Source organism: Artibeus jamaicensis, unplaced genomic scaffold (genome assembly GCF_021234435.1).
Source record: "Artibeus jamaicensis isolate MK-2021 breed Jamaican fruit bat unplaced genomic scaffold, CSHL_Jam_final contig_477, whole genome shotgun sequence".
In the NCBI taxonomy this organism is placed as follows: domain Eukaryota; kingdom Metazoa; phylum Chordata; class Mammalia; order Chiroptera; family Phyllostomidae; genus Artibeus; species Artibeus jamaicensis.
The window spans coordinates 297,589-440,509 of record NW_026521854.1 but is presented as its reverse complement, the minus strand read 5'-3'; the positions used below and the strand labels follow the sequence as shown (position 1 = coordinate 440,509).

The 142,921-nt window shown below is 47.3% G+C and overlaps 1 protein-coding gene and 2 pseudogenes across 2 annotated transcripts; 2 read left to right on the top strand and 1 right to left on the bottom strand.

The window, feature by feature from the left end:
* The first annotated feature begins 33,593 nt into the window (after positions 1-33,593).
* Positions 33,594-105,063, top strand: DPYSL2 (dihydropyrimidinase like 2). 2 transcript variants are annotated; one of them, XM_037167101.2, is made up of 14 exons: positions 33,594-33,925; positions 37,208-37,296; positions 38,938-39,122; positions 74,414-74,578; positions 76,792-76,853; positions 77,343-77,423; positions 77,977-78,045; positions 83,499-83,619; positions 92,332-92,488; positions 92,918-93,059; positions 95,537-95,707; positions 99,931-100,110; positions 100,874-101,039; positions 102,558-105,063. In XM_037167101.2, exons 1-14 carry the CDS (start codon positions 33,887-33,889, stop codon positions 102,647-102,649), a joined length of 1,719 nt encoding a protein of 572 aa, XP_037022996.1. In that variant the 5' UTR covers positions 33,594-33,886; the 3' UTR covers positions 102,650-105,063. The 2 variants fall into 2 exon arrangements, with proteins under 2 accessions (XP_037022996.1, XP_053524106.1); XM_053668131.1 differs by lacking the exon at positions 33,594-33,925 and having other exon boundaries at positions 37,217-37,300; positions 38,942-39,122.
* Positions 105,064-120,475: 15,412 nt separating this feature from the next.
* Positions 120,476-123,855, top strand: LOC119065169 (ubiquitin-conjugating enzyme E2 variant 1-like; annotated as a pseudogene).
* Positions 123,856-132,132: 8,277 nt separating this feature from the next.
* On the bottom strand, positions 132,133-136,715 carry LOC119065168 (28S ribosomal protein S35, mitochondrial-like; annotated as a pseudogene).
* Between the last annotated feature and the right edge of the window lie 6,206 nt (positions 136,716-142,921).

Sequence of the window (142,921 nt, the reverse complement as noted above, 5' to 3'; positions counted from 1 at the left end):
CCATCGTTTGCTATGCCCCTCTACATTTCTCCCCGCCATGCTGTGGGTCCCCCACCTCTGTGGATGAACTTATTAAAGCCTTCCTGTTTCAATCTCTGCTCCCAAGAGCCCACCAAAGCCAATAGGTAGACCGAAGCTTTGGTGTCTTGCGCGAGGTACGGCCCCCATCTCTCTGCGAAACCTGCTTCATCCCTTCCCCATCCTCGGTAGGGCCCCTTCCTCTCTCCTCGGGGGTCCTGGCACCAGCCAGTTTACCCCCCTCTCCCCATCCATCACCTCACGCCCCGGTCAAGGGAAGGAGCCTTCCGGCCCACCTCCGAAATGCCGTAGGGAAGAGGCGCCAGGGCCGGACAGGTGGGAGAGCAGGGCGCCGGGCCAGGGGCTGCGCCCTCGAGTCTCCTTCCCCGCGAGCCTGCCGCACACTCACCGTGGAACTGACTCCGGTCAGCGGCCCCTCGGCTCCACACCCCTTAGTCGGTGGTCCGGCCGCTTCACTTCCGGAGCGCGGGGCTCTGGGCGGTGCGGCCCGCCCTCCCTCTCCCGCGCCCAGTCCCCTCCCGGGCGCCCCGCCCACACCCCGCCCGCCGCTGCCGGGAACTGGCAGCCTCTGGCTCCGGCTGCCGCAGCGGCCGCCCTTCCAGACCCAACTTTGCAGCTGCCGGGAGCTCACAAGGCGGCGGGGGGCGTGAGCAGGGAGGGGGGACAGCGGGGTCAGGGGGAGGGACTGGGAGGGAGTGTCGCCCACTCGCCAGCTCTGCTTCCTCTCTGTGCACCTTGCGCTCGGCAGCGAGCGGCGGCAGCCGGGGGGCTGTGCACAGAGGGAGGCGGACTTAGGGACCGCAGACGGAAGGACGGACGGAGGGAACCCGCCCCGAGCCCCCGCACCATGGCCGAGAAGAAGCAGTCTGGGAAGACGGCAGAGGACGAAGAGGTCCCTGCCTTTTTTAAAAACCTGGGTTCAGGCAGCCCCAAGCCCCGGCAGAAATTCTGTGGCATGTTCTGCCCAGTGGAAGGGTCCTCGGAGAACAAGACCATCGACTTCGATTCGCTCTCGGTGGGCCGGGGCTCAGGGCAGGTGGTGGCTCAGCAGCGGGACGTCGCCCACTTGGGCCCCGACCCGCAGCCGCCGTACTCCCGGCAGGGCCGGCGCGCCGGCGGGGAGCCATCTGTTGAATCGGGCCGGAAGGTGGAGATTCGAAGGGCCTCGGGCAAGGAAGCCTTGCAGAACATCTACGACCAGGTTGGTTGTGGGGGGAGGGGAAGATTTGAGAAGGAGAAGAGGGCAGGGGGATCGCCCCTCCCTCGCATCCCGGCCTGCCTACCTCCCTGCCCCTCCCCACATCTGTACGAGTGCTCCACCCTAACCTGCCCTTCTCCGCGCAGGGTGCCGAGAGGCTTGGGCTCGGCGGTGGAAGGCAGTGTGCCCACAAAGGCTGCTCGCGCCTCCCCGGGTCTGGGAGGTGGAGGATGGTGGGGAAAGGATGGGCCGATCTCGGGCGGGAGGTCGCATGGTGGGGGGTGGGGATGGGCGGCGGTTCCATTCTTCTTAAATCCTCCCAGGCGGTTTCCCATTGCAGCTGTGGCTGTGTCCCACCCTTTTTTTTTTTTTTTTTTTTGCTGCAGCTCTGTGCGTACAGTAGAGGGCTCGCGTAAAGGCCCGTGGGATCCCCGGGGTGTCGGGAGGGCGGGGGGGGGGGCTCCGACGGCTGTTCCCCTCCGCGCGCTGCGCGTCCTGCGCGCTTTATACCACACCGTCTCCCACGCGCTCCGCGCTCGCGTCCGGAGCTGGAGGCCAGTACCATGGTCAGCTCCTCCTAGAGCATCTCACCACCCTGACTCTGGTTCGCAAAGTGAGAAGAACCAGGGAGGCGGTGGAGTCACCCGAGGAAACCCAGATTCTCCTAAATAGCCCATGTGGAGAACAAAGTTCCGCTAAGTATCTCTCAGCAAGGGCTTCCCAGAGCGCGCCCACCCTATTTGGGCGGTGCTTTGGAGATGGGGTCCAAGTGGATTATCTTCAAAGGGTAAAAAGAAAAGGAAAGAAAAAGGGGAAAACCCTTGACATTTGAATAGATTGGTAAAAATGGATGGGACGCCCTGTACTGGGTTGATGGGTGACAAAGGGGATCGGCTTGGTAAACCTTGATTTTAGAAAATGCTATTCACCTCTGGCAAATATGAATAGTGTGCATTTCAAGTGCAGTTGTCTTCGCACACCACAGTCTTTTTTCTTTATCACAGAGACCCTCATACTGATGCAATCCCCACCCTCCCAGCCTTAATTTTTTTCAACTGATGAATTGCCGTACGCAACGGTTCATCACTTGTTTGCTGTTTCTCTCCCAGGGCCATTGCTGAAGATGAGATATCAGTCAATGATTGATTATTTATTGGATACCTATTGCGTGCCTTGCCTTGCGGGCTGGGGGAAGGTTAGCTATATGAAAAGTTTCAGGCAGTTTCTTTCTAAGGGGCCTCCAGAGTAGTAGGGAGTGGCCTAGTGATGCCAGAAGCATTCTGTGGCTCCTCAGCCGGGCTGTGTGCTCACAATGAACACATCAGAAAACCATGAACAACTGGTGATTGATGGCCCAAATGTGTTTCCTGATGTGGCAGAGAGTTTTGCAGCTTTTCACTCTTACAGAGTCAATTCTAGGAAAGGTAAACCACTTGCTGTCATGTTCAAAGATGGGGCAACCCAATTACTTAATTGATTTCTCTTCCCCAGCCCTGTCCTGAGATTTGTTTACATAGGGGCTACCTGATATTCATAGTTCATGGAGAGTCAACCAGAACAACCTTAATCCAGAAAACTCACTTTGTTCCAAGTGATTAGACAAACTTTTACAATTGAAGTAAAAGTTTCTAACAATGTAACTAATGCTGAAAGCAGAGTGAGGGTGAGTAACCTCCGTACAGGAGTACATGGGGTGAGGCCACACCACGGTCATATATGTGATCATATATAGAGCATCACGGTTATGAGCATGCTCAGCTCCAACTCGCTGCGCTTGCTGGTGGTTCTAGGACTGCAAGGGAGTGGAAATGCTGTGGGATAAGGAAGAGACCCTTTAAAACATGGCCGCTTGGTCAGAGATGAAAAGTGGCCACCTCAGTAATGATGGCAGTAAATTAAAACTCAAGTTTGAAAGGCAAATTTCACTGGGTTGGATCACACATCTTTTTTTCTGTTCATTTAGAATCTTAGTCATGATCATCAGAGCTAGTTGCTCGGACACACTCTGGATTTCATAGAAATTCTAAATTGTAAGTCTAGGGCACATGGAAGAAGGAACTTTATTATTATTTTTTAAGATTCTATTTATTTATTTTTAGAGAGTGGGGAGGGGAGGGAGAGAACCATCAATGTGAGAGAGAAACATCAATGGGCCTGCAACTCAGGCATATGCCACGACTGGGAACCAGCGACCTTTCGGTTCACAGGCCCCACTCAGTTCACTGAGCCACACCAGCCAGGGCTCTTTTTTTTTTAAAATTGAGGTAAAATGTATGTAACATAAAATTCTCATTTTAACCATTTTAGTTGACAATTCAGTGACTTTCGTACATCACAGTGCTGTGCAGCCATCGCTAGGGTCTAATTTCGGAACATTTTCATCACTCCAGAAAGGAACTCCGTGTCTGTGAAGCAGCATGTCCTGTTGCCCCCCACCCCTCACCCCCACCTTTGGCAGCCACGATTCTGCTTTCTGTCTCCCTGGAGGAGCCTGTTCTGGACATTTTGCATAAATGGAATCATACCTCACGTAGCCTTTTGTGTCTGGCTTCTCTCGTGGAGTGACATGCTCTCTAGGTCCCTTCACATTGTGGCTGTGTCAGGCCTTCCTCTTCATCATGGGACAAGTGCATTGTTTGTGTATAGCACATTTACTTACCATTCACCAGCTGATGGGCATTTAGATCGGTTTCACTTTGGGGCTGTTATGAATAATACTGCTGTTAACATTCTTTGAAAAGGTTTTGTTTAAACTAGTGTCTTTAGTTCACTCAGCTATATACTAGGGTGGGGAATTGCTGGGTCATATGACAATTCTATATTTAGCTTTTGGAACAACTGCCAAACTGTCTTCCACAATTTTACCACCATTTTCCATCCCTGCCAACAAAAGGTTCCGATGTCCGCACATCCTCCACAACACTGGTTATTTTCCCTTTTCAATCATTATAAACATCCTAGCGAGTGGGAAACGGTGTCTCGTTGTGGTTTGAATTTGTATTTTCTTAATGACGACTGATGTTGAGCATCTTTTCATGTGCTTGTTGGCCGTATATCTTCTTTGGAAAAATATCTGTTCAAGTCCCTTGTGAATTTTAAAAATTGAGTTGCGTGTTTCTTGTTGAGTTATAGGAGTTCTTTGTATATTTTGGATACTAGCCCCTTATCAGATACTTTATCTGCAAATAATGTTATCCTGTTCCTTGGGTTCTCTTTTCACTTTCTAGAGTGTCTTTTGATGTACAAAAGTTTTTAATTTTGATGAAGTCCATTTTACCTATATTTTCTTTTAATGCTTATGCTTTTGAGGTTATTTATTCCTGGCCGTTCTGGGACTGCTGGATCTGTCAGGGAAGTTCCAGAACTTCATTTCCTAAAGTGATGTTCATGTAACGAAATTCTGTTGTTTTATGGGAACTTAAATTTATTAGGAATAGCATTTGCAGTGGGCTGCTGTTCTCGAGTGCGCTGGGTACTGTGTAGGTCTCTTTTTTCTGTGTCAGGATCCTGTTCAGGCAAAGGAATCCCTCTGAGTGTGTATGCATTCACGCATGTATGTGGTATTATATGGTGCCACATGTATAATATTTATAGGGCAGTGATTCACAAGCTGAATTTAGGAAAATAAATTTGAGAAACTAATTGAATTCTGTTTTTTATCTGGTTTTATTTTTTAGAGGTAACATGACAAAGTACCATGTTCACTGTGTAGGTTATCCTGATAAGCACATTTTTTTAAAAGAAAAAAATCACCGATGGTCTTATTATCTAGAAATGACAACTGGGTAGCATTTTGTCCTGTTGTTTTTTCCAGTCTCTGTAATTCCACCAAAAGTCAGTGCTTTTTCGCATCCCTGACATCACTGGGTATTAATAGTCTTACAGATATTTCCCAAATTTGCAGATGACAAATGGCATCCTTCTTTTTGCCCATTTCCTATTGATGTATTCATGTTACACATTGATTCATAAAATTATGTATTAAAATGTATCCACTTTAATGTCACTTGTTATATATATTTTTTAGTTTGCTTCTAATTTTGTATGACCTTTTTCTTTTAACATCCACATTTAAATTTTACACACAGTTAAGTCAGTTTATGTTTTCTGACTTTTTTTGCCTTTCAAAATGATTACTTATATTTTCTTTTTTTCATTAATTTAAATTTTTTTTATTTTATTGATTATGCCATTACATTTGTTCTATTCTCCCCCTTCATTCCCCTCCACCCTGCACACCCCTCCCCCACCATTCCCCCCCTTTAGTTCATGAACACGTGTCTCAAGTTCTTTAGATTCTGTATTTCCCCTACTATTCTTACCCTCCCCCTATCTATTTTCTACCTACTGTCTATGCTACTTATTTTCTGTACCTTCTCCCCCCTTCTCCTTCTCCCACTCCCCTGTTGCTAACCCTCCACGTGATCTTCATTTCTATGGTTCACTCCTGATCCAGCTGTCCTCTTAATTTGCTTTTGTTTTAGGTGTGGTTTTTAATAACTGTGAGTTTGCTGTTTCTTCACTTTTCATCTTTTTTATCTTCTTTTTCTTAGGTAAGTCCCTTTAACATTTCATATAATAAGGGCTTGATGATGATGAACTCCTTGAACTTGACCTTATCTGAGAAGCACTTTATCTGCCCTTCCATTCTAAATGAAAGCTTTGCTGGATAGAGTAATCTTGGTTGTAGGTCCTTGCCTTTCATGACTTGGAATACTTCTTTCCAGCCCCTTCTTGCCTGAAAGGTCTCTTTTGAGAAATCAGCTGACAGTCTGATGGGAACTCCTTTGTAGGTGACTGTCCCCTTATCTCTTGCTGCTTCTAGGATTCTCTCCTTCATTTTCATCTTGGCTAATGTAATGATGATGTGCCTTGGCGTGTTCCTTCTTGGGTCCAACTTCTTTGGTACTCTCTGAGCTTCCTGGATTTCCTGGAAGTCTATATCCTTTGCCAGAATGGGGAAGTTCTCTTTTATTATTTGTTCAAATAAGCTTTCCACCATGACTGTTCCTCTTCCCCTTCTGGTGCCCCTATAATTTGGATGTTGGAGCATTTAAAGATGTCCTGGAGGTTCCTAAGTCTCTTCTCATTTTTTTGAATTCTTGTTTCTTCATATTTTCCTGTTTGGCCATTATTTTCTTCATTCTGGTTCACTCCCTTGATTCGAGTCCCAGTTTCCTCTTCATCACTATTGGTTCCCTGTGCAATTCCCTTCATTTCAATTAGTTTAGCCTTCATATGTTCCTCTAATTTGTGACTAAAATCAACCAGTTCTGTGAGCATCTGATAGGTTGGCTATTTCTTGGTTGCTTAGAGTTATCTGCTCTGGGGCTTCGAGTTCTTGAATCATGTGTTGGTCTGTTCGCGCCCGTTAATTACGAGGAGCAGAGCCTTAAGTGTTTACCAGGACGGGGCCACCCAGGTCTCTGGGTTGTGACACTGTATGTGGGGGCGGGGTCAGAGAGGGAGCAATGGCGGTCCTCTCTGCTCGCCCCTGCCTTTTTATCTGAGTGCAAATGTGTGAGCCTGCCGCATTGCTAGTCTCTTCACTGGTTTATCTGCGCGCAAATGCGCAACCGCAGACAGCCAGCCGTGCTTCACCTTCCCTGGGTCTGCCGGTAGCTACCCTGCACCTGGGATCCATGCCCTCAGCTGCCTGTGTGCCGCCCGGGTTGGGGGATGTTTTTTGCCCGACCCCGCTCTGCTGCTGGCTTCGCCCCTGTCACTGGTTTGGCTGAGAGATTCATTTTTTTTGGACTCTGTATTGTTCGATTTTCTGTGGTTTGGTTGCGTTTATTATTGTTAAAACTTTGTTGTTTGTAGATTCGGTTGTGCGAGGAAGCAAAGTGTTTCCACCTATGCCTCCATCTTGGCAGAAGTCCTCGATTATTTATATTTTCTTTTAAAACTTTTTTTGGTTCTGTGTTTATATTTAAATCTGGCAAGTAATTTTGCTTATAACTTGAAGTGAGGTATAACATTTTTTCAAGTAGTTAGCTAGTTGTCCTAATGGTTCATTGAATAATTGGTGTTTTTTATTTCTTATATACTCAACTCTACAAATGTCTGAATGTGTTTGGCTTCCTGCTCTCCTCCACTGAGCTGCCTTACTAATTTCATAATTGTTTAAGACCACTTTAATTACTGTCATTTTTAAATATCTTTGCTTTTCTTCATTTTTTCCATCATTCACCTGTATTTTCCATAAAAGATATTTTTGATTATAGAAACCTGATGTGATTTTTACCAGATTATATTAAATTTATAAACTGAATTATAGGAAATATTTTTTAAGATAGTGAGCCTTTCTACCTAACTTTATACTACATCCCCTTTTCTCAGGTACCTCATTCTAGTCCTGTAAATTTTTTTGTTACATTTATTCCTAGATGTTTTGTTGGTATTGTGAATGGGAAATTTCCCCATTATATTTTGAAATTTTCATTCTGGCTGACTCTTGCATTTTATATCAATTAATAATAGATTGCTTTATGGAACTCACTCTTGGTTCTAATGGTTTTCAATTGATTCTCTTTTCAATTCATTATCTAGTGTTACTTTTATGTTTTATGTTTTTTCCCCAAAGCCTTTATTCATTATTTCTCTTCCTTGTCTTATTACATTGGCTAGACCTTCTAGAAATGTATTGGTTGCTGGTGGTAATATGAGGTTCCTTGTTTGATTTCTGACTTTAATGAAGTCTCTCTGCTTTCATTCTTGTCTGAGAGTGATGCTCTCAGTCCTGTCAGATAATCATTCAGTTCCTACCTGTGCACAATGCCAAGGCTGTCAGGCCTGCAAATGCAGTTGGACGAGTTGGGCTCCTTACTTGCTGCACCAAGGGAGGAACCATGTGGGAGAAATGGGGGCTGTCTCTGCGGGAGGGTAGGTTCTACATGGAGGCCTTAGCTGTGGTGACTTTCGGGAGGGTCTGAGGAAGGGAGGGTTTCCTCTGCAGTGGACACTGTCATAATGTAGGGGACCTTCTATGACTGGCTGTCTGGAGAAGCTTTGTCCAAAAAGGGCAAATTAGACTGCAGCCCAGGCTGTGACTGGCAGAGAAGCAGTTCACACTCATGTGAGTGTGGACGGGCACCATTCAGTACTTTGTGTGTATATTTTATTGGACATGGCCGTGGAGGGGTCTCATCTCTGTCCTGATGCACTCTGGTGGTCACTGAGTGGTCTTGTCTGATGCTGGTGTGCTGTGACATTTACTTTCAACAGGAGAAAGCCAGGCCTGCTCTTGGCAGCTATTTTCTGTTTCTCATTGCACTGTGAAAATCAGGGATTGACGTGGAAAGATTATATTCCGTATCGTTTTATATCTGTTTCTGTGTTAGAGATATCTTTCTACCCACACTGAAGATGTCAAATACTTTTCTGAACTCCACCCCCACCTTCACCCCCACCTCCAGGATAGCATCTCCTATCCCTTGTTCTATAATTGTTGTCCCTAAGCTTGCTACTGTCTCCTGTGTATTTACTTTCAGTTCAGGTGAGATCCCTTCAGAAGCCACGTTTTGGGTGGAGAAACATGTGATGGCCATTTTCCTGGCTCTCTGATGCACAGCTGAGCCTTATTTATTAGGCTCACCTTTGAGGATCGATTCAAACACCACTTCCTGTCCAAGTCCCATCGCCTGGTGCCAGGTTGCAGACTTTGCCTGCACTTAAGTTAAATTTCAAAAATATGTTTGGGGAATAACTTCAGGGTTGCTAAAATTTTCTTTGTTACCAAAATAGGGACACTGAAAAGAAATGACTGTAATATGATCTCATAAAATGAAAAAATGCTTTAGCACCAAAACTGTTCAAGAGAAAATAACTCTAGAATTAAAAAATATGCATAAGTTGAACTTTATGAAAAATTAAATGCATTGACATAAACTTCTCATTGTGACCTAGATCTGTGAACACTTTGCCCAGGCAGCTGCCAGATTAGCCTCAGTGCAGCGGCTTCTTTCTGAGCTCTCCTCGTCCGCCCTGCTGTACAGCCTCTTTCCAGGAGTTGCTGTCTCTGTGGGACAGAGAGATATGACCCCACACAGGCCAGCAGGAACAGTTGTTTGAGGTTGCCTGGTGTGGGTTTCAAGCAGGTATGTGAAGACACATGGACTGGAAATAACTGTTGTGAGGGAGGAAGTTTTTATGCTCACAGATGCCTAGAAACAGGAGACAGGATCACTGGCCAAGATGGAGGTGTAGATAGATACACTTTTCCTCCTTGTGCATCCAAAAGAAGGACATCATCAAATTGAAAAACAAAGAACAATGAGAACTGCCAGAAAATTGAACTGCATGGAAGCCCACAAGCAAGGAGTTCAAGAAGAAACCTCATTCAAACGGCACCACAATTGATCGATGAGGGTTGTCCCACCCTGGCAAATACCTAAGGCTCCGCACCTTACATTGTAACAGGTGTGTTGAGTCAAAGAAATGTGGCCCCAATTAAAAGACTAGATCAAAACTCCAGAAAAAGAACTAAGTGATTAAGGAGATAGCCAACCTATCAGATGCAGAGTTCAAAACACTGGTAATCAGGATGCTCACAGAAATGGTTGAGTACGGTTGCCAAATAGATGAAGAAGTGAGGCTATGCAAAGTGAAATAAAGAAAAAATATATAGGGAACTAACAGTAAAGGGAAAGAAACTGAGACTCAAGTCAACAATCTGGAACAAAAGGAAGAAATAAACATTCAACTGGAACAGAATGGAGAAACAAGAACTCAAAAAAATGAGGAGAGGCTTAGGAACCTCCGGGACAACTTTAAATGTTCTAACATCCAAATCATCCAAAAAGAGAAGAGGAAGAGTAAGAAATTGAAAACTTACTTGAAAAAATAATCAAGGAAAACTTCTCCAATCAGGCAAAGGAAATAGACTTCCAGGAAGTCCAGGAAGCTCAGAGAGTCCCAAGGAAGTTGGACCCAAGAAGGAACACACCAAGGCACATCATCATTACATTAGCCAAGATTAAAGATAAGGAGATAATCTTAAAAGCAGCAAGGGGGAAGGAGACAGTTACCTATAAAGCAGTTCCCATCACACTGTCAGATGATTTCTTCGAAGAAACCTTGCAGGCAAGAAGGGGCTGGAAAGTATTCAAAGTCATGAAAGGCAAGGACCTACATTCAAAATTACTCTACCCAGCAAAGCTATCATTTAGGGTGGAAGGGTAGATAAAGTGCTTCTCAGATAAGATAAATATTAAAGAGATTTATCTAAGAAAAAGCAAATCAAAACTATGAACAGTAAAATGACAAACTCACAACTATCAACAACTGAAGTTAAAAGACAAAAACAAAAATAAAGTGAATAACTACAATAGGAACAGAATCACAGAAATGTACATCACATGGAAGGTTATTAGCAGGGAGAGGGGGGAGGAGAATGGAGGAAAAGGTACAGGGAATAAGAAGCATCAATGGTTGGTACAAAACAGACAGGGGGAGGTGAAGAATAGTATAGGGAATGGAGAAGCCAAAGAACTTATATATGAGCCACGGACATGAGCTAAGGGGGGCGATGCTGGTGGAAGGCGGGCCTCAGGGAGGAGGGGGGTAAAGGGGAGAAAAAACATGGGACAAGTGTAATAGCATAATCAATAACATATAGTTAAAAAAAAAGAAACAAGAGACAGAGCAAGCACGCAGGGCTACACAAACGCACCAGGGTTGGCCAGGAGGCAGAGGGAACGAGGGGGTTACCAGGAAAAAGCCTTTCCTGTGGATTCTGGGAAGGAATAGGCAAGGCAGGGGCCACAGTTTTAGGACTGGCTTGTTTGGGTAATTTCAGTGGGCCCTGGGGCATAGGGGCTCTCCCTGGTTCCTAACCCTGGGGTGTTTAGGGCTGGGGGTTGTGACCCTAAGTTTAAGGGCTTCAACAAGGAAGTAGATGGGGTTGTGGGCTCTGCCTTGATTGGTTTGCATAGGAATGATGCACTCTCAGGAGAGTGTAGGAACAGAGAAATTGGCCCTGGGAAGGGCAGTCTATCCAGAGTCAGTAAAGCCTCAGATGTCCAGGGCCAGAATTACAGAACATAAAAAGGCACAGGTAATATTCCAAAGCTAGCTGGTGACAGTAGACCCAAGATTCTTACGAGAGTCTGGCCTTAGATGGCTGCTGGTCTTAGGTTTCCAGATGTATTGGGCACTTTTTATATTTGTATGATCTTCATGAGTATTTTCTTTGGGATATTCTATCTGGGGTCTCTGGCCTAATACCCTTTCAAAGCTAGAAATCCATAGTCTGACTTTAAAACACCTGATGCATATTCAGACTTAGAGTTATAATCTCTAAAAGTAACAGAGCCAAAGCCTGTCCATTATACTGCCAGGCCTTTTTATTTATTTATGTAAATGAACTACATTTCTTACAGGGCATATGATTGTGCCAAAGCTGGTAGGAAAGATGGCTAGAAAAAAATCAATTGCAAAAAAAATGGTCCTCAACAGCTCAGCCCACGAATTCCCCTTCAACTTCAGTGACAGAATTACCAACAGTGGGATTTCTGGGAACCCTGACCATGAACTCATCCACTAACATGAAGCACTCTGCTCTCACTGCGCTGGTATAGTGGCCTTGGTAATAACAGTACATTAAGAATGGCCTCTGAAAGGATCTTGGAGGGTTCAGCAATTAAGCCCTGCCATGCATGGTAATTCCATAAATATCTAAGATTGGAACCAGATAAAGCCATGCAGAAACATTCCACGAACTTCTCAGGCTCATAGGACTGGACTGCTTGCAGAACCTTCGATGTTTGACACTGTCGCCAGTCCTTCCTGTGGGCTATTTCCTTAGGTAAGAAGATGTGCTTCTGGAGAAAACCAGTCCAGTGTTGTGCTTCACACCTGGTCCTTCGGGCTCCCTTGAATGCCACTGGAGGATTTAGGGTTATAGAGAGCTTGTTGATTATACCAGGTGGTGACTTTGAGCAAATCACCTCTTTCTTCTAGATCTGCTTTTTCACTGGGAAAGTGGGCTTCAGGACAGTGAGGACCGAATGGGAAGTTGTGTGGTGAACGCGGGGCTCAGCAAGCTGAGCTGCTCACATTGTAAAATGAGTAGGAGATGGATGTGTGTGTGAGTCAGCGATTTTCACCCCGTGTACCACGAGAATTTTTAAAACACATGACACCTGACCATGTCATCAGGGGAACTGACCTCTTTTCCCTTGGGCTGGCAAATAAAAAAAGTAACAACAGCAACCCAACAATAGCTGCCTAGGGTGAATGAATCAATAGTATACCTTTATTTCTGATTTGCAAAAAATCTAATATTTTCTTTTGGTGCGCCACGCCAAACAGTAATTACCTTCTCTGTGCCCAGAGATGGAAAAGGTTGAAAATCGCTGGTGTAAGTAACTGGAGCACCATTCGGTGAGGTTCGAGGCAAAGCTATGGGAGCTTTTCTGTGGGAGCGCCCAGCCGGGATGAAGTGATTTTCTTCTACTGATGGCCACAAAGTACAAATGGACATGTAACTCTTCTAGAATGAAGACGAATGCTCCACATCCTCTTTCCACTAAAATTTCACACACCCTTCCCATTTACTTTCTCTCGTTGGAAGGCTCCCTGTGTTCCCAGCCAGGCAGCGGGGGTGGGAGGACTGGGGGGGGCTGGGGAGCAGGTCTCCAGGCAGGAGCTCCCTTCTCACCTCCAGGATTACCGTCTTCCCTCCCTGGTACTACCTTCCCCTGCTTGTGCTCACAGTGGAAGGACGGTCCCCACTCTGCCTATGCCATCCGCTCACTGTGCCCTGAATCCCCCTGCTTTCTTGCACTGGACACTGTCCACCACCAGCTCCCTCAGCTCCTAGCCCAGGGGTGTCCAACCCCCAGCCTGCAGACTGTGTGTGGTCCAGGATGGCCATGAATGCAGGCCAACACAAATAAATTTACTTAAAACACTGTGAGCTTTGTAATTACGCATTGCAGTGTATTTAATGTGTGGCCCAGAGACACCAAAAGGTTGGACACCCCTGAGTCCTAGACCATTTCTGTCAGCACACCAAAGTCCTTGAGCATCCTTGTTAGAAAACATTACAAAACAACGGCAACAAGGAAATTCACAAATTCCTCTCTTGACCCCACAATCCATAATTCCATCTACATTTCTTCTCCCATTCACTGTTTTAAGAAAAGAACTTTATATATGTCACAGAAGATTATGTTATTAAACAGAGATATGGCTAAAGCTCACTTTGACCCCTCTCCTCACCCTGGTCCCCTCCCATGACCAGAGGTAACCAGGGTCACCTGTTCTTTGGTATCCTTCCAGCCCCTTTTACATTTTTACACGTGTGTACATCCTGGGAGGAAATGTGCAGTATTACTTGTGTGCATGCCTGTGTGCACATGTGCATTTGTGTGCTTTACCTGCATAGGGTCACTCTGCATCGGCAGCTTGGTCCTTCTCCCTCTCTGTGCTTCCAAGATTTACGTTAGTGTACAGAAATAATATTAGTTCATATAAACTTACATTCTCTGAGCTGCAGATACTAATTGCTAATATTTATTGTGTGCTAAATATGTCCCAAGTGCAATTCTAATTGTTTTACATGTAGTTACTCATTTAGGCCTGTCAGTGACCCCGTGAAGTAGGTCTTATTATCTCAATTTTAATGAGGAAACTGAGGCAGAAAGACAGCAAGTACCTTGCTTAAGGTCGTGTGCTCCGTAAGTGACAGGCAGGATGTAAAATCATGCATTGGCCTCCACAGTATGGGCTGCTAATCAGTCCATTGTTCTGTAGCTTGAATATCTCATGGCATATTTAGCCATTTCTCTGTTATTTCTCTTTTTTGTTGAGAATGAACAAAGCTTCGGGGAGCCTCTTGTGCATGCATGCTTGCTGGCAGGATGTGAGCGTTTCTCTCGGGAGGCACTGGAAAGTGGAACATCTGACACGTTCAACATTATTAGAGATATTGTCAAGTCACCCTGGGAAAAGCCTGGCTGTCCCACACTCCTACTGGCCAAATAGAGGCAGACCTGTCTCCCAGCCCTTCACCGACACTTGACAGCAAATCCTAAAAATTTTCTGGTCACATGGTCTAAAAATGGTACCTCGTAACTTCTGCTTGCCTTTGAGTGTTTGTGGATGGAGCATCCTCTCATGGCCTTGCTGGTCATTTACAGTGTTTCTTTTGTGAGCTGCCTGCTAATCATCTTCACCCCATTTTTCTGTGGGGTATTTGCCTTTTTCTTTTGGTTTATAAGAGTTGTTTATGTATGTTGGAAACCACAGCTTACACTCCAGTATGGTTTCTATCTCTACAGAATCTTTCAGAGTCATAGCACCCTCCCCGCGGTGGATTCCCTAGATCCCTCCCTGTCAGTATGTCACTCACTGTATTACAACCTCCACTATGGCCTTGAGGCTCCCAGGCTCACACAGGAAAACCACGGCCACTAGATGGCAGTAGCACACAGCCGACTTGACCTGAGCAGCGCTTTGACAGTTGCCTGAGTGCAGAAAGCCCCTCACGGTGGGAGACCTTATAGGGACAGAGGTGTGGGCCGCCACTCAGGAGGGAAAGAGGGCATAGGGTCTCCTGGTGGAGAGAGACATCATACAGGGTGGCAGTTGGGGGCTTGTGTGTCTGGGTGACGTTGCTCTGCAGCACGGTAGGTGGTCTTGGGTGAGGAAGGCAGGTCCGGGGAAGGCCCTTTTGCGTTTGTAGTTCATTCGCTTTTGACAAAGATGGGGAGCCCTGGTCATGTCTGTGTCCTGAGAGGAAGGCCTGGTGGGAGAGCAGGGCTGGTGGGAGTGGGAATGTGGATCCCCACAGGACAGAGGGACCGGCTTTAGGTGCAGAGGGGCACGTGGTTGCTCGGGAGGGTCTGAGCTTCCTCTTATAGCTGGGAAGACTGCGTGACCCCAGGGGTGAGGTGGAAGGTGAAGGGAGGACATTTCAGGGAGTTGACGCCAGATGGGCTTTCTGTTGAGGTGAAGGAGGAGGGGAGTGTATCTTCCAAGGGTAAGCGGGGCCAGGGTAGGCTTCAAGAGAAGGGTGAGTTTCGGTAAAGCATTTTTATAATTGAACTAATTCAACATACCACAAACTCTCACCCTTTTAAAGTCTTTGAAGTGTGCAATTCAATGGTTTTAGTTTATTCATAGGTGTGCAACTATCACACTATCTGCTTTCAAGATATTGTCGTCATCCAATTGGCCCGCATTAGTTGGTTACTTCTCTAGTCCTCCACTTCTAGGCATAGGAACCACTAATTTGCTTTCGCTACGATTTGCCTCTTTTCAATATTGAATCATATTAATATGAAGCCTTCTGTGAATGGCTTCTTTCCCTTAATTTTATGGATTGCATGATTGTGTCCCCCCAGATTCATATTTTGAAACCCTAACCCCCAATGGCATAGCAGTAGGAGGGTGGGGCCTTTGGGGTGATTAGGTCAAGAGGGTGGAGCCCTGTGATGCTGTCAGTGCCCTTATGAAGGAGGAAAAGAGCTGGTGCTCTCTCTCCACCACGTGAGGATGCAGCCGGTAAGTGGCGACCTGCCAGCCAGGAGGAGACCCCTCACCAGAGCCCGGCCACGCTGGCACCCTGGTCTCAGACTTCCAGCCTTCAGAACTGTGAGAAATAAATGTGTGTATGCCTTCTAGACTAGCATCCTCCTAGAGCAGCCTGAACTAAGATACTCTGTGTAGTATTTTCAAAGTTTGGCTATGTTGCAATATGTTTTAGAACTTTGGGGTTTTTTTTTTGTTTTTTTTTTTATGGCTGGATGGTATTTCATTGTGTGGATGAACCACTTCATCTGTTCACCAACTGATAGACACTGGGTTGTTTCCACTTTTTGGCTAGTATAAATAATGTTGCTATGAATATTTATGTACTGATTTTTGTGGACATATGTTTTCGATTCTTTTAGGTATATATTTAGGAAGGGAGTTGCTAACTCTATGTTTAACTTTTTAAGGAATCCTCAAACTGTTCTCCACAGCGGCAGCCCCATTTTACATCCCCACTGTTGTTGTACGAGGGCTCGTTCCTGTGCATCTGACCAGCATTTGTTATTGTCTTTGTGATTATCATCCTCCTAGTGTGCACAAAGTGCTGTCTCACTGTGCTTTTTTTTTTTTTAATTTTATTTACTTATCTTTAGAGGGGAAGGGAAGGAGAGAAGGAGAGATGCATCAATGTATGGTTGCCTTTCGTGTGTCCCCTACTGGGAACTGGCCTGCAGGGAACCGGCCTGCAACCCCGATATGTGCCCTGACTGGGAATCGAAGCTCAATTGTCTGGTTCACAGGCCTGCGCTCAATCCACTGAGCTACACCAGCCAGGGCTCACTGTGCTTTTTGATTTGCATTTCTCTAATGACTAACTGCCTCAATTTTTTCATGGGCTTGCTGGCCATCTGTGTATCTTCCTTGGAAAAATACCTATTCAAATCCTTTGACAATCTAAAAAATTGAGTAGTTTGTTTTTTTGTTGTCGAGTTGTAGGTGTTCTTTATATATCATGGATACTAGTCCCTTATCAGATGTAGGATTTGTAAATATCTTTTCCATTCTGTGGGTTGTCTTTTACTTTCTTGAAAGTGTCCTTTAGAGTTGAAAATCTCTGGACTAACAACAGCAACAACACTGGTTATTATTATTAACAATCAGCATTTGAATCCTTACTAGGTGCTGGACACCAGGGTAGTCCATTTATGTGTATGAGCTCATTTAGTCCTTACAAGGGTCCATGAAGAAAAGTATGAGCTGCCTGGTTTTAGATTTGCGGCTGCCACTGTTTACCCACTGTTGGACGTTGGCCGACTTACCCACCCTTTCTGTGTAGGGTTTTCAGTGTGAGCAAGGAAAATATAGGACACCCAGTGAACTTTAAAGTTGAAATAAACCTCAAATCATTTTTAATAAGAATGAATATGTCCCATGCCATATTTGCGATATACTTATACTGAAATGATTATTCCTTGTTTATCTGAAATTCAGATTTAACTGGGAACTCAGTATTTTATCTGATGATAATATTTCTGTGACTGTTTCTTTACTGCTTACATTGAATAAGGATGGTGCCTAGGTCTTTAGGTATCTCAGCCAGTTTGGGCTGCTATAGCAGATTATCACAGACTGGGTGACTTTGGAACAAATACTTATTTCTCACAGTTCTGGAGGTTGGAAGTCTGTGATCTGGGGTTCAGCTTGGTCAGGTTCCGGCAGGAGCTCTCTTCCCAGGTGCTGACAGCCGACCTCTCTGTGTGCGCTCACATGGCAGAAGGGACAAGGGAGCTCTCTGGCCTTTCCTCAGGGCACTGACCCCATTCAGGAGGGCTCTACCCTCAGGACCTAATCACCCCCCAAAGGCCCCCATTGCAGTGGGGCTTAGGATCGCAACATGAATTTGGGGGTAGGGTATAAGCGTTTAGCCCATAATGTTATGGTTGGTCAGGGGAATCAGATAGATAACACATATGCAGCTTTTAGAGTATGATGTGGCACAAAGTAAGAACCAAAATCTTAACCTCTGTTGCAGTGTTACTTTTTCTAGTTTGCAGCCTGAATTTATTTTGCAGAACGCAGGTATGGAGATTGGGTTGGGAAATGAAAGGAAATGATAATGATGTTTCAGGCTTTTTGGTGCAAAATCGAATTCTGAGATTCGTGTTCTTTTCAGGGCAACGGTTGTGTAGGTCAGTAGTACGAATTGGGATGTAAACTAATTGTTTGCCTAGCTGAGCTGGTTATGATGAGGTGGTTAACATGCTGACCTCACCTTGGGATAAGTGTGCCAGAACACCGGGCCTGTGCAGGCCTCTCCTGCAGGGACGGGGGACCTCACCTCAGCACACAGTGTTTTTCCCTTGCACAGGATTGTTACAAGTTCAGAGAACTTTCTCCCAACCTAGGTGGCAAGTGCTCTGCTGGTAACATTTTGTAAAAAGGAAATTACTAAGTGAACAAGACGTGAAGAGTGGTCTTGCAAAGGGGATTAAATTTGTATTTGAACCAAGAGGAACCTGGTAATACACCTAAAAGAAGCAAAGCAGACACAAAGAGAAACATTTGTACATAATCTAAGGGGGTGGAGGTTCTGCATGTGGCTTTGCTGACGGGCAAGGCAAATGGGAAAATGGTGAGGAAGATGTGACACCTGACTCCGGCCACCAAGGGGCTCTGCGCAGCAACGGTGAGAAAATGCCCTTTCATGGCTGGACGGCTTGTACCTGAAGGTCATGATAGTTAATAAAGATATGTTTATTTGATAGAAAACTCTTAAAATTGATTTTCTGATTAGTGACTTGAATAGGTTCGTTCACAGCTTGGGAATCAGAATAATTCCTGCAGAAAGGATTAGGTAATAGTTTCCTCACTACTGAATAAATATCTGGATAATTAGGGCAAAATCAGGTGCGGCAGGAGAAGCCAAGGAACGGCCTTGATTCCGCACTTGCCTGTGAGTGGAATCGGTTGGGCTAGGCCGCCCGCCCCGGCTCTGCAGAGGCAGGGCAGGCTCAGGAGCAAGCAGGACGGTTCACCAGCAGGCCTCTAATTCCAGTCGTTAGCTTTTGCCACATCTCTACCCAGTCTTTCCTAGTGTGTGTTTCGTATTTTAGAAAAATCTACTTCTGCTTTTTAAGCTTATTTTTTAATTTTACATTTTAAAGTAATTTAAAATTCAGTTGCAAAAATAGTACAGATTTTCTGTATACTTTTTACCCAGCGGTTTTATTTGGGTATTTTGCTACCCAAATAAATCTCTCTCTCAACACACACACAACTGCATGTTTTTTCTGTGTCACTGAGAATAAGTTGCAGATGATGATGCTTCATTGGCCCTTAATACTTAAGTGTGTATTTCCCAGAAGAGAAGGACACTTCTCTCCAGAACCAAAGTGTAACCATGAACTTGGAAAATTAACATTGATGCAGTTCTACCACCTAACCCTCAGACTCCGTTCAGATTTTGCCAGTTGTCTGATAACATCATTTACCAGTCCAGCATCCAAGTCAGATTTCCATTTAGTTTTCATGTCTCTTTAATATCTTTCAATCTGAGACATTTCATCTTTCCTGGACTTTGATAACCTTGGCACTTAATGAAGATTACAGAGTAATTGTTTTTTGGAATGTCTCTCAGTTTGAATTTGTCTGGTGTTTTTTTTATGCTGTATGACTTTTTTTTTAACATGACTATTTGCATTGGGAATTAGAATTTAACACATGACGTTTCCAGGGTTACAGCTGCTCGGTCCATAATATTTAGCCTGACTTCCCCCAAATCATGTCCTTTTTACATGTAAAAATACGTTTGTTCATCTCAAAAGTCCCCAAAGTCTTAATTTATTCTAGCATCAGTGCTGAAGTCTAAAGTCCAAAGCCTCATCTCAGTCATGTATGGGTGGGGCTCGAGGCGCTAGCTGCACTCATTGCCTCTGAGTGGCCTGTGTTTCTAGGCCCCCTCATTGCACAGGCCTGGGAAGTATATGTGCACATGGAAATACTGACCAACACACAGACACACATCCATGGGGGTTTATCTTTTGTGTCTCTATATATTAAAAAGTGAGTCCTCAATCCCAACTCAACACAAGAGAATTTATTCTAGCCTCCTCCTCCTTTTTTGACAGTAAGAAACATGAGTTCCCTTATGCTCAGTATTCTTACTTATTGTCTGCAGGTGATTTCCTGGTCAAGGGAGCCGTCTCCTCAGCTTGGGCCTCGCGCCACCTTCCCACCTCCTCTCCTGCTTGTGCACGGACTGCTTGCTCACCTGGGATGTGTCCTGAATGAGGGGAGGGAGAGGAAGGGGAAGTGATTTGCATGTATATAACCTTTACACAATTCCGGTCTAAGCAGCGATATCTGTAAAAAATACGGGGCTGACATGGAAGTTGTTTTTCCTCACACACAATACACATATAAGTATTCAAACAGAAGTGTTTGTTTGGGCGTCCATGCTGGGTAACAGTGGTCCAGGGGGGCTGCCCAGGCTTAGCTCCCTTCATTATGAAACCACTTCACAGAATTAAGGGCACAGGTCACATCAAGGGCTCCCAAAGAGGCCAAGTCAGCACTGCGTGGGCACTTTAAAAAAATATGTAGATTCCTTGCCTCAAACTCTTGCCACTTCACCAAAATAGTTGCTAATTTGAAAAACCTCCATTGACTCTTCCCACACTGAAAAACCCTTATTTCCAAGGCTAATAGTAGTAATTTTTATATTTCATGTTTTTACCCTATTACTGCTACTGTTAATAATAATGTATTGGTTATCTGTTGGTGCGTACAAAATTATCTCAAAACTTAGTGGCTTGGCCCTGGCCGGTATGGCTCAGTGGATTGAACGCCGTGGCCTGCGAACCAGAGGGTCGCCAGTTGATTCCCGGACAGGGCACGTGCCTGGGTTTCGGGCCAGGTCCCCAGTTCGGGGTGTGTGAAAGGCAACCACACATTGATGTTTCTCTCCCTCTCTTTCTCATTCCCTTCCCTTCTCTCTAAAAGTGGATAAATAAAATCTTTTAAAAAACCAACTTAGTGGTTTAAAACTGTTTATCTCACAGTTTTAGGGGGTCTGGACTCCAGACACAGCTTAGCCCAGTTTCTGTTTCACAATCTCTCGCAAAGCTGGGCGATCAAGGTGCCAGCATGGGTTGCAGCCCATCTCTCAGTGTTTCCTGAGGAAGGATCTGCTTCCAAGCTCACTCACAAGGTCGTCAGAAGGGTGATCGGACTGCACGTCTCACTTCCTCACTGGCTGTCGAGCGGGCAGGCCTTCCCAGCACGGCAGCTTGCTCTGTCACACTGTGCACGCAGAGGAGGCTGTTGAAAGAGGATGCTAGTAAAACAAGTCAGAATCCTTGTAGCTTAATCACTTGATTAGTCAGGTTCTCCAGAGAAACAGAACCAATGTGATGCGCACATACAGAGAGAAAGACTTATGTTACAGGATGGGCTCAGGGTACCATAGAGGCTGGCAAGTCCAGCCACCATCTGCTGGGTGGGCGGAAGCCTGGAGACCTAGGGAAGAGCTGATGTTGCAGTTCATGTCTGAAGGTGGTCAGGGCAGAGCTCCCTCCTCTTCCTCAGGGGGAGGCTAGTTCTTCACTCTGAAAGCCTTCAGTGGATTGGATGAGGCCTGCTCACATGATGGAGGCTGCTTCACTCAAAATGGACTGACTTAACTGTTACTCTCATCTCAGATACCTTCACAGAAACATCTAGACTAATATTTGATCAAATATCTGGGTACCGTGACCCAGCAAGTTGACACATTGAACTAACCAGTCCTGGGAACTGGTGAGCTTTGCAGCAGTTGCCTGCTGCGCAGCCGACCTCCAAAGGCCGTGCGCTCTCCCCAGTTTTGGGCAGTGGCTGCCTGAGGAGTGCGAGTGTGAGGCCGGTGGCGGGGGGTTGTGAAGTCAAAACGTATGTGCAGAATAATGCTCTAAACTCCTGACACCAAGTTTTGTTAAAAGTCAGGGAGCGGTGCCTGGCTGGTGTGGCTCAGTGGATTGAGTGCCAACCTGCGCAACAAAAGGTCACTGTTTCAATTCCCAGTCAAGGCACATGCCTGGGTTGTAGGCCAGGTCCCCAGTTCAGGGTGTGTGAGAGGCAACCATAAATTGCTGTTTCTCTCTCTTTCTTTCTCCCTCTCTCTCTAAAAGTAAGTAAATAAAATCTTTAAAAAAAAACTCAGGGAGAGGGACTTACAGTCGCATGATCAATCAATCATACCAACTATTGCTCGGTTATGGTTGTCTAAGCTTACTGGTGGGGAGAACGCTGTACTGGGCTGTGACCAATTTTTAACAAAGAAGGTATTTTGTTTTATTCCAGTTGTGTGGACACATGTACTCTAGGTCATGGTGTAACATATCGTTTTTACTAATGAACTTAGTATGTCTGTGAAACACTGGTCTGAAGTCCTGCTAGTCATAGTGCAGGGAACACAGCCCTTCGTGGAGACAAGCAGGGGTGCGATGCTCCGAGAGCAGTTTGAGTTTGACTTTAAATGCTTTCTGTGATTTTATGCCCTGGCCGTTGTACATTCCTACTGGTTTTTCTCAAAGGCGGCATCTTTGTTTATTTGTGTTATTACAGGAGTGATAGATACTCGTGGGAAACCCAGGCATTGCAGAAAAGTGTAGAGGTGGCCTTTGCCTGCAGCCCACCCCAAGAATAACACTGTTATCATTCTGCCATGTGTGCAGATGGATGCTGCAGAGGTTGCCAAGGTCCAGTACTCACTTAGGTGAGTTACTTGGCCTTGCTGTGCCTCAGTTTCTTCAAATGTTAATAAAACAAACTATCTCTAGGATAGTTGGAGAAATAAATGAGGTATTTATTTATGTAAGCAGTTATTTAATGACATGCCTATTTAAACAATTACTTAAATTACTCAGCAAATTACTTACATCAATTATGGTCAATAATTATGCAATAATGTACTATAACAATAATGTAATAATTATTGTAAACAGCTTAAAACATCTGACACAGTAACTGCTCATTAATATTACTACTACTAATATTTTGGTACATATCCTTCTACAGGATATGTAGAAGGATATCATATATATACATTTAAAAATATTATATACATTTATTTATACTTATTGTGTATATACCCTGTGAACATTACATTTGAATAAATGGGAGAAGAAGGCTCTCTGTTTCTGATCTAACTTGTGAGGAGCTGGACAGTCGTGACTTCTGGTCTCACAAGAAAAAAGCTGAATAAACTGAAAATCAACAGCTCTTCTCAGATCCACTAGATAAGTAAGGTCACAGGGCAAACTGCTGCCGCTACAGGTGGACAGACTGGCTGATACAGAGCCGCGGAGTTCATTTGAAGCAGCGGTCCGCCATGTGAGCAAGTACCGGCACTTGTTACTCAGAACATCACAGTCAGCTCTCAGCAAATTTGCAAAGCATAGTCTATCTCAACTAAAGACAAAAACCACAGTTTGAAGATGTAGAGCACGATCCAGCCTCAGATATGACAGAGTTTCTGAAATTATCAAACAGGAAACCGAAAATAACTATGATTAACATACTAAGTGCTGTAATGGAAAAAGTGGAAAGCAGGTGAGAACAGATGGATAATGTTACCAGCGAGATGGAAATTGTACAAAAGAATCAAAGAGAAATTGTAGAAAACTAAAACACGGTAACAGAAATGTGTAATGTCTTTGGTTGCCTTACACAACCAAGGAAAGAATCATTGAACTTGAAGAGGAGTCAGTAGAAGCTTTCAGTACTGAAATGCGGAGAGCAAAAGCAGAATGGAAAAGTAGAAAGAATGACATACAGTTCCCTACTGCCCTTCTCCATTCTGACTTGGAGATCGTCCTACAAATACGCAGGCCTGATCTCCCCAGCAGACAAGGACACAGGACAGCATCTGCGTGAGTCTTGCCCTTTGTCTCTCAGCTTTGGCCTTGACCCCAAGGTGGTCAGAGGGAAAGGGCTCACACTGTTGGATCCCCAGGGGTCACCTGCAATTCTGGTGACAACTTTGGTCATTCACTGAACCATGACTACCTTGGGCATCCTGTAGCCTAAGTGGCCAAATGACTTGCTATAGCTAAAGAAAGAGGGAAAATACCAGGAGGGGCAAGGTAGGGAGCCTTTGTCTCCCACACTGGATTGAAAGAACATTGTACAAGGTGAACTTGATCATCTTGCCTTCATCGATCTGAACTCCCTCCACACCAACCCAGATGGATATTTGTTGCCCTGGAGGATGCTCGTGCTGTAAAGATGTCCTTTGTTCCAGCTCTCCTGTCCCGACAAGGAGGAGTGGCTGGAGATACTTCTGCAGGTTCCAACAGTTTCTGTACCACAGACAGTCAGGGCCTGATCCATCTATGGCTACAAGGTGGTGCTGGTAGCAAGTGAGAAGTGCCCAGACCTTAATGATGTTTCTACACGCTGCTCTGGTAGGACAGAATGGTTGTCATTGGTGCCTGTTGACCCTCCTGGGAACTTTTGCTAAATGGATGGCTCCTAAGACAGCCTGGTTGTGAATTTTATGCTCTGAAAGATCATTTTGGACTCAAATCCCAGTGTAAATATATTTATAACTATAACTTTTGTTCAAGGATCTTACTCATTTATTCACTTATGCATTTATCCACCCACCCACCAATCCATCCATCCATCCCTCATTCATCCTTTTAGAATTTGTCATGTGCCCAATGTATATGAGGCTTTCTGATCTCATAAAGCTCATTGTGTGGGAGAATGAAAGAATGTATAAAGAAAAAGCGCAGGGAATGGTGTCAGGCGTTTTTCTAGAAGTGTGTACAGGGCCCATGGTCCCTAACAGAAGGAGTGGTCAGCTCCACCTGCAGGCTTAGGATTGGCTGCACCCAGGAGGGGATGCATGAGGGGTCAGTGAGGGTCAATGAGGAGATAGGGGTACTGGGACAGGCGGGGATTTGATTATAATAATAGACACAGAGGTTAGAAGCAGCCGACACATCCAGGGAACTTGGAGTCTGATGTGGCTGGAGCTTGGGGTGTGACACAGGCACGCAGAGAGCACTGAAGAAGGCAAGAGGTTTCACAGAGGCTGGACTATTCACAAAGCCTGGATACCCACCCTGCTCAGGATTGGGACTTCATGACCGAGGTGTTGCGGGGTCTGTAAAACATGTGCAGGAGAGTTACAAGGTCAGATTTGCATTTTTGAAAAAGTGCCCTGACTTCAGGACTGAGTAAGTCTCAGAAGCAGGGGCCCAGTCAATTAACTGGGAAAGATGGAGACCCCTCAGACAAAGGCAGTGGCCTGGGGCCAGGAGGTGTGTGGTACAGGGTGGGGGTGTGGGGAGGAACAAAGGAAGGGCACTATGGCCCCCTACTCTCAGGCCCCTGGGATTACTTTCTTCCTCTCAGCCCAATGACGTTCAAGAGGCCTTTTCACTAATTTAACTTTATTTCTTAATTCCTGAGAAACAGTAGGGTGCCTTGAGCCCCGTAATGGGTGTAGGTGGGCGGACTCCTCCCTTGATTTGACTGCCATTGCTAGCCAAGTGCTGCCATGGAGGTGGAATCTAGTTTAAATGCTCACATGTATGATGAACAGTCCGCTTCCAGCACAACCCCAGTTGACTCTTTATCCTTTTGGTGACTTCCTTATCCTCATGTTCTCATGAGGTCCCGCTCTGTTTCTTTGGGTGGGTGAGTCTGGGCCACAGAAGCCCCAGCCCAGGTCCAGAGGAACACAGCTTCTCCGGATCCCGTGATGAATTCAGCATGTACCTTCCCCCACCCTGTGGCCATGGCTTTGCTTGTGCACAGCACCCTGTCGTACACGTGGAGGGGCCACACGGGGAGCTTGGGAGCTCACCTCTGGGTTACCCCTTGGTCTCCTCGGGCGGGCACTCAGTGGATAAAAGGCTCTCACTAACTTGAAAACAAATGGAGGGTGGTCAGGAAAGAGGGAGGTGGGGAAGTAGGGGGAAGATCAAGATCAATATGATTAAGGGAAAAGTCAGCGTTTTAGATCTTTACATTATCCAAACAGGACCACTGCTCTAAGAGTTCAGTGATGAAGATAGTAAATCACTCCAATGAGGTCTCTAGGGAACCTGTCTGAACAAATGGACAAGAGGCATGGAGTGTTTTTGAATTAGTGAATAGTTCTCAATATTGGAACATGGGTAATTTATTTATCTATTTATTTACTATTTATTTATTGTGTTTTTCCCATTATCATTTAGTTCCCTTATATTCCCCTCCCCCTGGCAATCACCACACTGTTGTCCATGTCTATGAGTCCTTTTTCCTTTTGCTCCATCCCTTCACCCCCAGACCTCCCTGAACCCCCCTTAGCTGTCAGCCTGCTCTCCATCTATGAGTCTGTCTCTATTTTGCTTGTTCATTTTGTTCTTTAGATTCCACATCTGCGTGAAATCACATGGCATTCGTCTTTCTCTGACTGGCTTATTTCACTGAGCATAATGTTCTTCAGGTCCATCCATACTGTTGCAAAGGGTAGAATTTTCTTCTTTTTATGGCTGAGTAGTATTCTATTGTGTAAATGTCCCATAGTTGTTTTGTCCACTTTTCTACTGATGGATGCTTAGGCTGCTTCCATATCTTGGCTGCAAATAAACATAGGGGTGTTTCTGTTCTTTTGAATTAGTGTTTTGGCTCCTTCCGATACATCCCCAGAAATGGAATCAAGGGTCACAAGGCAGATGCATTTTTAATTTTTTGAGGTATCTCCATGCTGTTTTCCACAGTGGAGGCACCAGTCTGCGTTCCCACCAACAGTGCACTAGGGTTCCCTTCCTCCACATCCTCACCAGCACTCGTTGTTTGTTGGTTTGTTGATGATAGACATTCTGACAGGTGTGAGGTGATACCTCATTGTGGTTTTAATCGCATTTCTCTGATGATTACTGATGTTGAGCATCTTCTCCTACATCTATTGGCCTGTTCGGATAACTGTCTATTCAGGTACTTTGCCCATTTTTAATGGGTTGATTTTTTTCTTGGTGTTGATTTTGTAAGTTCTTTATAAATTTTGGATATTAACCTCATGTCAGATGTATTGGCAGATATGTTGTCCCATTCTATGGGTTGTCTTTTTATTTTGTTGATGTTTTCCTTTGCTGTGTAAGTGGTTGATTCTTTTAAGAGACCAACTCCTGAAATATTGTTGACTTACTGTCTGGGCACACAGTTCGCACATTTTCTTGGCTCTTTTTGGAATGGACACAGCTTCTGAATCAAGATGGGTCCAGATTGGCAAGAACTTGCCCTGTTTTCAGGGTGTGGTGCAGCTCCAGCCTGAAACTTGAGCTTGGAAAGGGGACCCCAACTGCAGTTGCCAAACTGGATCAGCAGGGGGCACTGAACTTTGTGCTGGTCAGGCCTGATGCTTTGGGGGGCAGATCCCAATGAGAAAGGATCCTGCATGCTCTGCAGTGAGTAACTGGACTACAAGCCCTGTGACCTAATCCATTGAGGTAAATTCTTGCCACCTGGCCTTTTGAAAATCTGGGAGGAAAAGATGGAAGACGAGCTCCTGGTCACCTTGGCAGCAGATTGGCTCAGGGCGGCAGGGCCAGGAGCAAACCTGCCTGTGGTCACTGGAGAGAATCTGCCTGCCACTGGTTTGCTTATTCAACTTATGCCTGTTGAGTGTCCTGGGTGCCTTGCTAGGTAGGGTGGAGAACAGGGTGACTTGGGGACTGTGCAACTGAGAGGTAGAGACTAAAAACACCCAAGTAAACAGATGCACAAAAATACTTCCAACTTGTGATCATTGCTGTTGAGGAGACAGGGCTGAGATGGGGTGAGTGGAGAATCTTCGAGCCAACTTCAGATGGGGTGCTCAGGGCGGGTTTCCCTAAGAGGGTACAGGTTGCGAAGGAGCCAGCCCTGCAGTGAATGGGAGAAGAGGGGACAGCAGCAGGGCCACTGCAAGAAAATGGAAGGAAAGCAGGTTTGGAGGAAACCAGGTTTGCTGTGTTTGGAGGGAAGCTTAGGACGAGGCTGGGGAGCAAGGCAGTCTTGGTAACCGGTTTCCATTTGATTCCTGCAAGCAGCCCGCTTCGTTATCTGAAATCCTGCCAGTCAGGGTCTTCCCCTTTCAGCACAGTCATTGCTTGTTTAAATTTGGGCACTCATCTGCCATGTTTCTAATGAGAGGACCACTGGGCCACTGGAAAAAACTGAGTCCTGTTGAGTGATAAGGAGAGACAGACACAGAGAATTAATTTGGGGACAAGGGGGGGCATCTGACGTACCCATGCAGGTGTTAGGGGACTGATGGAAGTTCTAGGAGCCTGGAGTGGCAGGCAGGGATTTTGAAAGGGGTAAAGAAAGAGACAGAAGACCACCTAGGGCCACTGCTTTTCACAAGGTGGGTCCTGGGTTTGGCTAAACAAGTATTTTATCATTGAAACAACTAGCCCCCTTGGGCTTGAGGCTGTCACACAGGCCTGAATTAGAACCCAGCTCTTGTTCTTACATGAACTTGGACCTGGAACAAGAGGTTTCTTTGAGCTCTACTCTCCCGTCTATAAAATGAGGATATGAAGACTTACCTAGTAAGATCTGGGGAAAATTAAATAAGATGTATTTAAAGTACCCAGTGGTATACTGAGACTGTGGTAGGTGGTCCGTAAATGTTAATTCCCTCCTTATTGATTATATAACAATGTTTAACTGGAAGGCAGACAAGTGGAAGTGCCCTGATGATAATATTTATCACTTTTTCATAAGATCTTCCCATTGGGTAAAGAGCAGAGCTCTGATGTACTTTGGGGAGTTGGAATAGTCCTAGGTGGGGAGTGAGAGTGTTCTCCTTGCTTCCTCTTCTGCAAGAGGAGGCTGGGGTGGTCTAGTGGCCAGAGGTAGATGAATTAACCTTCCTGGGTTTTATCCCTGGAGATTCCAAGCAGGATGTCTGAGCTGGGGACCCAAGGGATTCCAATGTACAGGCAAAATCACTGCAGGTGATTCAGACCCAGGCACATTGGAACAAGGCCCTGTCCTAGTCCCAAGTCACCAACCAGTGGAACAAGGACAGAGAGGATCACAGTGCACTTTCCTCATTTGCTACCAGGGAATGGGACTGGGGCGTGCTGGCCATCGCAAGATGCTGTCTATCTCATGCTCTGTAGGAAAGCCTCAGGAAGAATCTGCAGTCACACAGAGGATGGACAGTGCGCAAGGTAGGAAATGCAAGGGTCATTTGGGAGGATTGGGTTTGAACCGGAGACAGTCTTGGAGGAGAAAGCCAAGTTTACTGGATTTTGTGAACTGCACACCTTCCTCTGAACTCTGATGCACCTGGACAGATAAGCCTCACATCTTCGTGCAGTGAGGACTTCTTCAGGATGCTTGCACAACCTCCACTGAGTTGACAAAAGTCTATCCAGTTCTAGCAAAACCAGCATCTAGAGGGCCAGTCACTCCTGACCATTATCAGCCACCACTCTGTGCCCCCCAGGTAAAGGATGCACCAGCGGGGAAATGTTGTGGGCAGGCGTGTTGGACCCCTCTGCCCTTGGCTGCCCCTCTGCAGACACTGCCCCTTCTGAGTTAGTTGCATGCTCAGAGAAAATGATCATTGTGGCCTGGTTCCATCTGCAGGAACGAAGGCATCACTTTCCATTCAAGTGTCCTAATTGATGCCTGCAGCTTTTGGCAAAGAATTCTGGTACCTTCTCTTGACTACCGTGTTAATTTTAACTTTTCTGTGAGCTGCATCTGAGGCCACAGCCCCTGGCGTCAGTACTGCATCAATGTGGGGACTCAGGGTTTCTCTCCTTTGCCACATCTAGGTTCTGTTCCTTCTGTCAGCAATTTCTGTTTTGGAGTTTCTCTGCTCTGTGACATCCTGAGCGTTACACTTCTGCAGAGGCCCAGGCGGAGCCACAGAAGCAGAAATGGTTGCTTCTGCTTCCCAAAGGGGGAAGATGAAACCAAGCTCAGTGACTGGCTTGGTCCCCAGAAGGACACACACTGTGCGTGGCACTGAGGAACTGAAAGCAGCCACCAGCCAGCAACTTCTGAGTGACAGCACTCCATCTTCCTACCCCCAGTTCCTGGCAGGTTGCATGGCGCAAACTTCTTAATAATATTGACTAGATGCCCTCACTCAGACACGTATCCATGTGGCCCATCCTTCTTGTACCCTCACCCCTATCTGAGGGTGAGACATGAGTAAGACTTTGGACAGACTTTCTATCTCTGTGAACTCCAACTTTAAATGGAAGGAAAATCTCGCTCACTTAGCAATAGTATAGGTGAGGATGGTATAGTCCAGGTGGTATTATATGGTAAATGGTATGATCTAAGCATGCGCAAGGAGTAATGGAAGGGTGGAGAGAGGAGGCTTTAAAAAATAGGTGCTGAGAAAAGAATTACTGGAGATGCCTCTGACGATTCTGGAGCTCATTTTAGGACTGGAGGCTCTCTGTGTTTTTTCTCGGGCTTATGGTACGCGGCAGTTTGTTTAGGGGAGGTGTAGCTGAAAATGCAGGCAGCTACAGCGATGCAAGGAAGAACAAGCTGCCGGATAACATGCAGTTTCAGGGACTTGTAGGAGAGGGGCTGGGTTGCCAGGAAGGAAGACCCAGCAAAGCAACAGTGCTAAGAGAAATGCTGGAGTTGGGGATGCTGTTAACATCAAAACCCACCATGATGGTGATGTGGAAGAACCTGCTTTTCTTGTCTTAGCAATGGGAGCACTTATTTATTCACCAAATATTGGGGGCCCCCTCCAGGATCAGGCAGTGTGCTGCTGGTTCCTGGAAAAAGAGGAATGCGAACTTTTAGCTTTTAGGAGTCAGGCTGCAATAGCAGAAATGGACAGATGATTACAGTATGGTGGGATGTATGTTAATAGTGTATACAGGAGGTTGTACCAAAGACTTTATTTAGGAGGCAGGATGGGGGCAGACTTTATCCAAGGAGGTGATATTTAAGCTCACTTTTAAAGGGAGTGTTGACGGAAAGAGAGGGAGGTGAAGGGGATGGCACAGGGCAGGGCGCAGATTTGAGAAGGGGCAGTGTGTGCTCGTGTGCATCTGCTTGCCCCTTGAGCATGGTGATGAAGGTGTGGGCATCCGGGATGGGAAGTGAAGCTGCAGAGGAGGCTGTGGTCAGAGCCTGACAGGCTCCTGGGTAGAACTCACTCCGTGTGCTCACAGATCTGTTTAGGCAGGTTCTCCCCACCACAGACCACTCAATGCCAGGCAGAGAACCATTTCATGAAATGACTGTCGTTTAGGCACAACACTTTGCCCCTTCTGGGTGCTGGGGGACAAGAACAAGAAGGCAGAGGCCTTGGGAGAGGTCATAATGTGTAATAGGCCATCTTACGATGCTTTTTCATGTTTGACATGCATTTAATTTTTAAAAAATTCAGAAAACTCAAACCTGCAAAAAGGTTTGTGTATTTGGTAGAGGGATAATGATCTGAAACTACAGAAAATTTTCATGGGATGTTTGTCTAAAGGCAGCGTAAAAAGTAGAGTATATGAACAAGTTTATCAGTGCAAAGTGGGTGGAAAATTCTTCCCTCCCCTCCTGTACTTCACTGCATTGCACTGATCCATAAGAATGGCAAGAAATGCAGATTGCAGTCAGTTCTTTTCCTGGGTCCATTAAAATTATTTGCTATCTCCCAGGTGCCAAATACTCTTAGGCTCTTCCTAGTCAGAGCAGACCAATCAATTTAAACCTTATATCTTTGGATATTTATGAGTGGAAATGTCAATTATGGACTAAGAACCTCATATCAATGGCTATAGAAATAAGTCCGACAAGCTCTTGGGAGCTTTCATTGCAAAGCAAAATATTCAATGGCAAATTGGTAATTAGCAAGATACAGTTAAAACCATTAAGATCAAACAATTCAACAGCATAACACAAAAACAACACGAATATAAACAAACAATCTAATTAGAGGTTATTTTGTTTTACATTGATTTGAATCTCTTTATTTACTTGCTTGCCAAGAGGTATTTTTCTTGTGATTTCATAGGATACATGAGACCCCCTGCTGCCCTACTCATTCCCATCCCCTCACCTCCCACAAGTTGGAACCTACTGTTGACTTTCACAGTTAGGAAGGCCCATTTTGTGTTTTTAGATTTGACTTGAACCCCTACATGCCTCACAGCCCCTTTCTGGGACTCACATGCCTCACAGCTTCCCGCATACCTCACAGCCCCTTTCTGAGACTTTAGAATTTACCGGAAAAGAAGTGAAAATGTACATTTCACACCTTCTGGACAGATAACCAGCCGAAGTGACCAGATGCAGAAAGACATTAGAAGGTGGACCCACGGTAAACCTAGGATTATTTTGTATTCATCTGGTTAATCTTTGATGAGCAAGTGTGAGCCAATTAAATAGAGGGGTTTTTTTTGGTTGCTGGGTGGCTTACATTATGTAGGAATTCTAGCTATTGCTTGATCTCGAGCAGAGAAGCCCCCAAAACCATGGCTGCCTTTGGTTTTAGCCCTTGCACCTGCCCGGGCAGTCTTCCAAAGAGATGACCCCTGGTAGACTGCTTGGGATCAACTGGACCAGCGTTTTTCTTTCACAGGGATTCTAAAGCAAGAGCATCAGAGCATGACTTGGACTGCAAAGGCAAGGGTCCCAGGCCTGTTCAATCGTCCTCGCCAGGAAGAGAGGCCTTGAATGCTCACTGTAAGAGTGAGAAGACTCTCTGATGGGGGAATCAAGACTCTCCTGTATTTATAAGTGATTCCAGGAGGCTTTCTCCACGACTCAGTTTCCCCTTCTTTTGGGACATACGCTTTTTCTTTCATTCCTCCTGCTTCTCCAGTTCACTTCGCTTTCCGCTTCAGTATGTAGTATTGAGGCCCGTATTTAGTTTTGTGAATTCTCTGTGCCCTTTGGGTGCTGTGATTCCAACAGATTTTTCTCAACAGATCTGCAGGCACCAGCGAAATGCGACCCCTAAATGTGTCTAGATGGGAGTGACTATTAAAGAGAACAGGCCTTAGACTGGGCCATTTTCATCTCGACAAGGGGCTGCTGGGGCCCCTGCCCCAAGTTACTTGCAGGCCTCAGGCACAAGGATGGTTCAGGGCAGGACGGTCCATCTCCGAGGCGGATGCCTGCAGCCAGTTGCCTGCCCTCGAGCTACATTTCTAGCCTCGCTTGGACACCACCGCCCCCACCCGGGGGAGCCCCGCGGAGCGCAGAGCTGCACGGCTGGCAGGCTGAGGTCCAGCCACCCCTCCGTAGGGCTGGGCGGCGCCACGGCGAGCCCTCTCTGCCCCTCTCCCTCCCCTCAGCTCGCTGCCATTTGAATTCCCCCGTCGATTCCTGCGCGGGGGGCCGCGGGAGGAGGGCTCCGGCGCCCCTCTCGGGCGGCGCTGCGCCGGCCGGCGGTGCGGTCGCGTGCTCGCCGCTAGCGAAGCCATTGGCTCGGAGCAGTCACCCCACGCGGGGCTGCTGCTGCGGCCTCCGCGGATTGGCGCGCGGGCGGGCACCCACCGGGCACGCGCGGACGGGTGCGCGTGCCGCCTGGGCTGCACTGCACGGAAGCCCACCGACTCTAGGGTGGGCTCCCTCTCTTCTGCTTGATCACCCCTCCCTTATCTCTGCGATGCCAGTGTTGCCTTTGCTGCTGCAGCCAGCCACGGTCCCCGATACCCTGGCCCAAAGAAAGGGCGCGAAAGGCGCGCTCCCTGCTCGGGCGCCCGCCCCGACCGCCGCCCTTCGCCTCTCACTGCAGCATTTCGCGCTCTCGCGCCGCTCGTGCTCCCTCCTGCATCATTTGCATGTCCCAGGATTTTGGCCAATCAGGGCTCGTCTCTCCCGAAGCGGATGGTTCTTGCCTGAGAGGAAAGGGAGTGGCTGGCGGCGCATGCGCCGCGTGGGCCGACTTGAACCAAGGCTTTTATTGCTGTAGTTTATTTCCACCCCCTTCCCTCCTGTTCTCTCCCTCTCTTTTTTTTTTCCGCCCTAGCTGGGGCTGTGTTGGAGGAGAGGAAGAAAGAGAGACAGAGGATTGCATTTATTTCTTACGCTCCTGGAATTTGCTATCAGCAAGACTAGCTAAGCTGTTGCACCTTTTTAAATCCTGCAAAAAATTTCAACTCTTTCCTGGCAATTTTTGATTTAAAGCTGCCTTCTTGAAATTAATTTTTTCCCAAGAGAGAGATGTCTTATCAGGGGAAGAAAAATATTCCACGCATCACGGTGAGTTTGGTACTTGGGAAATTGCGGTCGGCCAGCAACCTTTTGTGGCACAGAACGTCTCAGGATTTTTTTTTTTCAAAGGAGGGGGAGGAAAAGAGACCCAACTTTTTTTCCCCTGTTGCTGAAGACGGCGATCGTGGTGGTGGGAGACGCAATCATATAGAAATATAAGCCACATGATTTGTGAGGCATTAAAATAGGAGCGTGAGTGCACTCCAATCGTCCTGGGTAGCGCGCCAGAGCCTCTGCATCCTTTTATTGTCAGAGTGAGATGCTGCAGTGCTGGCCTGTGGGGTGTAGTAAGCAAATGGATGCCAGATTGAATATGCATGGTTGAAGCTGGGATATTGTTCTTTGGGCTGCGTGCTGCGAGGCTGGACTCCAGGAGCTGGAAGGGGAGATGGGAAATGGATTCATTTTGTGTCTCTCCCCCCCCTCCCCCCCAAAGCGCTTTCTGGAGCTTTCCTCCAGTTCCTTAGAAAAAGGAGCGGGTTTCAGCCTGGCCGCGTAATGACAGTGGCGGGATGCTGAAAGGGCAGGATGTACCAGGATGTTGTGGAAACGGGAAGGAAAAACGGACGCGGTGATGAGCAGAGAAGGGTGGGGGCCAGGCGTGGGCTTTTTGTTGACCATGCACCGGTTTTTGGTGGCGATTTTGGCTTCCTCGCCCTCCGGTTCCGGGCTGGAACCCTGGCAGGGCTCTGCGCTCGCTCTCTTGTGTCTTTCTGCCTCTCCTGCAGCCAGGGAGGCGTCCGTGTTGGCGCATACAAAGCGGGCTGGGAGGGTAGGCGTTGGGGACAGCGCGGAGCTCCGGGAGGTAATGGCGCTGTGCGTCGCGCGGAGCAGATGGCCCGTCCTGGCCTTGGCCAGACAATGATCACGGGATCACGGAGGCCGGAGGTGTCCGTGCAGTTATGGGATTTGGGATGGTTAGTTTGTAAATCACTAGAAAAAACATCTCCGCGATGAACTGGCGATGCTTAAGCGATGAACGCAGGTTCTTGCTTCCACCGCGCCCATCCTCTTCCCATCTATTCCTGGAAAAAATTTCGCCAGTCGTAGTTCTGTACTTCCCCAAATGAGATCCTGGGGAGGGAGGATGGAACGCGAGGGAAATTCATTGTTATATAATGATGTGCAATTGCAATTGGTCAGCTGATTGCTGGGTAGAACCCAGGGCTGAGGCAGGGAGCGAAGGAATCTTTGATGAAAAGTGTAGATGTGCAGGACTGTCTGTGAGGGAGGGCCCGCTTTTGCTCTGGTTTCCTCCTTAGCCAGGGGCACCTCGGCTTCCCCTGGATGCACCAGGTCACACCCATCCGCAGGGTGAGATGTGGAAACAAATGCCCAGGGGAGGGAGCGTGTGCTGAAGAGGAATTTATAGGCTGAACAAGGCTGCTCTACAGAGAGGGTGGGTACTAGTTTTTTCTAGAAGGCCAAAGACCCAACCAAGATCCCAAAGGGCAGTGCGCTGGGGACCCGACGTTCTGTATTCTCTGGTGGGAGGAAGGAGTCTGGAGAGTAGGGGTGGAGAGCAGATTTGGTGCCAGCCTCAAATAATGTTCTGTCTTTGTGAATGAAAAAGGCAGTTTCGTTTTGACAGTGTGGGGAGGGAAAAAAAAAAAGCAAACAAGACCGATTTTTAAAAGAGCGCCCCCTCTACCCTTAAAATAATCGGGTCGCATTGTGGAGGACCTGTATTGCATGGTTTTCCTTCTTTCATCATCACGGCCAGCCTCTTATGTAAGGAGCCTTCTGGAAGGCACTGGAATGAACAGGGCTGTGATGTTTTCTTTTTTTCTTGGTGTGATGTTGGCTGGGGAATTCGCAGTGATGGCTGGGACAGGTACTGCAGTGAATGAGGGAGCAGGTGGTGAAGGGCAGGGCTTCTCCTTGCCTCCTTGGCAGGATTTATCCTGTCAAAGCTGCATTCTGAGGGGGAGATCTGTGTAGACAGGAACGTGTACTGGGCCAGGTGACCTTGGGCAAGTGACTTAACTGCTCTGTGCCTTAGTTTCTCTATGTGTCAGGGGGCTAAGAATCTGGCTCATCCAGCTCGCTGATTTGTTTTGAGGCTTTGGTGACATGGTGTACATGATGGGGTTTTGTAAAGGTTCTTACGTTTACCTTATACAAGTGCAAAAATCGTCGACTGTTTTAGTCCCATTAACTTGCCAAAGTCTACAACAGGATGGAGTGTACAGAATTTAAATGATCTTAATTTTTTTTTAAGCATTATGTTAAAGAAACAATAAATACCTTGTAAATCCACAGGTGTACTTTTGTGTAAAAAAAACCTTCCTAGGTCTCTTGTAGTTTATATATTTTTTTTATTACTGATTAGTTAAAATATTTTTTTTGGTAGGTGCTAAATCTAAATACCACTTACTGAGAGTATTGTTTTGTAACAATTTTGAGTTAGCCATTGTCAAGATGAATGCCATTCCTTTGAAATATTTTGCATATTAAGAGGGCAGTCTGTGGCTTAACTTGTAACATTTCAAACCATTATGCAATAGCACAGGTGTGTATCCATGGACTGTAGGACTTGAACATTCCATTCCATCAGCAGCCTTTAGGATAGAAATAACTCACAATGTAACAGTTTCATTGCATTTCTGGCCCTCATGTGCTGCTTATCATATATATATTTTCTCATTGGTTGTATTATAAGTGCATCAACACTTTATGATGGTGGCAGATTTTGGGACTTGCCATCTCCTCTACTTTGTCAGAACACTACCTTTTTCTTAAGAGACTAATAGTTAAAACAGTGCATACTTGAAGTGTCTTTTTCTCTCTTTGCTACAATCGCTGTGATTTACCTCAAAATGAAGTGCAGATATAATGAACATGATGAACTGAAAACTTGTGGTGGAACCAAGCGTGTTTGTTTTGCATTTGCCATGACAACAGACTTTTGGTTAATTTTTCCCGACACAAAGCTTGCCGAGAATTGACTTCCCTAAATGTGGGTGTATTTTTTTTAAAAATAAAGTTTAGCCTAAAGCCATTTAAAAAATATTGTCTTTTGAAAAGAGGGTTTTGGGTTGGTTTGTTTTTAAAATCTGTGATAAGGTTTGAGCTTTACCAGTATGTTCTGACTCAGGTGATGAATAGGTTGCCACAGACAGGCTCACCAAGATCACTGAGCCTTTCCAAAACTGGCTGATTTTGAGCATCACTGGAATAGTGAGAATGTGTCCTTAGCTCATTTGTCTTAGCACCAGAGTTTCTCATGAGTCAGGAATTCATGGTGACTGTATTACGTTTTTGTTTCAGAGTGATCGTCTTCTGATCAAAGGAGGTAAAATTGTTAACGATGACCAGTCATTCTATGCAGACATATACATGGAAGATGGGTTGATCAAGTAAGTGTAATTCCTTATATAGAGGAATTTGTGAACTTTCCAGTGTCCCCAAGCATCTCCTACAATTCACACACATACTAAACTTTAGTGATGTCAAAGAGTGACTTAGTATCTCTTTAAGCCCATTTTGATTGGTAGTAATTAGTGAATTTGAAAACTCAAGATTTAGAGAATTCGAAGCCACAATTAAATGCACACCCATTTCCTTATACATTATGTAATTTACTATTTTTAACCCAGGTGACACAATATGTTCTTGTTGCCAGCTCAAATGCTTAAGGATCTAGTGAGTAGATTAAAGGTTTTCCTAGAATGTAGTTGTTTCCACGGCTTTCCCAAATGAAGGACACAAATGTGACTTATATCCTCTTCCATTAATATAGCACATCTGCTTTATGAATCAAGAATCTAAGTGGTTGGGGCCAAAGGACAACAAATTAATTACCAAGTAACAGGCAAATTACTGCCTCATCTGAGAGAATTTCAGGTTTTGCTCTCTTAAGTGCCAACAAACACCAGTAAGGTGGCCCTTGGGTTTATTGAGTATCGTGTCACTGAGAACGGAGTGGTTGCAGCAGCAGGGCATTTTTGGATTCTGGAGGGTTAAGTGAGCTGATCCGAGTGCCCTTCCGCCTGGGACCGCTCAGAGGGCTCCAGAGGAGTAGCACATCTGTTTAAAGACAAACACCACTGTAAACGATACCTTTTGAATAAGCAGCATTCATCAAGTGCTGCAGCAAACTGGTCCTAAAGAGTGCAAAACTGCAGTGGATGTGTCTGTTGCTTGGAAACTCACACCCTGATTTATGAACCTAAAATAGGCCTTACCATTTCCACACTTAATGTTTTCTCCATGTGTGTTTGCCTATGACAGTCTTGCTCCAGGGGCTCACATACCATGACTTGCCTGTCCCATTTTCCCCCAGTTAGAAAGCAGCATGGTCTGGTCCAGCAAAGGACACTGGCCTAGAAGTGATCAGGCCTGGGTGCTACATTTATTGTCACTAATTTGTTTTTGAACTTTATCAACTTCTTGGTTACTTTTCCCTTAAAAAAACTGGTAGAAAGATGTAGCAGAGATTTAAAAAAAATAAAATTGGAAATGAATTCATGTCTCTGAACATAATGATTATTAATTTTCTGCCTTATATCTGAGTTGCTAATGCCATGCTTCCAAATTTTTGAATCATTTAAATCATAGTGTTCACTTTTATTTGTTTTTTTCCTTCTCCCCTATTTTCTATATATTACAAAGGATCTGATGAAGAGTGCATGTTTGTAAAGTACAACCAGGTCTGGAGGAAATTGCTATAGGATAATTATCTCAACTGTGTGTTTATAGAGAAAGTATAACGGCATTTGATGTGAATTTCTTGGGGCCTCATTATCATTTGATGTCAGGGGTTTTGATTGGGCCTCTGAGGCCTTATTCGACTTATTTTCTAGTAAGTGCCTCGTTGCCTCTTAGTTAAGGGTATGGAGTGGGGAGTGCACATGTGTTGGCGAATAATTACGGTAACTGGAAAAGTCTGGGGAACATAGGGAAAGATGGGTTAGGGCCTGTGGACGTGTCTTTCAGATTTCATTCAGTTTGGGAACATTTCATTGACCACCGTTGTCACACCCTCGCCCTTTATTTAGGCAGATAGGAGAAAACCTGATTGTGCCAGGAGGCGTGAAGACCATCGAGGCCCATTCCAGGATGGTGATTCCCGGTGGGATCGACGTCCATACCCGCTTCCAGATGCCCGAGCAGGGAATGACTTCGGCCGATGACTTCTTTCAAGGCACCAAGGCAGCCCTGGCTGGTGGAACCACCATGATCAGTAAGACAGCTTAAAATAATGATATTAGCACTTGGGCATCTTCATCATGGGCAAATGAGTCTGTGTTGTTTGACTCTTTTCCGTCTAGGAGCTGCCGAACTGAGCAGTAGATTGATCTGTTGCCTGAGGGAGCAGAGGGCGGGAGGACCAGGCAGTTGTCCTGCCTTCTCACTTGCATTTTCTGTCCAGCTCTGATTTTGGCAGTAGAACTTGAGAATACGGATCCAGAGTGTTGTGGCAGGGTAAAAGGAGTGGCTTCTGGCTTTCTCTGCTTGAGAACTTTTAGACAAAAGTTAACTTGAAAATGGGATTTGACTGTGGTCACTTTGCAAACACAGCATTTAGAATAATCTTCAAAGCTGTCAGTTTCGAGCTTTTGCTCAAAAGTATTTGATTCTGATTTCTCAAGAATTCCTGAGGGCGCATCTTCTCAGAAAGAGGATGGCGTGCAGCTGATGTTGAACTGGGCTTGAATCTCTATTCCACTGATAAGAAAACCAAATGGGGGCAATTCTTCCTGGCCTGGATTTGACATAAATGGAATTGGGCAGTCTTGCTTGGAGAAGGACCCATAGATAATATTGATTATTGTTTAGGTGAGTTGCTCCCACCAACAAGCCAGTTGCTCTTCATATTTTGCTTTGAAGGATTTATGCTTTTCATTCCACCAAATCTAAAGTATATTTCCTGGGGTCATACCACGTTAGGAGTTTGGTTGTGAGTGGTTGGTTTCCAACATGTCTATGGGTTGTCCCTTTGACAAATAGCATCGTGTTTTTTAGGAGGTAGGCAAGCTGCACAGTGGCCTGGCTGGCACATATTTAAGAAAAAAAAGATTTTATTCAAGAGTGCAAGTCAACATACAATCTGTCTTAAAAGCTAACAGTTTTTTTTCAGAAAGGGGTCAAAGTCAAAAGAACTTAGCTATTTACGCTTTAGGGAAACCTGTTTTAACTGGTTGTTTTTCAGAATGATGGTCTCTTTACCTGGGGCTACAGGGTCTCTTTTCCATCTCCCTCCTGGAAGAACGTTGCCCTGCCATCCCTGCCTAGCCTGAACTCCCCTCCACTTTGAATCCCATACCCACCTCCGCGTGCGTGTTGTCTCAGCCCTGGTCTTTCACGGGTCTGAAGGATCAGGGACTGCTGTCTTGTTTCGGCTTTCTCATCTCTGCCCTTCTAAAGAGCTTCCACGTCAAAGCCTTAGTACTTCTTGCTGCACACATCACTTTCTAACCTTGTAGGGGAGTTCTCAAGGGGGCCCCATTCACATCTTGGGACTCTGGCCTAGTGGGAAAGCCTGCTGTTTGGTCGGCACCGTCTGTAAGGATGCACTTGGCACCCCTGTACATTTCTGCCCCTCCTCTGAGCCAGCTGGGCAGTCACACTAGAAAAGCACTGAGTGTCAACCTGCAAGGTCAAGTCTGCCTCTGGTGTGGAGTTCAGATGAGGTCCCTATAGGCCCCTGCATTGGTCATGGAGTGTTCATAAGCCACAGGTGACATTTCCTGAATGAGTGGTCAGCAAGGTCTGCTGTGGGGGGAGTTGCTGGGAGGGAACCCCACCTCCGTGGCAGAAATGTCCCCAGCCAGGAGCTGGCAGTCCTGGTCTCTCTCCGTCACCAACTTGCTGTGTGACCTTGGCAAGTCTTCTCAGTTCTTTGGGCTTTAGCTGCTAGTCGGCACAATGGAGAATTTGCACTGGATGACCCTGGATGTCCTTTCCAGCTCTCACATTTGACGAGTCACTGAGCTCAGAGGCATAGTTTCTTTACCTCTAATAAAATGCATTCTGTTCAACGGGTGCAGAAAGGCCCTGTTTTTTCTGGGATGCACGTGAAAGACCCCTCAGTCTGTTCTCTCTGTCGTTCTGCAATGTGCTTCTGCTCCTCACACTTGACCTATTCTTTACCTGCTTCCTGCTTCTTGTTCCTTTTGTGCCTTCCCTTCCCTTCCACCTTTACCAGGTGGGCACATCCCTCTTTGCCGATGCTGTGACTTTCTCTTTGGCCTTCTTTCTCAGTGGCTGTGTGCTTCTTTTCCTTCATTCCAGATGGTTCCTTCTGTGCAGGGACAAGGGAACCAGCAGAAGTCCAGCACCTGGCCCAGGGACTTGAATAGTCAGCATTTGGCCTAATGGCAGAATGAAGGAGAAGAGAAAACTCAGGCTCCCTGCCCTGCTCAGTCAGGCTGAATGCGATTGCATGCAGTCAGTTGGGCGGAAGAGTAGGAGGATTGAATGAGCAAACTCTGAATAATGAAAGTCATCAAGAGTGGCAGAGACCATGGTCCGAGTGGTCATCCCAAACTCCATTGCCATTCCAGCCAGAGAAAAATGTTAACTGCTCTTACAAATGACCCCCGTGGTTACTGACCTCTATAGAATTCCCACTAATCTGCCCTTCCCTCAGGAGCTAAGTGGTAATAATGCAGATGAGGAAATCAGGATTTTTCTCGGCTGGCTGGTCATACTTTGTGCATTGCTCTAAGTGAGTGTGGGGCCCGGGCACGCTTCTCAGAGAGGAAGCGTTGCAAAGAGGAAGAGTTGGCTTAAGGTGACTTCATTGGTATCTATGGTCTGTTCCATCTGCTCTTGCGATGAAATTGGAGCTTCTTTAATGAGTATCGAAGCCACAGGTGCGAACTTGCAGAAACAAGCCATTGAAATAAATCAGTATAACAAAGCCTGCCCCTCCTTCCATTTTTCTGGGTTTCTTCAAGCCATGTATGTCACCTGCCCTACAGGTGAGTCTTCTCGTGCCCCCTGCTATGTGTTTCTCAGGTCATAGGACCTGGAGGCTACATTTCTGTCTGAAACGACCCTGTCTGCAGAGGAAAATGCAGCCGAATGTTCTCAGTTTAAAAATGGAGGTGACATGCCAGCAGCAGAGAATAATATTATTGCCGTTAAGCAGAGCCTTCCATTGGGGCTTGCATACGAGATCTTTGTGTGAGGCACTCAGCGTGGGTGGAAGGAACGCCCTCTGCCCTTTGCATCCAGTGATGGGTGGGCACGAGCTCCACACGAGCTCTGCAGGCAGCATCTGGCCTGGCTGAAGGGTCCCGAGGTGGCAGGGATGCTGCTTGGGGAAACCTCTGCTGGCTTCCCAGTGGTCTTGTGATCATTTTTGTTAAGACCCCAGAGTCTCCAGGAAGCAGATAGGAACAGCTCTCTCCATTTTAGAGAGGGGAAGACTGAGGCCAGAGGGAAGGGCACAACTCACCAACATGTACCCCGCGTCTCAGTGTGGGTGGCAGGTGTGGAACACTGCTGCTGTGGCTCCACCACCAGTAGCTGGATGACTTGACTTGACACCTCAGTCACCTCAACTGCAAGATGGGGGAGTCATTTCAGATAGTGGTGTGGAGGCATCAGAGCGGCACCCGCCATAGTAATAAGCACTCAGATGTGGTCTTTCATGATGTGAAAGACCTGATGTGCCAGCAACCTCTCATCTCTGCAGAGACAACCCCCTGCCACTGGATCTCTACAGAGCCAAAGAAAAGAGACTAGCTGCAGGAGGGTCTGACCTGAACATTTGCTGGGAGCAGGGCTTCTCCGAGCACAATCAGTAGGCTGTACGAGGTGTCACCTGGGTGCATCCGGAAATATTCAGCTTCCTGGGTCCCACCCAACCTGTTAAAGTAGAGAATGTGCTGGTGGGACCTGAGATTCTGCATTTGAATCTGGTGATTGTTTGAAAGTACAGACCCTGGGGGTCCACACCAGCTCTTTGGAGCCCTGGCCCAGAGACAAGAGCCTGTCGTTTTTGCTAACCCAAATTCAAGGCTTTCCCTCAGAGGTACGGAACCCTAGGTACTGCACACTGGGGGGGCTTCTTCTCCCCTTGCCTGCGACCCAGCAGGGATCAGGATGGGACTTAAACCCAGAGAAGATGAGGACAGATTGCTGTTGCTATGCTGGAAAGGGCCCTTGTTCCTCCTGACCTCTGGACTTGTTATTCCCTCACTGGGTGTGGTTCCTGGGTGTGCCTCAGGCCTTCCTTCAGCCCTCCCCAGTGGGACTAGCCATTCTTCCCACTCCTGCCTCTCTCTGGTGCACAGCACCAGAGAGGCAGCATTGTCTTGCCAGCTTGATCCCACAGAGTCACCCTGTGCTGAGTCGGGTCAGTTTGTCTCTGTGTTCTCTCTTGCACCCATTCCTTTGCTGCCCCTGCTTCAGACCTCTGTCTTCTCCTCATCTTCTGAGCAGTGTCACCAGTGCCCCCATATCTGGCCTCTGCTGCCTGGGCTCTTTCTCGGGTGCAGCTTTGAGCGTGTCTGTCTGTCCTCAGAGATCCCTGACCCCTGTGGTTCCTCTTGCTCAGAGAATACAGCCCAGCGCAGAGCCCTCTGTCACGTGGCCCAGTCCTGCTGCTCAGCCTGTACTCACACTGTCACCTTGGTCAGGCATGCCCTTCCCTTCTTTCCCCTGTCCAGCCTAGGGATCACCTTTGTCCTTAAGCCCCTGCTCAGCCCCTTTCACTGAAATCAACTGTTAACCTCCTGCCACCTTGGCAAACATTGGGCTTTTATCCCATGAACCTTATGACATTCTTCCGGTGTTACAGTTTGATCAAGTCTCTTCTGTCTCTTTGGTTTCAATATTCCCCTCTCACCCAGCCATGCCACTCCTGACTTGCCCTATTACTGCCTGCTGTTGGACAGACGGATGGACAGAAATATACATACACTAACAAGGACTTGGTTTTCTGCTTCACCTGACTGATGCCAGAAGTCTGAGACTCCTGGGACTGGAGGAGGATGTACAGTCTGGGGTGTTAATTGTGTTTGCTGTCTCTTCACCAGTAGCCTCGTTTCTGCTGCCCGCCCCGCCCCCCCCCACTGTCCCTGCAGGAGCAGTTCTGTTGTGGGGGGGGGGGGGCAGGAGGGGAAAGCCCAGATCCCAAGTATCAGCTTGAGGCTGTGGGTGGGGACTGCTCCCTCCATCTGGATTGTCTTGGAAGGCGGCGGGGATAGCAGCTCTTGCCCTGAGTGCGCAGGGTCAGATCCATTTGAGAGTGGCCCCGAGCACCGGGGCAGACTCAGAGGTCATTCCCTAGACCCTTGGGGCTTATCCCGGCTTCTCTAGAGAGCCTTGCCCTGAGGCAGGCAGCCTGAGCCCAGGCGAGGTGGTGCCCGGGTGCCCTGCTGGCTGGGCTGCCCTGAGAGACGTGGCTCCGTGTCCTTGTGGCACAGCCACTGCTCCTCATTTTTCATCCATGTGGCATTTGTGTTTGCTCTCTGCTCTGACGAGTACACGTGTGTGAACACACACACACACTATAATATGAATGTGTCTGTAATTGATACTTTGATTATTCCCTTTGCATCATTCATTTGACTCGGGTTAGAAAATGTTTACAAAATAGCCCGACCACATCAGACTACAGTTTCAAAGTCTAGGACCAGAGTTGTCACCACAAAGTCTACCCGTGGCCCGGCGATTAGAAAGCCGCGCTGTATCCGATGGCTGTCGGTATAGGCCCTCTGTCTCCTCCTCCTGAGCCCTCTCCCTGGGCTCCACGTGGGTGGGGCCACACATGAGTGGACAGGGGGGCCTGCTGCGAGCCAGGGGACACCATGGGACATGGATGACAGGGCCCGCTTAGGTGGTGTCCAAATCGCAACCACAAGTGGCTGGCCTGGGAGAATCTGTCCACTCCCTGGGACATTTTGGGCTGATCACCTAACACCTGGTGCCAAGCAGAATGCAGGAAGAAAGGAAAAAATTGATGTGTCCAGAGAAATAGCACAGCTGTTCCAGAGGCCCAGCGTGCACATGTACTAAGTGCTTTTCTCAGGATGGAGGCTGCTGACATGGGCTCTACACACCAGCCTCCTAGCCGGTAGCATTTAAGGTCTACTCGGCCCTCCCAGAGGAGGAACAGTCCTGTTTGGGTTGCTAGTCCCTGCCTATGTCATGGATATTGTAGCAGTTACCCTAATCTCCTGAGGGTTTCTTGCCTGGCTTCTGGCGGTGAGAGGGAGCTGGTAGTGCAGAGAACCACCTAGCCCCAGAGGGGTGGGCCGTCCTCTCTGCAGATGGTGTCTGCTTGCCCCCTTCTCCAGTTCTGACTCAGCCCTGAGGGGTGGGCACAGAGGCTGGGGCACTGGCATGCACCCAGAGACTGTCCTGACTTCCTAGTGAGGGGGATGTGCAGACTGTTGGGCTCTTCCTGCCAGTCCTGTTGCCCAGAGTGACAGCCAGAGCCACGAGAGGCTGTGAGGGAAGGGGAGTCATGGGGCTCTACAAAGTCTTCAGACATGAGGGATGGCCTTTCAGTGTTTAGCATTCCATGGGCTCTGGGGTCCGAGTGGCTACAGAAGAGCCTGCATGACACACAGACATCCAATCCAAGGACACTCACATTCTGGGTTCCGGCTGAGTGAGCTGGGCAGAGAGACTTCTGGATTTCTATGTTTATAGGCCTCCTGAGCACGTGGAAGCCACCCACACTGGCTGCCTGAGAAGCAGCTACGTGAGCCTCGACAGGACCTTATCCCTGTTGCTCTTCCTACTTTTGATGGCTTTAACGTTGTTTTTCGGGGGCCACCCTTCTTTCATGTGAAATCATGGGGCCCCTCTACCTGGCAGGTAAGACTGATAAAGGCAGAGCAGCTCTGGCTGCGGTGTGGGCTGTGGCAAGCCCGGAGCCTTGCTCCCTCTCGCCCGGCCGTCCTTCCTGGGATTCCTAGGGCTGGGAAGTCCCCGTCCCCTCCCCGCCTGCCCCCATTGCTTCCCACCCCTCCAAGCAGGGGCCCTGCCTGACTCTGGGTTGAGTGGTAGGAAAAGGGTGTTCAGTAACTAGGAGGAGCTCACCCACGTAGTCACTTAAGAAAACTCCTCACAACCACACTGTAACTTCAGCGGTTTGGTTTAACATACCTCCTTTTGTCCAAGACAGGAACCAGGACAGAACACTCTTTTCACTTCCCCTGCCCGGGTTTGCTTTACTTTTCATGAAAACCCATAATAGCCGATACTCTTCCTTTAAAAAATCAAAGGTTGTGAATTTTTCAAGGAAAATGACTGTCTTGGGAGTGGTTGGCGAAGCCGCTTGCATTTTCCACCCCCTCCATTTGAGGCTCTCTCCCCTTCTTCTCTTTCTCCCTCTTTGAGCCCATCTCCCTGTTTCTTCCCTGGAAAATGATTATTTATTTCTTTGGGTTTTGAGGGCTCTGTCTCTGACTTGCTGCTGCTGTTGGGTGAAGCCATTAACCCAAATTCCTTGCTTTTAGTCCGTCTTAACTGCCATGGTAATGATACAGGGGCACCGCCGTGAGTAGAAATTAGAGTTCCTTCTGGTTAACCCATTTGGGAGGCAGCTTTCTTTGAATGTGACTAAATGTTCCCCTAATGACAGAGGAGAGGGTGTGGTGGGGGCTGGGTCTCTGTGGCTGAGGCCGAGTCTGGTAGAAGGGATTTTGCAATGAGCCAGGGCAGTAGTTACAAGCCTCAAGTACACACTAAAATCCCCGGGGGAGTTTTCATAAAACACAGAGACCAGAGCTTTTGACTTCGTTGTTCAGGGTGGGCCTGGGCTCTGGTAGCTGTAAGCTTCTTGGGTAGGGGTCCCCATCTTTCAAGCCATGGACCGGTCTGGTCCAGGCCTGTTAGGAACTGGGCCACACAGGATGAGGTGAGCTTGAATGTAATGCTCTTGAATTATCCTAAACCTCCTCCCCCCTGTACCCCCAGCTCATGGAAAAATTATCTTCCTTGAAACCAGTCTCTGGTGCCAAAAAGGTTGGGGACTGCTGTAGGGGACAGCCAGGGTTACGAGCTGTGGGTCTCGATGTTAGTTTCCCCAGGTGGACTTCTGCGGAAGCTGAGTGGATGTCTGCCAAGGTTTTCTAAAATGCCTTCTATCCCCTGCTGTGTCCGGTCCTCTTTTTGAAGGTAAGGGGACTGATTCCCCGGTCCTGACCTGGGCAGGTGGATTCTGCCCCCAGGTGCCCTCCAGAAGCTATGAAGCAGGGTGGGTAGAGCTAATGCCACCGAAAAGGGGCTCCTCCCTCAGTTGCTGTTTTTGGTGTCCTGAGGTTTCACTTGGCTAGAGTGCACCTTGGTTAGGACTTGGAGTTAGTGGGATGAGAGGTGGTGAGCAGGAAGAGGGTGGGAGCGCGTCCCTGCCCTGTGGGCCACCTGCTGTGCTGGCTGCCGTGAGAGAACCCACTGGCCTTTAGGTTGAAGCGACAGTGTTTATGACCTAATCTCCCGCTAATGATAGGTCGGAACTGGAGCCCTTCCTTGTGGGGAGCCTGCGAGGGAATATCAAAAGAGCCTGGTAATCACACAGAATCGCAGGCTCTTGGGGCCGCCCTTGGATCTCTGTCCTGCTTCTGTCCCATCCGGGTGCAAGTCACCGGCCATGCTTCAGAGGGTGAGATCTCAACACCATGGCCGAGGAGCACTCCAAGGCTCAGAAGATGGATGTTGAATCTCCCTTTCTAGTACTTTTCGCCCAAGTGTGACCATGTATTGTATTTATTTCTAGATGGATAGTTCCACATTATAAAATGGAGACAATAGATTTCTATTTCTTAGGGTTGTGTGAAGAGTAAGTGATGTTGTTTGTACCATGCTATTTAAAAATAATTATTGTGACTCTTCTGGTACTTGTGTGAATCTATCTGTGTATCTGTCTGTCTCAATTATTATTCGATCTATCATTTATACCTAATTTATCACCTATATCACCAATCTGTATATTTAGCTATCTAACCTACTCTGTTATATATCCAACGATATGTCTATCTAACCTAATATCTTTCTGTCTGTCTGTCTGTTTGTCTGTTCATTTACCTCCTGATCCAAGGGCACAGCACAGGCTGACCCAGACAGCTTTTCTCCCTTCACTGCCACTGGGCAAGGTCAGGAAGAAGGTTCAAGGTGCGCTCCATCTTCAGTGCCCTGTAATGGTGTTTGTGGTTTGAACTCAGCAGGAAAAGCAGCTCTGTATGAGAAGGTTCTTAACACCCAAAAATGAAAATTTTACTTTTTACTTTTTTCCCTCCGAATAATCACTGGAGAATTTGAGGCCTAAATTTCTTGACTGTGTACCTAGTCCTGCAGATGCAAAGTGGTGTCACCAGGAAATAGCTCATCAAGTTAATAACTTGTTCTAGATTTGGGTTTTCTGCCAGAAAGTGAATTCAAATCTTTGTAATTGGTCATTGGCGTGCTGTCGAGGGCCCAGCCCCTCTGGTTCTCCTAGTGGATTCACTGTGGTCTCTTTAAAGAGGACTGCATTCCTCCGGGAGCCTGTCCCAACATTTCCCCTGCATGGCCGGGGCTCATTTCTCTGGCAGCACTGGTGACAAATTCTTCCCTGAGGGTATGTCAGCTGGGAAGCGTTCAGTCCTGTAGGGCCCAGCACTCAGAAGCTGCGGGGACAATGCTGGCAGAATGCAGGATGAGGGTCTCTTTCTTCTGTCCAGGGTGAGTTCCTTGTCCCTGGCTGTGTGGTACCTCTCGGAGGGGAAAGGCCTGGCCCCTAACCTGTTCTTGGCAGTCTGGCAGGGACACACAGCTGCTTGTACTTTGACGCTCTCATCCCCTGCTCTTTTCGTTCAGCCGCACTTGCTATTATCCTGTGGTTGTGCCCTGGTGTAGTAGCTATACAGATGGGGGTGGAGGGAGGGTGTGAAGACGCAGGCAGAGCACACCCATCCTTAAGGCACGGAGATGGTCAAGGCAAGGAGACGGTTGAGTTAGAAAACTATGCCCTTCTGGCTGACAGATGTTGGGGGGCCACTCTGAGTCCAGGGAAAGGGGTGGACTTACTGTTTTGGAGGAAATGCAACTTTTGCTTCAGAGTTTTAAGTGAAACCTGAGTGTCACAGCTCGGACCCAGTATCAGTGTCATTTTATACCATTAGACAGGAGCTTCAGCTCTGTTAAGTAGGATGGGTATTTAAGTTCCTCTAAAAAAGTATCCAGGTGCACTTTTTGAGAGTGAAAACGCATACTCCTAATTTTGCTGGCATACCAGGGCTGTCCCAGGTAAGCCCAGTTATGCAGCATTCTTCATCTTGGGCTTGTGCTGACTTCGCTTGTCATAGTGGCTGCTCTCTGGATCCATCCACTGACCTGCAAGAAATCATAGCAGGGATCTGCACAACTCCTCTCTGCACCTAGGTGGTCAGATGAAAGGTCATTTAGGGAAGCAGAGAATCGATGCTGTTTTTTGAGGATCCGTGAGCCGCATAAGCCCTGTGCACACTGCGTCTAATCCTGTGTCACTCCTGGAGATAGGTGAGCTTCTCTTTGTGCCATGTGTGAGGAAATGGGAAACTTGGAGAAGCCAGGTGACTTGCCTAAAGCTGCAGAGCTGTAAGAGTTAGGCCTGGAATTCTGATCCAAACTCTGGGCCAATGGACGTGCAGACCATAGGACAAAGGGGCCCTGTTTGCTTTTTAATTAAAAAGTGTGCTCCCGAATGCTGTAGTGTACCCTGCGCTGTGCCAGGTGCTTCACAGTCATCCCAGGTGCATCCCAGGTTCCCCACCTGGAGTTTGCAATCAGGTGGTGGGCTTAGATGCATGCCCCAGACACAGAAAGATTTTGGTGTTCAAGCTTTATCCTGCCCTTTGAGCCAACTTTTAATATAAAAGATGGTTTTCTGTAAGCTAAAGGAAGACAGTGGTCAGAGAGTGGACCTTTTGTTTGTGAAGCAGGAGTCTGTGCCCAGTGCGGGAAGGCGCTCACGGAGATGACCGTGGTGTTTTGAGCATCTCTGGTCTCCCAGCAGGAGTGTTCCACTGATGACCTTGCGTCCCCTGCTTCCCTGGGGCATTTGGAGAGCAATCCAGAGGAGTAGCTGATGTCATGCATTCATCAACTGAACTTAATCTCTCTTCCGGGAGGCCTGGGAGCCCTTTTCCACGAGGGCCAGGTTGTGCCGGGCTCTGTCATGCAAGAGGCTTCAAAGGCCTTTGTGCCTGGGTCTTGTCTTTCATCAGGGTTCATGAGGCTCCGTGTCTGGTAGGGGAACACCTCAGGCAGATGGCATTTTTGAGGAGGCACAGGGACAGGGAGGAAAATCAAAGTTTCTCAGCGTTGGGTCTGCTCTTCTGTACACTGTTTTTCCCTGATGGAGATAATCCAAGGGGGAGCATGAGGTGTAATGGAAAGAATTTGAGGCCTCACGGAGCTGGGAGTCAGGAGACCTTAGTTCTGGTCTCCGTTCGGCTGCTCCTTCGCTCAGGCCTGGCGCCCCACGTCTCTGTCTTGGTTTTGTCACCTGTCAGGAGGGCTCGGGTCAGCCTTTCTGGCCTACTGAGGTTGCTGTAAGGATTCAGGGAGATGGTGGGTAGGACAGGTTACCTGTGTGGGGTGGGAGGTTTGGGTCCTTCAGCCCAGTTTTCTTCCTCATGGTCAAAACTTTTTATCACGACCCCCAGACGTTGGATATTTGGAGGATAAATGTATTTTGTGTCATTAATTTCACCAACCCTTTCATTTCAGTGCACACCTTTTTTTCTTACCCTTCTTTCAACAAGAAACAACAGAAATGGTCAGCATAGCTCTGAATTTTTATTTTTTGCCGGTACAGAGGCACATCCTCACCTGAATTTCTTCTCTTGCTAGAAGCCTTTGGCTGTGTGTTGAAGAGCAAGATTTTATATCTTGCTTAGTGGGAGATTCGAGATAGCTGATCATGTCTCCTTTTATGGTATAGAAAAAGATACTTTTCAATAATGGTTGGCTCGAAGAGCAGCACCGAGCTTTGGCACCGAGGTCTTTGTTATGGATGGATGTGTGGCAGCCCGGTACCTGATGGCAAGCTCCAGGTGACGGCTGTGTCTGGGGCCTAGGCATTGTGCGTCGCAGGCTCCTCCCTTTGCAGCAGGACACCCTGGCCCAGGGCGTGGTGTGAGCTGTGGGGCGGGACTGTGGCCACTCCTGAGCCCTTTTCCCCATGGTGCCAGTTTATACCTCTCCTAGTGCTGCATCCGTAGCTCACACCGTCAGTGAGTGCTGGGGGTGCAGAGAGCGTTCTGCTGCAAAGCTCATCTCTAAGAAAAGCTTACTTTCCAGAGAAGGGCTGAAGAAGGTGTCATCATCCCCCTTTGTGGTGACATGTGGATTTTCATTAAATGGCAGGGCTTCATGAAAGATGGGAAAAGCTGAGCAATAAAAAACAGGCTCTTCTCTTTCAGGGCGTGGAAAGCTCTCTCTCTGCTGTATTTTCTGGGCCGGCTGGCTTGTGCTAGTGGGCACTTGAGCTTCCACATCTCTGTTCTGGAGAGTCAGGTGACCAGAGCCTTGTTCCGTGCGACAGGTCTGCTTCTCCGACGTGAATTGCTTATTTCCATTGTCTCTGTACCAGTTAAAGATGGCCTCTAGTGACCGAGAAGTTCCCATCCAGGATTCTGCCAGGAAATGTGATTTTCCTGATGGTGTCCCTCTTCACGTCGGTGCTTGGCCCTTTCTCTTCCTCATTCTCGTCATTCTTATAGCCTATTATTGCTTAAGGAATTTCATCAAAAAAAGATGCTGAGTAACAGAGTCTTATTATTTTAGGCTTCATTCATTCATTCATTCATTATTTGTTTTGTGTTGGCTTACACAAACTATATTGACTCTTTATTTAAAATTTATTTTAAAACTTACATATAACTTATTTACCCTAAAATTCACTTTTAAAGTACACAGTTCAGTGGTTTTTAGTATAGTCAGAGCTGTGTAACCAACCACCGCTTCTGTCTAATTTCAGAACATTCTTATCCTCCCCAAAGGAAACTCGTACCCAGTCATAGCTACTCCCCGTCCCCCAGTCGGTGCCGAACACCAGTGCGCCCTCAGTCTCCATGGCTTTGCCTGGTCTGGACAGCTTGTATACGGAATCATACAGTGTGTGGCATTTGCTCTTTGCCGCTTTTGCTCAGCACGGTATTCTCAAGGCTCGTGTGTATTGTAGTCTGCATCAGTACCTCATTCCTTTTTTTGGCTGATTAGTATTATGCTGTATAATGTACTTAATTTTGCTTATCTGTTGATCAGTTGATAGCATTTGGATTGCTTCTGGTTTTTGGCTGCTGTGAATGAATAATGTTCATTCATGGACAAGTTTTTACGGGTGCATATGCTTTTATTTCTCTTGGAGTGGAATTTCTGGGTTACAGGGCAATACTGTCCTTAACATTTGAGGAACTGCCAAACTGCTCTCCACGGTGGGTGCACCATTTTATGCTGCCACTGGCAGAGTTGGAGGTTCTGTCTCTCCATACTTGTGCCAGCGTGCGTTACCATCTGTCCTTTTGATCACCGCTGTCGCTGGGGCAGTGAGGGTCTCAATGTGATTTTGACTTTAGGCTTCACTTTAAGGCCACTTGTTCACTTATTCTCCATCTTGATCTATGATGTGAGAACTTGGTTTTGAGTATGTTTTCTTTTCTCTTTTTTTAGGGGAAGGGAGGGAGAAAGACAAGGAGAGAAAACATCAGTGTGTGGTTTCCTCTCGTGCACCCCCAACTGGGGACCTGGCCCGTAACCCAGGCATGTGCCTCGACTGGGAATCGAACGAGCGACCTTTTGGTTGACGGGCCGGCACTTAATCCACTGAGCCACACCAGTCAGAGCAGTTTTGAGTATGTTTTCTTAATCTTGCATGGAAACATCTGATGTGCAACATGGAAGGATGTTCATAGTGATGAGAAAGAAGAGTTGAAACCAGGGATGTCCCAGGGGAGCAGGACCCCGCTCGCCACCTCCCCTCCCCCCACATGCCCCCTGGAGCCCTCTCTCTGGGGTTCCCCATCCCTGGTTAGCTGGAATGGCGGACTCCGCCCCCCCAGACTTGCCCCCCTCCCATCGTGTGGCTCTTTATGACCATCCTTTGCTCTGCTCTCTGGTGGGGTGGGTAGGTAAATGGGCTGGGCCAGGGAGGAAACTTGGCAGAGGCCCTGCAGCCCCTTTGCTCCACTGTCTCTCCTCTGTCAGCACGTTGTCTGAGGCCCGCTGGGCCTGGCCGCTGTTGCTGGGTGCTGGGGATCTCCCAGGCCTTACTTGCTGCTCAGATGGTCATGCCTGTCTTCACAGCTCAGAGTCAGAAGACTCATTATATTCTACATTTATAGCTGCTCTCTCCAGGGACCCTCTCTGTGGAGTAGATAGGACGGGAAATGTCCTCCACTTTCCATGAGGAAATTGCAGAATAGAAAGGTTAAGTGACTTGCCCAAGGGCACCCAGCCAATACTGAGGCCAAATGAGGATGGAAACCCTGGTCATCTGGCTCCCCGGCCAGTGCTTGTCCTGCTGGGCATATTGCTAGGCCTCTGTCAACAGGGGCCATTCGGCGTGAAGTATGGGTTCAGTCCGTGCACTTTGAGGTAATTCAATCTTTGCTTTCTGGATGTTTCTGATGAGGTAACAGCTGGGGGCACCTGTTGGGCCCAGGGTGTTGTGCCGGAGGGCCGAGGCTGCCCGGTGCGGGTGATGGGGCGTGGTTGCACGGGGAAGGCCGTGGTTGTGTCCCCGGCCAGCACATGGAGTACTCTGCTGAAACTGAGCTAATCAGCACAGTGGCTTCCACTACCAAGCAAGCCTTGTTCATTCTTCCTGTCATTTGTCTACTCAGTGATGTTTGCCGGGCCACAGGGGAGGTGCTGATCGGGGCGTTGGCACTGCAGGTACGGTCCCTGGTCTTAAGGGACTTGCAGGCTATTGAGACATACATACTAATTGCAATAAAATGTGATTTCTGTGCCACGGTTCAGGGGCCCCAGAAATCTTTGAGGTCTGTTGGAGGGAGTCGGAGGAGGCCTCCCTGACTGGGTCCTGTGTGAGCTTCTGCCTAGCAGTCAGCAGCAGGGCCTGCCAGCCAAGAGAGGGAGTACGGAACTTGTCAATAAGAGTGTGGTATGCTTTAGAATTTACAGGTAAATCACTATTTCTGGGTATTTTTTCAGGGTTTTTCTGTGAAGGGTTGAGGGATGAGCGGTGGGCACTGTTCCCCATGGTTGCAGGTCAGTCCTTGGTAACCATTTGTCTGGGCCCCTTTTCTGTCTCCATCCCCCCCCTTTTTTTTTTTTTTTTTAAGAAATCATCACTGAGGATATATTTATTGATTCTGGAGTGATTTCTGAGCTTCCCAGATAACATTAAGGATTCAAAAGAATGTACCTCAAAGCCTACTCCATCTTTTTTTTAAATTTTATTTTTACATATTTTTAGTTAGAGGGAAAGAGAATAAGAAAGAGGGGATCCAGCCTGCAGTCCAGGCCTGTGCCCTGACCGGAATCGAACCAGCAATCTTTTGGTTTGCAGACCGGCGCTCAGTCCACTGAGTCACATCAGCCAGGGCATGTGCTCCATCTTAATGAAGCCATTTGTTGATTCTGTTTTTATTACAAACAAGCAATCAGATGTAGCAGATATTTTCTTTTGCTGAATGGCCCAGTGTTTACTTGAGCTGTTGGGCCCCCGAGATCTCCTGGCACGGTGGTGACAGAAGCCATGTTTGTCTCTGCTCTGTCCCCTGTTTTTCAGTCAGGGTGGGGGAGGCCATTTGATGGCTCCTTCCTGACTCCACTCCTGTCTGTCTCCCTTTTCTAATCTCCACCTGAACACATTTTTTCATTGCTTTTTGAGAGAGAGGAAGAGAGACAGAGAGGCAACATCGATTGGTTACCTCCTGTACGTGCCCCGACCAGGGATTAGACCTGCGACCTAGGCATGTGCCTTGACTAGACATTGAACCTGTGACCTTTTGGTTCACAGGTTGATGTTCCAACCCGCTGAGCCACACCGGCCAGAGCCCAGCCCCTTTTCTTCACCGTCACAGCCCAGCCAGCTCCCTCACAGACAGTGCTGAGGGTCTCCTGGCTGCCTGTGGCCTGGTGGGCAAGGGTTAGGTGCTGCTGGGACTGTGGGCAGAGGACTCTGCTTTGCTGGAAACTCAGTTCCTGGAGGGCAGGCGCAGGGCATCCACGGCGATGCCTCTGTATGTGAGGGCAGGTCCTCAGGGTGTGAGGTGGGGTGGGGGCTCCCTCTGGGTGCCCTGGAGGGATCGGGGCCTGGACTCCAGATCGGGCCACTTGGTGGCTGAGTTCTACCTTCAGTGCCTTCCAGCTGGGCAGTATTTTTCATCTCTTTGAACCATTGTTTTCTTATTCTTCCTCCCCTTCTCCCTTCTTCTCTTTCTTTTAAAAAGTTGGGGTAATATATACATAACAAAGTTTATCATTTTGACCTTTTTTTAATCCTCAACTGAGGACATTTTTTTTCCGTGGCTTTTAGAGAAAAGAGGAAGGGGGAGAGAGAGAAAGAGCGATTTCTCTCTCCATACTTGCCTGGACTGGGGTTTGAACCCACCTCCCTTCGAATACAGGATGATGCTCCGACCAACGGAGCCACGCGGGCCAGGGCGACCATTTTTAAGTGTACACTTCAGTGGCATTGAGCACATTCGCATCGCTGTGCAACCATCACTCCCATCCATCTCCATGACCTTTTCATCTTCCTTAACTGAAACTCCGTATCCATTAAATGTCAGCTCCTGCTCACCCTCCACTGGTAGCCCTTGGCAACCACCATCTTACTGTCTGTGTTTCTGAATTTGACTGCTCTAGTTACCTGATGTAAATAGAATCAGTTTTTGTCCTTTTGTGTCTGGCTTAGTTCACTTAGCATCATGTCTTCTAGGTCCATACATGTTGTAGCATGTGTCTGAATTTTCTTTTGAAGGGTGAAAGCTATTCCATTGTATGTAGATACAACGTGCGTTAATCTACCCCTCTGTTGCTTTTGCGTATATACCCAGAAGTGGAATTGCTGAATTGTATGGTAATTCTAAGCCGCACTTTTCTGATTTGTAATGCTGTGGTGTTTCAAGGTTACTGTGTCCTTTGAGTTTGGTAGTGTATTTAGTACCAAGCATGTGCCTGGTGCTTAATAAATGTTAAGTGACTTCCTTCCTGGAAGGCTCCTTCCAACATCTCCTGAAACATGTACCCATTCAAACAAAAGCACTTTTAACTGAAAAAGAGATATTTTGATGAAAAATACCTTTTCAAGGCTAGTGGTTCCTTCCAAGTGAAGAGAACGAAACATCAGTTAACCCTTTTGATGACTTCCAGGTGTGGCACTGTGCTGACCTGCAAAGTGTTGGGTTTTTAACAACCTCCCACCAATGGCTGTCTGTAGCCGTTGGGAATATTTGTCTCCATTTCATCCTTTTCCTGTCTCTTCCCTCTGTGTCTTCTTTCACCTAGGTCTGTTGTGCACCTGCCTGTGTTTGCCTCCCCCCGAATTTAAGCTCACATTTCAGGTCTTCCTTCCGTGTGGGGACTAGGTGCTGAGATCCTCACCACTGTGTGAAAGGAGGAAGGTACAGGCCCTGAGTGAGAATCTAGAGCCGCATTTTCCTGAGAGCAGTTTGTTTTGTTTCAACTGCATGGAGGTCTTCTATGGCAATTTAGGATATCTTCAGTGAGGAGTTAGGTGGTCAGACTTGGATAGTGTGGTGTCATGGGTCCCAGAACGTCAAGCCAGTGGGGAGGTCAAAGCTAGGTGAGTCTTCTGCCAGGTCTGAAGGGCAAGGGGCCAGCTTCCATTTGGATAGTCTTGGAAGGCTTCTTGGAGGAGAAGGAGATGGGCCTCATTGCAGAAAGAAGAGGTGAAGGAATGAATGAGGGAACCTGCTTCCCTCCTCCTGAGAGAGTCAGAGGAAGCACAGAGTCCCGAAGTCAGCTGCTGGCTGCCCGGGTCTGCCAGCCCACATGCTTTGAGCACACCTTCCACTGCAGGGCTGATGAAAGTCTGACATCTGACCCTAATCTACCCTAATCCCTCCCTGTCAAGCCTTCTGTGTACCACAGAAAATATTAGCATTGTCTTCATTTGCTCTGTTTTAGTATCCAGTATCTCGTGTGTTTCTCAAATGCATTTTGTTCAGTTGTGGACAATGTGTAGAAACTGCTGTCTTCTGTTGACTTGAGATTCCACTTGGTCCCAGGTCCTTGGGCCATGGACCTTGGACAGGAAGACGTGCGTTGGCCCAATAAATGCTTCAGCGTTTCCCCTCTGATGAGTGAGGGACCAGAATGCCAATTATTATCTCCTATTATTTGGTTGTTCTGGAAGTCCTAGCCAATGTGATACGATAGGAAAAATAAGAAATAAAAATATCGGAAAGGAAAAACAAAATGATTAGATGTTTTACCTTAAATATTCGAAGGAATTCACTCAAGAAAATATTGGGTCTATAGACAAAGTTTATTAAGATGACCAATATACAATATATACTCAAAATTAATAGCTTTCCCATATGCCAGAAATAAACAATTGGAAAATATCATTTAAAAATCCCATTCACAATAGCAACACAAAATATAACTGGGGATTATAAGAATATGTTCTCACCTATGGGAATTAATAAATTAGGAGATAAGTGAAAGTGAATAGAAAGACCCAAAACTTTTAAGAAGCAAATTATTTAGAAATTAATTTATAGATTTAGTGTGATTCCTATCAAAACCTCAAAGGGTGCTTCTGTTTTTTTGTTTTTGACATTTGACTGAAGTACAGGTGGAATAGTCAACAGATGATGAAAGCTAAGAAAATATTTTAAAAAGAACTTACTAAAGATGGGCAGGACACTGCTACTGGCTGGATACTTAAAAATTATGAAAATGTAATAATTAAAATGATTTGGCACTGGCTGCAGAAGAGACAGCTTTATTAGGAGAAAATCCATTAGGTGGAACCAACTGTATCTGAGTATTTAGTGTGTGAAAAAAGTAGCATTTCAAACTCTAGGCGAAATGATTATGCTGGAATAGTTAACCACTTGAAAAAACAAGGTAAACTCTTTACCTAACATCACAGTATTATGCTGGAATAGTTAAACATTTGAAAAACAAAGGTAAACTACCTCACATCTTATACGTATACCAAAATACATTTCATGTAGTTAATGTTAAATTTAAACAACAAAATTAAAAGAGAACCAGGAGAAAATAACAATGAGTGGTATAATTTAGCTATTTCATCGAAGGTGGCAATCAGGAAAGATGGAGACCCTTGACTACATAGAAATTAAAAACATCAGAGTAAACTAATGAAAAGAAACACAAGAAGTAGGAAAATAGATTTGCAATATATAATAAAGGATGATGCATGTAAAATAAATGATAACATTTTAATAAAAACATTACCACTTCAATAAAAAGTAAAGGGTACAAAGAAGATATTCACAAAAGAAGAAGTAATTCTATTACATTTATGAAAAATCTTTAACTGAATGAGTAGTAGAAGAAATACAAATTAAAAGAACAGGGAGCCAAGTTTCTGTCTCCTCACTTTTCAAATATTAAAAGGGATGGTAACACCAGGTGTGGGCAGACTGCAGGGAAGTGGGCCCACATAAACTGCTGGTAGGTGTGCACACTGGTGTGGCCTCTCTGGAGGGTAGGAAGATAATGTCTAAGAAGAGCTTTAAAATTTTCCAAACAAAAAATAGTCATACCTGTCGATGCAGAATAATCAGTATGCAAACATTTACTTCTAAGGATGTTCATCATAACATTATTTACGATGAGAAAAAAATTAGGAACAACCTACATGACCAAAATAGGTGATTGGTTAAGTAAACTCCTTGGCCATCTTTAGGAAAAAATAGTATGTAGTCATTAAAAACCACAGCGGGAAGTACTACTATCAACCTGTTCAGATATATGATGGAATAAAGCAGGCCGTGATCACTATCCAGTTTGATAATACTTTTTTCAAAAGAGCTTAATTGAAGTTAATTTATATACTATACAATTATGATACTACTTTTGTAAAGAATATATATGTGTATGAATAAGCGGGTAGGAAAAAAGTTTGGATAGACATACATCAATATATTAACAGTACTTTTTGGGGGGTGGTAGAATAATGGAAAAATCAGTTTTCTGGTTTTTTAAGGTTTTTTTTTGGCATTTAAGTACTTTTGCACTTAAAGGAATTGTATAAAAAGAAATCCCTTTAGAGCACTCCTTAGCATCTTAGTTACTATTTCTTCCCCCTGTTATTGCTGGGAAGGAAGAGAACATAATGTGAGGAAGTGTTTGGATTAATATCCAGTGGTGGGGGGCTGATATTTGCGTAGAACCTGAACTCTTCAACTAGTCCACACAGTTGGAAATGAAGGCTCCCTGAACAGCTGGGTCCCTTCTCAGGCTTAAACCTATTGTCCAGATACATTGGCATTGCCTTTTATTCAGTCCTATTAATCCACTGAAGGGAAAAAGGCCCCGTTGAGCAGTGAGCCCTCCACTGACATGGGGAGCACGGGGTGGAACAATGGCTGTGCTTCAGACTCCAGAGATGTTGTGCTGTGTTTTTGAATTCAGTCCAGGTTCCTAGGAGGAAACCACCCACCAATTATGTTGGCTGTAGATAGATTCCAGTCAACATATGACATCACCAGCTCTTCCTTTGCTGCCTGACTTTATTTGCAGGGGATGCAAGGAGGAAAATTGTGCAACATTGAAATACACAGAATAGAGACCAGGCTTCTCATGCTTTTTGTTTCTGGGTTGAGCTCTAATCCAGTAGCTGATTTGTTTTTTACCATCCATGCAAATCCAGAGCAGGGCATTTAAGAGCCCTTCTTTGTACCAAGTGCAGAGTCCTGTGTGCACGTGACCTAGGCGCTCATGTCTTCGTTATGATTTGGTGTGTGTCCATAGATGATGTCCTGAAATACAGTGGGTGTGAGCATCACGTCTTCTATTTTGGTCCGAGTTCTCACAGAAGGGTCATTGTCATCAGATCATAGGTTTTGTTTATGTACTTCAGTAGGAATTGAAACATGACTCTGTTTCATTTATTTGTTCCTTGTTCTTTCTAGTTGTTGACAATGACCTTGGGGCTTTGGCTGGAACAGTTTTGACATAGTTCTGCACATTAAGGATGCAAGTGTGTGTGTGTGTGTTTCTGTTGATCTCTCATCAGGAAGCTGCAAGTCCTTGGGTTTGTCACCCATTCCCTTCCCAACAAGGAGCTATCCGGAAGGAAAGCGAAGAGAAACTCAGTCTTTGTGCATGAAAGCTGTGGTGTGACTTTTATTTTTGTGTGATGTTCCACACAGCCCTGGAACCTCTTATTTTTGGCAGGCCCCCACCGAATCTGTGGTCTGGTAGTCCCGGGCAACCAAAAGCTGAGACAAACAGAGGAAGTGTCCTTACTCACATGTTTCCCAGCCACCTCCTTTGGGTCCTCCACAGCCAGCTGCTGCCCCAGGCCAAGGGGGAGCTCCTCAGAGCTGAGTCTGCCCTGGGCCCATGTGGGGTCCCTGTAGGTTGCTCCCTGTCAGTCACTGCTTTGCTGCACTCTTCTGTTCATGCACTCTTTTGGTTCATGGTCTGAAATTTATTGTCTATGGAAGACTGTATTTCCTTAATGCAGCTTGAAAGTCACAGGAGGTAGAGTGGGGAGCTCACCCCCTTTGCTCCCGTCGCACTCACAGGCACACAGATGTGCACACATACACGTGCACATGCAGACATGAAACACTCTCTGGTCAGTATTCTGGTGCCCAGGACCTTGTGTGTGGTAGGAGGTGCTGGTGAAGGGGTTCTGCTCAGGAAAGCCAGCAACTCTTCGGAGACTCCCACCTGCCAGGTGCCCTCCTCCCAGCATAGCAGCCTGTGGGGTCGAAGCCCATGTCCCTAAGGGTTTTGAAAATACAGTTGCCATATTCTGAAAGGCTGCTGAAGATTAAATGGAAGTGATATTTTAAGGGTAGGATCAGGTGTTTTTTAACACGAACTCTGTTAATGATGGCTCGTTTGGATTTGCATCCTGACTGGCAGCTTTTTCGTTTGGTTCGTAATAACACGGGGGTGAATTTATTCCTTCCTAGTACCTTCCATTTAATTGGAAAACTGTTTCCAAGATGGTGTCCAAGTTGGGAGGGGTGTGGGAGGAGGGTCTCCAGGAGGTGAAAAGCCTACACTGATGTCTGTTTGCTGGGGGGGGGGGGTCTTACCATCTCTTATTTTTCACTAGTGTCTCCTGGCTGTGTAAATCGGACAGATTTGTTTTGTTTCATTGGGTCTTACTCAGTTTTACGCAGAAGACTGTCCTGTTAGATGAATGGCTCGAAGTCCCAGGCCTTTTCTTGTGGCACCAGGAGCTTCAGGCGTCCTCCTCCCAACATACCTTCGGTCCCTTCCCACACTTGCTGCTCTTTGTGGGTCCTGAGCCAACCCCAGCTGGCCCTGCCCCTCCCACATGGCCCACAGCAGCACTGGAGGGACCCCCAGCCTCCTAGAATCTGTGCCCCCGAAGCCCCCAAGCCCTGACCCCTTTTGCATTGTGCCTCAACGTGAAATTGCACATTTGGCAAAGACGGACTCCATGCCAGGAATTAGGTCAAGCAGGCGTATATCCTCAAGGAGTCCAACCAACGTTACTTCTAATTTCTTAACGCGTGCTTATGTAGCACCAACCGTGCCTGGCACAGCCCTTCACAAACACCATTTCATAACAGCCTGTGGATGCGTGTTGTTATTATCTTTGTTGTATAAGGACACTGAGGCCCAGAGAGGGCCACGGATCCTGAGGGTTACCCAGCCAGTGGGTGGCAGAGGGGGTGTGCTGGTGCAGGCCGTCTGACTCCAGAGTTCATGCTGCCAGCCCCTCTACTATGAAGTGGGTACTGTTGCTGGGTTTTGGGGGTTTTTTTGTGTGTGCAGATGGGGAAACTTAGGCACTGGGGGTTAAGTAACTTGTGTGAGGTCCTAGAACTAGGTGGTGGCAGAGCTTGGATTCTCTATCAGCTGGAGAGCTTGGGAGCTGCAGCTGGGACCCTGGGCAGTGTAACCCATGCGGGTTCTCAGCCTGCCGTGGCTGGCGCAGTCAGAGTGGGCAGTGGACAAGTGGGAGGCCACTCTCACATAGCGCTGTTTACTCTGGTTCTCAGACGTTTCTTTCATGGGTGAGAGTGTTCAGCTTCTCAGATGGTGAAGTTCAGGGCCTGCTTTCTGAGCCTGGTGTGTGGGAGCCAGCAGGCTTGAAGGGATGTCTAGGAGCAGGCACTCCCAAGGACCCAGAATGCTGGAGGAATTCCAGGATCAAAATGCTTGCTTGGCGCAAACTTTATGTTCCTCCCACCAGCGTATGGTGTGTGGATATGAGATGCCATAAACTTGGCTTCTTATTAGACTCTGACTCTGATTACAGGAAACAGAACCCTCTCCCAGTTAGCCAAAGGTTTCAACATCTCTTGGAGAAATCTTACCAGGACCTGGAGTTTGAATCTTTGCATTGTAACGAGTCTGGCTGGGATTTTCACCTTTGGCTCCCATTGCCTTCTTCCCTGCCGTGATTTCATTGTTGTGCTTTGGGGACGATACTTCTTAAGTGAGCCTGCATGCAGCTGAGTCAGAGAGCAGTCTCTGTCCACCTGGGCCGGGCCGGGCTTTCTCTGGGTCTGTCCCACCTTGCTTGCATTGTGTCTGCCTAACAAGGTGGCCTTGGTAGGAGTCATCTTAGGGCTCAGGGGGACAAAGCTGGCAGAAGGCTGAGCGGGGTCAGAGTTAAGATGTTGGATGTAGCCATTTAATCATGTTGCTGCTAAATCGTCAGCAGTTTCTTTGTATGGCTGGTAGATCTGATCTTTGAGGGATTACTCAGTCTCCCATTTGGTCTCGGAAGGTGGCCTATTCTAGTGAAAGGGCTTTGTTTCTTACCCCCCCCAAGTATCAGCTGGGGTGACATCCTGATGTGTTGCTGGTAGCAGCGTAATGTAGTGACATGTTTGGAATACAACGTGCTGATTTGTAGTAAGAACCATAGCTCATCCAGTAATCCCGTCTCTAGGATCCTTTTCAGAAAAAAAGAAAACAATTAATATAGGGAGAAAGCGATTTGTGTGATTATGTTCATAGAATGTTGTATATGATTAAGGAAAATTGGAAGCAGTCTCTAGGTTCAACATTGGGTAAATAGGTAAGGAAGTTGTAGATTTCCCCAAGAATATTTCTTATATAGAAAATTGAATTATGAAGACAACATGGCATTAAGAAAAAAGCTGCAATTAAAAGCGAACATGGCCCTGGTTGGTTTGGCTCAGTGGATTGAGCGCCAGCCTGCAAACCAAAGGGTCACGGTTCTGTTCCCAGTCAGGGCACATGCCTGGGTTGAGGGCCAGGTCCCCAGTGAGGGGGTGCATGAAAGGCAACCACCCATTGATGTTTCTCTTCTTCTCTTTCTTCCCTCCCTTCCCCTCTCTCTAAAAATAAATAAGTAAAATCTGGAAAAAAAAAGTGGACATGCACTGTGGTCACACACACATAAACTATATGCACAAGACAGCTGGAACATGAATAGTTAAAAAAGGTTAATAGCTATTGGTAGGATGGCAGGATTATGGGGGATGTTTCCTCGCATTATTAAAAAAAAGTAAACAGGAAGCTAAACAACAAAACAAACAAGCAAGCAGAAAAAAGAAAACAAAGACACTGAAATAGAGAACAAGGGGACAGTGACCAGAGGGGAGAAGGGAGGGAAGTTAAGGGGAAAAAGGGGGAGGGATTTGGAGGAACAAATAGGAAGGACACAGGGACGAGAACTAAGTGGGGGGGAAATGGGAGGGAGGTGGGGAGCACGGGGCGGGGGGGCTGGGATGGGAGAAATAGACAAAAAAACTGTACTTGAAAAATAACTAAATAAAAGTAATAAAAAAAAGTGTAACTCCACAAAGCACTAATGATATCCATATGCAAAATAATTCCTGGAATATGATAATAGGTTTTGTTTCTAAATATAAATAAATTAAAAATTGAATTAAAAAAAAAAAGTAAAAGAAACAGTAAAGATACTGGAATCAGACCTGGGATTAATTCTGATAATGCCCCATCTCATAATGCATCCTTTCTCAATTCTTGAAATTTCCCCAGGTATCAGATTTCTCAGTAAAATGACAGAGCAATTCTTTGGGTCTCTGGGTGTGAACCTGGTTGTAGCCTGAACCATGTCTTCGAGTCGAGTCTGCCAGACTTGGCTTATGTCAGTAAGTGAGACTCCCTCGCCATCAGTGGCATCGTTGTGCACAGACCATTGGAGTCCTTGAAGCGAGCCCGGTGGTTTGCCAGCGCTCCTCCCCTGCCAGGTGTGACAGCCAGGTGTGACGAGGCCTTCCCTAAGGAACTGCTCGGTCAGTGCACATCTGATCTTAGTGGAGTGGAGAGCAAACAGGCTGATTTTCAAGTAAAGCTGTTTCTGGTGAAGTGGGTAATCTGGGCCTCTCCTTCCCCATGCCCACTGGTCGACTCTGGTGGCCCCATCCTGGTAAGGTGGACCTCATGCTGCTTACAGATGGGCTCTCTGCTCCTCCAGTCTCCATGGCTGTTTGGATGAGTCAGGGAAAGGATCTCTTTCTGCTAGGGTGTTTGGTTTGTCACTCTAGGATTTACACATTATAAATGAGCCTTCATCACCACACACAGATTTCATTAGCCTGGCCTTTGATCTTGCATATAAGCAGGCCATGTGCAAGCTCCCCCGAGCCTCAAAGAAAAGGGTTTTATGAGCTGCCAACATTTTGACAAGCTCTTTGGTGCTCCAGATTAACTTCCATGGACTCACATTAGCTGTTCCCCTCTTTGTCCACTGTGTTAAGTTTATTAGCTGCTCACTTAAGTGCTCCAGCATACATGTTTGATGATGGAAAGGGCTGAGGTGTGGAGAGCTGAGGGGAGTGCTGGCCATAGAAATGCCGAGAAGGTGGTGGTTCGGGAAAGCTGTCGGACGAGGCAGGTGTGGGTTCAGCTCTGTCAGTCAGTGAGTGCACGCTTCAGGAGAGTCTGCCGGTTTCCTCATCTGGGACGCGCGCATTGTGAACCTGTGCTGCCTGCTTAGTTTGAGCTTCAAATGACATAAGGCATGTGATGCCCTTTACAAACTGCTAAAAAGCTATAATGATGTGAGGCTGATAATATTGCTATCAAATGGGAACAGTGGTGTGTGAAGTTATAATAACATGGTTCAGTCGTCCAATTCCCATTAAAAAATATTTCTGGTGGCCCAGCTGGTTAGAGTGTTGTCCCATACACCAAAAAGGTTGCAGGTTCAATTCCTGGTCAGGGATTATATGGGAGGTGACCAGTCGATGTCTCTTTCACATCATCATTTCTCTCTCTCTTGCTTCCTCCCTCTCTAAAATAGATAAACATATCCCCAGATGAGAATTTCAAAATATTTAAAAAATATATCTTCCTAAAGGGAGAAGCTGTTGTTATGCCTGCATTAAATTGCGAAGGTGGAACTAAAAGTGAAGATGGCTTTCTGAGGTCGTGTTCAGATCAGAAATAGGACTGGGTTTGAAATCTGAGATTTCTCTGCGCCCTGTTCCCACTTTCAGTCTCCGCCCCTGACTCCTGGACCCCAGAGTCTTCCAGCTTTCTGGAGGGAGTGGAGGACCAACCTCCAGCATGCCCAGGCCACTGGAAAGGAAACCTGGTGGGCGGGGATATGGGCTGCAGGTGTGGTGGGGGCGGGGGCTGCTGCAGGTGTGGGTAGCATGTGGGCAGCTGCCTTCACGCAGCAGGAGGCAGCCCTGGCAGGTGCTGCAACCTGTGGGTACCACCTCCTTCCAGCTGCTTATTAGCACAGGGATCAGCCTGAGACTGAAGAGGGATCCAGTCCCCAAATCTGTTTGCTGGTGAGCGTGGAGCCATGACGAGTTGAGGAAGAGTGCGGGAAGCAGAGGAGTGGGGAAGAGGAGGTGGAAAGAGGTCAGACAAGAGCAGGCAAACAGGAGCCCCAGCTGGGCCAGCCGTGGAAGGACCTGCTGTTCCTCCACTCAGATCCCCAGCTTGGGACCTTTTGAATAAGTGTCAGAAATGTGAGCGGAATCTAATGGAGCAGAACAGGGTTCCTGGGGACACCAGTATGGAACATGTTGGGGAGAATGAGAAGCCAGGAAACCCTCAGAGGCGGAGGCAGGCTTCCAGAGTTTGTGGGGAAGGAGGGGCGGGGTGGATGGCAGAGGCAGCGGTGCTGCAGGTGGTCACCCCACAGCGTGGACAGTGTGGCGGAGACGGGTGGGATGGACCAGGAGCACTTTGAGGGGGCGTGGAGCCAAGAGGGAATGGGAGGTAAGAACTTGGCATCAGCAGCATTCAGCTCTTTCTGGAACTTGGTAGAAAGGACAGGCTGGGAAGAGGGCAGAGCCCAAGGATCAAACAGAATTCTTTCCTATGTTGCCTTTTAATGTGTATTCTTTTTAACTAGATTTTAAATATTTTAAGGGGATGGCTTATGTCTCCTACCTCTTTGCTTCCTCCAAAGCTGGCTGCTCATCAGTTCACCTGGAAGTTTGTTTGTTTGTCTGGTTTACATATGTATTTTGCTGGGTCTTGCCTCAGCCTTGTCCCTGCCAGATTCTGGCTTAATGGTTCTGGCAGTGATTGCTGGATGCTGAACAGCTGCTTATGGCTCCACTTGCTTTGTATGAATAGACCATCTAGTTTCAGAAGCAAGATTACATTAGAGAAAGTTTTGGAAGGAGAAATGGTGGATTATCCAAGTACCTCCAGGTTTGAGTGGTTAGGAGCGCGTGTCACTATGCCTGTGACTGTTAGGCCAACAACACAGTTTTCCTCTCTGTTTATTGAATTATTGAACTACTTGCTGTAGTTTTAAACACCAAAGGGATAAGGCTGCATTTCACTTCTCAATCCCCTGTCCTTGCTCGCTTCTGAGCAGGGGTGCTTAAGAGTAGCGGCTCTGGAGGCACACGGCAGCTCTGTCCCTGAGTAGTGGCCCTGGCTAAGGACACATTTGTGCCCACCTTCCAGAGTCCCCCGAGTGTCTGCCTTGGCTGAGGCTCAGGTGGTATGAATGTTGCTCACCCTCTGCCGCCGGGCCTGCTGTGGGTGCGTTTTGAGTAACATGAGCAGGTTACTTAATCGCACAGTTTCTCAGCCGCTTCGACTGAAAACTGGGGCCAACCCTAGCTCCGCTGTCAGGGGCTGGTCTGAGGACAAAAGGAGGTCAACCACGGGAGATGCGCAGAATCGTGCCAGACACATACGGAGTGTTCCATCCACATTAATTATTTTGGTTATGAGTTCCATCCTTGAAGTATACGAACTATACCCTTGGGTTATAATCAGCTGCTCCTTCTTGGGCCGGTGTTAACCTCAGGCAGTGAGCCTAGGTGGCGGAAGGGCAGGATTGCCCTGCACTCCAAGGCCATTGGTGGGGCACCAGGGTCCTTAGAGGGGTGTGTTCCGCTGTGAAGGCCCATGTCTGGGCCCCCTGGAGGGAGAGGTCTCCAGGATTCCGGGACAAGAGGTGGCCACGGCCTTGCTTGCCAAGAGGCATGTGATGTTTGGTCTCTTCTGTGCTTATCAAGTGCCCTCTGCATGGCAGTCTTCTTGCTGGGTCCTTTGGGGGACACACAGAAGAGAATAGGAATGATAACTGGTCGCAGTGGATGAGCACTTTGTAGTTTACAAACAGCATCTTATCAAACATCCACAAACATGCTGTGAGGTACATGAGTGTCTCCGGTTTGTAGATGAAAATCTGACTCAGACGTTCCGGACAGTTCCAGCTCTTAGGAAAACGCTTCTTTGCCTTGTGGGAGAAGCCATAAGCAATCAGTTCTGAGCAACACGGGTTGGGGCACCCACCACCTCCCACCCCCGTGTTTAAAATCCAAATAAAACTTTTGACTCCCCCAAAACTTGACTAAGAGCCTACCATTGCTGGAAGCCTTACCAGTAACATGAATAGCTGATTAACACATATTTCCTATGTTCTCTATACTTTATACTGTATTCTTACAATAAAGTAAGCTAGAGAAAATAATAAGAAAACATAGGAAACTACATTTATAGTATTTACTGAAAAAAAAAATCAGCGTAAAGTGGGCCTGCACAATTCAAACCACGTCGTCTGGGGTCAGCAGTGTCCGCACACGGCAGGCAGGGAGCCCTGTCCGTGAGCGTTAGAGCCCGAGTCCTTCGCCAAAGGGCCTGTGCATGCTGGCTTCCCTCACGAAGTGGGTGGTGTCTTCCTGCTGGTGTTCGCTGAACACGTCGTGGGGTGGGCACGCTTCTAAGTGGTTCCCGTGCAAACTCACTTTCACCTCACTGGAATGTTCTGAGCGAGGGCCTGGGGTTAGCCCCACTTTACAGGTGAGGAATCCCAAGGCCGGAGAGGTTAGACGTTTTGTCCAAAACCATGAGGTGAACAGGTGGCAGCACTGGCCAGGTGCCCGGGTGCCTGAACTCAGTCTTCCCTTCACCCCCTCTCCTGCGCCTTCCTAGGGACCGGTGCTCTCTCTGCCTTCTCTGCCTTTTCCAGGACAGAACCTTGTTATCCTTCCCAGCAGGCAGGCTCCCAGGGCTCTTACCTCTCACCAGCAAAAGCCCCTCCCTGATGAGTAGGTTGCCTACATTTTGCGAAGTGGACACCAGCTCAGGAAGCCCCAGTCAAGCCAGCAGCGGTGTGTGTTGTCATCGCCCTGATGGTGTGCTCTTAATCCGAGTCCGCTCGTTCATCGAAGGTGAAAGAGGGCCAGGCTGCTGCCCTCACTGTGATGGGTGGGCCTGGGGGACGAGGCAGTGGTGACTCTGGGGTGGGAGGCAGGAGCTGGGTGGTTCGGGCGTGACTCCCCAGGGAGTGAGGGCAGCGTATGTGCTGACTGACAGGTTGTGGAACTGTCCCTGTGTGACTCTGTGAGGCTTCGGAGTGGGGCGATTGGGGACCCAGCAGAGGGGCTGTTCCTGCCCCCCCCTTCGCATTTCTTTCTGCCCCATGTGCTGAACCCCTGAGAGTGGACGTTCAGATGTCGTTCCTGCAGAGCAACTTCAATTCCACAGCAGGGACAGTGGTAAGGACTTGTTAGCATCTCTGAGTTTTAAATGAAAAGGGCCTCTTGAGAGCTGCTCAGATGTCCCAACAGCTGGTCTATGAAAAGCCTGGGGTCTTGGGTCATGTCGATGTCGACCTCCTGGTTGTAATAAGGTCAGGCACCAGGCTACTTGTGGCGGGCTTTGGGTGGAGGGCCCGAGGATCTCACTGTATCATTTCCTCAAAATAACAAGTTGTAAAAAGCTAGGGTCTTCTACATACTGTCACAGACAGGGGCCTGGTCCCGAGCGGGCCTGCCGAGGGCCAGCTGCAATATGTGGGTTCTTGACTGTGTGGGAAGGATTCCACAACACGAGTCCAGGTGACTGTGAGGGTGTGTTTATTAAAGTTGGGGACAGTGAGACAAGGAAGGGCTCGGCATAGAGGAAGCAACAGGAGAGCCCAGGCTGGGCTGCCTTAGCTCCCTGGGAAGTCAGAGAAGAGGGGGCTTTGGGGACAGGTTCAGGGGGTTGGCCCTGGACAAGCTGCCAGCTGCCCGTTGCCTTAGAGCTTGGGAGACACCAGCCCCTGAGGAAAGAAGTGGGGGAAGACGAGGGAATGGCACAGGCCGCTCCCCAGAGGGAGCGTGCAGGCTGGGTCCTTTGCCTCGAGGCTTTTATGTCTCTCAGGCGGAATCTCAGGGGAGGCCTCAGGGGAGAGTTTCAGCAGAATATTCATCAGTTCATCATGAGTGCAAGGACACTCATCAGGTGTGTCCTTGCAGGGTTCTGGTCTCCACTGATTGGTCAGTGATGGGCAGGGGGTCACTGGTCATTGCAGCTGGTTCCCACCTCGTTTTGGTGCTTTTCTGGGCCTGGGGCTGAAATACAACTGAGGCCTAGATGTTGTCTCCAAGGAGGATAGGCCAGGGGCGGGGAGGTTACCCTGGGGGTGAAGTCCTTGTTTTCCCAGTTTCGACCCCTGCCAGGCACTGGGGCCCTCGGCCCTGGTGACCATCTGACCTGGCTGTAAACTGCTCCGCCAGTTTGTTCAGCCATCTGTCTCAGTTTTCCCATTCCACTTGCCAAGGAATTTTCCTAGCTTCTCACTATCCCGTCTCAATACCACAAATTCCAAAGGAGCAGCCTGTTTACTCTGTGTAGAACACTTAGCTGATAGACAATAAACAAAAAAATAGGATGCCAGAGCTACTCAGGGCAATAAAAGGAATGAAATGCTGATACGCACTACCATGTGAATAAACCTTGAAAACATTACTCTAAATGAAAGAAGGCAGCTACAAGAGACCACATCTTGTAAGGTTCCATGTCTATGAAAATGTTCAGAATAGGCAAATCTGTAGAGTCACACAGCAAATTGGTGGCTGCCTGGGGCTCTGAGTAGCAGGGCCAGGAGGGCACAGGGAGGAACTTCTCATGGGCCCAGGGTTTCTTTTCTGGAACCCCCCTTTTTGGATAATCTTCCTTTTTGGGGTAGCCCCCCACTGTTGGGTGGTGTTCTGCAAATAGATTTTGGTGATGGTTCTACAGCTCTGACGACCAAAAACCATCGAGTGGTGTAGTATAAATGGATGAACTGTGGAAATTACATTTCAATAAAGCTATTAAAAAATTTAGGGGTTGAGCCCTGGCTGGTGTAGCTCGGTGGATTGAGCGCGGGCCTGTGAACCAGACAATAGCGGTTCGATTCCCAGTCAGGGCACATGCCTGGGTTGCAGGCCGGTTCCCTGCAGGCCAGTTCCCAGCAGGGGACACACGAAAGGCAACCATACATTGATGTTTCTCTCCCTCTCTCCTTCCCTTCCCCTCTAAAGATAAATAAATAAAATCTTTTTAAAAAAAAATTTAGGGGCCATTGTCAGTTTTAAGAGAGGTAATAACAGTCTTGGAAATAGCTGGCATCTTGTAGATAAAAGCACTTCTGGACACTGGCAGTAACTCCCAATAACTTCTAAATTCAGGCTGCCGCCTTGGGCTTGGGAATGGCTCCTTCACACAGCTGCTGCACCATGGTGGTGAGTCTGATCGCTTGTCCTGCATGGTCGAAACCATGTGGCAGCCATTTTGCTAGGCACTCTTCACATGTGAGGGCTTTTTTTTTTTTTTAAAGATTTTATTTATTTTATTTTTAGAGAGAGGGTAAGGGAATGAGAGAGGGCAAGAAACATCAGTGTGTGTTTGCCTCTTGCACACCTCATAACTGGGGACTGGCCCATGACCCAGGCATGTGCTGTGACTGGGAATTGAACCAGTGGCCCTTATTTATTTATTTTTAGAGAGAGAGGGAGGAAGAAAGAGAGGAAGAGAAACATCAGTGTGTGGTTGCCTCTTGCATGTGCCCTGTGCTCTGCCGCCCTTCCCCCTTCCCCCTCCCCCCACACTGGGGACCTGGCCTGCAACCCAGGCATGTGCTCTGACTGGGAATTGAACCTGCAACCCTTTGGTTTGCAGGCCCGCACTCAGTCCACTGAGCCACACCAGCCAGGGCACACATGTGAGTTCTTAAACTCATTGCATCCCTGCACACTCAGTAGTTCCGTGCCCACGTTGCATACAGGAAGAGCTAGCGTTCCCAGAGACAACCTGTGCAGGAAGAGAGTGCTGCAGCAAGAGCAGGATCAGAGCTGGGCGCCCACTGAGCCCCAGGTCCCTCTTCCCACTGCCCAGCAGAAGGCTGGGTTGATCCACTGTCCCTCACATCTTACCCAGTTGGAGAGGAGTTGTCTGCAGGCAAAAGCCAGGCTCCTCCGGTGACAGCTTAGGAATGTTACCCAAGGAAAGGCCTGTGAGTTCGTGTAAGTCATTTCAGGCTTGTGTCCTCAGTGGGGAATTTCTGCTCCACCGGAAGAGAGTGACATTCTGCCCTGGCCTCTGGGGCAGCTCTTCCCAGGAGAGCTTCTATGGAAAGAGAACTGTGGGAAAACATGTGGAAGCTTTTCTCGGACACGTTTCTGAATGTCACGAGCTCCTGGAGGAAACGTGTTTCCTTTCCCTGAAGCCCTCAGCTTTGTCTGTTTCTGAGCTTGCAGCGGTTTGCCGCTGGAGGAGCTGGCTGTGCGCATAGAGGGGAGCCTCTGTGGCAGCCAGGGAACCCGACTGATTTTGTAAGTGGCAATGGTGTTGTGTAGTCAAACAGGCACAAGTGATTCGAGGTTAGTGACAGTCAAGTGGTCAAAGGCAGACTCATTTGTTAGCTTCCAGGGAACTTATTAAAAATGCACATTCTCTGCACAAACTTGGGGGGTGATGGCCAGGGACCTGTGTTTTAGTAAGCTCTTGGGATAACTTTTATATACCCTGGGCTCAATCAGGAGACTCTGCTTGTGTTTCCAAGGGGAACACCTCCTTCTGTGCTTGGCCTGGTCTTGCAGGAAGGGGTGAGGTGGGAAAGAAAGAAGGTCCTTCATTTGTTGGAAATATTTATTGAGCACTCACTGCATGTGGGCACTTACTCCCTGCTGTGAGGGTGTGTACTTCCTAGTGGGGGTGAGATAGTGTATTAGGGAAACTGACACCAGAATGACAGCAAGTTGGGGTGCGGCCCTGGGGTGGTGATGCTTAGCACCATGAGAAGGAGGTGGAGAAGATGCCAGAGTAAAGAGCCAGGGGAACAGATTTCTGGAGAAAGGATGCTGCTTCTGCAGAGGCCTGGAGGTTGGGAGGGGTTGGGCAGGTCAAAGGCTGCAAACTGGCTGGGCCACCTGATGTGGTGAGCTCATTGAGCGGGGCAGGTGGCAGAGAGTATGTGGGGGCATTAGCTAGGAATGCACCCACAGGACCTTGGGGAGGAGTTTGAATTTTTACTGTGAAGATGATGGCCAGCTACCAAAGGATTTAGTCAGGAATGACAGGCTCCAATGAAAGATTTAAGGTCCTTCTGGCTGCATAGGAAGAGTGGTTTAGAGGGGAGAGACAGATGAGGCTGGGGCATGGGTGTGACTGGGGCGATTCTGTCCAAACTATGGTTACTCCTGCCCCCACCCCCCAAGCGGGGAACACAGCTTCAGAAGAGAAAATGCAATTGTTTTGTGAGGGTTTCTGGGTTAGCATTTTTCTGACAGAACAGAGAAGTGCACACATCCTCGCTGCCCTTGCACTAGACAGCATCGTATCACAGTACCAGCTGTGTCTGTACCTATTTAACTGCATATACTGCTACTTATAAAAAGTCAATTTTGCCCCAAGAAAATTCAGCTTAGATGTCCACATTCTTGAGACTAACAGAGCTGAGCTCAGTCAATTCATTCCAGTTTAGCAGCATCTGCAAGATTTGATCCCTTTCAGAAATCCGAGCTCACTAACATTAGCTGAGGACTGCTTGCCTGCATGTAGAAAATCAAATATTTTATTTAGAAGAATTGCTTAAGGGCACCAATAGTCCTTGGTTTTGTCTTCTTTGTTGCACAAGTTTGATTTGACCCTGGATGAGTCATGTCAGTTTGTAATTTAAAGTCTCCATGTGGAAATGAGTAATAACACTTCTGGTAAACTTCCTGTTGCCATGGTAACTGTGTGAGTGCTCTCCATCACCTAGGAGAGAGGACTCCTGCAAGGTCCTGCAAGGAGAAAGGCCCTCGTGCAGAAGGGAGCAAGGCTGAGGGTGAGGGGGAGGTGGACCCAGGTCATGTTGCAGAGGTAGCCGGTCAGGGCTCATGCTGGCCAGGGTAGACCTTGTCAAGGACTTTAATCTTAATCTGAAGAGCAAGGGGAAGCCACTGGTGGATTTAAATAGGGGAATGACTTAAGATGCTGTCTCTTTTAATCCTCATGGCAAATGTATGTGGTTGGCAGTATCTGTATTTTAAACCAGCACAGAAACTCGGGCAGTGGAGATTAAGTAATTTACCAAAACCTCAGGTCAGCCCGACTCCAGAGGAGTCCTCTGTCTCCACATTGGCTGAGCTCAATAATAATGTAACAATGACCACAGTTTTAAAGTGCTTTGAACTCTGAGGACGAAAGCTGTCCATTAATTTACAAAGTGGCATTATGCTGCAGAAATTTGAGTGGCGATGAGAGAGTGGATATGCCCGGATCTTTTAAAAGGCCGGGTCTGCGTGGCTGGAGTCCAGCATCTTCAAGTTCCTCGCCATCTGTGGGGAGTGTCTCATAGGCAGCTATCAGCTCAGGGAAGGGCTTGGCAGCCCTGGATGGCCATTTGACACGGCCATTGTCCATAATGACTCATTGAGAAATGCACCCAAGGTTTGTGCTTTCAGGGAGTCTGAGCTGGGAAACCAGATCTGGGCTGGTCCCGCATGGTTTCACTGGAGTGGCCACGCCGAGTTTCTGCTTTCCCCCTCCTGGGCGGTCAGCGGCTTTCAGTGGGTGCTTAGAGGCTGGTTGTGGAGATCGGTACCTGGACTTTGAACAGGGAGGCTTGTTCAGGGTTGAAAGGGGAAAGCAGCTGTTGGGCCTTGGCCTTGAGGCTGTTGTTAATGACAACAAATGTCTCTCTTCCAGTTGACCATGTTGTGCCAGAGCCAGGGACAAGCCTGCTGGCTGCCTTCGACCAGTGGAGGGAATGGGCCGACAGCAAGTCCTGCTGCGACTACTCTCTGCATGTGGACATCACCGAGTGGCACAAGGGCATCCAAGAGGAGATGGAGGCCCTGGTGAAGGACCATGGTAGGTGGCACTGACCAATCGATCCTCTTGGCCTCACCCCGGGCCCGTGAGGAGCAAGGGCCTCAGCTGGGTGGAGATGGCTGACTCAGTGCAGCCACAGAAGCTTTCACTGATAGGAGAGCCTGAGCCTTATTCCAGGGAGCTCTTCTGATGCCACACCTGCTGCAGCTTATTGGCTGGAGGGAACCATGTGCTCCAGCCAGATTGGGGGGTTGAGGCTGCCTGGGTGACTTGCCCTCGGAAGGTGACAGTGCTGTCTCAGTGAGGATCCTGGGCAGTTGTAGGAGAGTGCCTCGGACCCAGAGCGGAGGACTCGGCAGCTGCTTCCTGCAAACCTGGAAGAACCAGGACAGATTTGAGGGAGAATCTAAGCAGTCTCTTGGCCCATTGAACTATTTTGAGGAGTGGGATTCCAGATCTGAAAGATTTCCAGGACAGCTGGAGGAGTCTTGAGGACCTCAAGATGCCTTTGGGACCCTCTTGTCCACAGAAACCTTGGGGGTTAGGGTGGTCTTGCCAAATCACATCATCGTTTAGGTCCCCTTGAACTTGGCCACAGACTTGACATGACTCCTGGGTCCCACTGGAGACCTCACAGTGTCTTTAATCTCAGGGAAGCCCCAGCTGCTTTCAGGTTTGCAGACTTCCAGGTGCAGGAGTCCCATGATCTGGGAGTGAAGTGGCAGGAAGGGAATTGTGGGGCACAGGTGGGTACTCTTCCACAAACTTAATCACTTAAATTTTCTGAGTCTCAATTTTTTTTAAAGTCCCTTACAGGAGGGTATGGATTATATATCTTAAGATTCTTTCTGGCATGAAGGTTCAACATAAAAGAAAATAGCTAACCCTTGATTTTTCTCATTTTTGAGAATACCGAGATTTAACTTTTTATACTTAAAGTGAATCTACTCTAAATCAGCCTAGGGGGTTACCATAGCAACTGTGGCCTAGCAGTGGAGAAGGGCTGAGATGTCCTGAGGCTTGAATTTAGGCAGCTTCCAGCATCCCCAGTGGCTTGAATTAAGCTCCTGGGCTGTGAGGTTGTCACTGCAGTTGTTCATCATTGTGACGAGTGTTGGGCAGAGAGAAGGGGACTCCAGAATGCCAGGAGGAGAATGGGAGCATGTGTCTGTCACACTCACGGACCTTTTCTTAAAAATCAGTGGGGAGGAATGGAAACAAATACAATAAAAAATGAACTATTAAAAAGCACAAATAAAAGATGGGAAAAACGAGCATGCAGGGCAGTCTGTTTACCAAAGGAAAGACTTTTATTATAGATCTTCATCAACAGGATCATCTCATCCATTTTCTTGTTAAAGTTACAACAGTTGGAGGAAACTTCTGTGTTTAATGTTTAACTTTGAATTGTGGTAAACTACAGCATAACAAAATTTACCATCTTAACCATTGTAAGTGCACAATTCAGTGGCGTTAAGCACATTCGCATTGTTGAGCAACCATCGCCACTGCCCATCTCCAAAACTTTTCATCTTTCCGAACCGAAACTCTGTACCCATTGAACGCTAACCCCCCACTCCCCCTTCTCCAGCCCTTAGCAGCCCCCATTCTATTTCCTGTCTCTATGCATTTGACATATATGTGGAATCCTGCAGTATTTGTCCTTTTGTGACTGGTTTATTTCACTGAGCATAATGTCCTTAGGGTTGATCCATGTTATGGCAGGTGTCAGAATTCCTTTCCTGCTTAAGGCTGAATAATTCATTAGATAGCTCTGCCACATTTTGTTTATCCATTCATGTGTCATTGGACACTTGGGTTGTCTCCACGCTTTGGTATTGTGAATAAAATAACAGCAACTTTTAATTTTGATAACGGTTTTAAACTTAGAAAATTGTATACATACTAAAAAGAACTTCTGTACCCTATTCCCAGATTTTTCAGTTGTTTAGGTTTTACCCCATTTACTTTATCATTGTCTCTGTCTCTATCTCTCTTTCTCTCTCTCTACAGAATGGGGCAAAAGTAGGTTTTTGTCATGAGTATGTGCAACAGCTATTAAAGCTCTTGTAATAATGGAATAATCACAATGTGCATATATTTTTCCATACGAACAACTAGAAACCTATCTTTGCCCCACCGTCCATATACACACATGCATGGTATTGTACTTCCTTATCCCCTTCCAGATTGTTTGGATTATCTGTTGCAGTCATGCATGTTATAGTTGGTCTGTTTTGTCTGTCTTCCAGGGGTAAATTCCTTCCTTGTGTACATGGCTTTCAAAGATCGCTTCCAGCTAACGGATTCCCAGGTGAGAAAGTTGGCTTTGCGGAGCAGGTTTCCTGGCATTTGGGACACTCAGACACTGCCGTTGTCCTGAAAGCTGCCTGCAGTGTATGCACATCCCTTACCTTCCGGGGAAGTGGCCTTTGGCGAAAGTCCCTGGTCTGCATTTATGCTGGGGGAGGCTGTGAGCCCAGTGCCCAGGTCCGCCAGGCTCTGGAACCAGCATGCTGCGGGGCCGCATGGCTGAGGGGTATACTCAGGGCCTAGTGTCAACTGTGAGCTTCTTGCTCCCAGTGCACATCCTCTGAGGTTCCCCTGCCTTGGTTAATTTCTGAGAGGTTCTCCTCTGCCACACAGGGCCAGAAACATTGCCCTGAGAGTACATTAAAAAAACAGCTTGGAGAAGCAGTGGGGAGAGGGTGCCCATTCTGATCCCCGAGGCCACAGGGAGAGGGTTATTCTGTGAACAGGAAGACGGAAGTCACTGTCTCTGACTCCAACTCCCTCCTATCAGATCTACGAGGTACTGAGCGTGATCCGGGATATCGGTGCGATTGCCCAAGTCCATGCAGAGAACGGCGACATCATCGCGGAGGTACCAGCCTTTCCGTCCATCCTCTCTTTCTGCATGTACCACAGGGTAGGAGGCAGGCTTGAGGCAGGGGTGCCTTCTGTAATTTAGCTCCAGGCAGAAAGGTGGGGGGGTCCTGATGGGGACCCCCTGGGGAGCTGTGCTGACAGCGTATGACACAGTTACCTCTTATTGTGCTCTGTAGAACCTGTGGCCTGCTCCCTTCCACACAGATGTCTCCTCGCTGCAGGGATGCAGCCGTTTGTGTGGAGTGGGGCCTGGGGCCCACTCAGATGGTACCCATTGTGGCATCTGGGGGTGCCGCTCTGTGTATTCGGGAGGCCGTGGTTCATCTGTCGTAGCCCAGGCAGGACTGGGAACAGGCTCGTGGGCCCTTCTCTCCTGGGGTCTTGGGAGGAGGGACAAGTGTGGTCAGCAGTACCATTCTCGGGTCTCGTCTGAGTGACTTTAACCCAGGCGGTCTCTAGCAGTCAGAGCCACCTGAAGTCACGTCCAGAGTCACACACATGCACACACACCACACTGCTGACAGCCTGGCTTTCTTTCACTGTTGTAGGAGCAGCAGCGGATACTGGACCTGGGCATCACGGGCCCTGAGGGACACGTGCTGAGCCGGCCCGAGGAGGTGAGCGTCTTCGGAATGGAGTGCATGTCCCGTGTGTCCCTTGGGCTGCCAGAGCCATGCAGAAGCCCCTCCTTTCGATCGAGATGGGGCTTCTCAGATGCTCATTTAGTTAGGTCCCTCTAAGAAGCCACAGGTCGCCCATGTGCAGCTGCTCAGGCAGAGCAAAGGATTAGCCCAAGCCGTGGGGTGCAGCAATGTGCTCGTTTAGCTTGAAGATGCCTCTCTCTGTCTCTAATTCTCCAACCCTTTCTTGGGGAGACATACCTGGACCAATTTTTATCAGCATCCTGCAGTCTGGGTTCCATGGTTCATACCTGGGGGCCTCCAAAATCTCACCAGTCACCAAAACACAGTCGCAGGATATAAAAACTCTTCTCAATGTGTAGAAAGTACAGTGGAAGCATATATTTTCCCATGGTAAGTCTGCACAGGGTAATCAGCAGGGTTCGGTAGATGGAATCTTTCAAAATGGGGGTGGGAAAATGAAGAGCAGGGGCCTTACTGCCACAGAGGTCGGGAATTGCTGCTTGGTGAGGCTTTCGAATTACTGAGGGTGTCCACATGGTACGTGATGGAGAGTCTGTTGTTCTAAAAGCAGAATTTGTGACCTTTCATTACTTCTTAGGAGTTGGCTCATTAGTGAAAGGTTCAAGGTCAGGCATTTGAGGACCTGGTGGCTCTGGACAAAGAGGATGCTGGGAACTCTCCCAGAGACCAGCAGACTTTCTCTCTACTGGAAATAAGTGATGGAAAAGGGACGGTGAAGAGAAGGGCAGGTGAAATCATAAAACAACTGGATATAGCCCTAAAATTAGGATTTTTTTCCCCCCAGAAACAGGTGGAAAGAGATGCTTGACCAGAGCAGTGTGAAGGGCAGCAGGGCCCCCTAATCGCAGAACTCTGGAACTGGGGTGTTCCCGCTGAATCGGGAGGTGTGCACATGAGGGCCCGTGGGGTATAGGGGTCTGCTCCCCCTGAAGAGAGCGGATTCACAAGGGCTGAATCGAAGGCGCAATCAGCAGGCTGCCTGGGGTTCAGGGGGTGAGGCGGCACTGCATCCACTGCCCTTTTGTTCTCAGGTTTTGGGGCAAGGGCGAGACTGGAAGAGAATGTAAGGCAGAAAAAGTGGAGGTAGAAGCCACTCGCAATGTCTTACATCAAGGGCTTACTCTTCCTCATCCTGCCCTTCCTGCTGCAAACTCACCCACACAGTCACACACAGGTGTGGACATACTGAGGCACACACACAGACTTGTAGACACCGGCACGGAGACACAGACACACTTGGGTACATGCACAGATGCACAGAGACACTGGGTCACGCTTACACAGAGTCACAGACACAGAGACACACAGGCACACACGCACCCGGGCACCGTCACCATCGTCTGTGGCCCCGGGGACATTTTCCCCTCCCTTCCTTTCAGGACAGAAGCTATGAAAAGTTCAGTGTTGTATGTTCCTCTCCAGGCCATGGGACAGGGTTCCTTTTGTGACCATCCAGCCTCCCCATGCGTGCCACGAAAGCTGGAGGCGTGAGCCAGACCAGCACGAGGGAGAGGGAGGCCGAAGGGGGCCTTTTGAGGTGCCTGCATCAGCTGCAGGGAGCCCTGTACTGCGCTGGCTGGTGGACAGTGGTTTGGGGGAGATGTGTGTGTAGGAGAGAAGGAGACAGGTTCAGTAGCTAATGCCAAGGGAACCCAGGGCTGGTTTTATGCACAAGAGTGTACACACATTTACACGTGCACACGGGTGCCCCAGCTCACCATTAGGCCAGTGGGCCCTTGTGACCAGGTGCTGATTGATGCCTGGGCTGGGCTTAATTACAAAGTTTCCTCTCACCTGTAACCACTTGGTTGGCTGAGGAGCCATGTCCACCTGTTCAACTGCTGTGCAGGTGGCAGGAAGATACTGGCTCTGAGAAGGCACGTGTCACTCGCCCTGTCACACGGGGCTATTTCTGCACTTGCTTAAATTTAGTCTTTGTGGGGCTTGCTTCCTGCTCTCCCCTGCTGCCTGCTCTGTACCCCCAGATCCCTGCAAACCCCAAAATAGAGTGCAAAGCCCACCTTGGGTTCCCTGAACAGGCAGGAGCCTGGTCAGAGGGCTGCTGTTCCACAGGTGTCAGTCCTTTCCTCGTGATTGACGCAGGAGACTCCCAGTAGCAGTTGTTGCTTTGAGAATTTCAGAACCCACAGCAGTGGGTGACAAAGCCTCCTTGAAGGCCGGCAGATCCCGGAATGCTCCGATGTGGCAGCTCTTGGCTCCTTGGAGGCTCCTCATCTCACGAAGGACTGCCGGAGGGGGCTTTCTCTCCTGCCTGCCTTCCCAGGTCCTCTTTGTTTAGCTGGTTCTGAGGTTCCTGCCCTCTGCCAGGCACAGGACTTGTGTGCCCGATGGCAGCCCGTCACCTACCAGGCTCCCAAGGCACCTTCCCCTGGGCTGCTGGTGGTGATTTTCAGTTTGTGGCCAGGGATTCGTTGTGTATTAAGCCCTACATGAGTGGTAAGGAGAACAAAATATGGAGCCATTCTGGGGGAACCTGTGCTTCACGGTTGAGTTAGGGAGAGACTGCCAATAGGACAGAGCTGTTGATAACTGTAGAAGCGTGGTTCCTGTGCAGCTGGCGATCTCACCAGGGCCAGGTGGTGCACCAGTGCTATGACCACGTGGAGTGCTCCCGCCGCTCCCTGCTGCTCCTCTGACCCAGCCGGGAGACTGCCGTCACGTTTCCCCTGTCCGCAGCTGAGAAGGTGGAGAGCGAGACGCAGAGAATGCAGAACTCCAGAAACCACCAACCTATCAGTGGTGCTGAGCGCGCCCATGGCAGGCCCTGTGAGGGCGGCGAGGGGAAGGAGAAGGGGAAAGGGGAAAGAGGGGCGTAGAAAGTGACTGGGTTGGATCAGGGGGACAGGCTCTGCGTGAGTTACAGCTTAAGACTCTGTCTCAGGGAGGAGAGGGGAGACGAGGGATGAGGGTGATGAAGAATTCTTCACTGAGAAAGAACTTCCTGGCGGCCTTGTGGGAAGGAGTGACTGGGATGTGCAGAAGAAGTGGGGCACTGAGCCACAAAGGGCAAGTTGTGCGCTGGCACTGGTGTGTGTCCCGGTGCTGGTGTGTGTGCGCTGGCACTGGTGTGTGTCCCGGTGCTGGTGTGTGTGCACTGGCACTGGTGTGTGTCCCGGTGCTGGTGTGTGTGCACTGGCACTGGTGTGTGTCCCGGTGCTGGTGTGTGTGCACTGGCACTGGTGTGTGTCCCGTGCTGGTGTGTGTGTACTGACCCTGGTGTGTGTGTCCTGGTGCCTGTGTGTTTACTCACACTGGTGTGTGTCCTGATGCTGATGCTGATGCTGGTGTGTGAACTGACTCTGTGTGTTCCTAAACAGTTTTCTTTCTTCTCTGTGTCTTGGGGCACCTCATCTTTAAAATCAGAATGCAGGGCTAGATGACCCCTGAAAGTCCTGAGAGCTCTATAACGAGGCAGATAAATAATTTAGTTTTCCAGTTTTTTCGGTGTGACACCATTTCCACAGTGTTTTCATGCTGTAGTTTGAGGCCAAGCCCAGTGTGTGAGGCAGTGTGTGCTGTGTGTCACAGGCACAAGACTACACACACCGATGGGTAAAGTGTGATCCTTCCATGGTTCTGGGTGCAGCCCAGAGAGTTGGGGTTTAGTTGTCCTTCTGTCTCTGCAAGGTAACCGTGTAGTGTGGCCTCTGCCTGCACTCCAGGCTGAGCAGGGCTGGGGCAGGCGAGGGGTCAGAACGGCACAGGGGTGAGTGAAGCCAGACAGGACCCTGGGACCCCACGCTCCCCGGAGCCGGTCCTCAGGAGCTGGTCCTCAGGAGCCGGTCCTTGGGTGGGCCCCACCGGAAGTGGCACTTGTGCTCCGTTTGCTCCCTCATTAGGATGATTACATGTTCCAGTCTCTCAGGACAGTCTGGCCCCACCCATTGCTCCCACAGTTATGAATAGCTCCTCTGTTCACTTTCAAAGCGTCTGGGTTGGGACAGTAAGTTCAGAGGTCACTGGCACCCCTGGGAAGCAACGAGGACTCTAGGGAGTCTTTTTCCCTCTTAACTCTGTGGATTTCTGGGGCAAAAACATCTGTCCTCCGTGCTGCCCAGGCCAGAGGCACTTTGGTTGTAACTGGAGCTGAGGAGAGAGAGCTGATCATTTAGCTATTCCAGGAATTAAAAACATTTGGATGTTAAATGAGCTTTTTCAAGAACCATTTGGTTTGTCTTTAGGTTTCTAGACATCTCTCTTCACATATTTGATCCCGGGAAGGGCAAATGTGAATGAAGTTGTCTTAGTTTATTAAATTAGATTTACCAGTTAATGCAATTGTAGAACTTCAGCTCTTGGCCAAGCTCCTGCAGAGACTTGGTGGCTCAGATGATTCAGTTGGGAGTGCCGTCATTTCTTGTGAAAAATCACAGCTTTCTGGAACAGCCTAGCCTTAGCCATTAACATAAACTGAAGTCATTTACTGGTGCAGTGAACATTTTGAGCACCTGCTGTGTATGGGGCATTACACTAGGGACCATTGAGGGCGGGCAGAGGGGGATGCAAAAAACCAAGTAGGACCCAGCCCCTCGCCTCACAGAGTTGTGGCCACAGCCTTTTGGCAGGATTTGGGAAGGGCACAAGCCTTTTTGAGAGTCATCCTTCCATAGCGTTTCTTGCTTTTCCAGTCGCCCATTCTAAGCACACATGGTTGAGTCCTCTGTAAAATAGAATTTGTTCTAAGTAGTCTTACCTGATCAGGTATTGAGCCTCCATGGGGTCTTTGAAATCTCATCCATTGACTCATCGAGTTTAAAGAATCAGATTATTAGTTAGTGTAGTTCTTGACCGTCTCATGCTAAGGTTGCACCAGCCTGTGGCTGGCCATGCCATACAGAGGGGCTTTGGTTTGCACAAATGCAGCTCCATCCCAGAGCCCTGCAAGGCCACATGGTCTCTTGGACTGTGCTGGCTTCCTCCGCGCATGTTGGACAGAAGCCCGTGCAACTGGAGTGAATGCACTCAAATTGGGAGCAGAGTTTTTGTGCATGGTGCTTCTCAAACATTATCAAGCAGAAAAACCACCTAGAGTTGTTAGGACCCATAATTTCTGGGTTCCACCACCAAGAGGTACTGATCCTGTGGGTCTGGGGCAGGGCCTGAGATTCTGTTTCTTACAGACTCCAGGCTGATGCTGCCTTTGCCAGCCTGGTGACCGCACTTAAAACCACTCAGAGGGGCCAGGGAGGAATGCTCCCTCACTTCAGCCGATACAGAGTGACTCAGGGCAGGGTGCATCCCCTTCTGAAGTGCCACTCAGGGTAGAGCCCTGGGGACAAGGGGCCTGCCATCCACCTTAGCCTTTCCTGTGGGGTGGAGGGTAAAGGTGGGAGTGGGGACAGTTTTCACATTCGTAGGTCGAGGCTGAAGATGCTCTTCCATAGGTCGAGGCTGAAGCAGTGAATCGTTCAATTACCATCGCCAACCAGACCAACTGCCCCCTGTACATCACCAAGGTGATGAGCAAGAGTGCGGCTGAAGTCATTGCCCAGGCCCGGAAAAAGGGTAAGTGCTGCTGGCTGTCCGACTGTGGCGAGTTCAGGAAGGAGGAGGGCTCCTTTTCCAGACCCTCATGCCAAGTGGTCCACTTTCACCACGTTCCAGCATTAATCTAATTACAGCTGAGCAAGAGAGGCAGCTCCAGTTTCTCCTGCTGTTCCACTGCTGTGGCCTTATTCGCCTCTATTTAAAGCTGTGCACAGCAAAGACTGGGTGGGAGACACAGTCCCCCATGCCTTCTACAGAAAGGTTGGACTTAACTTGATGCAGTCTAAATGAAGTAGGCCTTAGACGACATCAGTGTCTGTCTGCTATAGAATCTTCCTTCTGGGGAACTTTCTCTTGCAAAATGCATTTCCCCTTGTGGCTGGTAGTGATTTCCATTGGGTGAGAGAGCTGGTGGGGGCGCGGGGCAGCATGCTGTGGATGTGTCTTGTCCAGTGTTCCTGATGCACAAGTTACTCCCTGTACACTACACATGTGTGTTCTGAACTGAGGCTGGCTCGCCTATTACTAGGAGTCCATCGAGAAGGTTCTTAGGACCTCATTTACTAAGTGCAGCTTCCAGAGGCTGTTCTACAGGCACCTCATCCATTATGGATGTAACAGAGCCAGCCTGCAACCTGCCCTTGGCAGTGAGTTTGGATAACCATACTACATGCTCTTTGCTTGGGAGTGTAGCTTCCTGCTCAGGGTACCTGATCATGCATCGTGGACGCAGTGGGCGGCTCTCGGCCTGATGTGGAAAGGAATGTCATCAAGTGTCCTTTGTCTCTCTCTCTCCCTTTATCCTTCTTTCTTCTCTGGATCTTTTCAGTGCTGTATTTCTCCATTTTGCTTTACTTCTTGTTCTGTTCCTATCTCCATCTTTGTCTCCATTTCTCTCTTGATTTCTGTCCTGCTTTCTCCTGGTCTCTGTATCTCTCTACTTGGTCTCTTTTTCAGTCTTCTGTCCCTTTATCACACTCTCTCTGCATCTCTCTTTCTCTGTTAACAAGGGAGCAGTTTGACTTCTGGTTTGGTTTCTGCATCTCTGTGGGATAGAAGCCCCATGGATGAAGACTAGGGTTTCTTCACTGATGGATGACGTGGGCGAGATCTAGATCAGACTGCCCCGTGACTACCGAGTCGGTTGGTCTGAGAGGGGATGGCTTCCAGAGGCCCTGTTCCTCGGAGCTCCCCTGGGGCCTCTGGCCGCCAGCTCTAGAGCAAATGGGGTGGCTACGTTGCCATCTTCCTGGAAGCCTGGCCTCTTCTGGTGGCTGGAAGGACTTGCCTTTTGGGAAGTGATCCTCGTCACCTCGGCCCTCTGTCACACAGGCACCCACGCGTCATAGGCCGGCAGGTGGGAACCAGCCGAGCACCCAGCATTAGTCACAGCCGCTGCTTCCACACAGCACGGGGACATGGGCACAGTGTCTGAAATAGGGAAGGGAGGGTGCTGCTTATGTTGTTTGTTTTAATGACACCACCATCCCAGATGATCATAAGAAACACAAAGTTAAACATTTAGTATAGCTTCAGTACACTTAAACGTGCAATTTAATATCATGTAAACACTGAGGCCTTGTTTTTGCATTCAGTCTCTGACTTGCCCAAATTGGAGGAGGGAGGAGTTGGGCCTCTGACCAGACCTGGGTCTGAGCAGGTGCAGCCGGCCCTGGCCTGGGTTGCAGAGTGCTGGGCTCCGGGCCAGCCCTGCTGGGTCCCCTGGAGATCCTTCTCCTTTCTGTGCCTCAGTTTCCTTATTTGAGGATGTGGAGCTGATGTTATGGAGTATGTTGTTATGGAAACCAACTCTGTTTTAAGACTCTGGGACTCAGCCCCTGATGACACCCCTCTGCTGTCTCTGTGACTTTGGTCCTGTGTGAGTATTAGGGCGTGAACGTGAAGAAGGGACTACTTTGGTCTCGGTTCCAGAGCCTTCCAGGTGTGAGTCCCAACTGTGCCCGCAGTGTGGTTCCCAGGGTGGCTCTCGCATTCAAAGTTTTGCTCACTCTGGCTCTCCAAAGCCTTTGCTTTAGAGGAGCCTGTGCTGTTGGGAAGTTTCTAGCGCTTTCGGGTGCTTCTGAGGAAGAGCGAGAAATCCTAGCTGGCTTTGTAGGCCCTAAGACTTTTTGTCTCATCGGAGCTTGACAACAGCTGTGGGAGGCAGCCCTGGCAGGGACTTTTGTATTTTGTTTTGCTTTGCAGCCGAGTACACGGAACCTCAGAGCTGGTGAAGTCTGGAACTGGGTTTTGATCATTGTGCATCTGTCAGGCCAGACTATCTGTGTGAACATCTGACTTCATGTTCTGAGATGATTTTAATGTAAGAAACGTGACCATCTTCTTGTCCTTATCTGTTGGGGTTCCTCAACAAAGCTGGTAAAACTGAAGCCTGACCCCCCCGGCACAGTCATGAACAGTGTGGACTGAGAAGAAAAGCACTATAAGGCCTTGTTAAGTGTTCACACTCTGGGATTGATATCCTGTCCTGGATCCAATGTCAGGTCTGCTGTGCACTCACAGCTGAGGCTGGGCAGGTCAGATGTCCCCCCCGGTGTCCTTTTCCCGTCTGCAAGGGGAGGGCAGTAGCAGTGACTCATCACACAGGGTGATGGTGATGCGTAAGTGAGGTGTATGTAATAACTATTCCTGCTGCCACTGTGGTTCACGTCTGCAGGGCTGGGTAGAAAAGCACAGGAGAGGCGCCCGCTGACCGGGACAAGGGTTTTCTGCTACGAGTTCTTTTCCCAGTGGGTTCTTCTGGTCCCTGGAAGCATATGTGAGGCCATCTTCCTGCTGCTCCATTTCTTCATCTATAAATGGGCGAGATTTTTCATTCATTCGAGACCTTTTACTATGTGATACTCCAGGCCTCTGTGCCACTGACCAGACATGGTCCCAGCCCTTCGCTCCATCAGTAGCAGGGGAGGCTCATGGGCAGAAAGTCACCACAGTGTCGCCCAACTGACCCTCCTGTGGTGCAGCCAGGTGTGGCCAGCGCATGGGGGGAGGCACCGGTGCTCACAGACACACCCACTAGTCCCAGGCTGCGTGAGAGGACTCGCCCTGGCTCTGCAAATGGGGGCTGTGGGAAAGTTGTAGCCCTGCGTCTTCTTCCCCTATGGGACCAGCTGTAGGCCCCCACCCGGAGACTGTGGGTCCTCAGTCTAATATCTAATGGGGTGGATGCGTGAGGATATGAGATGAAATATACTTAAAGGAGAACTATCATCACGTGCCCGCCAGACCCACCACCACCTTGGGTCCTCCACAGACACAGCCTGGCGCATGCTGCCTCCTCCAGTGGCACTGCCCGCAGCGCAGCCCGGCAGCAGCTCCATTCTTCAGAGAAGGAACTGAGAACACAGCCAGGACCACAATCCCTTGAGCGTTTTACTCGTCATAGGACTTAGACATTGGTCGATGTCATGGGCTCACATGAAAGGCTCACACGAAAGAGAACCTGAGATGTGGGGATTGAGTCTCTTGCCTGTTAGATCATTGAGCCCATGAGAAAGAGCACCCAGGGTTCGAGACTCACTTTCCACCAAGGGTCCCGTTGGGGGTGAGATTCTCTGGACCAACTCTCTTAGGTTGCATGCTGTCCATGTGTGAAATGCAGCGTGGCTTCTGCCACCTTCCTTGTGGGGGTGGCAGCGCATAGGCAGTGAATGCCCGACCTCATCCAGTGGACAACCTTCATTGCCCTCCTGTTCCTAGACAGGGGCCTGGCCCTGAGTAGGTCTGTAAGGGCCACCTGCAGGGCTCTTGACTTCGTATGGGAAAGATCTCACAACATGAGTCCAGGTGACTGTGAGGAGGGTATGTTTATTAAAACTGGGGACAGTGAGACAAGGAAGGGCTCAGCATTGAGGAAGCAAAGGAGAGCCCAGGCTGGGCTGCCTTAGCTCCCTGGGAAGTCAGAGAAGAGGGGCCCTTGGGGATGGGTTCAGGGGGGTTGGCCCTGGACAAGCTGCCAGCTGCCCATTGCCTTCGAGTTTAGGAGACTCAAGAAAGAAGTGAGGGGAGAAGAAGGGAATGGCTCAGGCTGCTCTCCAGAGGGAGAGCATGTGTGCCCTGGGTCCTCTGCCTTGAGGCTTTTATCTGCTGGAATCTTAGGGGAGGTCTCAGGGGGGGGTTTCAGCAGAACATTCAGCAGTTCCCCAAGTGCATCCTTTCAGGGTACTGGTCTCCACTGATTGGTCAGTGACGGGGCAGGGATTCAATGGTCATTGCAGTTGATTCTGCCTTTGCCCACCTGGTTTTGTGCCTTTCCTGGGCCTGGAGCTGAAACACGACAGAGGCCCAGATGTCATCTCCAGGAGGACAGGTTACCCTGGGGGCCAGGCCCTTGTTTTCCCAGTTTTGCCCCCTGCCAGGCACTCAGGGCCATCCGCCGTGGTGGCTGGTGACCGGATGCACCTGGCTGTAAAGTGCTCGGCCAGTTTGCTCAGCCATCTGTCTCAGTTTCCCTGGGCTGCTCGCCGAAGAATTTCCCTAGCTTCTCACTATCCTGTCTCACTCCTCACCCACCCCCTCACCCAGATGCAGAATGTTCAGAACATCTGGTGGCTGCCAAGGGACATTAAGCCCTGGGAACCCAAACCTGAGACCAGAGTTCCTTTGCCCTGCGGGTCAGTATGAATGACTCAAGCAGAAGGACAAGCATGAGGTCATGGGGCCCCGAGGACCACACCAACTTGAGGGGGAATCCTCTGTGTTAAGCTAATGTATAGCCTAGCAACCTTGGACCCCAAGAGTGGCACATGGATTGGCTTGTGCATGTTATAAGATCTCACCCAAACCCGGGCCCTGGCAGGTCTGAAATGGTAGGGTGGGCCCGGGGGCTCAGGTGCTGCAGCTGAAGCCTGAGGCTGTCTGGAGGCAGAGATCCTTGCCTCCATGCCCTCACTTTAATAGCAAACTCTGAGGTCTCCAGAAATCAGGCTGCCTTTTAACACAGCTGCAGCTGCGGGCTGGATGAGTCCGGGTTCACTCCCAGTCACATGAACCCGGAAGCTCCGGCCGATAAGGATCTCCCTCAGCTGCAGAAACTCGGGGGTTGCTGATGTAGCACTTGGCCTGGGAGTTTGAATCCCTGAGCCCATCCTTTCCTTCTCCCACTTTGTCCAGTGCAATTAGGAACAACCAGCCAATATCCTATTACTCAGTTTGACAAAAATGTTCTAAGGTATCAAGTACGTTGTCAACCCAACCGTGGCTTCTTAGAGTAAGTAGTAAGAGCAGCCGGTGATGGGGCTGGTTTGTGCATGTCTGTTGTCCCAGCACGACAGGGGCACTCTCTTTACTCCGGGAAATGAGTCATTAGTGCCTAGAAATCAAATCAGGTTAGAGAGCCGATTCCATAAACCCAGGCTCACTCAGAGAACTCGGACTCTCTTTTTCTGGAAACATTCTTGGTACCGAAATCTGACAGGATTGATTACCCACCGGTAGGCCTGGCTGTTGGGTTCTGGCATGACTCCTTGAGGGAGGTAGAGACAGACAGCCAGATAGCCAGATATAGAGAGAGACCCAGTCAGTGTTGTTGTGGTTGTGTGTTGAAATACATGTGCCTGATTTTCCATTGTTTCGCCTCTGCACATGGCCTCTGCTTCTCATTCGTGGGCGCTGTCTGACACTTCTCAGCCCCAGCCGTCTAGTCCTTCTTCTCGAATGCACTCCACCTTGGCCCCTGGTGAACAGACAGCAACCCCGGCCCCGTAGTCCCGAGCTGTCCTAGAGAGTCTGCCAGCCTCTGGTCCGGGGCACAGTGTGCAGTTTAGACTTTCCCTAAAGAAGATCATGAAGGTCTAAGTTCTGCCAAGAACACACCAGCAGTGTGTTTAGAGGAGTGTGGAAAGGCCAAATGAGTCTATTCCTTGGTTTATTATTATTAGTGGTAATTGTTTCTGGCACGCAGGCCACTGGCCCCTGGCCCAGCCGAGGTTCGGAAGCTCATCCCCGGCTCGCTCAGGCGCAGTGTGTATAAGACGGGGAGAGGCGCCCTGGCGGGCTGGGAGCCACTGGTGCTGGGAGACCTGCACTTCCCCCGGAGGTGGGGGGTCTCCCACAGGGTGGTAACTCCTGCCTTGCCTTTGGGGACTGAAGAAAAGAAATAAACCAAAAGACAGCAAGCACCTCAAAACCCTTGGAATCTGAGCAGGGCAAGGCAGAAACGAGCCCTCTCTCCTTCTCCAAGTGCCCTGTCTCCACTTGGCCTGGCCCAGGAATCCCCGCCCAGCTTGGGTCTAAGGAAGCTGGTCTAGTCAGCAGTGGCCTTGAAGCTGACCCATTTCTAGTTTTCCAGAGGCTGAAGGCCGTGTGCATTCCTTTGTGGTGAGGTGCGTGTTCTGTGTGTGCCAGCTCCTCCCTGGACTGCAGTTGTGTTTCGCGTGCTGAGATGAAGACCACCGTCAGGGGCATTCACACAGGTGGGAGCCAGGAATCCCGAACCACCCCTCCTTGTCCTGAGCTTTCCAGAGCCAGGACTGAAGAGCAGAGTCAGGCTGAGGATGAGCAATGATAGCAAGTTACAGGAAAATCAGGAACCTCTTGATGTTTGTCCAAGGATTTTCAAGACCCTCAAGCCGCTCTTTTTTCTACAACCAGTTCTGCTCTCTTGAACGTTTTCATGTCAACAAAACCAGGAAACCTTTAGGGTTATGAGTCCCGAGCCTTTTGTTTTCCTAATGACTTCCACCAGCCCCACCCACCCTTGTGCAGTGACAGTAGCCAGTGGGACCTTCAGAGCTGGCTGGGTAGCAGAGCTGCTGACCAGAAGCTGGGAGCGGGGTCTTGGAAAACCATGCAAGGCTGGGTCTGCTCAGCCACTTGCATTTCATAAATGGACCTGGCAGCTGCCAAGGCCTTCTCATTACTCGGTGCTTTTCCACGTTGGGATGAGCTGGAGCAGTTTGTGCAGCCACCCAGCTGGCTCCTCAGACCAAGTTCCACCCAGGAGGCTGTGAGTGGGTTTGGAAGCCGGGGCACCTTCCTGGTGACTCTTAGCATGGCCTGTGTTTTCCTGGGGGCTTCATTTGTGAGGCTCCCCCGAGTGTGGAGACCTCCCTCCTGCTTCTGCGTCGTTATGATGTCTCCGAGTGAGCTCCCTGCCTGGCTGCTAACGGTCTCTGGCTGAACAGGGACTCCTTTGTGACATTCCTGAGGCTGGAGGAGACAGCTGTAAGGAGCCAGCTCTGAGTGGCAACTGCAACATAGAGGGTGTTGTGGTTTAATATCTAGAGATAAGGCCTTGCAAAGGCTGTAAAAAGGAAAGGAGACACATTCCTGACTGAGCAGCACTTGGCCCCAAGGACTCTGTGTGTGGAGAGCAGGACCACTGTGGGGGAGGGGGAGCCCTGTGGTTCGGGGGGCGGGGGGAGGGTGAAGTCCTGGTGGGGTGTGGCCGGCCTGACGTCCCATTCCAGCTGATGCCTTTCATTAATAAGAGCTTACACCCTTTAATCAATTCAGCATGCATTTATGGAGTCCTACTATGCACAGGCAGATTCATTTTCTTTACATTAATCTCTGTCTAGTGGAGAATCAAAAACTTCCAAACAGGGTGGTTATTGGATTGTTAGAGTGGAGGCTGGGATTGAGTTTTGAATGATGTTCAGGGGGAGGTCAGTGAGGTTAGGCAGCTGGGCACTGAAAGGCATCCGGTGACAGGGAGGAGTTTGTTGTTGTCTCTGGAGGCAGAATGCTGCTTGGGAGGCCTCTCACTAGGGAGCAGCCTGCGGGGGTCATGCTGGAGGAAGAGCACCTTTGCGTGTCACAGAGAGTGAACGGAGAGGTGGCGAAGGAGGTTGGGAAAGCAAAAGCAAATCTAAACTCTGACTGGTCGGCTCTGTTGGAATGAGGTGGGGACAAATGAGGGAGGCCAGGCTTAAGGGGTGGTATGTGGTGGGAGGAAAGTATGCCGCATTTCAGGCTTTAACGCATCGGGACTTGTGGATAGAAGCGACCCACCTCTGGGGCCTGTGTGTGAATGGACGGAGAAGTGGGCCGGATTTGAGCATCAGAGAGCACATGTTCTTTCTTGATGCATGTTAATTAAGTCAGAGTCGGCTCTGGAAGCCCTCAAGTCTCAGTAGTGTAACTGTGCAAGTCCTTTATTTCTCATTCGGCTGCGAGTCGGTAGTGCTAGAGGCCCCTCCCTTCAGGGGGTGACTCCGAGTCCCAGTTGCTGCTTGGGCTGATCTGTATTTGCTCTCAAATGCTTCAGCCCCTTGATATCATGTCTAATTTCTTCTCTCAGCTTATTAAGCAGACGAGACACTCAGAAGAGGGCTGGGAAGTGTCGGGAGGGCTGGGGAGGATTTGCGGAGCAGGAAGGTTGAGTTTGAAACACCAGGGATCACCCCAAAACTGGAGTCTCCGTAGCCATCAGGACTGGGTCCTGGAGTGTAGTCCGGGATTGGCGATGGGCTTGGGGATTGGCAGTGCAGGAGGGGTGGTGTGGCGGATCCCCTGGGAGAGTGGCTGGGTTAGAGGAACAGGGTCCCAGGGTGGACTCTTGGGGAACACACCAGGGATGGGTGACTGGTGGCTGTGGTGTCTGACCTCCTGGGGCATCTGCACCCTCACCCGTGAGGTGAGGCTGTCACCGTTCTGAAGGGATGGCGAGAGTCCTAGACACGCTGCCTGGGCAGTGGGTACTCCCGGCAAGGGTGGCTTCCTTTCTCTCGTGTGGCATGGCACTCAGCTTTGTCATCCGTTCGTCAGGAACCGTGGTGTACGGCGAGCCCATCACTGCCAGCTTGGGAACCGACGGCTCCCACTATTGGAGCAAGAACTGGGCGAAGGCCGCAGCTTTCGTCACCTCCCCACCCCTGAGCCCCGACCCGACCACCCCGGATTTTCTGAACTCCTTGCTGTCCTGGTGAGTCTTGGAGACTTGTTCACGCTTCACATTCTCAGTCTTTGCTCAGATCCAACATGACCTGGTGGATCATCCCATGAGCAAAAGCAGGCTTGCAGACAGACAGACACACATTCTGCAAACTCAGATCACTGAACGGGAATGGGGGTTATCGCTTTGATGCCATTAGGTGGGGAGGGGAGATTCAGAATAAAAACCATCTTGAAAGTCAACCAAAGGGGATGAATGAGGGATCAGAAAGATCTGCCCATAGTGCAGTGACACCCCTAGATGGCACTTGGAACGGATTTTCCTCAGGATTGTATCTTCCCAAATTTCCTATCTCCCAAGGGGAGAATGTGTTATCTCAAAAACTATCCTGGGCCTGGCCCATTAAAGAAATGCAACCAGCTTTGACCGTTTACTGTTGCTGCCTGGGTTTGCTTGCAGCGGAGACTTGCAGGTGACTGGCAGTGCCCATTGCACTTTCAACACTGCCCAGAAGGCTGTGGGGAAGGACAACTTCACCCTGATCCCAGAGGGCACCAACGGCACCGAGGAGCGCATGTCTGTCGTCTGGGATAAGGCCGTGGTAAGCAGCCGCCTTCCCACTCCTGCCAGGTCTCTGCCTTCCCTGCCTCCTCCCCTGCGGGCCACGGGTCTCATGTCGCTTTGCCTTGAAATGGCAGTTGAGGAAATTCTAGAAGCTGGTACTTGTGTGACAATATTTCTTAGGTTTGGGGGAATCCAAAAACACTCCTTATAGAGGTCATTTCATATATATTTTTTAAATTATCATCTGTGATCAGTGGATACTGAAAAAAAAAACAAACAAAAAAAAACGACTCCACAGAGTTAAAATGAAACTCTTTTGATCAGTCAAGAAAAATCTTCCTTAAGGATGTGGTGACTTTCTCAGTTAATCTTTTGCTCTTAGAAACACATTCAGTTTCCTTAGAAGTGTTTTTAGGGCTCTCTGGGCTTCGCATTTCTACCTCCCACAGCTGCAGGCTTCTGTCACGCCTGCTGGGAACAGACTGTGGCCCTGACGGATCTGGTGGCTTTTCCATTTTAAGCAGTTTAAAATAATAACCGGACAGGTTTTGTTCCTTAAATGAAGGTTTTAGATCATGCAGAAAACACAGCCTTATTCCAGAGACAACGTAAGTGACTAAAAACTACTCATAACACCATCTTTCACATATCAGCCAATGTCTCTTCATCTTTTGCCAGTGCAAGAACACACGTGTGTGCATATATGTATGTGTGTGAGTGTGTAAATAACGTGGCCTCATACGTACTATTCTGTGGCCTGTTTCAATGAGATGATACATAATGAAAAGGTCCCCACATCCTTAAATGTAGTTGAAAATCTTGGTTGTTTTTTTTGGAGGTTTCCATGTTAATGCTGAACTCTAATTCATTTCCAATTCTTCAGACATTTATGTTGTTTTTGATGCTTTTCCATGAAGGAAAAGTTGTTTGTTTCTGTTTTGATGGTAGTTTGGTGTTAACTGCATGAGTGATCTTGAAACTGATTTTTAATTGCATGTGTGTATGGTGAGGGATTGGATATGCCCTTTAAGTGTAAATTATTTTTCCCATGACTGGGAGGTCACACCTGCGGTGGAATTTTATTTTTCTCATACAGAATCCAAAGAAGTAGATTATGGAAGCCTCAGAGCAGGTGAAAGCGGAAGCAGTATGCAATTCTAATGCTGTCATGCACTTTTATGTCTTAACATTACCAAGCAAAGTTTTCTCTCTTGGTGGTAAAGGTGAACAGTGAGATAGTTTCAAAATTGCACTGCATTGTACTTAGACAAAGTAGCCACTTCCCACCCAGGGGACAAATCAACGGCCCCTCTGGGTGGGCTGGCACAGTCCACCGATCCAGTCTTGGTCCCCATGTGGAGCCTCACCTAGTTCTTCCCGATTTTGTTATGGGATGTACATCCCAGACACGTCTGCCACTGTGCTCCTAGGAGAAATTCTAGAAGTGGCATTGCTGGGACAAAGGGTGTGTGTAGTTTTTAGGTCTTGCCATGTACAGGGTCAAAGTCACTTCCAGAAAGATGGCACTGAGTTGCATGTTGCCAGCAGCATATGACGACCCCCAGGTACTTCTACCAGGTTCACATTGGGGTTATTAACACCCCCAAAATGGTACTGACTTGACTGGTGAGTTTGGTTATTCAGTCCCTTCAATGACTGATTGGAGTGACTATTTTTTTTCATATGCTCATGGGCCATTGCTGTTTTTCTCTTTTTCTGAAAACCAGCTCATTTCCTTTGCTCGATTTTCTATGAACCGTAGAGTGGGTTTCCTAACTCAGAAATACGCCATCATGCCCTCAAATTCTATCCATAAAGGGACATGGGTCACAAGCGGTAGAGATGAGAAAGCACAGGAGGGATGTGAGGAGGTGCGATGGGCACCTGCAGCTGCAGAAACCCAGGGTGGAGCTGAGACTGTAGGTGGGCCAGACAGAAGCCTGGGTCTGCGCCCGTGTCTTTGGAAAGACCAGCCAGCACTCAGGCTCGCCCCGTGACGTTTCCTGAAGAGGTGTGGCAGCTCTGGCAGCTTTATTTTATTTTGTTTTTTTATTAGATAAGACCCATTTTGCCCCATAGTTGCATTTCCCATAATTATAGTCAGATATCAAAACCTGGAGATCGACGATGGTGCGCGTGCGTGTCTGTGTCTGCGTCATTGTGTCTCGAATAGATTCACATCAACCGGCCACCACAGACAAGATACCGACGACCTCTATCACCACGGAGGTCGTCCTCATGCCACCCCTTACAGTCACACCCCTGCCCCCGGACAGATCTCCACATCCCTCCTGGCCTGTCCTGCATCTCTGTGACTTTGTTATTTTGAGAATGTTTGTTTAATGAGATGTACTATGTGACCACTTGAGATTGGTTCACTCAACGTAATGCCCTCATGTCCATCTAAGTTTTATGTGTCAAGAGTGTGCTCACTTTCGTGGCCAACCTGTGTTCCAGCCTTCTGCTGTCTGACCTGCCTTTGGTGTGTGTGCGCGTGTGTGTTATGCCCTTCAGGTCACTGGGAAGATGGACGAGAACCAGTTCGTGGCCGTGACCAGCACCAATGCAGCCAAAGTCTTCAACCTTTACCCCCGGAAGGGCCGCATCGCTGTGGGATCTGATGCTGACCTGGTCATCTGGGACCCTGACAGTGTGAAAACCATCTCCGCCAAGACCCACAACAGCGTAAGGCCTGTTAACTGTGTGGGCTGATCCCATCAAATCGGTCACAGAGGAGGGACCAAGGCCTGGAGAGTCCCTGGGGTTTATGAAAAGAACTCACTGTGGTAGGAATGAACTTTTTCCCAGGATACATTATAACTTGCAATTTGCAGAGAAAAATAACTTTTTTTTTTAGGGAGGTCAATAAGACAGACAAGAAGGTACTCTTATCATTTTGGAGTACCACAGCTTCTCTTAGAGACAGAGGACTCTATGTATAGACATTCAGAGCCTCTAAAGTCATGCCAGGACCTTAGAAGCTTCTAGGAGTCAAGGCAGCATTCCATTTTTATAGTGTGGTGCAGCACCTTTTATGAGTGCTTGGTGCAAGGGACCTAAATACACACTGTGCACGCTTTTTCTTTTAAGTCCTTGTTTTCTCCTGTCATTGTTGTGTGACAGGTGCACTAGTGTCCTCGAGGCGCTCAATGACTTTGACTTCTTCCCAAAGAGAAGATAAATACCCCAAAGCCATTCTGACAGGACTTCAGGGTCTGGAGTTGTGCAGTATCTGGTCTCTTAGTCCAGACCGCAGGGTTTGGGGTTGCCCTGTCAGGTTACTGGGACCCTGGGCCAGTGACTTCATGTCAAGTCTCACCAAATCAGTTGAGAAGGAGGGCTGTTGACGAGGTCTCTGAAGGTCTGCAGTTTTGCGAGAGCAGGGGCATTGGGTGGAGAGGTTAGGTACCATTGGCGCTTTATAGAAAAATTCCATGTGTGTCTATGTACAGCTACATCTGTACATCTATCTGGATAGATATAATATGGAAAGAATATCAACAGAGGGGGAGCTTTAGAATAGAAATGGGCATAAGACCCAAGTGTTTGGTCAGAAACTCTCCAACAGGAGAGTTCTTAATGGAGTGAATTCTTAATAACTGAAGAGGATAGTCTAGATCCAGTTCTGAATTGAAAGCTGGCCCAACAGGGAGTCCGAGTCTAGGCGGCCCACCCCAGCTAGCCGGGGCCAGCAGAGAGGCCATCTCCCCGGCGCCAGGGCAGCTTGCGGCTGGGCCTCTGGCACTGCTCCAGGTTGGCCTGGGCCCTCATGGCACCCCACCTCCCCCCAGCTCTCTCTCGAGGGGCCTAGGGGATGGAAGTGTGGGGCTCGCCACTGGCTTCTCCCGGCACCTGTGGGTGCCTCCCGGGAGGGCTGCTCAGCTCTCAGTGTTTATCTAGAGCTGACTTTTTCTTTCCTCTGCTGCTGGTTGGCTTAGCTTCACAGCACAGCCTTATGGCCACCCCAACTTGTCACCTGGACCACAACCTCGTGGGGTCCAGGATGGCTTCTTTATAGGCCAAGATCCTGGGGTCCTGCCCAGTGAACCCCCCATTCACCCACATTTAACATCATACTCCCTCACATGCACTCTTTCATTCAGCCTTTCAATAAGGGATGGTATTATTATCCCAGTGGGGAGGATGAATAAACCCAGGCTTCGAGAGCGAAGTCTAATGTTACATGGCTATTTTGCGGTAGAGCCAGAATTAGAACCCGGAATTGTCCAGCGCTCTGTCCGGGCAGACTATGTGTGCAGCTTTAGGGGGGCAGGGCTAGGTGGGGAGATCGCAAGCCCTTTCCACAGAGGTGATACAAAGGGGGAACATTATTTCAGTTGGAGATGACCAAGTGAGGGAGCTGGAGTTTGGAGCCCTGACCTGGCAGAAGAGAGGCTGGACAGGGACTGTGATGGGAGAAGGCAGCCTCTGCCCTGCAGACTGAGCACCCGGACCTTTCTAGGTTCCGCCCTCCTTTTCCCTTCAAGCAGCCCTGTGGAAGACTTGCTGACTTCTAAAAGTGCCTCTCCATCCTCACCTGTTTAGAAGAGCGCACCCTGAGCACGCTTGTGCAACATACACACGGGAGGCTGTCCTGTGTAGCACAGTGTTTCTGCCACGTGCTAATTAGCTTTATTTTGGAGCATTTAGCTGATTGTTACTGACAGCCAGTTGCTAAGTCTCTGCTTGGCTTTTCCAGGCATCCTCTCAGATGAGTAGTTTTAGGGGCCCGTGTGGATGTAGGTTAAAAATGTTTCTACCTGGTGAGTGATAAAGCCCGGCCACCTCACAGTGTGACAGAGGGTGGGCTCTGAACCAGAGGAGCTGTGATCTGACCACTGGATTTGCCAATTTCAAGTCACTTAGAGTTGCAGGGTTGGTTCTTCATCTTTTCACAATGGGAGCGGACCCGAAGCTCTTGCTGGGGTTCGTGATCGGTCCTTCACAGGCACTTAAACTCAGCATATGTGTCTTACGATGTCTTCGACACTACAGGGCTTCGATCTTGTCGGGACAGGAAGGCAGTGAAAGAGCAGACAGTGAGTGAGTGAATACTTTCTCAGTGCCTGCTTTCCTTTCTCGCGATCCTACTGCCGTTCCTGGGAGCGGGCCATTTCCTGTTGTAGATGGGGACGCCGAGGCTCTGAGGGGTGTAAGGAACTTGTCCAGAGTTACACAGGAGGCTGTGCCAGGGCTGGGAGGTGAGCCCAAGGCAGATGGCACCGGGTCCGAGGTTGTCTCCGCTGCTCAGGAGGGTGCCAGGCACTGTGTGAGAGAGAGTGTGGACAGCTGTGCTGGGATGTGGCAGCGGTGTGGCTTGGTCCAGCTCCTAAGGGGTGGCAGGTGCCTTCTCAAAGGTCACTGCAGAGCTGACAGAATTCTCTTACTGGATTGACACACAGAGGTTGCTTTTTGTGTTGTCATCATTACAAAGCCTTGTGAGGGAGGCAGTTGAAGACACTGAAGTTCTGAGGCAGGACTAAAGGGATCTGCCTGTAGTCACACAGCTCTGGTTTCACCAAATCTAAGGTGCCCTTGATGTTCAGATATTCATTGGTTTATGTGCCACCATGAAGGGGAACTAAGATGAGGAAAGTAAGAGGAGACCCCTATAAAGATCTGCTGTGCCACCCAGAGGGCCAAACATACTCCAAGTAGGATAAGTGAGTGGTGCATCTGCCATGGAGGACGGGTGGCAAATAGCTTGCGAGCCTTGACTTTGGCTTTGGGTACAGAGGGCAAAGTGCCCCCTTGGAGAATATGAACTGGAAGTTGGTATTCATGTAAGTTGGAGGCTGGAGTTCCTGCTGCCAGCAGGGTCTGGAAAAACCTGAAGCTGAGAATTGAATATCAAGTGAATTCAGTGTGGTGGCCTTCTAGGCTGGAGGGAATTGCAAACCTAAAAAAGTTCACCCCTCTGGAAGAACTCGGTTCTGTCTGCCCTGACAGCGGTTGACCGTGCAGATCCATCTGCTGTAAGACACATTCTGACTTCAGGGAAGAGTATCTTAGAATCGATGAAAGACTTGGGGACACACACTGGTCCCAGGTTTCCCTTGTAAAGTCCCCTCCCTCCTCCCAGATGCCTCTCTGCCTTGCTCCTTCGGTAGCTTCCACTACCGGATGAGTGGAACGCGGGGGGGCGCAGCAATATCGGCAGTCCCTCGGTGCTGCTTTCCATCAGCACAGCTGTATTTTGGCACTGAATGTGCCATAGGAGCTGGCCAGGGTTTCTCCGTGTTTACCCACCAGGGCACTGAGCAGAGATGCTCTCTGTTCACTTGTCCGAATGCCCCAGGGGCCCAAGCTGCTTTTTGCCATTGGAGCTGCCAGTTAACACTTCATTCCTGGGCTCAGCACCAAGGCACTGGCACCGTGTGCCCGCTGGCACCGTGAGCCAGCTGACAGGAGGGAGCAGGAGGCCTCTGGGAATCCGGGGATCGCCCTGGGTAGGCCGAGTGAGTGACAAGTGAGCCTGACACATGGAGTTTTTATGTTGAGCACAGAGCCCCTGCCTTCTGTTGCCTTGGTCCCGGGCATACTTTCTAAGAGGGCACACAGATATGCCACTCTTTTACCCTGAAAAGCTTGAAACCTAAAGTGCTGCTGCATGGTTGGGAAATTACTAAACCTCAAACATCTTAGGAAGGTAAGCCTCTTAAATTACCACAGTCCTTTCATTTAGGGACTTCAGTTTAACCACATCGCTAACAGATGGGAAAGTCAGGGGAAACCTCCTTGCGGATGGCCTGTTTCAAGGTGAAAGTTAGAGCTTGGTCACAGGAGGGCTTTGCATTTGACCTGGTGGGAGCTCGAGTTAGAACAAAATCACTGCTGGCATGCAGAATCCTCCCTCATCTCCAGGGCGGCAGGGCATATCCTAACGCAGCCTGCGTCCCTTCCTCTAGGCTCTCGAGTACAACATCTTTGAAGGCATGGAGTGCCGTGGCTCTCCCCTGGTGGTCATCAGCCAGGGCAAGATTGTCCTAGAAGACGGCACCCTTCACGTCACCGAAGGCTCTGGGCGCTACATCCCCCGAAAGCCCTTCCCTGATTTTGTTTACAAGCGTATCAAGGCAAGGAGCAGGGTGAGTTGCTCTGGTCTTATGAACTGCTTTGTCATGGATTCCATTTGATTTCATAAACCCTTCGAAGCACTTTGAGTGCGAACGTTGAGATGAATGTGGAGGAGTCAGAGGAAAAGGAAACATGGCGTTCTTATTCCTGGGTCCAGAACGCCAGCGGAGGAGGCAGGTGTGTCCGCAGCTGCCCAGAATGAAGCGAGACCGCACCGTGTGCTGCAGTAAAGGTGCAGAGGAGCGAACCGCTAGGCAAAGGGATGTGGGAGAGGGCATTTGGAGTTGGGTCTTGGAGGGAAAGTAGAAATTTGACAGGTCAAAGAAGGAAGATAAGGGAATTAAACAGAGAGAACGTCACCAGCATGGAAAGTGTATGGTGTGTTCGGTGTGTGGGGACTGGTCTGCCCCGGGGGCTGTGACGCTGGGATGAGTGGAGTTGTCAGGGAATCCCAGGGAGAGAGATTGGAAAGTCTGGGGCCAGATCTCAAACATGAAACCAGGTCCTTTTCATAATACATTTGGGATTCCTGTAGGTTTAAATGGAAGTGCTTTGGGGATAACTACTTACTTCTATAGAGCAACCAGTTCCCCATGACCCACCTTGGCAGACCATGGGCCTAGAATCATGGGGCTGGCCCATGCCGACATCTGTCCATGTGTCACCCTCGTCCCCTGAGAGTCTCACAGGCCTCTGTTCCTTCCCCATCGGGAGGTCCCCAGGGAGGCATCCTCTGTGAGTGTGGCGTGACTGAGGGGCTCTTGTGTCCTGCAGCTGGCAGAGCTGAGAGGAGTTCCCCGTGGCCTGTACGATGGGCCTGTGTGCGAGGTGTCTGTGACGCCCAAGACAGTCACCCCAGCCTCATCCGCCAAGACGTCTCCAGCCAAGCAGCAGGCCCCACCTGTCCGGAACCTGCACCAGTCCGGATTCAGCTTGTCTGGTACGGTTATGGTTTGGGGAGGGCCCAGTTCTGCAGGGTCTGGTAAATCGGGAATCACTTGTGTAGAAAAGGAGACGAAGCAGAAATGAATGATATCCCCATTTTCCCCAAAGTGGGAAACAGTAATACCACCAGGGATGTAATGCTCCACCAGTGGCCAGTTGGGTTTCCGGATCCTGACATCGGTTTCTATCACGTGTAATACCCAATATATTGCATTAAGATACTATGTAATCCTTTTCCACCCTAAAAAGGGTGTGGTGGTATTTCAGTGCAGGTGACCCTCGAACAACATGGGCTTGAACTGTGCAGTCCACTTACATGCGGCTTGTTTTCAATAAGTGCAGTTGGCCCTTCCCATCTGTGTATTCAACCAAACGCGGATCAGAAACGGTGTTTTATCATTCCCAAATGCAAACTGAAGTTCCCAAACGCAAACCGAAGATAACATTTTTGGGCCACGTTTGGTTGAATCCACAGATGTGAAGGGCAAGCTGTAATTAAGTTTGGGGTGGGTCAGGATTACATGCAGACTTGTCTATGTGGGTGGTTGGCACCCCAGCCCCTGTGTGCTTTAGGGGTCAACTGCGTGCTGTGGTAGTTCAGTGTATGGAGCTTCAACAGATCAGTTTTGTAGTCTGGATGCTTGCTGGCTGTGCCTCAGTCTTTTCATCTATAGAATGGGTACAATAGTATAGCTGCCTTACGGAGTTGTGAGGATGAACTGAATTAATAAGCACATCAAGTATTTGGATGGAGCCAATTGAGAATCGTTAGCTATTTGCTAGGATAACATATGTGGTGTCAGGGACAATGAGAGGACGGGTCAAGATTCTAGTGCTTCTTCACTCTAAGTGCCCCCCTTTGTTTGGCCCGTGGCTAGAACAGAGCTCCCCAAGCTGCGCATGTGGCTCTGTAGCTGGGCTATTAAAACAGTCTGATCGTTTTTATTCTCGTCATCAGATGTGCTGGTTTTTAGAACACTGCCATATATGCCATACACAGATTCCCCATGTTTAGAAAATTTAAAAACAGCAAGCTGTGGTTTTGTCGTCAGGTAGAATGGGCACGACGATGTCTGTGTCGTCATGTTACCAGGCCATTCAGTTGTGGGGAGCCATCGTTACTCCTCCTCTTGGCGGGATGGGTAGATGTGTATTGTTGGGGGGGTGTGGTGCCAGACGAGGGCTGCAGTGTCTCGGAGGCCACCCCCCGACTAGCACACAGCACGGGCGGGCTGTAGGCCGAGTCTGTCGAAAGTGTAAAATGCAGTGTGATTTCCTACATAGTTTCACATTTTCAGGTGATGGATCCAACTGGCTTCTGCAGGGCGTGTGTTAACACTGTCGTCTTTGGTCACCTTAAGCCCATCATCCCTTCTCTGTGTTTGAAGCTGTCAGTGAGGTCTTGACAGGATGGAGAGTGGGCCTGGCCCTTTTGCCCCCACACTGTGTTATTTCAGTGAAAGCAGGAACTTCTGAGACTGTGTTTTTGACCTTCACCCCTCTCTCTCCCCAGGGGCTCAGATTGATGACAACGTTCCCCGCCGTACCACCCAGCGCATTGTGGCACCTCCTGGTGGCCGTGCCAACATCACCAGCCTGGGCTAGAGCTCCAGGGCCCATTCCACTGGGGTCGGGCGATGGGACACCTGAGGACATTCTGAGACTTCCTTCCTCCCCCCCCCCTCTTTTTTTTTAAGAGCCTGTGATAGTTACTGTGGGGCAGCCAGTTCACGGGGCTCCCTCCTGGGCCCCACACTCCATCCCTCACCGAGTCACTGATTTTGCTCACCCACTTCCCCGCACATCTACCAAGGTCACACCAAGTCTCTCCATCAGCCCCATCCATGAGACCATCTCCACCACTCAGACATGCAAAACAGCGCAAATCACCCTGAGGGTGTGTTCCACCTCAACCTCTAGTGTACCTGTCATCTTCCTTTCCATTTCGAGGGAAGATAAAGTGAAATGCCCAGAGCTGCCTATTTCCTTTTAAATTTAAAAGAGACAAAACATTTTCTTTGTGGGGGTGAGTGGGGGTGGGTGGGGGAGGTAGGAGATTTCTTTCTTTTTTTTTTTCATATTAAATTGGAAAGCCTAATTCAATGTTAATCCAAGGGGTTTGAACTGGACATCCTAATGATGCAATTACGCAGCCACCAAGCTGATTGAGGATGGTCGGCCAACTCATTGCATCCCTCCTGGGAGGTTCCGGAGTGTCCACGCCACCAGCTATACTCTTCTGGGTCAGCTGGTGATAAAGGGCAGGTGTTCTTTTTGGCCTGGATTTTGCTGCAGATTAAACCTTTGGAGGATGCTCTTGTCCTCACTTTCCTCTCTCTCTCTCTCTTGCTTTCAGTTTATTTCACGACTATTTCTTTGTGTTCCTCTGGTCCTTGTCTCTGAGATACCATTCTCTCTTCCCACTGCCTTTCAGATAACCAGGTCTACCCGTCCACTGTGGTTGCAGAACCTACTGGGAGGATGTGAGCTTTGTCACCACAACTGTAGTAATTTGTCCTTGTCCCTGTGAGACTGGTGCTCCCCCCATTGTTACAGGATATGCAAGTGAGTTTGAGCCACCGCCCAGGTGCAGGGAAGGCCAAGGTATCTACCCCACTATCCCACGTGGGCCCAGAAAGACCCTGATTCAGTGCCGAGATGTGGCAGGAGTCTGAGGCTACAGAATGTGGGAGTTCTCCCTTCGAGCAGTGGTAACTGGTCAGACACATTCAAACCTGGAGGTGGAGCCCCAAAGCCCAAGTGAGCCCACCAGTCCTTCAAGCCAGCTGCCAGCTCAGAGTTCTTGAGCTGGTGGGAGTCTGGCCTCAAGAACCTCTTTGCTGGCTTAAGTATCTGTTGGGGTTCCAGAACATACTGGGGCTCCTCACTTTGGGGGGGGATATATATTTTTTGTCCCATTATTTTGAAAGACATCACACAATATAGGGAGGGCATTAAACTCAGAAAATTCTTGGGTTATTGGACTTGAAGTCCATTTTACTTTGCAAGAGGAAACATCTGTTTAGTGAACGATTCGTCACATTAGAGCTTTTGTCAAGAGAAAACCTTGCAAATGCAACATGGGCCCCTTAGAGACTGAAGGTGATCTGTGTCAGCATCGTCCCCTCCTTGTCTCAGTGACCCTCTCCACGAGCTGCCTTTGTGACTGTCCCTGTCTTTGCCGATCTGTGTCGCATTTCCTTCGGGCATGTTCACAGGTTTTCCTGAGCGGTGTTCTGTCTGCAGGCTTTTGTGACACCAAATCTGCTTTCATAACGTGCAACACGGAAAAGTAGGCCATCCTGTCATTCCACTCGTCTCTCCACACATTTTGCCTTTGGGGTTATGGTTTGGGTTTATTTTTTGTTGTTGTTTATTTGTTATTTGAGAAAGAAATTGCACTTGTAAAGAATAATTGGTTAACTTAATATATTTGCTTTTTTTTTCACCTGCACTTAAAAGAAATTTGAACCAGTTGGAAAAAAAGAATTTTTTTGTTTCAATTCTAAGAAACACTCGCAGCTCTTCAGTGTTCACTTGAGTCTTCCTGCTTTTCCTGGGCCAGGTCATGGTCATTTCGGTTACTTGGATTGTTTTCTTAAAACGACCTACAAGCTGAAGATCTCCGCAGGCTGTGTAAGCATGTTTCCCTGTTGGCTTGCTTTGTGTGTCTGTTCAATGAATGTCATACGTAAACGCTAAACTAAATCGACAGTGCTCAGAACTGAATAACTCCAGTGACTTGATGCTCTAAAACCGTGTAGGCTTTAATAATAGATGGTTCTAACCCCTGGGATTGTGATTGTGACCCGTGAGTGGAGGAGCTCTCGTTGCTAAGGCCGACTCATCATCGTGTGTGTAGCCAGAAGAGTACCTTTGTTTTGTAACCACTGTCTCAATGGCAAAATAATGATGGTAAAAAAAAAAAAAGAAAAACCAAGTCTCGTGTTTATTATTCCTTAAGAACGCTGTGTTATATTACCATGGAACGCCTAATAAAGCAAAATGTGGTTGTTTCACGGCAGTGTCTGTTGAGATGTTCGAGAGACAGCTGCTGGCTGGGCCTTCCCACAAAACCACCCGTCCTGAAGCATTCGTGGGTGACTCTCCCAACTCAAGAGTTTTCAGTGCATGTCCAGGTTGTAACGTTCAGGCCACCGAGGTCTCATTCCCAGCAGAGCTCTTTGGGCAGCTGTATCCTAGAGAGGCCACGGGGGCCATGAAGTCCAGCTGTGACCTTAATGCTGCCCTGGGAACTGCCTGGGGCCATGTGGGTTAGCGCGGGTCACCTCTGGGCTCCTTGCATCCTCACAGCTGGGACATCCTTGAGCTCCCTGAGGGTGTGTTGATTTGCATGCAAAGCCCAGTTCAGGAGCTTGACAGAGACCCAGACAGACAACACTCGTCCTTCTGTCCCCAAGTGCATGACCAGACGACAGCGGCTGGATGCCCCGTCCCACAGCCCCTGCAGCTGGCCCCGGCATCACAGGTTCTGAAAACACAGGAGCAAGAGGGTGGGTGCTGGGGGCTCCCAGCCTAGTCCAGGGCTGATGTCAGTGTTCACTCTTCCTTTCTCTTTGTTTTAAGTCCCTCCCTATCCAAACAGGGTATCAGGTGATTCACAAAAATATGTATACTGTACCAAGCTTTTATAAACAGTATTTGGGCAAAGGGAAAAGGAGAGTAGGAAAAACAAGATAAGGCCTGACTGGGTTAGTGCACACACCTACAGTGAGGTTAGGCACGAGAGGTCTAAATGCCCCGGCAGCAAATACAAAACGGAAATGTGGCCTGAGCTGGCAGAGCCTTCACAGTGACCAGGAGATGAATGCATCCTTCAGGAGAAATACAGATTCCTGGTCCTCAGCCCCAAGGACAAGTGTGGGGACCCTGGTCACCAGTGTTGTGGGTCTAGGGCTGGCTCTTACACTGCCTTCATTGTGTTCCCCGGGACAGAGCTTTGTGGTCAAGGAAAATTAAAGCTGCTAGAGGGTGGGGGCAGAAAGGCTCCTGTGCCCAGGCCCACAGCACCCCCTCCTAGTTCCTCTCTGGCCTTACCCAACACCAAGACCAGCTCCTGCTCTTACCTGTGGTCACTCCAGGTCACATCCAGGTTTTGCCCACCCCTGGTGGAAACTCTTTGAGTCCTGCCCTCTGGAAGATGACCAGCAGAGAGGCTGAGGGGGCACTGACTGCAGGCTTGGGTCCATTTGAGCTGGAATTGCAGGGGGATGGCCAGAGAGGGGCCATAGGCTGAACAGTAGGGCCAGATATAACTAGTCTGATGCAATCTGAAGACATTTAAGAGCATCCAGGAAAGGTAAGTGGAATATGCATTCTTCGGGAAGGGTCTCCCTCCGTCTCATGTCACCTCAAGTCTGATCCCCTGGCTGGTGTCTGCAGCGTGCATTCTGCTGGCAAAGGTAGATCTAGCCCTTTCCCGTTGACTGAGATGCAGAGAAGTTCTCTTCTGCTGGTGAGGTGTGTGTCTCGGAGCTCTTGGACATCTCTGGGCCTTACTCTCCCTGAAACGTAGAGGCGGCATTATTGCTTGGCCCACCTCCTGGCCTTGATCCAAGTCGGGATGGGAAGGAGTGGTAGGTACTGTTGGAAACGGTGTGCAGAGTGTCTCTAAAGCAGCGATAGGTGAAGACTGAGGTCTGCAGAGGTTGCCAGTTGACTGCCAGGACCATGGAACTGAGACCCCAGATGGTGTTGACTGTCAGATAAAACAGTCTGTTGGTGAAGGTCTCATTGATACCAGCTAACATTTATTATTATGTGCCAGGTGATGCTCTAAGGGCATGTCACATAGGAACTCAGTTCATCTTTGCAGCAACCCAGAAAAAGTTGCTCTTGTGCAATGTGACAGAAGAACAGAGTGAAACAACTTGCTCAGAACCAGGCGTAGAACCTGCTCAGTCTGGGGCCAGTGACCATCCTTTTAATCACTATTATCCTACCATTAATGAGAAGGCTCCCCTTGGAAGGGCATGGGAAAGAGAGATGGAAAGTGCCAGGGGCAGAATCATGGGCAAAACTGTGGACAGATGCGCTTTGCAGGAAAGAACAGTGATCTTATGAAGCCAACACAAATTTGGAGACATGGGCTCTGGGGAAGACGATATGAGGAATCTAGGAAACATACAACCAGGAGAAAAGTGACTTAGAGAAGGACAAAAAGTGCAAAGGAAGACCGTAATCATCAGAGTGCACTAAGTTTTATATAAAAGATTTGGGGAAATTGTGTTGACCTTGTGAAAAATTTCATGTCGTGTGTGCACATAGACAATTTTCACAAGAATATTGCAAATGTGAAGAAAATGCCTATTGAGAATATTTTGAAAAGCAAAGGGACCTAGACATTGACCAGTACATTGTCATTTCACGAAGGCTTGATGTCAGGACAGGCCTGGTACTGTCGGGAAAGGGACAGGCAGGTGCTGGGTTGGGTCCTTGCCAAGCTGGACACAATGGGAGGGGCATGTAAAGATTTATTTTGCAGCCCTGGTTGGTGTGGCTCAGTGGATTGAGCGCCAGCCTATGAACTAAGAGTTTGCTGGTTCGATTCCTGGTCAGGGCATGTGCCTGGGTTGTGGGCCAGGTCCTCAGTTGGGTGTGTGTGAGAGGCAACCAGTTGATATATCTCACACATCATGTTTCCCTCCCTTCCCCTCTCTCTAAAAATAAAATCTTTTAAAAAAGATTTATGGTTTAAATAATGTATTACCTTGAGATTATGTATGTGATGAATTCTGGCAGCTAGGCCATGGTTACACAAACAGTCCTCACCCTGATAACTTCATCCTGCAGCACAGAACCATCAGGCATATGCTGGAGCTGTGATGGGAACAGGGCACAGCTGAGAGGGGGCTGTGCTCCCGCCATGCCGGCCTGGCCAGGACCCGCTGTTTTCAGATTGGTCTGCTGACTGGGGACACTAGGAAGCCTTGACTGGACCCAAACGTGGACCTCTCAGAGAGGAAGGGGCTGGAGAAGGGAACTTACTGACATGCTGTTCACAGCTTTTTAGAGTCAGTCCTTCCTTGGAGAAGACCGAACGACATCCATTTCTGATGGTTCCTTCTCCCAATTTTTTGTATCACTCCCTGGGTTCGCCATACTCCCCCATCACACCAGTTCAGGTGTCCTCTGTGTTCGGTCAGCCCATCTCAGGAGGCCAGCGGACTCTCGGGGACTGCACACCCTCTGCTGGAGACAACTTTTCTCTTTTCCTACTGAGCTACGAGTTAGGTGGGAAAGCAGAGAATGGAGCCAAGGGCTGCTTTGTTTCTGGAAGAATGAGGAAAGGGCTAGCCATCCGCTGGGATGGATCGTGGGTGTCCAGCCTGGATGCAGGGGGATGGGCTCCTGCCTTTATCTTCCACTCTGACCAGCTCCCCCTCCCCCCTCCCACTGTACCCACTTTGTTACCCACTTTGTGATATCCTGTACCTTCAGTCTTGCGACTTGCTTGTCCTTGCTATTAGCTTCCCCCTAGCGTCTCGCCAGGACTACCTCACCATCTTACCAGCTCCTTCTACTTCCTTGAACCCATATCCCCCAGTTGCACCTGTTGAACGCTCCCAACCCGCTCGGAGCCCCCACCGTAGGTAGCAGGCCTGGCAGGTGGCAGCCCCTGCACCCCTCTGTCCTGACCCAGAGCCCCAACTCCGAAGTCGGAGATGACCCCACTGCACAGAGGAACCCTGGCCATCGGTCCCCATGCCATGGTCCACGCAGTGTGGTGGCTCCCACCACTGGGGACTTGGGGCTGAGGATGGCTGGTAGGTGGGAAACAGCTTTGACTGTTCAAATGGTTTCTCCTCTGTGGACCTCACAGGCTAATTTGAAGTTTGTGTTTCTTGGGTTTTCTTTCCCCTAAGTTAGGGGTGTAAACTCATTTTCATTGGGGCCACATCAGCCTGGTGGTTGACTTCAGAGGGCTGAAATAATTTTAGGACTATAAATGTAACCGCTCCTTAACTATTAAGAAGAAACAGTGAAAATGAGTTTGACACCCTGGCCTAAGTTCTTTATGTCATCTGAATGAAATCTGTGTCAGCCAGACTGGTCTCCTTACTGTTTTCTGAATACGCCTGTCCCCTTTGCTTTCCTTCTACCCAATTCTTGCGCTTGCTGTGAAGGGGGCCTTTTGGCAATGTGTTACTTTGGCATTATGCCTTGAGGGGTGACCCCCCCAGCAGGAGGGGATGAAGTTTTTTGTTTTTATTTTTCCTATTATATAGGTGTGCTTCTCTGAAGAAGATAAAAATTCACAGCAAATGATACAAACACGTCATCCACAGGGCTTGCTAGCTGAAGTGCAGGGAACAGAATAGGTTGAAGCTAATCACTCAAAGTTAAAAAGTGGAAAAGGAAGGTGGTAGAGGAAGCCAGGAGAACCTTCCCAGATAGAGAGGTCCCTGGCAAAACAGCAAAGAAACACCTGCAGCAGGTATATTTACAATGAACTGACCCAGTTAACACTGAGTTATTTCTCACACTTGGCAGATCTTCTGGGACATTTTGTAGGAGGATTACATGTCTTTGTGTATTTCTACCTCAGCATGTTTGCTTGGAACACCATCCTTCTTCATTCTTTTGTTTGCCTCAGTGTCTAATCATAATACTGGTAATAACAATAATAACAATATCAGTAAAACTAGTAAATATAATTTAGTAAGCGAAGGGGAAATATTAACTCCACTTTATAGATGCGGAAACTGAAGCTCAGAGAAGTTAAACGATGAACCCAGCCTCATATTTCTGGAAGTGGCAGTATGTGAAATCTATAGTCTCATCCTGGGTCCTTTTCCTGGGACTTGAGAGGTGACAGACCCCCGGGTCAGAGTGTGGTCCCTGCAGTGGGCAGTGTGGGTGTGAACCCCAGCTTAGCCATATCCTAGCTGGGTGGGTGGGCAAGTCATTGGAAAATGTGTGCCTGGCTCCTTTCTTGTAGGTGGGGGATAATAGCAGTGTATTCTTATGGATGTTGTGAGGCTTAAATGGGTTAGTATGTGAAAGGGCACTTGGATCATCACTGCCTGGTCCACTCAGTGCTCAAAAGTGTTAGTTATTGTTACACTCACTGCACCGTTAGCCTTTCCTTCTTTGACCTCCTGGGTATCAGTACTCAGCATTCAAAGTCAGTACTTAATACTCAGTATTCAGTAGATGCTTCTCAATTTCACCTTATGAGAGAATCAGCTCTTTAAAAATGGAGACACATTTTCTTTCTTTCCCCATGGCATTTAGCACAGTTTCTTGCACAGATAATTGCTGAGTAGATGTCAGTTGAGCTGTGCCGGAAGCAGACAGTTTAGTACTTAAGAACAAGACTCTGGAACCCCACTAGCCTGGGTGCAGACCTCAGACCTGCCACCTGCTGGCCATGTGCTCTTGAGCAAGTGACTTAGCGTCATGTGCCCCAGCTTCTGCATCCAAGCAGTGGAGACGGCCTGTTCGTTCCCCTCATGTGGTGCTCACGGTAAGCCCTATGGCAGCATGTTTCATCTCCCAGAGTAGACTGTAAGCTTTTTGGAACACAGGACATTTAAATCAAAGTGGCTCACTCAATGACAGTTTCTTCCAGCAAATTCCAGCTTGGCCATTGGAGGCCAGGAGTCTCTCTGGAGTGTCTTTCCTCTAAGGTGTGACACAGTGACCCTGGCTTCTTCCACCCTCTGAAGCCACCCTCCTCAACATGTGCCTTCCTGTGCTGGTAGGCGAGGCCTAGGAACAGGCATAGCATTTTTACTTGTATTCCATTGGCCAGAGCTCATTGCATGACCCCTCTATGTGCTGCTGGCTCAGGGAGTATGGTTTCCTGTGTCCCCAGGGTGACGAGGAGCAGTGTGGTCAACACAGGCCATTGTCTCTGCCACATGAGGGAAGAGATTGCTCCCCAAGGGAAAATCAGGGTGACAGACGGAGAAGAGGGATGGAAAAACACCACCTATTTTACTGCCCTCGGATTACTTACAGGTTATTTCCAAGTGTCTCTCCACTAGAGGACAATCTCACCACTTTTATCTTAAGAAAAATGGGAAGTTGATTCCCGAAGCACTAGCTGCCTCTCAGAGATCACTTGGTCATGACCTCAGCTCTCAATGCAGTTGTCTTCAGTGTCCATCCGCAAGTTCCCTCCATGGGCACTTACTTGATAGAGAGAAAAGGGCAGTGCAGCAGGGATGGTACTGACACACTTCCATGCGTCTCCCTCTGCCCGACAGTGTGTGAAGAGGTGGATCCTGCACCAAACCCAGGTACAGTGGAAAGTGATCGAATGAGGTCTCAGTCTACAGTGGAAGGCAGACTTATTATCGACAAATAACTGTGATTGGGCTTGTGCCGGAACTGTAAACCACAAGACACACAAGCAAGGGGATGTAGTTAATTGAGGGGGCAGGAAAGACTCCATAAAGAATTCACGAGTCTGAAAAAATGACAATAGAAGAAAGACTAAAGTGGAGATGACCGCTACTGCTGAGCTGTTACCCAGAGACCTGTTCTCTCTGTGCACCTTGGGCTGGTTCATTTTCAAGGCTATCCATCAGATCTTTAATGTGAACTCTTGGTGTAAACTGTTTCAGGACCAAGTTGACCAGATGTCCTATTTTTCTGGTTCTACTCGTCATTGCAAGAAACTTTCTGTTAGTGCTTAGTGACTCATTTGCAAATCTGTTATGAGGCAACTTGCTGAAATATTACAACGTTCACAAAGGGTTACTGCACTGCAATTATTACTGCTTCTTTTCTCCTCCATCTTTACCTTCTCCATGCCCTGCCCTGTGCTTAGTACCCACTCATTCCAGACTCAGATGAATTGTCCTTGGCTTGCTTACCATTAAACACTTGCTTCCCGTTCAATGTGGGGACTTGCGTGTGGTTGCTATGCCCTTTTCCTCCTGAGTGAGCCTCAATTGACCCCGCATTTGTTGAGGATTTTGCAATGATGGTGAAAAACGGAGCTAAGGCAGGTTGCACAGGTCTCCCACCAGGTGGCAGCAGTGTACAAGTTGGGTGAGAGCAAGAGTCTGACTCTTGAAACAGCCAGAAAAGAGCAGAATCAACACCCAAGTCAGTGAAGAATCCTACACACCCAGCCAGACCCAGGGACTTGGGCCATATTCTGTGTATGAGGAGAATGATGAACAACTCTGAGCTTGGAGAGTTACGTATTAATACAAAGTGGGTGTGTAGACTTAACAAGAGTCACTAAAAAAGTGGATTACTGTGGCAAAGTCTCAGATTGCCCCCCACCCTCACCCCTCCTTAGATAAGACCATCTTCCTGCTATAGGTGGCCTGCTTTCTGATAGTTTACCAGCTGTGTCATTCATGAGCCGACCAACACAGGAGGATCTGGCTCTGCGTGTCCCCTGGCAGCCAGTTTTTGTTTCATGTTGATGTTCTGCAAGGATGGTATAGAGATTTCTTATACTCCACACCCATCATTTACGTCTTAGATAAGTATGGTACCTTTGTCACGCTGAGTGAACCAATATCAATACATTATTTACAATGGAAGCCCACACTTTGCTCCATTTCCTTACTTTTTACCTATTGTCCTTTTTCTGATCTGAGATCCCACCCAGGACAACACCTCCATCTCCACAGGCACCTCCTGGCTGGAAAGTGTCTCAGGCAGTCCTTGTGTTGGATGACCCCAGGGTTCTGAGGAGCACTGTCCAGGTATCATGAGGACTCGCTCCGTGGGGACAGACAGGATGCCTTTCTCATGATTGCAGGGGGTCGTGGGTCTGGGAGGATGACCAGTGAGGTCCAGTGCCATTCTCATCACCTTGTATCTGTCTTTTCCTATCATACTGTCAATACGGCATCACTGTGTTTCTCCGGTTTTCTCATTTCCATCCTTCCCCTCTGGAAGGAAGTCACTGTGCAGTTTCTACCTCAAGGGGGAGAGCTGTGCTCCACTTCTCTGAGGGCAGAGCGCCGAGCTTTTCTATTTTTGTCAGATTTACCCCAAGTATTTTGTGTTTTGAGGGCAGAGCACCAAGGTCTTCTATTTTTGTGAGATTTACCCCGAGTATTTTGTGTTTTGTGTTAATGAGATTGCCTTCTTTTTTTTAATTAAAGATTTTATTTATTTGTTTTTAGACAAAGGGGAAGAGAGGGAGAAAGAAAGAGAGGGAAACATCAAGGTGTGGTTGCCTCTCATGCGCCCCCTACTGGAATCCCAGCCCACAATCTTGGCATGTGACTTGCCTGGGAATTGAACTGGTGACCCTATGGTTTGCAGGACAGCACTCAATCCACTGAGCCATACAAGCCAGGGTTTAATGAGATTGTCTTATACATTTTTATCTCAAATTATTTGTTGTTAGTGTTACAGTCTTGTTAATCTGGGTCATTTGTTCTGTAGCTTTTTGTAGATCCCACTGAGTTTTCTGCCCACACCATCAGTCATCTGTAAACAAGAGTAATTTGATTTCCTTTATGTTAAATCTGGGTGCCTTTATTTTTTAAACACCTTATTACACAGACCGGAACCTCTCATGCCAGGTTGAATAGAAGCAGAGAAAACAGACATCCTTATCATGATCCTGGTCTGATGGGAAAATGCGCAGTAGTATGCTGTTAAGCAGGATGCTGTCTGTTAGGTTTGTGTGTGTGTGTGTGTATGTATGTACACAAATGTTTATACAAGTATTATTCATAATAGCCAAAAAGTAGAAACAATCCAGATACCCATAATAAGTGAATGGAAAACAAAATGTTATATGTACCGGGGACATGAGGTTTCCCAAAATAATAACAGGAGGTAAGCTATAAATCCAAGGCACATTTCAGAAACACGTGTGGGGGCACAAGCAGTTACAAAGCAGTTTAACCTCAGCCACTACAAGGATCCAGTGAATGTTAACAGTGGGATCCTCATTTTTTGTTTTTACATTTTATTATGTTATTACACTTGTCCCTTTTTCCCCCCTTCACTCCCCTCCACCCTACACACCCCCTCCCACCCACATTCCCCCCTTTAGTTCATGTCCATGTGTCATAAGTTCTTTAGCTTCTACATTTCCCTACTCTTGCCCCCCCCGTCTGTTTCCTCCCCACTGTCTATACTACTTATTTGCTGTACCTTCTCCCCTCTTCTCCTCCTCCCACTCCCTTGTTGCTAAGCCTCCATGTGATCTCCATTTCTGTGGCTCTGCTCCTGTTTTAGCTGTTCACTTAGTTTGCTTTCGTTTTAGGTGTGGTTGTTAATAACTGTGAGTTTGCTGTCCTTTCACTGTTCATATTTTTTATCTTCTTTTTCTTAGATAAATCCCTTTAATATTTCATAAAATAAGGGCTTGGTGATCATGAACTCCGTTAACTTGACCTTATCTGAGAAGCACTTTATCTGCCCTTCCATTCTAAATGAAAGCTTTGCTGGATAGGCAATCTTGGATGTAGGTCTTTGATTTTCATGACTTGGAATACTTTGTTCCAGCCCCTTCTTGCCTGTAAGTAAGGTCTCTTTTGAGAAAGCAGCGGACAGTCTGATAGGAACTCCTTTGTAGGTGACTGACTGTCCCCTTATCTCTTGCTGTTTCTAGGATTCTCTCCTTCATTTTGATCTTGGCTAATGTAATGATGATGTGCCTTGGTGTGTTCCTCCTTGGGTCCAACTTCTTTGGGACTCTCTGAGCTTCCTGGATTTCCTGGAAGTCTATTTCCTTTGCCAGCTTGGGGAAGTTTTCCTTTGTTCAAATAAGTTTTACACTTGTTGCTCTTCCTCTTCTCCTTCTGGTACCCCTATAATTCGGATGTTGAAACGTGTAAAGATGTCCTGGAGGTTCCCAAGCCTCTCCTCATTTTTTTGAATTCTTGTTTCTTCATCCTTTTCTGTTTGGTCATTTTTTTCTTCCTTCTGGTCAACTCCATCGATTTGAGTCCCAGTTTTCTTTCCATCACTATTGGTTCCCTGTGCATTTTTCTTCATTTCACCTAGTTTTAGCCTGCATTTGTTCATCTAATTTGCGACCAAAATCAACCAGTTCTGTGAGCATCTTGATCACCAGTGTTTTGAACTATGCATCTGATAGGTTGGCTATCTCTTGGTCGATTAAAAGTATAGGCTCTGGGGCTTTGATTTGTTCTTCTGTTTGAGCCATAATGTTTTGGTCTGGTCGTGCCTGTTACATATGAGGGGCGGAGCCTTGGGTGTTCACCAGGGTGGGGCAACCCAGTTACTGGGTTGTGACTCTGTATGTGGAGGAGAGGTTAGATGGGGAAGAATGGCGCTTGCTCTGCTCTCTCTCGAATTTCAGTCCTCTCTTCCATTTCCCACAAGGAAACTGGGCCCTTCTGATGCTGGTTCCTGGGTTGGTGGGCTTGTGTACATTCTAGGACCCTGTGGGTCTCTCCAGTGAATTCTCCTGTGAGGCTGGGAGTCTCTCCTGGCACCTTTTCAACCAGTGCTTTTAGGCTTTATTTCCCATTGCTGGGGCCCTGGGTTGTGTGGTCTGCCTTGCTGCCTGTTTTTGCTGGTTTATCTGAGCACAAATGTGTGTCCGTGGTCAGCCAACCGCCTTGCGCACCTCACTGAGTCTGCTGGTTTCCTCCCCGCACCTGGGGCCTGCTAGCCCTGTGCAGCCCACAGCCTTTTCCCGCCGTGACCCCTCTCTGCTGGCCGCAGACTCCACCCCTCTTATCGGTTGGGATGAATGGTTGTTGGACTTCTGTACAGTTCAATTTTCTGTCTATTCTGGTTGTGTTTTTATTTCTAAATCTTTGTTGTCCTTAATTTTGGTTGTGGGAGGAGGCACAGTGTTGCCACCTATGCCTCCATCTTGGCTGGAAGTTTGTAAGGCTTTTCTATGGGTAATTTTACACAGTTGAAGAAGTTCCCTTGTATTCCTCATTTGCTGATAGTCTTTTTTAAAAAAAATCAGGAATAGATTTGAGGTTTTTCAAATGCCTTTTTCTTTGAAAAGGTCATCTTTATTCAGATGACCATATACTTTTTATTTTTACATTTGTTAGTATGGTGGATTAATAGACTGATTTTCAAGTGTTCAATGAACCTTGCATTTCTGGGATAAACTGCTCTTCATCCTGAGCATTAATTATCCTCTGTTAAATTGTTTTGGTTCAACTTGCTAAACTTTTATTTAGAATTTTTTTAAAATTTTTAATTCAATTATTTATTTAGTTATATTTAACAACAAAACCAATTACCATATCCCAGGGTATTATTTATTTATTTTTAAATTTTATTGATTATGCTGTTACGGTTGTTCTATTCCCCCTTTCATTCCCCTCCACCCTACCCCCCCATCCTCACCATTACCCCCCCTTTAGTTTATGACCAAGTGTCTCAAGTCCTTTAGATTCTATATTTCCCATGCTATTCTTGCCCCCCCCTTCTATTTTCTATCTACTGTCTATGCTACTTATTTTCTGTACCTTCTCCCCCCTTCTCCTCCTCCCACTCCCCTGTTGCTAACCCTCCTTGAGATCTTCATTTCTATGTTTCCACTCCTGATCTAGCTGTCCTTTTAGTTTGCTTTCATTTTAGGTGTGGTTGTTAATAACTGTGAGTTTGTTGTCCTTTGACTGTTCATGTTTCTTTAACTTCTTTTTCTTAGATAAGTCCCTTTAACATTTCATATAATAAGGGCTTGGTGATGATGAACTCCTTGAATTTGATCTTATCTGAGAAGCACCTTATCTGTCCTTCCATTCTAAATGAAAGTTTTGCTGGATAGAGCAATCTTGGTTGTAGGTCTTTGGATTTCATGACTTGGAATACCTCTTTCCAGCCCCTTCTTGCCTGTAAGGTCTCTTTTGAGAAATCAGCTGACAGTCTGATGGGGACTCCTTTGTAGGTGACTGTCCCCTTCGCTCTTGCTGCTTCTAGGATTCTCTCCTTCATTTTCATCTTGGCTAATATAATTATGATGTGCCTTGGTGTGTTCCTTCTTGGGTCCAGCTTCTTTGGGACTCTCTGAGCTTCCTAGATTTCCTGGAAGTCTATTGCCTTTGCCAGCTTGGGGAAATTCTCCTTTATTATTTGTTCAAATAAGTTTTCCACTGGTGGCTGTGCCTTTCCCCCTTCTGGTACCCCTATAATTCGGATGTTGGAGGTTCTTAAGACTCTCCTCATTTTTTTGAATTCTTGCTTCTTGACTCTTTTCTGTTTGGCCATTATTTGCTTTCTTCTGGTCCACTCCATTGATTTGAGTCCCAGTTTTCTTTTCATTGCTATTGGTGTCCTGTGCAATTCCATTCATTTCAATTAGTTTCGCCTTCATATATTTGTCTAATTTGTGGCTATAATCAACCAGTTCTGTGAGGATCCTGATGACCGGTGTTTTAAACTGTGCGTCTGAGAGTTTTGCTGTTTCTTCATCGCTTAGATCTATGGGCTGTGGGGCTTAGAGATCTTGCGACATTTTTGGTCTGTTCTGGCCCTTTAAGTGTGAGAAGCGGTGCCTTAGACTCCCAGGTCGCTGGGTTGTGACGCTGTATGTGGGGGTGTGGCCAGAGCGGGGAAATGGCGACCCCCTCTGCTGTTTCTCACAGCTGGGTGAGGAGCAGCGCCTTAGGTGGTTCACCTGGGCCGGGCCACTCAGAGTCGCTGGGTTATGACGCTGTATGTGGAGGTGGGGTCAGAGCAGGGAAATGGCGGAGCTCTCCACTGCCGCTTGCCTCGGGGACCCGCTGGGTCCCGGTCCGATCGCCCACTCCCTTGCCTGTCTACCCGTGTACAAATGCGCGACCACAGTCAACACGCAGCACCGCTCCCCCGCAGTCGCTCTCCTGGTCGCTCGCTCGGTCCCTCACTAGGTCCAACCCTGCGCCTGGATTCCACGCGTCTGGATTCCGTGCCTGAGTCCCGTCTGACCGAGTCCTCCTGTGCAACCCCGCTTCACCAGCCGCTGGTTTCGCCCCTTAACCGGTCAGGCTGAAGAATTTGTTGTTAACGGACTTCCGAAAAGTTCAATTTTCCGTGTTCTGGCTGTGTTTTCTGTTGCTAATGTTTAGTTGTCTCTAAACTTGGTTGTGTGAGAAGGCGCGGCACATCCACCTATGCCTCCATCGTGGCGGAAGTCCCCTATTTAGAATTTTTATATCTATGCCCATGAGGAATATTGGTCTAAGTTTTCTTTTTAAAAATATTTTATTTATTTATCTTTAGAGGGGAAGGGAAGGAGAGAAGGAGAGAAATATCAATGTATGGTTGCCTCTCGTGTGTCCCCTGCTGGGAACTGGCCTGCAACCCAGGCTTGTGCCCTGACTGGGATTCAAACTGCGATCGTGTGGTTCGCAGGCCTGCGCTCAAGCCACTGAGCTACGCCAGCCAGGGCTGGTCTAATATTTCTTTATGTGTAATATCTTTGGTTTAGTACTGTGTAATGTTAACTTCATATAATAAGTTGTGAAGTGTTCTGTCCTCAGTTTTCTGAAAGAACTTGTGTAGAATTGATATTTTTTTCTTGAATGCTGGCTAGAATTCATCATTGAAGCCATTTAGGCTTGGAGTTACTCTTGTGGGAATATTTTAAACAATAAATTCAATTTCTCCAATAGATAAAGTAATATTCAGGTTATTTCTTTCTTTCTGAGTATGCTTTGGAAATTTGTGTCTTTCAAGGAATTTACCTATTTTATCTGAGTTGTTGAATTTATGCCAAATGTTATGTTCATAATATTCCATTATTTTTATTATCTATCATCTGCAAATAATGACAGTTAACTTCTTTCTTTCCCATTTGGATGGCTTTTATTCCTTCTTTTTGTGTGATGGCTGTGGCTGGGGCTTCTAGTACTATATGGAATAAGAGTGGTGAGAGTGGACATCCTTGTATGCTCCCAACCTTAAGGAAAACACTTCTAGTTTATGCCCATTGAGTTTGATGTGGGCTGTGGGGTTGTCATATATGACCTTATGTTGAAGTCTGTGCCCTCCATTCCCACTTTGCTGAGAGTTTTTATAATAAACTCAGAATACTCAGAATAAATAAACTCTGCATACTCAGAATAAATCCCACTTGATCATGGTGTATGATCTTTTTCATATATTGCTGTATCCATTTTGTTAATATTTTGTTAAGGACATTTGCATTTGTGTTTATCAGATGTGAATGGGATAATGGCCTATAATTTAATTTTTTTGTAGGGTCTTTATCTGGTTTTAGAATTAAGATCATGCTGGTCTCATAAAATGAGCTTGGGAGTCTGTTCTCTTGAATTTTATGGAGTAGTTAGTTCTTCTTTGAATGTTTGGTAAAATTCACCTGTGAAGCCATCTGGTCTAGGACTTTTGTTTGTTGAGAATTTTTTGATTACTGCTTCAATTTCACTGGTTGTAATCTCTGACTCTTCTCGATTCAGTTTTGGAAAATCGTATGTTTTTAGGAATTTATCCATTTCATCCAGGTTGTCTAATTTGTCAGCATATAGTTGTTTGTAATATTTTATTTTTTTACACTCTTTTGTATTTTTGTGAAGTCAGTTGCTATGGCTTCCTTTCATTTCTGATTTTGTTTATTTGGGTGCTCTCTCTTTTTTTCTAATGAATCTGATAAAAATGGTTTCTCAATCTTGTTTATCTTTTCAAAAAAACAGCTCCTGGATTCATTGACTTTTTGTAGTTTTTTTACTCTATTTTGTTAATTTCTGCTCTGCTTTTGTTATTTCCTCCCTTCTACTCACTTTGGACTTTGTTGTTCTTTTTCTAGTTTTTTTTTAAGATGTAAAGTTAGATTATTTATTTGAGATTATTCTTGTTTCTTGAGGTAGGTCTATAATGCTATGAGTTTCCCTCTTAGGACTGCTTTCCCTGGGTTCCACAGATTTGGGTTGTTGTGTCCTCATTTCATTTGTTTCAAAGTATCTTCTTATTTTTCCTCTTGATCTCACTGAAGCAGGCAGAGGGTTAGAAATGAGGAGGCTCCAAAGGCATCTGCAGTGAATGCAAAATGTGATAAAGAAAGCTAAGCCAGATGTCCTAGGCCAGACAGCCTGAGTTCCTGAAATAGTCACTTCCTCCCCACGCATAGCTGGACTTTAGGTAGGAGATGTGGAGACAGTAGATAAAATAAAAATGAGGAAGTTCTGGGAGGCTGACATCAAAGTCAGTAGCTGACATTGACAATTACCAACATCCTGAATTCTGAACATATTCTTGTAATAGCACAGTACTACTTAAAGCCACAGCCAGGCCTTTACACTCTGATCCCAAACAATCTATAGTCCACTTTAGCATCATTATGATCTGATTGTAATAAATTAGCATTGTGGTTTTTACCACACCTCCCATGTCAGCAATCAGGGAGAACTATGGGTATGTGCTATAGTAGAAAAATTATACAAATCCTAACATAAACATGGTAGAAAGTAAATTAAGAATAGGGAATTAAAAGGCTTATGAAACTACAACCCCTCAGAGGCCTTTGAATGAGAGCAACACCAGATGGAAGCCACCGTGGGCTCGGGAGTAGAAGTCCTTCTCCATTTTGAACTGTTGGAAAAACTTGAAGAAGGCCAGAAAGGAGTAGGAGATGGCGCAGTTAGCTGGGGTCTAGAAGATGATGAAGACATGACACTTACAAGGTGGACAGGGATGATAATTGGGCATTCAAGAACAGTTTATGAAAACCAAATGTACAGCCTTAAAATAGAATGTGGACCCAAATACCCAGAAACACCCCTCCTTTGTGAGATTTGTAATAAAAATCAGTATGAATGGAGTTAATCATTCAAATGGAGTTGTGGACCCAACAGCCATATCAGTGCTAGCAAAATGGCAGAATTCATGCAGTATCAAATTGTCCTGCAGGAGTTCTGGCCCCTAATGATGTCTAAAGAAAATATGAAACTCCCTCAGCTACCTGAAAGACAAGCATTACAGCAATCAATCAAAAGAAAAACCACAGGCCCACCCCTTCCCCCATTCGATTTAAGCAGTCTTCATATTCTACAGTAGTAAATTTTCTAGATATGTCTTGTAGTCTGCAAAGTACTGGAAGGGAAGCTCCCATTCAAAGGCAATATATCTTAAGGTACTGTAAATGATACTAATTTTGTCCATTTGAAATATGTAAGTTGTGCTATAACAAACCATCCTGTCAAGTGTAACCACTGTCCACGTAGTTGAACTTCTGAGATAAAAAAATTATATTTAATTATTTTTTAGATTTTTATTTATTTTTGGACAGAGGGGAAGAGAGGGAGCAAGACAGGGATAGAAACATCAATGTGTGGTAGCCTTTCACATGCCCCCTACTGGGGACCTAGCCTGTAACTTACGCCTGTGCCCTGACTGGGAATTGAATTGGTGACCCTTTGGTCACCAGTTTGCAGGCCCGTGCTCAGTCTACTGAGCTACACCAGCCAGGGCAAGAAAGTATATTTAAATTGATTACTATCATAACCGGTGTGGCACATCTAGCTCAACTGTGAAAATCACACAATCACCTTGCTGCTGACTACATGGCCTGGGGTCTCTGTCTTCTCCCCTTCCCCTCCTGCCGTCCTCTCCTCTAATTCCCTGTAACAGCCCTCCAGCTTGGAGTGGCTTATTAGAGTAGATGTGAAGGTTTCAGGTCACAGCCTGTGAAACTACTGCTGGGTGTGTAAAGGTGCTTGGTGATACCACTGGTTTCTTTCTTTAAGTCTTAAATGATGTCCCCCTTCCAAGCCATCATCCTTTCCCACTCTCTGCCAACACCCTTTGGCCAAAGCCTCTGCTCCCCTCTGACATTGGCCCTTGGGTAGGAATTCAGGGCTTTCCCCATATCTTCTTCCCCCTCCCAACACCTTTATATCGAGGAGTGCTGCTTTCTACTTACTCTTCCTCAAGTCTCTTTCTTCATTGTTTCCACCCGACACTCTCCATGACACTCCCTTGCTTTGGCCAGAAGCCATCAGGTAAGGTTGGAAAGAGTCTCTGACCTCCCTTGTTTAGTTCTGGAACCACACTGATTTACTCTCTACCAGCAGAGGAGATGCTTTTTTTTTTTTTTTTTTAAAGCTTGGGAAGGCCACAGAAGACACTTGTAAGCACACATGATCCCTCTGAATGAATTTTTTCCTGTCCCTGTAATTGCTTTTCCTTTTACAAATTGAAGTTTTAAACAGGGCTCTCATTTGGTCATCTGTGCCATTCATTTGGGTCTAGTTGGAATCTGACAACTGGAACAAAAAGAACCTTGAATTCGGTACATATTTTGGATTTGATACTGTAGCTTCTCTTGGTCCTCAACAGGGATTAAGAAAGAACTTGGAGTGCATGACAGAACCCTGAAATTGGCAGACTTGATTTCCTGGCTAATTGCTACAACTTTCCACTTTTCTGTTCAGGACCATGAAATGTTGAGATACTGGTGCATACTGAAATAAATGCAACTCACTGAGTTAAAAAAAACAACAACCATGTAACTCCTCAGACAACAGGGGGCTTTTCTCCATTCAAGGGATCAGCCTGCTCCCATATTCTGTGGAGTATACTCTCCGTAATAAAGTTTCTTGCTTCACTTTACTCAGTTTGTGATTTATCCACTTCTTTGTTTGAATCACCAAGAACCTGGCTATCTGTTCACACCCATGACATCATTGTTAACCCATTCATTGTTTAATAACATGTTAGTTAGCTTCCATGTATTTGTGTGTTTTTCTTGTGATTCATTTCTAGTTTCATAGCATTGTGGTCAGAAAAGATGTTTGATATGATTTCAGTTTTTTTAAATTTCTTGAGACTTGTTTTGTGTCTTAATATGTGGTCTATCCTAAAAATGTTCCATGTACACTTGAAAAGAATGTATATTCTGTTTTGGGGTGAAATGCTCTGAAGATATCAATTAAATCCATTTGACTTAGTGTGTCACTTAAGGCTGCTATCTTCTTGTTGATTTTCTGTCCAAAAGATCTATCCACTGAAATCAATGGGTGTTAAAGTCCCTTAATATGACTATATTACTGTTGACCATCTCTTTATATCCATCAATATTTGCTTGTATATTTAGGTGCACCTATTTTGGGTGTATAAATGTTTATAAGGCTTATATCCTCTTGTTGGATTTCTCTCTTTATCATTATGTAGTGTCCTTCTTTTTCTCTTATTATAGCCTTTCTTAAAAGGCTGTTTTGTCAGATATAAGTATTGTTACTCTAGCTTATTTTTCATATCATTTTCCATCCCTCCACTTTTAGTCTGTGTGTATATTTTGTTCTAAGGTGTGTCTCTTTAAGACAGCATATAAATGGGTCATGTTTTCTTATCCATTAGCTACTGATGTCTTTTGATTGGCACATTTAAGCTATTTATATTTATAGTGATTATTGATAGGTATTTATTTATTGCCATTTTTTTTTTACTTATTGTATTTTGCTTTTTTCCTTCTTCTTAAAGCAGGTCCTTTACATTTCTTGTAATACTGGTTTGGTGGGTATAAACTCCTTTAGCTTATTTTCTTGTCTGGGAAGCCCTTTGTTTCTCCTTCACATTTAAATCATAGCCCTGCTGAGTTGTAGGTCCTTACTTTTCATCACTTTGAATATTTCATGACATTTCTTCTGGCCTATAAAGTTTCTGTTGATAAATCAGCTGACAGTCTAATGGGAGCTTCCTTATAGGAACTGTCTTTCTCTTGCTGTTTTTAAGATTTTCTCTTTGTTTTTAACATTTCCATTTTAATTATGATGTGTCTTTGGGTTCATCTAGTTTGGGACTCTGTGCTTCTTGGATCTGTACGTGTATCTCCTTCACCAGGTTAGACAAGTTTACAGTCATTATTTCTTCAAATAGGTTCTTAATCCCTTGCTCTCTGTCTTTTCCTTCAGGTACCCCTATGATGCACTTGTTGGTTTGCTTTTTGTTATCCCAAATGTCCCTTAAACTATCCTCATTTATATAAATCCTTTTTTTTTTTTTTTTTGCTGCTTTGATTGGGTGACTTTTTCTATCTGTCTTCCAAATTGTTGCTTCATCCAAAGTACTGTTTATCCCTTTTCGTGTATTTTTTTATTTCTTCTGGTTCTTTTTTATTGTTTCTATGTCCTTTTTCATGCGGTTGTAGTTCTCACTAAAGTTCCTTGAGCATCCTCATAACCATTGTTATGAACTCTATGATTAATAAATTGCTTGCCTCCATTTCATTTAGCTCTTTTTTCTGGAGATTTCTCCTGTTCTTTCATTTGGGGCATGTTTCTTTGTCTCCCCATTTTGGCTGTCTCTTTGTGTTTGTTTCTAAATATTAAGTAAATCTGCTATGACTTTCAGCCTTGGTATGGTGGCTTTATGTAGTAGGTGTCCTGTGGGACCCCGTGGCATGATCTCCTTGATTGTCTGGGCTAGGTGGTCCAGGAATGAACCTACTGTGGGTTGTATGGGCCCTTTTTTGTAACTGAGTTTTTAAAATTACATTTTGTCAATTATGCTATTACAGTTGTCCTGATTTTCCCCCTTTGCCCCCTCCACCCAGCATCTCCCACTCCCTCAGGCAATCCCTACACCATAGTTCATGTCCATGGGTCATGCGTGTAAGTTCTTTCACTCCTCCATTTCCTATCCTGTACTTTACATCCCCATAGCTATTCTGTAACTACTTATTTGTACTTCTTACTCCCCTCAACTCTTCACCCACATACCCCTCTGATCTGGCAACCATCAAAACCATCTCCACATCCATTACTCTGTCTCTGTTCTTCCTGTTCACTTAGTTTGTTTTTTAGATTTAATTGTTGACAGATATGTATTTTTTTGCCATTTTGTTGCTCATAGTTTTGATCTTCTTTTTCTTAATAAGTCCCTTTAACATTTCCTATAATAATGGTTTGGTGATGATGAAGTCCTTTGGGTTTTTCTTATCTGGGAAGCTCTTTATATGTCCTTTGATTCTGAATGATAGGTTTGCTGGGTAGAGCAATTTTGGCTGTAGGTCTTAGCTGTTCATGACTTTGAACATTTCTTGCCGATCTCTTCTAGCCTGCAAAATTTTTTTTTTGAGAAATCAGCTGACAGTCTTATGGAAACTCCCCCGTAGGTAAATAACTGCTTTTCTCTTGCTGCTTTTAAGATTCTCTCTTTATCTTTGACCTTTGGTATTTTGATTATGATGTATCTTGGAATGGGCCTCTTTGCATCCATCTTGTTTGGGACTCTCTGTGCTTCCTGGACTTGCATGTCTATGTCCTTCACCAAATTAGGGAAGTTTCCTTTCATTATTTTTTTCATATAGATTTCCAATTTCTTGCTCTTTCTCTTCTCCTTCTGGCACCCCAGTGATGGAAATGTTGGACCTCTTGAAGTTGTCCTAAAGGCTGCTTACACTATCCTCCTTTTTTAAAATATTTTTTCTTCTTGTTGTTCTGGATTGGTTGTTTTTTACTTCCTTATGTTCCAAATTATTGATTTTATTCTCAGCTTCATCCACTCTACTGTTGTTTCCCTGTAAATTGTTCTTCATTTCATTTCATATATCCTTTGTTTCTGTTGAATCTTTTTTATTTTGTTGAGGTCATCACTAAGTTCCTGGAGCACCCTTATAGCCAGTGCTTTGAAATCTGCATCTAATAGATTGCTTATCTCCATTTTGTTTAACTCTTTTTCTGGAGTTTTGATGTGTTTTTTCACTTGGACCCTTTTCACTTGGACCCTGTTTCTCCTCATTTTGTCAGCCTTCCTATAATTGAATCTTGATTGCTACAGGCCCATTTGTGTGTGGGGTTGACCTTCAGGCTGATGATGACTGTGGAAACAAAATCTGACTACAGTATATGAGCTGCTGTGTTGATCACACCAAGTGGAACTCACCTCAGCAGGGTCTGGTGCCTGCCAAGATATCCCTTTGGATATGCCACTTGTGAAGCTACCTGGATCTTGCTCTGATGTTTTCTGAAGCTGGCCACTGAGTATGTTGGTTCTGGGGCCTCTTGGGAGGAATTCTGATTCAGGTCAGTGTTTGACACTGCCTGTGATGGGTCTGGGGCAACCTGTTTGGAGCTACAGAGCAATCCACAGCTTGTTGCTGCCTCTTCTGGTCCTGGTTGTATGTAGGAAAGACAAAGCTACACCAAACGCTGGCTTTTACCAGCACTGGGCCCAGCGGAAGGTCAGCAAAAGTCCTAAGGAAACCTGCCATCTGCCTCCATCTGCCTCTACCTTCTAGATGCCTGTTAGGCTCAGTCACTGAAAGAGACTCTGGTGGTACTCCAGTTGCATGAGGTGGGTTCTCAGTGAGTCATCAGGTAGGGATAAGTAGTATTCACCAGACTGATACAGGCTCAAAGTCAGGGCCAATGCTGGGTCTGAGGCCAGTCAGCAAATGTTGCAGGGCATGCAAAGTCTAGCTGCCACTCACTGGGTACCTGCATACCTTTGTGGTGTGGTAGAGTGTCAGGGAGTTTTCAGGGTAAGGCCAGCAGAGTTTATTGGATTCTACCAGACCATGGTTTGGCTGTATGAAAGGAAGGCTCTGCATTGGTCAGGTCTTCAATGGGGAAATTTCTTTGTCTTTGAGTCACACAATTCAGTTTGTTCCAAAGTCAGCCATGAGCTTGATCTCAGCAAGGCAAGGCTACTGGGACCTGGGAGATGTGGAAGGTGCCAGTCAGGCTTGAGGGAAAGTGGGGGGAATGGCCCTTGTTACAGAACCACACAACTTAGAATCTGCCCAGACCTTAGCAGGGCACAGCCACCAAGAGTTCAGAGGGTGGGGCCCCAGGAGCCTATAGGGAGGGGTTAGCAGATCTCCCGTGAGGAGAAGGCACCAGTCAGGGTCATGGAAAAGTGGGTGGAATGGTCCCCACCTCAAAGCCACACAACTCAATTATTGACACCTCCTAAGATTGCCCAGACCTCTACACCCGGGTGTGGGGCTGCTGACTTCTTAGCAGAGCATAAACTCCACAGGCACAAGGGATTCCAGAGGGTGGGGCTATTGCATCCCCCGAAGCTGATGCTGTAAGGAGGGACAAACTCTGTCCAATCATAATGGCATGTGCAGTGTGTTAGAGTGACTCAGCGCAGGAGTGGCCTGGCAGTTATCCTCTCAGCTCTCTTCCCAAAGCCACAAACCTCAGACTCTTCTCACATAACTCTAGTCTACTCTGCCCCCCACTGCCAGACTCCAGGGTGAGTGGCTGTGAATGACATTTTGTGCATTTTCCCTGTGTCTCTAGCGGACTTCTGTCTGCCCCTGGTGGACAGAACCATTGGTGATTTTCACAGCCAGCTGTTAAGTGGAGCCTCTTTCTGGCCCCGTTGCCCTGGGCTGGGGAACCTAGCTTCAGGTTGAGATCCCATGCTTCTCAGGGGGAGACCAGTGCAGTTAAGATATCCCTCTGGAATCTTAGTCACTGCCCATGAGAGCAGGGCCAGCCCTTTTTATTTTTTTAAGATGATTGATTGATTGATTGATAGATAGATAGAAGGGAAGAGGAAAAGGGAGGGAGAAAGAGAGGGAGAGAAACATCAGTGTGTGGTTGCCTTTCTCATGTCCCCTACTGGGGACCTGGCCTGCAACCTAGGCATGTTCCTTGACCGAGAATCAAACCTTCAACCCTTTGGTTCGCAGGTTGGCATTCAATCCACTGAGGCACACTGGCCAGGGCAGGGCTAGGCCCTCTGCCCCTCCTACCAATCTTGATGTGTCATCTTCTGTAAATCTTGATTATAAGACTATGCATTTATTTATTTATTTTTAGAGAGAGAGGATGGGAGAGAAAAAGAGAGGAAGAGACATTGACATGAGAGAGAAACATCAATTGATTGCCTCCCCTCCTCCACGTGTCCCATCGGGCACCAGACCCACATCCCAGGCATGTGTCCAAATCAGGAATCGAGCCAGCGACATTTTGCTTTGTGGGACAATGCCCAACCCACTGAGCCACACTGGTCCAGGCTGGGTTATGAAACTTCTGTTCAGGTGGTCCTCAGTTAGCTATTCAGCTATTCGGGATGATTGTTCTACAATAGCTCTAATTCCAGCTTGGTCATGGGAGGAGGTGAGTGTGACTTCCACCTACTCCACTGCCATCTTAGATCAGAAGCTTAGCAATTTCACCGATCTTCAAGAATCAGCTTTTGGTTTCATTGATTTTCTCTATTGTTTTACTGTATCCTATTAAGTTGATAATTTACTCTGATCTTTAGAATATTCTTTCTTCTATTTACTTTGGGTTTAATTTGTTCCTCTTTTTCTGGTTTCCTAAAATGGATCTAAAATGCTTCTTTTCTTCAGTAGGCATTTAGTGCTCTAAATTTCACTCTGCTGAAATAGGCCAGGTGTTGAAAGACAAATACCATATGATCTCACCTTTAACAGGAAGCTAAACAACAAAACAAACAAACAAGCAGAATAAAAACAAAGACACTGAAATACAGAACAAGGGGACCGTGACCAAAGGGGAGAGGGAAGGGAATTTAAGGGGAAAAAAGGGGAGGGATTTCGAGGAAGAAGTATGAAGGACACAGGGACAATAACTAAGGGGGGTGGAAATGGGAGGAAGGTGGGAGCAAGGGGTGGGGGAGGCTGGGATGGGAGAAATAGACAAAAAACTGTACTTGAAAAATAACTAAATAAAATTTTTTAAAAAAGAGGAAAAAGTTGGAAAGAAAAATAAATAAATAAATAAATTGATGTTGTTGAAAGAAAAAAATCAAAATTACAAATTTATTTTTAAAAGGATACAAAGAAGAAACTCAATTTAACAGATGTGGAAGTGTATTATCTGGGAGCCAGTATTGTTTGATGGTCATACTACCTGAAGCTCTGTGATTCTGGAAAAATTGCTTAACTTCTCTGTGCCTCAGTATTCTCACCACTGCAAAATGGTGGTAATAACAGCACTCCTCCATAGCTATGTGCTGAAGATTAAATACGAATATACATAAAACACCTAGGCGTCTAACACATGAGAAGTGTTCTTAAATGATTTGTATCTAGTTGTCTTCATTTTTTTCCTCCACTTACCGTCTTTTCTCATTCCTCAAGTTTCTCATTTTTAAAACCCTCTAAAATGTGTTTCTATTACTTTGTAATAAAAAATACATTAAAAATGAAAAAAAAATTTTACTCTGCTCACTGCTTTGCTTATTTTTGTATCTGTGAGTGATTAAGTGTGTTACTTTGGATTGTTCAGAGAATATTTTGCTATTGATTTATAACTTAATTTAATGTAGTTAAGAACATGTTTTGTATGAGTTAAATAAATTAAAATATGTTGAGAATTTAATGGCTCTCAATGTGGTCCAAGTGCACTTGAGAAGAATGTTTTCTGCTGTTGGTGGATGGCATATTTTGTGTCAGTAGGTCAAGTTGGTTGAAAGAATCATTCACATCTTCTAATGTCCACAGTGATTACCTGTTGCTTTTTAAATTTCAATTTATACCAATATTTAGCTGAGAAGAGTTTGAGTTGAAATTTTAGAACAAAGTTAAATAGCAGCATTCTTATTTTTTAAAAAATATTTTATTTACTTATTTTTAGAGAGAGGGAAAATGAGGGAGAAAGCAAGGGAGAGAAACATCGATGTGAGAGAGAAATATCAATTAGTTGCCTTTCACATGCTCCCAGACCAGAGACCAAACCAAACACCTAGGCATGTGCCCTGACTGGGAATCGAACTGGCGACCTTTGGCTTTGCAGGATGATGCCAAACCCACTAAACCACAAAGATCAAGGCATAGCAGCATTTTTATTTTGTTCCCCACGTCATTGTGGAGACAGTCACTACAACGCTTTCCAAAGTGAATTCCTGTAAAATACTAGTGTGGTGAGATGCTCTGTGGAAACAGTGTCTTCTAGTGTCAAATGGGTATAGAACATTTGGACAGTTAGGATACATATAAACACATAGAAGCTGTTCAACTTGGTAAATTTATTGTGTCTTAGATTTATTGGACTACAGCACTATTTTTACACTTACTATTAAAATCTCTCAGAACTATAATTATTTGAAACATATTTTAAGGAATAGCAAGTACATGGTTATTGTATTCACACAGAGATTCTTTATCATGTTAGAAAAATATTTTTAAAACTCTGTTTCCCTGCATAAAGAACAGATAACAAATTTTAGCAAATTCTATTAAGATGATTATGTGATTTTTCTTTTTTGATCTATTGAAGTGATATAAAATAAATTCATATATATTATTTTTTAACATATTTTTAACAATTTGTCAGAATTTTGTTAGAATTTTTTGATCACTACAATTGAGATGGGCCTAATTATTTTTGTATATACTGATTTTGTCAGGCTTTGGCCTTGGGGCAGTGGTATTTTCTTTAACTAGGATTATTCCCATCTTTTTTCTGCTCTGCAGAAGAGTTTGTATTGCATAAAAATTGTCTGCTGTTTGAAAGTTTGAGAAGGCTTGCCCCTAAAACTGTCAACGCCCAGACCTGTAACTGGCTTGTGAATGTGTGTGCAGTTAAGGGAATGTGATTTGTTTTATATGTAAAGGCTGGAGGAGTGTTAAGTGCTTGACATATTGAAGAGGCCTCCTTAAAATAAGAGCCCTTTGACACCAATGATAACGTGGTCTCTCTCTTTGTTACCTGACATGGGGATTTTCCTCTATTGGGGGATAAACAGGATTGACCGGCTGTGGCTTCATGTACAAGGCCATGAACCAAGGCGGCTGTATCTTCATCAGCAGCAGAAGAAATGGTGGTGGTTAAACCTTCCTAGTCAGCACCAGATAACCTAACGCTGCCACAAAGTGGGAAAACAGAGAGAGACTGATGGGACTGGGACAGCCCACCTGAGCAAAGGACCGATGTCCTGGGGACAGAGGCCCGACACAGGCCGAGCTATAAACAGCCCTGGAGACAAGCACCCAGTGATGGAGGGCAAGGTGCACAACTTATCACCCAACATCAAACTCCCCTGTTTTCCAGCAAATAAATTCCTGTTGCTTGTTTCTGAGGGTCTGCTCTGTGTGTTTAACAGCGAAACATGAACCTGCAGTCTTCACGGTGAGAGTAACTGCTGGCATCAGGGCTGTGACGTAACCTCTTAGCAGCTACCTCTAGTTCTTTCTTTCTCTTCCCCTTTTTTTTGCTATTTTTACCATTTTAAGTGCATTGTGCACATTCACATAGTTGTGTAGCCATCCCCCAGTCATCTGCAGAGCTTCCTCGCCTTCCGATACTGAACTCTGTCCTCATCAAACGTGAACTCCCACCCCTCCTCCCCACATCCCATTCTGTTTTCTGTCTCTATTCATCTCGCCATTATTAACTCACTATTTTTTGAAAAATCAATAGTTCATTTATTTTGATTTTAAATTAGTCACTTGTGGACCACTTGGAAGTGGTAAGAGATGACCTACAGATACTCTTACAAATGCTGAACCTACAGCTCCATGGAATGGACCATGTACTCAGGCAATTCTCGCTGCGCCATTCACTCCACTGACACCCGAGGTCCTTATTCCTCATCTCTTTCTTCAGCTGTGCCTGGGGAATCAAGAGATAAATACCCATTAATCTCATGTTCACTTCTCTGGGGGTGTGGGTTTGGAGAAATGAGCACCCCCAAAGTATAAAGTAAGATGCAAAACGGAATCAAACCAATATAAAGTGACTCTAAAATAGAGGGATGAAATTGACTTTTCAGGTTAGAAAATAGTCCCAGGGACCTGTTTCTAGTCAGGTGTGGAGTCTGAAAAAGGCACAGGGTAGGTAGCAGCTATGCAAACAAAACACTGAACCATAGGAGGAGCCTTGGTTCTGGGCCTCACTCCCCACATGACCTAAATTATAATTCAGAAGCATTCAGCAGGTGCTAACATGTAGGGAAACAAATGTAGCAGGTGATAAAATAGTTATATGTGTGATATATATTTTGTATATATTTAAATTCTAAAGTTGTTATGATAGAAATGAAATCAAAACATTTTAGAACCTTGAGAAATCACAGAGATCTAGTCAGTCTAATTGCCCCAGAGCATAAATAAGAAAATCTGTGACTAAGCATTGCCATGGTGCATCAGCATGAAAGGAATGATTTCAACTCTGAAGTAAAACAATGTTTTTTGGCACTTTCAACTTTACGTCAAATTAGATAACAATTACATACAGGCCATTGAATTAATACATGAAACATTTTTCCTGCATAATTCATGTCAGATTTAACAGTCTCTTCACTGGTTTTCTGTACTGAGAAAGGGCATTTTCACTGTCTTGTTCTTAAGACTAACAACAGACTCTGTAATCTTCAGCCTCCTTAGTCCCAAGGAGCTCTTCTTGATTTACTTCCAGGTTTTTCTCTGCCTCTTTAATTTGGAGAAGTGTTTCCAGGGAGGTTTTTTTTTGAGGAGCTATTTGTCCATATATTCTCTTCTGTGTCTGCTTCAGTCTTATTTTTCTTCCATTCCTCAGTTTCCTAAGACTCATGGTATAAAACTGTTAGCAGATATATTTTATAATCAAAATTCTATCTCTTTTTTAAAAATTTATTTATTTATCTTTAGAGGGGAAGGGAAGGAGAAAGGGAGAGAAACATCAATGTATGGTTGCCCTTTGCGCATCCCCTGCTGGGAACTGGCCTGCAGGGAACCAGCCTGCAACCCAGGCATGTGCCCTGACTGAGAATCGAACCGCAATTGTCTGGTTCGCAGGCCCAAGCTCAATCCACCGAGCTACACCAGCCAGGGCCCAAAATTCTATCTCTTCAAAGGTTGCCTAACTGTTTTGATGGTAAGCACATCTGTGGTCTTGCAGTATCACTCTCCTACAAATTCAGTAACTTTGCAAGGTTGTCTCACTTCAAACTGGAAAGTTTAACCCATAAGGTAACTGCTTGTGCTTTGGGGTTTGAAATAGTTGGTCTCGATACAACAGAATCAGGTGTGTCAGTTTCAGTAAGAAAAACACTTCTGGCATTTTTCATCACTGTCCAGTGCAGCTGGCCACTCTGTGTAGGGATCTTTAAGGGCTCCACCATGCCTTTCTTTCAGTTTTATTTTGTGTTAGGTTTAGGTGTACATACAGCATAGTGGCTAGACAATCATATATATTTTACACCATGTTCCCCTGGTATTTCCAGTACTCCACCCGGCACCATACATAGTCATTGCAATAATATTGACTGTATTCCCTATGCATTACTTACATCCATGTGACTATTCTGTAACTACCAGTTTATACCTCTTTCACCCAGTCCCTCAACTCCCCTTTGTCAAGTGAAGAAAATCAGGCCTCTTTGAAATTTCTAGATTTCCCTCCTTTGCCTTGGGTGCCCCCTTTCAGCTGGTTAAACCCTTGGAAGAGGTGGAGCGACAGCGGAGGGCTTAAATGGTGCTGCAGCAGGGTCAGCTCCAGGCCAGCCCCGGTCAATGGCATTTTCTCTGTCCTAGGAGGTAGTGCCTTTCTTCTTGGTGGCCTTTCAGATTGGGATGTTCTTTCTGTTGTATGTCGACTCTGTCTCTGGGCAAGAATGCTGGGTTCTGCCACTGCTGTTGTGGAGGAGAAGGCCCTGCAGGGCCCAGGCCCCGGGCTTCACGGCCAACCAGTGGGAGCATGGTCACCTCCACACCTGTGGAGATGACAAGCCACTACTGCCACACTGCAATCTCACCTTCAGTGTGTGGAATCCTCCAGTGCTTGGCCTTTTATGACTGGCTTATTGCACTTAGCGTCGTGTCTTCGAGGTTCAGTCAGGTTGCAGTGTGTGTCGGAATGGCCTTCATTGTCAAGGCCATTGTGATAACACATTGCAGGTATTGGAGCAGAGAAGCACAGAGTCAGAAGTCCCCGGAGCCAAGTCCCAGCAACGCCACACACAGATAAACTCTCAGGCATTCCTGCTGCCTGCACTCCTGGGGTACGTCCTCCCTTTGCTTTGGCTCCTTAATTTTTATTTTGGTTCTAGAGTTACTCAGTGTTTCCCAATAAGATTTCTTCCCCCCTCTAAAACGTTAACCACAATCAGTTACTTGCCATAGAAGAGCTTAACAACTTTGCCTGGAGTGTGTTTCTTCTAGGGACCGTCACCAGGACTGACCACGGGGGAGCCAGTGCCGCTGTTTCCTTGGCTGAGAGTGGGCTGCCCTCTGGGTTCACACGGGTGACTTGTCCCTGAGACAGCTCTTCAAATTCAACCTATGGCTTAACAAACTGGGGCTTTAAGTGAGTGAGGAAGAGTGTGCTGTGCTGGGAAACTCATCCTGAGATGTGAAGTCTTATTTTTCCTAAGATGAGTGAACACTAAAAATTCAGCAATAGCGTAAAAACATTCGGCTCTCTAGAGTTGTGATCTTTTAAAGACTTCTTTTTCTTTTAAATAATTTTGGGAATCAGAAAAATTGAGCAAAGGGATTTCTGAAAAGACAGAACTAGAGAAGAAAAACCCAGGACAGGAAGACACTGGACTCCTCTGGGTGACGTGGGTTCACTGCCAGGCTGAATGTGTGGGGTCCCAACAGGAGACAGCCTCCCTCCAAAACTGCTCTGTGATCGGCTTCCCGGTCTTTGACAGCATCTCCTGCAGAACTGCAGCACTGAGGTTGCTTTCAGTAGTAAGAACTAGTCTCATTTAGAAAGTTACAACCTATAGTCACAATGAGAATGGCCAGTCCCACATCCTATACTCACTTCAGCTCCACCCTCCCGCTGTCTTCCGTGCTGGCCTGCAGCTTGGGTACTGAATGAGCTGGCTTGGGCTGTCATACCAAACACTGCACACTGTGCTGCTGAAGCAACAGACATGCATTTTCTCAAAATTCAGGAGGCTGAGAGTCTGGGACCAAGGGGTTCTGGTGCCTCCGGAGGCCTCTTCCCTTGGCTTGCAGACTGCCATCTTCTCCCTGTCGTCTCACGTGGCCTTTGCTCTGTGTCCTCATCTCTTCTTACAGGACACCAGTCAGATCGGATTGAGCCCCACCCTAATGACCTCGTTCTACCTGAATGATAACTTTAAAGGTTTTGTCTCCAAGAGTCTCATTCTAAGGTCTTGAGAGTTAGAATTTCAACATGTGAGTTTGGGGGATATAATTAAGCCCACAAAGGACCCATAGCAGAGGAAGAGGCATGGCCACTTCCTTCTTTATTTCTCCTTTTCCTGCCTCCACTTCCTCTTGTGTCTATTGTTTTCAGGACCATGAAGTGGGGGATGGAGGGAAGGGAAGTTAGAGAAGAGGATCAAAAGCTATTTTCAGATTGAATTGCTCTAGTTTGCTCTTGGCTAACACTGGCTTACAATAGTGGCAGGCTTTCTCTGGGCAGGCATGCAAATTCTGGCTCTTCTGTGGGGCTCAGGTGTGGCTTCTTTAGTGACTGCGCTAGCATGAGGAATACACTGCCTGGCTGCCATCTGGCTCTCTCCCAGCCCCTTTCCTCAGGAGGGCACCCTAAATCTCTGGGTCTGCATCTCCTCATGCCAGCTGTCCCCTCCTGGGCCAGGGACCTGCAAGACAGCCTTGGTCTGGCTACCTTCTGCAGCATCAGCTGGGCCATAGGAAACTCGCTCACCCTGTGCCCTGTTACTGTCTCCAGCATCCTGCAGCTGGAGACGGCTTAGCCAGCCCTCCCACAGTGGAGGATCTAGGTGGAAAGCAGGTACCACTGGTGTCTGAAATGCATGTATTTCATACACTTAGAGGGACACGGGTCAGGTCATCCCAGGAATTCTCTCTCTGGGTGCTGGGGCAGCAGTCAGCAAGCAGATGTAAGAACGTCAGGTGCCGGGCAGGCTTTCCCTCCAGGGCTGTGGTCTCGGTCTGCATGAAGTGGAGGGAAGGAGCATCATGGGGAAGGAAGGAGATTCACGAGTACCCACTCCTGGCCAACAGCGTGGGGCTCTTGGGAACCCCCACTGTAAGGAGTTGGAGTGTAGAGCTCTGGTTCTCATAGGCGTTTGAGGGAGGAGATGAAACATCCTGGGCTTCCTGTGGACTGGCCCCCTCCTGCCCTCGTGATCACATATCTCTGTGCCTGCCTTTCTCTGCTCGTGCCCACCAGTCTCTTCACTGACCGCCCCCTGCATGCTGTGGTCAGCAGGTGGCTCTGGCTTGCTCTGATACAGCCCTGCCATTCATGGCCAGAGAGCTTGAGCCCTTTCAGGGCAAGGCGCCGACTCTTGGGACCTGCAGCCTTGCAGTGAAAGCAAGCTGTCCATGTGGCCTTCCATGCTTCCAGGAATTTAAGCATGGATGCACAGTCCAGCACTCCCAATGCTTTCAGGTTTGCTGTGCTCTGTCCCTGGGCCTCCCTGCTCTCTCTTCATGAAGACTTCCAAGAAAACAGTTTCTGCAGCTACTTCTGACTTTGCTCTCAGGTCCGTCCGTGGGACTTGGGGGGAGCAGAGGCAATGCTGTGTCCTCCTTTGTCCACAGTTCTCCCCAGGGTGCCCATTCACAGCAACGTCTAACAGTCCTCCAGGCTGTTAGAACAGGAAGACCATGACGTGTGTGTCAGAGGCTGTCTGCTGGTGCTCAGCATTGCTCTTGCCCTATGTTGTTCCTCTGTCGTGCTGGGGGTTAGAAGTTCCTAACCTCAGTCTCCCAGACTCTCCTGCCAGCTGCCTGGCAGGGAGGCCTGGGAGGAGGAGGAGGTGCTGGCGGGCAGGCAGGAGGCCTGAGACTGAGCAGCCTCTCACTGTGGCTCTGGCTCAGGAAGCAGCAGCAGTAGGGGGCCACCAGCAGTGTCACTGTAGCAACAGTAACATTGGTGGTGACCGTTCCAGGGACCACAACAGGACCCATTTCCCCAAAGGAGGCACACAAAATGGTCAGAGGCACATGAAAAAGTGCCTGATGTCATGAATTATTAGGGAAATACACATCAAAGCACAGTGAGACATCACTTCACACTCACTAGGATGTCTATGAACAAAAGGACAATGCCAGGTCTTGCTCAGGATGTGGAAAAACTGGAGCCCACTGCTGGTAGGAGTGTAAAATGGTGTGATTACTAAGCAAACAATACCCCTCAAACATAAAGGTAACATGTGACAGAGAAATTTTGCTGCTAGGTAAATTGAAAACATGTGTCCACAGAAAAATTTGTATGTAAATGAACATTATTCATTCCTAATAGTCCCAAAGTGGAAGCAACCCCATTGCTCATCAACTGATGAATGGATAAGCAAAATGTGGTATGCTCATACAATGGAATATTGTTCAGACACAGAAAGAATAAGGTTCTGATGATGTGCCACGGCATGGATGAACACAGAATATCATGCTCTGTGAAAAAGCTAGACACAATGGCCAGCTACAGTAGGGGTCCATCTGTATGAAATGTTCAGGAGAGTCAAGTTCACAGAAACAGAGAGTAGTACCCCTCCTTCTGGGATGGGGCAGGGGAGGATGGGGGTGATGTCGATGGGTACAGAGTTTTCAGGGGGTTATTAAAATATTCTGGAACCAGTGGCGATAGTTGCACAACTTTGTGAATGTACCCAAAACCCACCCAATGGATGCGCACCTCAAATGGATGAATTTTATAATATGTGAACTACAGCTCAATAAAAAATACACGAGAAAAAAGGTGAAGTATCAGGGCAGGGGCTGGGGTTTTATGAGCATGGGGGTGGCGTGAACCATTGCTGGGGCCATTTCTCTGAGGAAGGAGAAAAGGCCAGGGCCCAAAGCCTGGGACTGGCCAGTTTGGGGGAGGTGCAGGCGCCGGGCTCCATCCTGGCCTAGGAGTCATTTTTCTCTTGAAGGGTTACAGCCCCTTTTAGTCTCGACTGGTTGTTAATTTGTAAGTAAAGCTCCCTGAAGAGCAGCTGGCTTTTTATCTATTTGATTTAAGAATGCCATATGTCCCAATAGCCTTATTTGTGTCAGTTTCTGAGGAAGGGATTTTGGTCACTATGGGACTAATCAAAGCAGCGTCTTGGCTAATAAAAGGCTTCTGGAGAAGGCAACTTCAAACCAGACATCTGCCTTCTCAGCGCCTTTTAAGACCAAGGACTCACATTTATTTTGTGCTAGGCTCTGTTCTAAGCACTTTGCATGTATTTTCCCATTTAACAATCACAACTATCATAACAATCACAATAAATAAGAAAATTAAGTATTTTATAGAGTAGAAAACTGAAGAATGAAAAGTTTAAATAATTTGCCTAAGTTTATACCAGCAATTTTCAACCTTTTTCATCTTGTGGCACACATAAACTAAGTACTAAAATTCTGCAGCACATGCAGAAATATATATTTTTGGCTGAACTGACAAAAAGGGTATAATTTTGATTGCTCTACCAAAAAAGTAATAATAGTAGTTACCTATCCTTTCAGCTCCAAGTAATTTAAGAAAAAACAAACAGGTGCCTGTACAGGTGTATTTAAGGGTTTCTGGTACCAAGGATTAACCAATTAGATACAATCTTACTATGGGACATGACCAATAAGATGCATCTTGAGCTCTGGCTGGGTGGTTCACTTAGTTGGAGCATTGTCCCATACACCAAAAGGCGTGGGTTCAATCTCTGGTCAGTGCACATGTGTAGGTTGTGGACTTGATCCCAGGTTGGTGCACTTAGGCCACTGATAGCTGTTTCCTCTCACATTGATATTTCTTTCTCTCTCTCTCTCTCTCCTTTCCTCTCTTTCTAAAATTAATAAACATATCCTCAGGTGAGAATTTAAAAAGATGCAGGGATCTGCTCATGTACTGATACACTCATATAGGATTTGGGGAAAGCAGCCCAGGAGTTCCGGCCATGATAGAGACATACATAGACACGTCTCATTTCCTTACACAAGCTAAAGAAGGACAACAGCAAATTTAAAAACAAAATACAACCAGAACTTCCAGATACTCAAACTTCATGGAAGTCTGACAACCAGGGAGTTAAAGAAACATTCATCCAGACTGGTAGGATGGGTGGAGATGGGCAGCCAAGGCAGAGAGGACGCACAGCCAAGGAGGTGGCTGGTGGACCAGTTGGTCTCACATTGGTGGGCCAGTAAGCTGGGAGGAACCACTGGGAAGTGAGACAGACTGTGGAATCCAGGGTTTCAGCCTGGGAAACTAAAGACTCAAAACCTCTGGATGTAAAAATCTGTGGGAGTTGTGGCAGTGGGAGAAACTCTCAGGGTCTCAGGAGAGTCCGTGCGAGAGGCCCACAGGGTCCTAGAGCATGCACAAACCCAACCATCTACAGATCAGCATCTGAAAAGCCACAGTCTACTTGTGGGAAGTGAGGGAAGTGACAGAAAGTAGGGCTAGAGCAGAGCCAGCAAGTGGCATGGTTTCCTCTCTGACCCCCACAGGGTTGCCCCACCCTGGTGAATACCTAAGGCTCCACCTCTTACAACATAACAGGTGTGCCAAGACAAAGAAATATGGCCCAAGTGAAAGAACAGATGAAAACTGCAGAAAAAGAACTAAGTGACAAGGAGATAGTCAACCTATCAGATGCAGAGTTCAAAACACTAGTAATGAGGATGCTCACAGAATTGATTGAGCTCAGTTGCAAAATGAAGGAAGAAATGAAGGCTAACAAAGTGAAATAAAGGAAAATATATAGGGAACCAAAAGTGAAGAGAAGGAAACTGGGACTCAAATCAAGGATTTGAAACAAAATGAAGAAATAAACATCCAACCAGGACAGAATGAAGAAACAAAAATTCAAAAAAATGAGGAGAGGTTGAGAAACATCTGGGACAACTTTAAACACTCCAACATGCAAATCATAGGGGTGCCAGAAGGAAAAGAGGAAGAGCAAGGAAGGGAAAACTTATTTGAAAAAATAATCAAGGAAAACTTCCCTAATCTGATGAAGGAAATAGACTTCCAGGAAATCCAGGAAGCCTAGAGAGTTCCCCCAAGATTGGACTCAAGCAGGAACAAACCCAGACACATCATAATTAAATTACCCAGGATTAAAGATAAGGAGAGAATCTTAAAAGTAGCAAGAGAAAATGAGAGAGTTACCTACAAAGAAGTTCCCATAAGGCTATCAGCTGATTTTTCAAAAGAAAACTTACAGGCAAGAAGGGGCTGGAAAGAAGTATTCTAAGTCATGAAAGACAAGAACCTACATTCAAGATTGCTCTATCCATCAAAGCTATCATTTAGGATGAAAGGGCAGATAAAGTGCTTTCCAGATAAGGTCAAGTTAAAGGGGTTTATCATCACCAAGACCTTATTACATGAAATGTTAAAGGAACTTATCTAATAAATAGAAGATGATCAAAACCGTGAACAGTAAAATAACAACAAACTCACAACTATCAGCAACGGAACCCAAAAAACAAAAACAAAAATTAAGGAAACAACTAGAACAGGAATATAACCACGGAAATGGAGATCACATGGAGGATTATCAGTGGGGAGGAGGAGGGGAGAATGTGCGGAAAAAGGTACAGAAAATAAGAAGCATGATAGGCACAAAATGACAGGGAAAGATTAGAATAGTATAGGAGACAGAGAAGCCAAAGAACTTATATATACAAGCAACGGACACGAAGTAAGTAGCAGTGGGGGATGTTGGAGGGTGGGAGGGTGCAGGGAGGAGGGGGATAAAGGGGATAACAAAATTGGGACAAAAAAGATGCAACTCTATCATATGACCTATGTATTTATGGTTCAAGATAGGGCGTTCACACCAATGGCTATTCCTGTGCTTGGCTATTCTTGTGTTTTGTCATTTTTTAAGTTGAACAATCTATAGCAGAGGTGTCAAACTAATTTTCACTGAGGGCCACATGAACCTCGTGATTGCTTCAAAGAGCCAAAGTAATTTTAGGACTGTATAAATGTAACTACTCCTTAACTGTTAAGGAGTTGAAATTACATTCGAACCTTTGAAGGCAACCATGAGGCTTATGTGGCCCCCTGTTAAAATGAGTTTGACACACCTGATCTAAGGGAAAAGAAGTTGGTGCAAGTTTTAAAAATTATTGTGACACACTGGTTGAAAATTGCTGGTTTATACAGCTGAATAGTGGCTTTGCAAGGAGTCGAACCCAGGCTGTCCTGCATCCTAGCCATGTTGTTACTTCAATAACATTAAATAAATTTACCAATCAATTCTGGAAGATAAGACCATACGCTTGATTTTATTAAAGTTATCAAATGGGTTTAATACAACTGTTTTAGCAGTTTTGCAAACACCAAGAGGCAGCACTCCCTGTGTCCACCAGAGGGCGCATCCAGCACAATCCCCTAAGTTCACGGTTGTCAGCCTATTTGTGGTTCTAAAAGACCGGCTCTTAGCAATTACCTACTGACAGAAGTCGTCATTCTGACACCGTTGGCCACTTTTGACAGAATTCAAAGGTGTTCAAAGCACACACAAAGGAACTGCCACTCCTCCAACTGCAGGAGTTTGGCACACATGCAGCATTGTTTGTGGCTTTTCTCCAGGAGAGAGGACCCTGCAGAGAAGGGTGTGGAAGTCTGGGTCTTGGTGCTGACTCTGTGTTCTGTTAGCGGGACCCCAGAACAAGAGCCTAAGTCTGATGCCTAGTAGGCACACCCCAGGACAGAGTGAAAGGGTGCGGGTGGCCCGGCAGGGGTCTCCCTGTAGGAGGAACAACATATAGGGACATGTTTGGGGCTGAGACCCTCAGTTGCTAAATAATAAAATCACCTGTAACACCCGTGCAGGGCCTCAGGTGGGCAAGCAGTTCCTGTGACAAGCCAAAAAAGGGAGAAATTTGTTAGGGCTGCCCTGCTCTGTTGCTTGTAGTTGAGGACGTCACAGATTAACTGTTTCATTGATTTTTCCCTTGTGTGTATGTGCACAATGAAAAATATGGTACATCAATATCAGAGAAACATGAAAGCACAAATACACACACACACACACGGGAGGGTAGCTTAATAAGAACACTCTTTCTGACCATGTTTTATGGCATTGAGTATCACTTTCCACGTTTGAGTACATGTTATTCAAAGAAAATAAATATTCAGGCAGTTTGGAGAGATTTCAAACCTCAGTGCAAACTTTCAAAAGCTCTTGGGTTTGAAAAAGAGCTGAAAAGACATGCGCTCCAACCACTTTTGGATGCTTGAGTCATCCCTGTGACTAGGCCCTCCCAGGGCATGTTGGCCCATGCTTGACTGTCTTCATGGTGGCACAGTTAGAAAATGATGTCATCTACTAGTCTCAGATTTTGAATGATCCCCACTACTATTTATCAAACATTGGGTAAGATAGTTAGTTCTCTTATTTAACCTCTCAAGTGTCTCTGGGTGTGTACCAGTTACCTCGGGCTGCCCCAACAAAATATCACAGACTGGGTGGCTTGGAAACAGTAGTTCATTTTCTCACGCTTCTGGAGGCTGGAAGTCAAGGTCAAGGTCCAGCTGGTTTGGTTTCTGGTGTGAGTTCTCTTCCCAGCTTTTAGAAGCTGTCTTCTGCTGTGTCTTCATGTGGTCTTTCCTCAGTGTGTGTGCCTGGGTGGGATGGGGTGAGGGGTAGGGTGTGGGGGAGGGGGGTAGAGAGAGAGAGAGAGATGTTTCTGGTGCCTCCCCTGACAAGGACATGAATCCTATTGGATTAGGGTTTTACCTTTTGAACCTCTTTTTACCTTAATTACTTTCTAAGTGGCCCCATTTCCAAATACAGAGTCACTGAAAGTTATGACTTGAATGTATGGATTTGGGGGAGACACAAACATTCAGTCCATAACAATGGAGTAAAGATCAGTATCTTTATTTTACAGAGAAAGAATCTATAAAGATTCAATTTGCTTTCTCATGCAGTGTTGGGATTGAAACCCTCCTGACTCCAAAGCCAGTGCTCTCTCCACTGTGCCACGTCCCTTGTTCCTGGAAAAGAGAGCCAGTCCACCTTGGAGCACAGCCTGACGATCAGTCTCTGCAGCTCATCGTCCAGCCCAGGCCTCCAGAGTGGGAGACTTGACAGTGGGGGCCTCAGCCCAATCTTGTAACCGGACTTACTTTTTCCTGGATTGAAGTCAAAGCAGGGGGAGCGGTGGGCATGGGAATC

Excerpts from the sequence above, each read along its gene's own strand:
- DPYSL2 (XM_037167101.2), top strand. The coding sequence starts at position 33,887 with ATGTCTTATCAGGGGAAGAAAAATATTCCACGCATCACG. Across the intron at positions 39,123-74,413 it reads TGGTGGAACCACCATGATCA|TTGACCATGTTGTGCCAGAG; the intron begins GTAAGACAGCTT and ends TCTCTCTTCCAG. Across the intron at positions 78,046-83,498 it reads TGCTGAGCCGGCCCGAGGAG|GTCGAGGCTGAAGCAGTGAA; the intron begins GTGAGCGTCTTC and ends GCTCTTCCATAG.